General features: G+C 45.6%; 1 protein-coding gene across 1 annotated transcript; it reads left to right on the top strand.

Moving 5' to 3' along the window:
* The first annotated feature begins 33267 nt into the window (after positions 1 to 33267).
* Positions 33268 to 127503, top strand: VIPR1 (vasoactive intestinal peptide receptor 1). Its single transcript, XM_039549586.1, has 13 exons — positions 33268 to 33473; positions 69667 to 69763; positions 83744 to 83851; positions 91512 to 91615; positions 97085 to 97185; positions 99161 to 99293; positions 111815 to 111968; positions 114344 to 114404; positions 116724 to 116793; positions 119662 to 119753; positions 124510 to 124639; positions 125292 to 125333; positions 126453 to 127503. Exons 1-13 carry the CDS (start codon positions 33399 to 33401, stop codon positions 126642 to 126644), a joined length of 1359 nt encoding a protein of 452 aa, XP_039405520.1. The 5' UTR covers positions 33268 to 33398; the 3' UTR covers positions 126645 to 127503.
* The last annotated feature ends 16676 nt before the right edge of the window (positions 127504 to 144179 follow it).

Below are 144179 nucleotides of genomic sequence, written 5' to 3'. Positions count from 1 at the left end.
ACTAATAATCCCCTGCAGCTTAATTTTCCATTAATCAGGAGCCATGAAGGGAAGGAACCTGCAACACTTGGCTGTGGATATTATCAGTGTGGTACAATTAACCCCCACAACAAAAATGTGATTATTAAATCTTCTTACTCCAGCTAATCCACCTGATTTAAGCTACAGTGGGTAATGTTTCTGACTTCCTTGAAACCTCAACACATATTTTTTTCCCTCTCTCATCTCTGAAGCTGGCAGACAAGTATTGCTGCTCAAAACTACTGATCTTGCTTCTCAAATCTCATTTATTCTATCTCAGACTCAACACTACAGCCACCAGTGGTGGAGAGATAAAGAGGGGTTATGAATACATTGGTAATGTCCTCACACTAAACTTATCAGATTAAAGGATGGGTTTAATAACTGCAGTGTAATCTCAGATTTGATGGCGTTGCTGGGATAAAGAAAGACTGTTGCTAACATCCTTGACATTGGATGAAATTGATCCTGGCATCATGAAAATCAATGTTTTGCCTCTTCTTCACCTGCCCTATTGACTGAGCCTTTGAAATCTCAGTCCTGCAATCTGTCTGTTCTGCCCCAGTTCCTGAACAAGACATTCCCTGGAATTGTGAACTTCTGTCCCTCTTTTGCTCCATCACCAGGTGCCTGGCAGCTCTGCCAGTGTTCAGCCACCCTTAGCTAATCATTTTCCTCTCTTGTGTGAGCTGAAGTCTTTAGCACCGATTCCCTTTGACCAGATTAATGAATGAGGGAGGTGAAATCGCCACTGCCCTGCAGGAGTCAAAGGCTGCACCACAGTGAGAGCCTCCATCAGCATGGTCTGGGCTTCAGGTCATATTCCCTGTGACCTACTGGAGGCTTTGAAGCCTGTCCATGAGGGCAACCTCCTAAAGCCCACAGATCACGGGACTATCCATCTGTTTAATAAAAACAAATGGACCTGGAAGGAAAAGTACCGAGACCAGGCCATGACTGGAAGTAATCAGCATTCCCCCATTGCCTTCGGTGATGATTTAAGGATATTAATGGACCATCAGCTCAGCAGTGCATTAAATCTGTGTTCCACAGGAGGAAAATAATTCCCCCTACAACATTCCCACTAACCAGGCCCATGGAGCACAGTGTGTGTGGTGCTCAGTTTGTACTGCAGCCCCAATTCTGGTTTAGGTTTGGGTTTTTCCACCCCAGGAGCCTGTGTGTCCAACATTCCAGCCTCTTGCCAACATGCCCATGATTTGGTTTTGGCCTGGTGTTTACCACTGGGCCGTGGATTATGGGATTTAGGGATATAAACAACACTGATTGCATCAGCAGAAATGTAACAACCGCATTGCACAAGGCACGGGCTTGGATTTGTAGCATATGCCAGGATTTTTTGGGTTCAGTTTGGTTTTGCAATTAGGATACGTGTTTAGTTTATGAAATTAAAAACATTGACTTTCCAGAATTTGGGATGAAACACACAACTCCTGGAGTTAAAGTCTGAGCATTTACTGATGGGTTTCATAGTTTCAACCCTTCCATCTGCGTTGCTGCTCCACAGCTGTTTTTGCAAATATGACTGAGCTAACCAGAAACTGGGACACTTCTGAGTCTTCATCCATCCCAGGAACTTGGTAAAAACTCTGGCACCTTGTACCATCAGTCCTCGGCCACCACCCTCAATATCTTCACACGGCTGTCCCTGATGAGATTGTCCCTCATGCCAAATCTGAGACATCAGCAGGGAGGAAAGGAGGAAAAGGAGGAAAAGGAGGAAAAGGAGGAAAAGGAGGAAAAGGGGAAAAAGGGGAAAGGGGAAAAGGGAAAGGGAAAGGGAAAGGGAAAGGGAAAGGGAAAGGAAAAGGAAAGGAAAAGGAAAAGGAAAAGGAAAAGGAAAAGGAAAAGGAAAAGGAAAAGGAAAAGGAAAAGGAAAAGGAAAAGGAAAAGGAAAAGGAAAAGGAAAAGGAAAAGGAGAGAAGAGAAGAGAAGAGAAGAGAAGAGAAGAGAAGAGAAGAGAAGAGAAGAGAAGAGAAGAGAAGAGAAGAGAAGAGAAGAGAAGAGGAGAGAAGAGGAGAAAGAAAGAAAGAAAAAGAAAGAAAGAAAGAAAGAAAGAAAGAAAGAAAGAAAGAAAGAAAGAAAGAAAGAAAGAAAGAAAGAAAAAAGAAAGAAAAAAGAAAGAAAAAGGAAAGAAAAAGGAAAGAAAAGGAGATTTCCACTGAATGTGGAATACTTCTTTTCCTTTCTCATTGCAAGAATTGAAATCCCAGGAAATCAGGATATTTTATCAAAAGATATCCTGATTTTAATGAGCAAATCTATTTGAAATGCTAATGTTCTTCAGCCAACAGTGGATTAAACATAAGAAAAATTAACTTTTATTGACTCTACTGAATACTAGTTTTGTATTTTTTAAGGTGAGTGGGTGAGATGTATAATTTTTATGCTGAAGGTCTATGTATTTTTCTGTTAATTTAAATTATTTTTCCTTTTAAAACCCATGCCAGCCTTTTTCCACCCTCGCCTGATGTAAATCTGGGGGCTCCTGGGACCTGCATTCAAACAAATCCATTCACAGCATCCGGATCTCCTATGAATATAAGGGTTTATTCATCCTGGAGAAGAGAAGGCTCCAAGGAGACCTGAGAGCCCCTTCCAGTGCCTAAAGGGGGTTCAAGAGAGCTGGAGAGGGACTGAACGATGGCAGACTCTGGCACAGCTGCTATCATTGAAAAATGAGTTCTTGGGCCAGCAATTCTCTTAAGGAAATGTCAATTCAGCAGCAGTATCAGTCAAAAATGCAAATGAAATTTGAGATATTCTAGGGAAATAAAGGGGGAATTGGAAGGCATTTTTATGTCTCTATGGGTCATGTCCTCACTTTTTGAAAATTGTGTGTGGTTCTGGTCACGTTATAATAATTCTGTAAAATCTTCGTGGAAGATCCATCACTGAAGGGATGATCCATCATGGATTGATGGCGTTGGAATGAGGAGCAAATGAATAGGTTGCAATCCAGCCTGGCAGTGGGATGATTAAGGAAGGGATGATGGACACCTGTAGAATCCAGAGTGATGTGAGCAGTGGCTGAGATGAAGAAAAGGCAGCAAACGCTGTTCTTGTGTAATAATTGCTCCACAACACATCAAATTAGTGCGTGTCCAGCTCAAAACAAACAAAGGAGGTGCCAGAAAAAGGGATGTGGAACTGCAGAACTCTCCAAAGCAGCTTGGAGAGAAAAATTGTACAAATTCAAAAAACAGTTGGAGATACTGAGAAAAGGAAAATCCATAAACCACACAAACACATCTCAGGATGTTCTCCAAGCCTCCACTCACATCCAAGTCTCATCCTGGGAGAATCTGAGAGACTATACGAAGGAAACCTCTCATATTCCTACATCTGTCCCTGGGAAGGTGCTTTAGACACATTGAGGACAGGATACCAATCTGGGGACAGATCCATAATGATGTTTTCATAGGTTTTACCGCCTCACTTAATATATTTTTAATTTATTGGGGGGGTTTTCTGCACAGAGCAGCACCAGAGGAGGAAGTGAATACACAAATATGTCTGGTAGGTGAAAGAAATGAGATGAAGTGTGGGGACAAACAACTTACCAATATTCCTTGGCTGAGGGTGTGCTGGCAGATCATAAACAGTTTTTGAGGGCAGCACCTAATAACTGTGTCATTCCAAATAAATAATGACAGGGGGAGGGGAAAAAACCCTAATAAATAAATTAATTCTATTAATTGAAAGATATCTGTTTTTCAAGCCACAGATTTAATTATTAGAGAGTGTAAGAGGTCTTAAGGAGGGAGGACAAGCCAGTGGATGGAACACAGGGCTGGAAACCAGTGGAATTCTGTCTTCTCCCTCAAGCTACTGGGAGTTTTCCTCTCAGGTCCCTTGCTGGTTCAATCTCTGTTGTTCACAACCTAATAACTAAATTTTGTTTTCTTTGTAGTGCCTTAAGAATCCCACCAGATATATGGAGAAGAAATTATTTGGGTCACCCCAAAAACTTTAATTTCTTAATGAACTAAAAAAGGGAAAATGATTTTATGGTAACCAATTAATTCATCCTAATTAACCCTTTTATTTTAGCTTTTATGGAGAATAATGTTTTAACAACATCATGTTCAAAATTAATATTTTAAGAGCATTTTAAGAGCAGACTCTCCGAAAATATCAGCTTTTTATTTTTTTAAATCATGAACTGGACAGGAACATGCTCAGTCCTTTAACTGACATATTTTAAAAAAATATTCTTTGTGAAACAGGGTTTGCACAAAAGAAAATTTTTAGCTCTCTTGCAAACAACATAGGCCAGAATTATATCCCATAATGAGTTTGTGCTACACCAAGCATAATTATGTACTTGTAACCAGTGCTGACTTCAGAATAATAATAACCAAAATTTTAAGTGTATTTCTGAATTTTACCTAAACCTTCTAATTACACTGAGATTATCCACAGAACTGAGCTGCTAAATGAGAATCTGATTGAGCAGCTGTCGGGATAAAAATAACTCAAACCTGCCCATGTTGTCTGCTTGTCCCAACAGCTGGTGCCACCCTCAGAAAACACAGAAAATGTAAAAAATGAAGGTGGGTTGGACTAACACCAGCAGAGTATTTTGACCACCTCCATGGTCTGGATTCTGACACGGGTTAAGGCTTTTGCAGCTGAGAGAAGCCAGTCTGAATAAGCTGAGATTTCACAGCTCCCTTTCCAAACTCATTTATTTATATCAGACTTGAGAGCAATCCAGAAACCTGGATCTCGCACCGCAGATGTCATTAAAAACACGATAAAACCTCCAGCGTCTTAACCTCACCCTGCGATCTCTTCACAGAAGATAACCATTAACCAATGCTCCATTTTCCAGGTTTTCGGCCCTCAGAGCACTAAGCCATGTTTTTCCTGCTATCCCAGATTTGTGTTTACATGATTTCTCCATGCCCTGTATATTTTGGGATTGCAAATGTTCTTCAACAAGTAAAATGTGATGGGAAAAGCAGCTGGACTGCAGCAAAGCTTCCACAATGTTCCAATTTTCCCCTCATGGGGCTGATGCCCTCCTCAGATTTCTTTGCAGCAAATGCAGACTTTTCCTAGCTGGGCATGATAATCCAAAAATATCACTTCATAATTAAGGAGCACGTGTGTATTGCATGTTAATGACCATAGTTATGCTTGCTGGACAAAGATCACCAGTGTGAGCTGAAGACAGTTGACAAATCTTCACCCACAGTGTCCAAATGCCCTTTGAGCTTCCTTGTCGTCTCAGCAGATGATTTCTTTCACCCAAGCAGTTTCAGGAGGCAAAAAAAAATTCCCTCTGCCTCTAAATTTGATTCCAGCCTTCTACAGGCTGGCATTAAGGCCTGTTGTGGGTTATGACCAGTGTTCAGTAAAAAAAATACGCAATTGGCTCACGTCCAACATCACTACATTTGAAAATACTAACATTGAAGTGGTTAAAAAAATGTATAGCTTGAAGGACCATCCCAGCCAAAAAAGCTACAGCTCTAAAAAGAGACAACTGAGAGTGTAAAGATGAAACTTCTTACTCTACGTACTTAACATCCTGTTAGAGTTTCACAGAATTTAAGTGGGCCTTCTCTGGCTTCCTAAAACCCAAGAATCTCATCCCAGAAGTTAAGCATTAATATTTTAAGCATTAAGTGATTCATTTTGATGGGAATGGTGGTTTCTACAGCCCTTTAGGACTGGCCTACACATCATCTTTAGATTTTATGAGTCAACCCAGTTGAATTCTTAAAGACCCAGATAACATTCTCAAGAAAGATGCAGGGTTAGGTGGGATATTGGGAAGGAATTCCTCCCTCTGAGGGTTCTGGGGCCCTGGCACAGGGTGCCCAGAGAAGCTGTGGCTGGCCCTGGATCCCTGACCAAGGCCAGGTTGGATGGGGTTTGGAGCAGCCTGGGACAGTGGAAGGTGTCCCTGCCCATGGCATGGGAATGGAAATAGACTCCTTTCAACCCAAGCCATTGTAGGATTCTATCCTAAGGTTGAATGATGATGAATGATCTACCAGGGTGAACCTCAGGGGGTTTAGGTTTTACAGCAAATAGAAAAATAGTTCTCTCCTGTCATGCAGAACCTCTAACCCAGCAGTTCTCAGGCTTTTCTCACCTCTTCTCTCTTCCACTAACATAATATCCCTTCCATTTACACCTCCAGGCTGGCCACTCTTCTTGGGCCTCTGGTTTGGTTAGAGCAGAATGAAATATTTGCTATTTTGGATAAGGATTACAATAATCCTGCCCATCTGCTAAATATCTTCAGCTCAGCCCTGTGCTTCCTCCTCCAGGGCAGCCCTTTCCATGACCAGCTTCCTTATTAAAGCCCACTGATGTTGTGTCCCTGCAATTATGTTGCCTGGGTTTTTTTGGAGGTGGTTCAATTCCCATTCCAGATGAGAAAACCCTGGAGCTAATAAAAAGCTCCCTGCTGGGTATCCTGGTTCCGTTTGCTGCTGTATTATCTACATTTCTCCAAATGTTTATTGTTTTCTCTTTCAACTGGTTGAGAATATGAATTTCTTCTGCTGGTAGTGCCTCCTTCCACCCGTTTTGGAGTCTTTTCTCTCTAAAGATGACACTGATGTGCGTTGTCCTCCTTCTTCCCAAGAGGGCAGCTGGCACAGACTTCAAGCAGCATATCTGACTGACATTAATGTGTGTCTGCAAAACACTCACCAGGTCATCAGCACCAGTAACTCCCACCTTGAGCTTTCCTCTGGAGGAGAGCACAACATTCTTTGCAGATAAGAGGATTATCAGCACCATCCTGCAGATGGGAAAAGCTGAGTTGCCCGTTCGGCCAAGCTCTACCCCGAGCCTCAGGCAGTTGCCAGCCAGACTCCCAGCTCTGTCCCTCCTCTGGGGATTATCCTCCCAGCAGAGCTGGGGGAAGTGAGTGTATGAGCTCTCATAAATCACTCCAGGGTGAAGTTCAGGAGCTGAACTCTCATAAATCACTTCAGGGTGAAGTTCGGCAGCTGAGCCCTCATAAATCATTTTCGGGTGAAGGTCAGGAGCTGATCTTCAACCTTTTCCTGAAAACCTTAGGCATGTGCACACAGACCCTTCTGTGCAGTCCATAAGTGCCGTCAAGGCATCAGGGACAGAGCTGGCTCTGGATGTGGAGTGGACAGGACAGATGGAAGGGCTGCTGCTGGTTCTTTTCACACCTGGAAAACCATAGGGACCCTACGAGGCAACATCCTGCAATTATTGCATCTCTCCTGCAAGTCTTGCATCGATTTTATCCCGGACCTGTCCTGCAACTCCCAGTTCTCTACACCAGGACCTCTCTGTGCAGACACAGCCCTGCACTGCCCACCTTCCAAAACAGCTGAAAACCCCACAGCTCCTTCCAAGGTAAACCCCTCACTCCTGAACTGTTTAACGACGTCTCCCATTCGTTCCTCCCCTGAAAACACCACCGGGATAAATCCCTCCTGCCAGATGAGGGGTGATGCTACCAGAGTGTGACTCAGCTGGCATTTTTCAGGATTAATCCAACCACAGCCTAAGGTGTCCCAAGGGAGGCCAAGTCAGACGTTGGTGTCTGGAGCTACGAATGAATCTCATCCTCACGCTGGCTGTTCCCAAATTTACCTTCACTGCTGGCACCACTGCTGCTGCACCAACCCTCCCATGAGAATTCCTGTTCACATCCAGTGAGTTCATGCATCCACACACCAGCTCTGCAGGGGAGTCAGCTCCTGATGGTCTGGGAGCGTAACTCCCGTATGCTTTGTGCTCCCAACACCTTTATCCCATCTGAACATTTTTCCAAAACCATTAAAACCTCAGCTGTGGGGAGAGCATGCCTAGAGCACATTCCAGGGAGATCATGGAACAGGGAAGAGAGAGATTCAGCTATGGGCATGGGAATTACCAGCTTCATACAAACGCCGTCCAGGAAAAATAGTAAAAAGAGGCATCTCGATAAAGATTTCACTTCTCTCCATAAATCTTTTAGCAATTCCCTTCGGGTAAATTCAGTCCAAAGTTTCTCACTGGAGCCATTGACGTTGGCTGCCAATTAAAACCATCTAAATGGGTACATTTAATTTACCTTTTTGTAGTTCTCAGTGCTAAAAGAGATCTAAGGCAGACAACATCAGAGAGGATTACTCATGTATCCCGAAGAAAATACACTCCTTAAAAAGGAATAAAAAAGTCTCTTTGTGACTACCTTTTGGAAAATTCATGGGGAGTTATTCAAGGGAATCATAAGAGACCAAAACACTGTTACAAATAATCAGAATATGTTCTTTCTTATCTGAGTCAGAGCATATGAGGAATGACACAAGGACATCTGCTGTACTTCTAGGGAAGGGACTGAAGAAGCCCTGTACCTTTTAACCCCTTTCCTCAGTGTCTGAGCCATCAATACTTCTACTTTAGAGCTTCACTACACTTATTGAATTCACCTGGGTCAAACTGGCATCCCAGAATGATGAGGCAAGCGCTGAATTCCCAAGGAATCAGACATCAGCGCCAGGGATCAATTTTCTGCTGGTGTTGTTTCTTTTGTTGTCACTCCACAGGTGAATCCATAAATGAGAACAAGACACTAATGAGGTTGTAGAGCATCATTTTGAAAACGTATCAAGTCCAGAGGCGTAAATGGTCTCTCTTAATGAATCTTCATGTTTCAGTTGTAGTCACTTTAGCGTAATAAATCAATAGTGCATGCTGTGACAGCGGGAGCATCGCTGCTACACACCCAGGCTAAATCAAAATGCCAAGACAAGTGCTCAGGATGCAGCATCACACAAACAAGCCTGGAAGGAACCTCAAAAAGTGATTTAATCTATTCCTTCTCCATGCCCACCAAGTGCAGGCCTGAGAAATGCTCCTTCAACCTGGGCAGAGGTCATCATTCCACACTCTCAGCGTGCTGGATATGACTCAAATAACTCAGCATAACCACACAACCACCAATAACTGATTTGGAATACAACGCCAACCTCTTGCTTTTTTTTCTTTTTTTTTTTGTTCACGGAGGGTGTGTCACTATGACAAAGTCCAAAACTGTGCAGATGTGTGTGGGAAAATCCCATGGATCAGTACAGACTGGGAATTTCCTGGCTGGCAGCTTCCCTGCTGAGCAGGGCCAGGGTGCTGTGTCCCTCAGTTTATTTGCGTGAGACGCGTGCTCTATAGCCCTGATAATTTTGGTCACCCTTTTCCCAATCACTTTTATTTTCTTCTCTTGGGCTAGAAGGGGTAGGGAGAGCAGGAATGTCTCCAGGGTGTCAGGAGTGACCCCAGCAGTGCTGAACAGGGGCAGGATATCAGCCTGGCTTATCTGCAGGCCACACTGACCCTCATGAATGCCGATTAGCTCTCATTCCATATCCAAAAATCAGTTTGGACTGGTGATTAGGGTGAGGGACCAGGATTTAACTACACGATCCTTTACAAACTACTTGGATTATTTCAGACAAATCCTTAAAGGATCTAAGCAGACCACCTCTTACAGGTACTCAACATCTGAGTTACAAATCCCACGGACCTTTGATCGAGAGAGAGAAGGCCATGACTCAGAGTTTAGGGTTTCTATTTCCATTTAACTGTGTAGTCAATGAAGAGGGTTAGAGGTGGTGTCTGAATTAATGTATATCAGGATATGCAGGTATATTCCTTACCTTTTCCATGGCTATTCCCCATTCATGTAATTATTTTCTAGCCCAAAAAAGTGTCATAAAGACATCTTCATTGGCACTGTAACGTGGCAGAGAAGAACAGCAGTTTCACAGCAAGCCCGTCTCAAGCCCTGACCAACACTGCATTTTTTAGAAGCTGCCAGTGAAAGTACAGATCCTTCTACCTTTTTGTTGGTCTGTACCCTGTCATTGTCGTTAGTTTTACTCTGAACAAGAGTTATTTGTTCTGTTTAACACTGCTGCAGATGTATCCTATTATCCACTGGTTTTCAGGGGAACATGGCCATCCCCAAATGCCACCTGCAGATAAGCACTATCCCTCCAAACCATACGCTTGGCTTTGAGTTTATCTCATCAGAATTAATTATTCAGGTTATTTATTGGGTCTGTAATTAAACAAGCTTGCTTTTACTGATTTTAAATTAGTCGTCATTCACTTTTATCAGTCTTTTTGGTTTAGTACCAGGGTGTTTCTGTGTGTTGGGTTTGGGTGGCCCAGTTTTGGTAACAGGGGACTTCAGGGGTGGCTTCTGTGAGAAGCTTCCCCCATGTCCACAGGAGGCAATTCAAGCCAGCTCCAGAAAATTCAGGAGTGAGGTTGATCCCGGGAAGAAGGGAAGGTGTTTCATGATTTGGTTTTCATTTCTCATTATCCTGCTCTGATTTTATTGGTAATACATTAAATTATTCTTTCTTCCTATGTCAAGCCTGCTTTGCCCGTGACAGCAACTGCTGAGTGATCTCCCCTGTGCTCACATCGAGCCAAAAGCCTTTCCTTATATTTTCTCTCTCCTGTCCAGCTGAGGAGGGGAATGATGGAGTGGCTTTGGAGGGAACCTGGTGTCCAGCTGAGGTCAGCCCACCACAGCCTGATTTCTCTGAACAAACCTTTCCTGAACACTCATTTTCTCTTCATCTATCACATCCCTCCACGTCCATCTCCTCCCTTCCTCTGCCCCTTGCAGAAACCGTTCCCTGTCAGCAGTCATTGCTATCACCTAATAATGGAGATCTTTGCTGTTTACTCAGTCTGTTGGGATATGAGGCAGGCAGTAACAGGGAATGGAGATGGATTCACCACAGTGCAAGCTGTGCATCTTCCCTTGAGCTACTTACACAAGGTTCCCTTATAACCAATATCAACCTGGCCAGTCACACCTTTGGAGTTCAGTTTCTGATAACAAGGGTGATAAATCAGTAGCACAAGAAAGAAAATAAGTGGATTCTCTGCTTCTTGACACTTTCAGGCCCAAACTGCCGACATTCCAGGGAGCTGTGCCTCAGCCAAAGATTGGGTAATGAGCTCACTGTGAGAAGGCCACAGCCCCAGTAATTTATACATCCTAGACTCCAATCTGTCACAGGGGAGAGTGAATTACCCTGTGAAAGAAATGATCCTTCTCCATTGACTGCAAAAGGAGCAGAGGGAAAACAGCTCATTTTAGCCCAGGTATTCTATCTCTAACTTCATTCCTTGAATTACTGTGAGGCGAATCCCATCCCACATGCTGTGTAAAAGAACAAGGTGAGTGAGCTAATGATCCCGTCCGGCCCTTAAATCCATGAAAATCACTGAAATATGAGCTGATTCCAGGGACTCCTTTCCCGCACAGCCAAGGTAACCAATCTCTGCAAAAAAATGAAGCCAGCCAAGATTTAAAAAGCACATGCAGAGTTAAATATTATGGTTTAAAAATACTGGAGGGTTTGGGGGGAAGGATTTACATTCTCTGGTCTAAAGATAAAACAACCAAGAAATGGGGATTCAGAAGAAAACACCCATGTGATTAAATTATCCCAGGGCTGACAGCTTCAAGACTCCTGCTGACAACCAAACCAGACCTATCCCATTTTATGCTGGAATCATAGGACATGGTTTTAAAATTTCCTGTGACACTGAAAATCTGACCTGAGACCACATCCATCACATGGCTCATGACATGAAGAACTGTCCCTCTCCATGGGACAGCCCAGTGTGTATCTTCCATCAGTCTTTCCCAACTGGAAAGGTCTGTCACAAGCTTGTCACTATCCCAGGCAGCCCAAGGGACCAGATAGACCATGATTTCATCCAGTACAGTAACATATTATTTCAATTTTACTCAGACAGCTCTAATTGAAACGGAGTCTCTTCACAAGGCAAATTCCCATGTTGGATATATTTTTCAAGTCCACCATCAGAGGAGAATGTTCAACATGATGACTACTAAATTACTCTGAAAAATGAATCCAGGGACGTAGTCTTACATTCCTCCTCTCAAGTGAGCATGTGATTACAGATTCTTTTTGCATTTTAGTAATTTCAGTCAGCTTCGAGCCTTAGGGCTATATTCTGAAGTGGAAGATTGATTTTTATAGGGGTTTTGATAAAAAAGTGGCTATATTTTTGAAATTCATTCCATTTCTGGACTACGTCTGAGCGAGATTCATCCCCCTTATGATTCCAATGGTTTCACTGGGGATTGATGTGAATTAAACATGATTAGTAGTGCCTCATAAATTTCCAGTTACCCATGAAATAAGTGGTTCTGCGCAGTCACAGAACCCATGGCTTTGGATAGATCTACATCCAGAGAGATTGCAGGCTGACAGTTCACTGTTAGAGGACACACCATGGCAGTGGGGGTTTGCAGATGGTAACACAACCCCAACCACAAGGCATTTATCAGAATGTATCGAGAGCAGCCCTGAAGAAATACATCTGTGACTGTTGATGGACATGGCTCAGAAATCTGTGCTCACAGACTGAATTCTGGGCTGCAGCAAAAGAAGAGTGACCAGCAAGCTGGTGGAGGAGATTGTCCCCTCTTCTCTACTGCATCCAGCACTGGGCATTAGGAAGAAATTCCTCCCTGTGAGGGTGGTGAGGCCCTGGCACAAATTACCCCATCCCTGGAAGTGTCCAAGGCCAGGTTGGACAGGGCATGGAGCAGCCTGGGATAGTGGAAGGTGTTCCTGCCCATGGCAGGTTGGAATGAGATGATCTTTAAGGTCTCTTCCATCCCAAACCATTCTAGGATTCTATGCTCACAGCTGGTTTGAAATGGCAAAAAATACACCTCAAACCCAAACAGAGATATCTAAAACACTGGCAGACAAGACATGGTATAAGAAGAAAACTAATCACATCATCGTGGTGATGTGCCCAAGTTAACCTGGCAATTAGTTTATTAATTAATTAACTGCCAGGAGCTGCATGTTTCCTTCACGTTTTCATGCCATTCCGGAGGCCTGATCTACTCACAACCTCCCAAATTCTGGAGACTCTACACAACACTGCCCTTCCAAGGAGAGACACAACTTTGGGGGTGTTTGTCAGCCAAGGAAGATCACGGACTCAGGTGCTCAAATCAAAACAGGCTCATTGTGTTAAAACACCTCCACCTCTGAGGATGCAAATCTGCGTTCCCTAAAGTCTGGCGATTTGGAGAAGATTTGGAGGCTGGGCTCTGCTTTGGATTCCTTTCTCGTGCTGCTGGTGTGAGGTTTCCCTGGTACCTCTACTGCAATCAACCCTTTTGTCTGCTGATGCAGCTCCTGATGTGACACCCTCGTGAATAATCGCCTGGGGATATAAATAGTGAGCTGATTAGAGCCAGCATTGGAATGCTGGCAGTGCCTTCACTATAGCTTAGCTTTCCCTTCAGCTCCAGACAGTCCCTTCCTCAAACCACCTTCTGTGCAAATCCAAAGGATTTGAAGCTTTCCTGCAGTGCTGGAGCCCAGCCTGGCAGGATTCCCTGGCCAGCACACTCCTGGTTTTCCCAGATGTGCTGTATGAACAATTTTTTTTAGCCAGCCCTGAGCAGACACTCCTTGTGACTATGTTGAACAAGACACCTGGAAGTCACTCAGGGATATTCAAAATATTTTGCCACATAGAAGTCAGTAAAACACATGCAGAGGACATGACTGAAAAGCTGCCTCAAGTTCTCCATAGCATATCCATGCAAATGTTATCACTGATATGAGATACATGTGAAAGGGGATCATGGGTACAGAGCATGTAAAGCTTTTATGGCTTAGCCTCTATAAATATTCTTCAGGTTGTCTCCATAATGTGATTGTTAATAGAACCCTGGCTAGGTAGGAAAATGATTTTTTAATCCTTCTAATGAAATTTATGGTTTTTTCCAAAGCTATCTGGCTTTGTTTTGCCCACTTTTTTAACAGTAGATGAATATACAAGTCTTGATAAGCTTTAGAGATGAATGGAATGTAAAGGGTTAAACATTTAGGATAGTTTATAATTTTTAATTCTGTACCAAAATCAAAGCAGCATTGGCTCTCACACTGATAACCATCCTTTCCAGGAGCCCACAGCTCACTGCTCCCCTTTCCAACTCAAAACAGAATTCAGTCCAAGCAAATAACATCAGCTCAGGTTGTTATTGTTTGTATAACCATTGCACTTACAGGTTTTACAGATTGAACAAATAACCCAAAATCCAACCAAACAGAAGGGAAAACGGAAGTGTCAGCTGCTGAAAGAGCTGAAGAACTGCACCAGGTTTGAGTTCAGGGTCCTGGTTCTCAGGTTGTCTCTGAAATTCTCAACAGCACAATGTCTGGGAGCATTCCAGCATCAACATTTCCATTCATTCCATGATTTTAAAGCCTGGAGTGACCTGGAACCTGACCAAACCCAGAGCACAGGGCATGTCTGGGGAGACATCACGAGCCCTGACCGAGCACTCCCAGATCAGAGCATTTCCCAGGAGAAAGGGGCCAGGACAAGCAGGTCCCACAGGCATTTTCTGCTGACCCATCACAGCTGGATACAACGAACCCCTGAACCTCAGTGAAATCTGTCACACAGTTATTTACAGTCTGGGCTTCCACACCTGAACTTGTCAGCCCTGAGTCATGTTGCTGCTGAAGGACAGAAATAAGTTGTTTTAGAAACAGGTTTGTCTGACTTCTTTCCGATCTTTTCATCAGGATTATCTCCATCTTTAAAAGGCTGGAAGTGATTCAGCTCCCAATGACTGTAAAAAGTCTTAGGACACAAATTAACACCTGTAACATGAGGCTCCATAGCTCAAAACTACAACCACAGTTTGAAAGAACACTTTTGACACAGTACCCACATCTTGCCCAGCCTCATCTTCCCACCCTGTAAAGCACAGATGTGTTGCAGATCTTGCAGATCCTGCCCTGTGTTTGCCACACTCACAGGGCTGTGAGGGAGAATCTCAAATAACACTGTCTTTTGCCTGTGTTTAAGCAAACAACTCCCACCCAGAAAGCCCAACAAAGAGGTTGTATAAGGGAGCAGTGCTCTCGTTTTATGTGCAGAAGACACGACGGCTCCAGTGAAGTCAGAAGATTATCTGAAGATGCAAACTGGGTGCACTGTGATAACACTTCACTATTTACAGACTGGCTCCTGAGAGGGAGTGTGTTTGCTTTTGGGGCCACAGCTACAGAAACACATGTAAATACTGGATTTTATTACAGGGCTCTTTTGCTGTCCAGGAATAGAGCAAGCCTTGAACAGCACGAGAGGCATAGGTGCCGCATTGGGCAGTGCTGAGTTTTGTTATCTTCACCACCCCAAAAGATCTCCACTGTGATTAATTTCCCTGGAAATCAATGTGGTGGGTGGCACTGAGATGGTCTTGCAGGGAAACTCATCCTGCTTATTCATAGTGTGGTGGTTGACTCTGGGCCCAACTGGTTGCTCTAATACACAATCCTAATTATCTGCTCTGGAACACTTCTGACCCAGCTCAGGAAAGCCCTGAATTAGTCCCCAGAGAGGAAATAGTTTTGATAGACATTTAGCTTTCAGCACTAACTACAACCTCCACAACTTCAACAGGATTTGACTAAAGTGAAATTTAGATACTTTAATGTCCCCAGCTTCAACAGGATTTGAGTAAACTGAAATCTAGACCAAGTCTATGGTGATTTTCCCCTTGATTGTGGATAATTTCTTAAAGTGAAGCCTTAGCTGATTATAACTCCCAATTCAGAGACTCCTTGTTAGCTTGGCACCATTTAAAATTATTGTTATTGTTTTCTCGCTTGTAAGCAAACTGCAAGACTGAATTTCATCTTGGACTTGATTACAGTCTCATATTTTATAGTCATCCTTGATATTCCCAGTAACAGAGAGCCTTGGTTCAGCCTGGGCATGGAAAAATGGTAAAACCACAACATCTTTAGTTTTGCAAATTGCATCTGTGCATCTGATGCTGTGTCCTGTGGTCTCCACCCTTTCTGCTGGAAAACTTTGATGGGAAGCGTGGAGCCTTGCTGCAGTGAGACTCCAGAGCCACATCATCGATCAGATATGCCTGGGACACACAAATAAACAAATGAAAATTGGGGAAGCTGCAGTTAAACAAGATGGGGATGACTCACTGCAGAGTCCAACCCACTCACCTCCCCAAACACAGGGACACGTGGCACAGCTGCCTGAAATTCCCCCTCAGAGAACTCTTCTCATTAAAGAGGGGGAAGACACTCTCAGTTCTCTAGCCCAGCTGCTCTTGGCAATGTTTTACCATGAGAACACTTCCATCACCCCCAGTTTCTCCTGGGAATCCTGCTGTGAGTGTCTGAAGGTGGCAGGACCTGGGGTCAGCAGAGGTGTTTGCTTTAAAATGTCTCACCTGCCACCAAAAAAATTGGTTGCCTGAGAGCAAAAATCCTCATAAGGACATCCACAAGTGCTTGATGCTGTCCTCAGCGTTGGCACTGGAATATTTTTCCCTTTGCCAGCCGCACACAGCCCAGTTTTCAGGTTATCTCTAACTGGAGATAAACCAGTCCACAGATGCCAGTCCCACCCTGCATGGAGCTGTGGAGCAGGAGTGGCTGCTCTTTGCCATCCCCAGCCAAAGTTCTTGTTTGCTGACCCAAAAGTGCGTGAGGGCAGCAACACAAACAAGAGAAACTGCCCTGTTCTGAAGGGATTGCGAGGCAAGGGGTGAGCACAGGGGAGAAGACACTGTAAAAACACAGAGGGCCGAGTGTAAACAGAGAGATAAGGTAGCGTTCAGGGAGAAGATTAATGTTACAAATGCCAAGGGTCATATTTTCTGTTAAAACAAATAAAGCTTCACTGAGCCTTGGTGAACTTCACTGGGGCCGTGCCAAGCCTTTGATAGGCGAGAAGCGAGTTCAAGGCAGCACCTTGGAGGCAAAATCCAGTCCCAAACTCTCGTGCCCTTCAGAAAGGTCACTCACCTCTCTGTGAAATCCCTTTCAGAGGCACCAGGTAACACAGGAGGCACCAGCACAGAGCCTGACAGGAAAGCTTCATAAATTCAATTATCTTAACTCAAAAGCACTGGAGCCTGATGCTTCACTTCCCTCAATTATTCCCTGTATTATGTCATGTCCTTGGATAATGTTTAGCTCTCCATGGGAAGCATGTCTTTATATGCCTGTTTTTTTCAGGTGACTACAGCAGCACTCAAGGTTTAAAAATCCCTTTTTTCCCTTGAAAAATCCAGCAACAAACTTCCCCGAGAGGGTCACAATTCACAGCTATCAAAGGAATGCCACACACTTCAACTCCTTCACTCATTCACCTCTTGACACAGAAAAAGAGAATGGGGCTTTTTGGGATATCATTATGTCATTGCCATTTGCACTGTCACAAATATATGGGAACCATGGAAAATAAGTTGTTGTCAATCCAGTTAAATCTAACACGATTTAGTGTGGATTAGGAGAGGGTTTCCCTGTTTCATACAGTCAGTCTGGCAGATCGTGGGCATGAAACCGTCTTTTGCCTACAAAGGAAGAAGAGTTGTCAGGGAAAAAAAGAAAAAAAAACCCACACCAAAATTATCTGGAAAATTACATTTATGTGAGACAAATTCTCCCCAGCCAGCGTTAATTCAGGAGAATGTACTGTCATTTCTTATTCCCCCCAAGAAATGGAGTTTTATTTTTCACGTGTGTTGAAAGGACTTAGAACATAACACTTCCCTCCATTAGTGGATGTAATGTTTTGCTGACATATAGTGAGGATGCTTAATTTGCTTGCACAAATATGTCCTGGAGGCAGCAGATATGGAAGGAATGCATCAGGCAAGGGAATCAAATGAGCAGCATAAACCCTGGGATATTCATCAGCTCAACCAGGAGAAATGAACTGCAGCAGCCAAAAAGGCTTCCTTTAAATCTGATTCACAGTAAGGAGGGCTGGAGGAAGAACTCCCAACCCTAATACCTGGTTGGGTTCTTTCTCTCCAAGAGATTAGAGCTGAGTGAAAAGTGAAAAGCAGGGCTGCTCTCATTTCTTTGTGCAAGGAGGATTTTGAAGAGCAGGTTTGAGCTGGAAACAAGGGATATCCCAGCTAAACAAACAGGAGGAAAATCAATAATCTCACAAGGAGTGTTCACTGCCTGCCAAAAGTAAAAGCAGGCAGTGGCAGAAATTAATTCTTTCCAATGACACTGGTTTGCTTGGGGTGTGAGAGACTGAGCTCGCAGGGGAGCCCTCAGACAGGCAGATGCCTTCATACTAACCACACACAGAGTCTCTGAGTTAATTTTTTTCCTTTGGACACAACCAGATTTCAGAGATGTGTGATAGAAAACCAGCAAGCTTCAGGCTCAGGTAGTTTCCTTCCGAGCTCCAAAAAACCACCTCAGTTTGGGGGAAGAGGGCATTTTATTCCTTTCTCCCTGATCTCCATCACCATGTCTGAGCCCTGGCCATGTGATTTTTCTGTTGTTTTCCTGACTGAAGCCTGCAGGAACCTCAGCACTGCTGGGATAATCTGGCATGGTCCAGGCATGGGGCAGGGCTGTCCAGCCCTATGTGAGAGCAACTGGCTTGGACAGAGCTGAACAGACCGAGGCTGTTGATGAAAGATCTCCCTCTTTCCCAGAGAGGAAAGGAGGCAGCCTGAGCTTGCTGTTCATTTGGGAAGAAGAGTGGAAAATAAAAGGGAAAAACTCACAGGAGCTCTTGTGACTGATAAATCCCAAAGAGTGTCCTGGTGTACGTCCAGTGCTTTGGATCTCAGCTGGACCTTTCATTGGGCTTCGAAAAGAGGAAGTAGTAGCTCAGCCCAGCAGGTGTTAAAACGGGATCATGCTCCACAGTGTGGCCAACAATGCCCTGCTGGGCATTGTCTCCAGTACTCCACCCTCTTCCCAGTGTCTGGCTCTGCATCGATCAGAGCCCACTGTCCCCAAGGCTCTTCCCATCCCTCAGGATTCCAGTGTTGCTATGACCCAGCCCACTGCGGGGCTGGGGCAGCGAGATGCCAATCAACCCCGGACCGTCCCGTGGAAGACACAGACTCGGAGGGTGGGTCGAGGAGCAGCTCAGAAGCCTAAGCTGCATCCCCCCTGGGTGGTGCCCAGGTCCAAGCCTCCCCCTGTTCGGGAAATTTCTCTGTTCCTCAGTTGTTCACTGGTTCTCTGTTATAACTCCCACCTCTCGGTTTCCCCCATTGGTTCCTGTTGAATTGTATCCTCCCCCTGGCTTGTAACTCATCGGTTGTTTTCCCCTTTCCCCGCCGTTTTCAAACCCCCTATAAAACTGAGGGAAAGCCTTGTACTAGTTTGAAAACAAACCAGTGGGAGGCACCAAGTCAGAATAACAATTTAATGGAAATTAAAGAAAAGGGGAAAAAAGGTAAAAGAAAACACTGTCAAACTGACAGAGTCAAGGTACAACCTGACACCCTGTTAGGCAGGGTGGTGGTAGCAGTCTGGTAGAATGGTGGCTGCAGTCCTCTGAAGCAGTGATCCTGTAATAAAACAGTCTGCTCTTCTTCAGGAAGTCCAATGGTGGCTGTATAGCTCCTGTCCTCTGGAAATCCAGTGGGAAGCCGGTGTCTCTGGTGTTCAGCCTCAGATTATATCCACGATGGGATGCTTGGTTCCTCCCTCTGGGTGGAGCATCTCACAATGGGGTAATGAGTCATGAGGCCAAGTGTTGATTAGGCTCATTAACAGAAGATAGTCCGGAGGGAGTTATCTCTGAGTCATGCGGCAGGGCAATGATGGGCAATTAACAGAAAGATGGTCTGGGGGGAGGAGGCAAGGAAACACTGCCCCACCTGATTTCAACAGCTGATGGGGATGGTAATAGAATACACTGCAACCCAGGACAAGCCTCTTGGGGGATCCCAGATTAAGATCATTGCCATGTTCTGGTTGCTAAACTTCTGACAATAAACCTGTTGGGAGCCAGACCAGAACCCTCTCTTCCTTCATCTCCGAACTAACGCGAGCCGATACCATCGGCTCCTGCCGTGTTTCTTCTGCAAAGAAGCCAGCGAGCTCAGCCAGCAGCTCTTTTCCTGATGCTGAAATCGCTTCTGCGATGCACAGAAGTAACGCAGCTGGACTGTCTCTGACTGAGGGCACGCCAGAGCTCATGCCGCGAGCACTGAACTGTGTTACTCCAGCACTCACATAAACCAGCTGGATGGATCAGGCAGATCCTCGTTAGCAGCACGAAGGCAATGGACATGCTGCCTTCTGAAATGTTGGCTTTCCTCTTCAATCCTTCCTGAAGTGAATGTGGCAGTTCAGGCTTCTCAAAACTGGTTCCAGTATACTCAGGCACATGCAGTCTCAGAGGTTCTGGAGGTTTTGTCCATGACTGGTGAAGCCAAAGGTGGATAAAAGGATCTTGGATACCATAGAATTATAGAATCATGGAATTTTTTAGCTTGGCAAAGACCTCTAAGATCGAGTCCAACCATTAACCCAGCACTACCGAGTCCACTAACAAACCATGTCCCTGAGTGCCACCAGCAAGTCCAAGCAGACACCTTGGGAAGAGCCCTGAATTCCCTATTCACTGATTCTTGCACTTGTCAGTTTATACCAAGCCTTACAGCATTTATCACAAAAATTAGGGAGATTCTAGAAGTTCCTCTTTTCAGCTGCTGAAAACTGTCTTAAACACAGTTCATTATTTTAACACCAGAGATTCTCATCACCCAGCCAGAAGAAGCTGGGGCTTGTTCTGTGGACACCAGCAGCAAATCCTCCCTGTGCAGAGCAGCTCTGGGCTGCATTTGGCCAGGCTGTGTAAAATGTTCCACTTCCTGCCTCCTCCACAAAAGCATCAGCTGTGTCACATCCTCTAATGATAAGGTGGAGGCTTTATCTCCCTCTCTAGAGCGTGTTTTAGCCCAAGCTTTTATTTAGCTTGCGTAATCTCTGGTGTCAATCACTGTGTTGGTTTCCCTGCTTCTTGTGCCTTCTGCTACCAAAGGACTCTCAGTGAGTCTTAGAGGAGATAAAAATCTCTCAGTAGGGAGGGTAAAATGTTTTTTTGTGGTGCACACAACCTGGGACAGAACCTGCCACCCCTGGGCACTCTTATTTTAAGAAATGTGGCTGTAGCCATGCTGAGAACTGTGCTGAGCAGCTTCCTGCCCTCACAACACTGCCCTGACCACCTCCTCTGTCCTCCTTGGCTCTGCAGAGCCCCAAGGAGAAGGGAGGGAGAGGTCTCCTGTTTCCTCTGTGCCTTTGGCACGTCACGTTCCCTGGAGCAGTTTTATAATGTTCCCAGTGTAAACAGCTCTGGTTTAATAATGCATGGTTTGCTCCTCACCTGAATTCATTCCATCCCTGTTGTCCTGAGTGTGGAGAAAGTTCTTGCTTGTTAGTTTGTTTGCATAGTTTTTTTATTTGGTTTGTTCTTCCTAAGGACAAAGATTTTCTCTTTTTCTGCCCAAACGCAAGCAAGATTATAATTTCTTTTAATTATTTCTAATAATTAAATATTTCTAATATTTAATTATTTCTAATATTTCTAATTATTTTAATTATTTCTACTTTCTATTATTTCTAAAAACTGGTTTATCCAAGCACTTTGTGAGTGGATAATCCCCTGTGGATATGTAATAGTAATTGCAAAGCTTATTTTTTCTGCTCCCAGTGGCTTTGATTGTGTGAAAATAAATGTTGAGTACTATGAAGCAATTAAACCTCAGCTCTCCTGGGAGCTGGATAGGTAATTATTGCTATCTTTAGCTTACAGAGTGAGGTGAGCATCAGGAACTGGATAATTTGCCCTTGCCCCAGAGATCAAGGGCAAGATTTTAGCCTGCTTGGATCAGGTAGATCCTTTTAATTGAAATATCCCACTCCTGCTCTTCAGATGTTTCCTGTTCTGCGCTGCCATATCCACCTCTGCTGCTCTCACAGCTTTAGTCATTAAGCAGGTGGAGATTTCCGGGAGAACTTCACTGGAAAACTTTTGGGAACAGCAGAGGACAGAAAGAGAAGAAAGTCTGAGCTTTCAGCCCTGCTGGATTGTGGTCAGCTTGCTTTAGATTTTCCCTAGGTTTGCACACAAGGCCACCCCATGCTGAATAAGGGGCCTTAAACCACAGGAAAGCACCAATTGTTTATGCTTCGTTTTGCAAATGATGAAGTCCTGTAGGTGGATGGAATTGTCCTGTTTGCCAAACACCACAGCCAGTGTTTGCCTGCCTCTAATCCCCAATGCAAATAATGCACAGAAATTTATTTCCCAGCTTGTTTATGGGATGTGATGCTATTACTGTATTCAAATAAGGTCTCCAAGTGGAAAGCAGAACAGATGCATTGTGTTGGCTTTGGAGAGGAAGCTAAATGGGGAACATAACCCCAAGAGCACAGAACAGCAAATCCAGCCTTCAGCAAACTGCTGCATGAATCAGCCCTCAAATATTGTCCTTCCAGACACCACTGCTGACAGTCTTTGTATTTCTGATTGCCAGGGGCACAGAGGAAAAAAAAACACGGGCAGGAAACAACGGGGTTGCTTTTATTTACCTCTGCCATTAGCATCCACCAAAGTTTCTTACGTTTGTATGACATTTCCCCAAGCACCTCTCAGAGAGAGAAGGCATTTTGTGAAGGATGCCACGGCACAAATGTTAATTACCTTTGAGGAAGAGGGTTAAACAATGGTAATGAGGAAAGGCAGGCACAGAGGTGGTGCTCCAGCCCAAGACGGTGATCACTGAGGTAACTGTGCTGCTAGTGTTGTGAACAGGAATTGGATCACGGCTTTCTTGAACTGTTCATGACTGAGATTAGGGAAAAATCACCTTCTATCCATTTATTAGCTGAGAGCCTGTTCAACACCAAGCAGCTGCCACCTTCCCAGCCTCCCATCACAGTCCTGAAGCTTAGAAAAGACTTTTGCTGGGAGGTGTTGGATGGAATCACAGTGGGGCAAGCACCGAGCTCCCACCAGCACCGCAAAATGGAAGCTGAACTGCAGCACAGGTTAGTGGAAAGTGAAACAAATTCACAAAATCTCCCACAATGTATCTCAATGATTTGCACAGGGACAGGCTCAAAACAGAACCATGCTTTGGAGGAAATACATCTTGGAATGGTAATACGTGAGTAATTCAGTTTAATACCTGGGAATGTGCCTGTTCCCACCCACCCAAGGCAAAAATTAAGGTTTAAACCATGACCAGCACTAGGCCACGCCATAAAACCACTGTGCACCAACATTTTCAATTCTTCAGGCACCCATTTTTGTTTTAAAGAGGATACACAGGGATAAGAAGAGGGCAAAAAAAAAGATGCCAAAGGCATGGCACAGCCTCCAAGCACGGGGCTCCAGAGAGTTTGGGGTTTTTCAGTCTGCTCTGACACAAAGCCTTTAGCCACATGGAGAGGGGAATGTGATTTCACTGATACTGGCAGTGTAAGATTCAGGGACATGGGAGGAAATGAGCAGGAGGTGGGTTCAAATCAAACAAGGTTTCTCCCAATGCTGTGGCGTTCACTTTCTGCCTTGTAAAAACTGATCAGATTTTTTAGAATTGTCTGAATTTGGTGAAGAATTGATGAGGCTGGTTGGGAAAAACATGAGCTGGGCCCTCTCACCTGGGCTGAGCAAGGACTAACAACAGGATGGTGTCTGGAGGGAGGCAGATGTCCCACAGCCTGATGTTGTTTCAGTGAGGCACAGAAGGGTGGAGGAGAACCAAAGTGTTTATTTTACCTGTTGTATCCACGATAAATTCTAACTGAAAGCAGCCAAGCCCCTCATTAATGCTCATTTGCATATTAACTTCCACACCCCTAAGGATGCAAATGAAGACAGAACATGCTTCACATGTAGACTGCAGACAAAGAAACCCCACCTGTAACACGTGATTGTTCCACCCCTTTGGCAAGGCCAAAAATTATTGTATAAAAGGAGTTTGGATAAAATAAAAGATGAAGAAGAAAGATAAACAGAGAAGGGGAAAACAGCTCTGTTTGCTCAGGATCAGTCAGCGGGTTGTGTCTCTCCCCGTTCATTGAATGCAACCAGATTTATGGTGTTGAAACAAACTATTTGTGGATCTGTGGAAGTTCTCGTTGAACAGGACCAGGCTTGAGAGCTGAATTGGTTTTAATCAAGAATTAAACCCAGCTGCACCCAGCCCCTCTGATCTCTGAGGACCAGTGGGATCACAAGGGGCTTTATTTTCTGCCAGATTTCCATACCCTCAACCGAACAAATCCACAGGACACTCGATGAGCTGGACCTTGATCCAGCACAGTCCACAGGGCAAAATGTGTTTCAGACTTTTCCTGTAAAATCACCGTCACCAGACACAAATCCTTCAGATTTGCTCTCTATGAAGAACCAAAAAAAGCAGCAGCTGCCAATACCTTGCTGGCCTTCTCCTTCCCCCTCAAAATCTGTCCTTAACAGGCTACTTGAAAGCATTACTAAATGAAATAGGGAAACCCAGAGTGGCTATAATCAGTGGGGAAATGCAGTGACCAGCTAATCAGCCCTGCCCCTCTCATTTTAGGATCCAAACTGAGCTTTATACAGCTTTGCTGGGTGTTCAAACCCTTGTACAACTAACTGAGATAATTAACATCTTGTCCTGTAGTGGTGCAATGTTTTATTGCATTTTTTGTATGTTCTTTGTACCCCAATGGTTCATTCCTATCTCCCCCACTTTGATTCCCAGTTGGTTTGCCCTAGATCCAAGCCACTCCCCCGGTGCTTCCAATATGGTTATCCCCTCCCTTTGTTCTGGCTCCTTCCCTGCCAATCGCCCAAACCCCTCCCGGAGTTCTGGATTGTTCTGCGTCTGTCACCAAAGCCCTCCCTAATTACCCTTATATGGTCCCTGTCGATCCCCCGAGACCCTGCCCCCTCGGATACTTCCCCTCTTGGAAATCCCCTAAACCTTGAGGCCCCACTGGGGCATGTGACCCCTCTCCTCCTCCCACCAAGACCATTGGACCAGGTGTAGGTCCTCCCCTCTGGTGCCCCTCCCTCCTAATCCTCCGATTGGTCCCTGGTCGAGTTTTTCCCTCTGTTCAACCCCCCTTTGTAAGGTATGGTCACCCTGCAACTGTTGCTTGTTCACCATGGATCCTTTTCAATGAATCTTGGGTTGTATCCAGTGGCAAGCCTCCCTGCTACTTTTAATCTTTCCCTTCATCGGGGGCTGCTGACTGCTACAGTGTCTGGAGCCTGCGCTCCCCAGGGTAGAGCAGAGGCTTCAGAGGAGCAGCTTCAAAGCTCTGTGCCTCTGGCTGCTCCCCACTCCCGCCACACACCGCTGGAGCTAGCCTACGCCGTGGTCAGTAGCGGTCACTGCGACAGCTGGCACCCAATGTGGGGCCTCCCTGAAGGTCCGAGACCCCACGTAGAGGATTATTTTGGGAATCCGTTGGTGCGTCAGCAGCCCCGGTGGGAGCAGATCCATTTTTGCCGGGTGGTGCTCCCGGGGCAGGAGGCAGCAAGCCCTCAGCGCCAGAGGGATCGCATCCAAAGAACCTAGGGAACAGGACTGAGTTCTACCCAAGGCCGCCCTAGAAAAAATTATGGCAGCAGCAGAAAAGGCTTTCCTTTCCCTTCCCACACCCGAAAAAGTTATCTAAGTATTAGGCAAGCCCCCAGCAAGTCATTTATAGTGTTTGTGGACAAGATCCAAGCGCAGGTGGAGAGACAAGTAGAAGACCTGGCCACGCACCCGGCGATCATCCTCGAGGTGGCCAAAGAAAATGCCAACGAGTCATGCAAGAGGGTGATCGCTGGGCTACCTGTCTACCCTGAGCCAACACTCCCTGCACTTGTGGAAGCCTGTATGAAGAAGGCCGCCACAATGGACACCAGACCACCACCTTGATGGCCCATTCCACCAACAGCCATGGCGGTCCATCCACAAGCTCCCTCACAAACAACGGCGTCGCAAAAGTCAAGAGGGGAAATTACCTGTTTTTATTGTCAGGGGGTGGGGCACATTGCCAAGTTCTGCCCCGTAAGGGCGACGGATGCAGCAAGGGAAAGGTGGGGAAGAGCACCAACGCCATCGGCGCCCGGGGCTGTGCCAAAAAAAACCTAGGCGCAGAGTGCGTTCCTGCCTCACGTGAAGATAAAAATGAGGCAGGACCTGCGGGGAATGGGGGGGAATCAAACAAAGTGACACTCACTGGATGTGACCTTTATATCAAATATGCTTATTGTATGGGGCTTCCTTCTACAGCAAAGGAAACCTGGCACCCTCAACCACCACTATCACTGAAGACCATGACAGACCACATTCTGCAATCGGATCAATGGGCGGTAGTTGCAGTGGAACCACTGGAAGGAGGATTGGTGCCTTCAGGGGAAAGCTGTAAGTACATGGCCATCGGAGACACAAAGCACGCACCTCAAGAGCTAGAAGTGTGCCCAGCCATTCTCACAAATGACCTGGCAAGACTTCTGCTGGTGGCATGGTGCATCAACCCACCCTTCTACCTGGCCGAGGGACAAGTTATCGCCCAGGCTATCCCTATACCATCTGGAGTCCCTGTAGACAGCAAGACACCAGATGTCTACTGGGCAGAAGTAGTGGGAGAAAGTAAGCCATTTATATATTGTAATGTCTGGCAAGGCAATGATTCCATCTGTTTGGAGGGCCTGCTGGACACGGGGGCAGATGTCACGATCATTCCCCATGGGGAATGGCTGTCGCATTGGGAATTGCAACCCATGGCAGGAAGAATTCAGGGAATCGGAGGGACAAAATTGGCTCAAATTTCCAAGAGCATTGTACAAATTGAGGGTCCGGATGGAAATTGGCCACTTTACACCCATTCGTGACAGATTACCAGGCACCCCTGTGGGGACGGGACGCCATGTCCCAATGGGGGGTAAGACTTGAGATCCCAAAAACCTCTCGGGATTTTTAGTTGCGGCCACTGTGGAGCGCCCCACTCAAGAACTAGATTGGACAATTGATTCGCCTGTTCGGGTGGATCAGTGGCTGCTAGAAAAAAAAGAAATTGAAGGCACTCACTGAATTCGTTGAGGAGCAGTTGGCGCTAGGAAACATTGAGCCAACATTCAGCCCTTGGTATTCTCCAGTTTTCGTCATCAAAAGGCCCGGGGAAAGACGAGTGGCCCATGAGCTTTGGGAAATCAATAAAGTCATTGTGGACATGGGACCCCTTCAACCAGGGATGCCTTTCCCAGCAGTGCTCCCCCAAAATTGGAATCTGGTGGTTATTGACATCAAAGACTGTTTCTCAAAATTCCTCTTGACCCTGCCGACGCTCCACGGTTTGCCTTCTCGGTTCCCACCACCAACCGAGAAGCCCCAATGAAGCGCTACCACTGGCGAGTTCTTCCCCAGGGGATGAAGAACTCCCCTACCATCTGCCAGTGGTATATCGCCTCATTGCTGTCCCCGATCCGTGCCACCATGAGGGAAGCCATCATCCTACACTATATGGATGATGTGCTAGTGTGCGCCCCCGATGACCATGTGCTTCAAGACACCCTTGACCAAGTCGTCAATGTTTTGACATCCGCTGGATTCACGCTCCAGGAAGACAAAGTTCAAAAGGTGCCCCCTTGGAGATATCTGGGGTTGGAGATCACGAAGAAGACCATTGTTCCTCAAAAATTGGCCATTAAAAGTGATCCCCAAACATTGGCAGACCTCCACTCACTGTGTGGCACTTTAGGATGGATCAGGCCCTGGCTAGGGCTTACCACCGAAGACTTAGGCCCCCTTTTCAATTTGTTGAAAGGGAAGAAGGAGCTGAGTTCTCCTAGGACCTTGACCCCCGAGGCAAGGGCTGCCTTGGAAAAGGTAGAAGTTAAGATGCATGAGAGGCAGGCGCATCGTTGCAAATTGGAACTGCCCTTCAAATTCATTGTGATGGGAAAGTTGCCCCACCTTGATGGGCTCATATTCCAATGGGACTGGGGCCAGAAAGACCCTCTCCTAATCATTGAGTGGGTGTTTCTGAGCAACACGAGGTCAAAAACCATCACTAAAGGCCAGGAACTGATGGCCCAGTTAATTCGGAAAGCTCGGGCGAGGCTTTGGGAACTGGCTGGGTGTGACTTCTCATGCATTCACTTGCCAGTCCGTTTGGAGCAGGACAAATTGTCCTCCACCAAACTGACCAAAGAGATGTTCAAACAGCTATTAACTGAGAATGAGACCCTTCAAATAGCTTTAGATAGCTACACAGGACAGATTTCAGTCCACGCTCCTGCTCACAAATTATTCCAAGAACAGTTTGTTCTGTTCCCAAAAGACATCAGAAGCAGGCAACCTCTAGAAGCTGTGTCAATTTGCGTCTGGAGCATCCCATAGCTCAGTGATCACCTGGAAGGATCCTCAAACTCAGCAGTGGGAGACAGACATTTAGTACATTGAGGGCTCCCCTCAAATTGCTGAGTTGGCCACTGTCGTCAGAGCCTTTGAGAGGTTCCCTGAGCCATTCGATCTGGTAACAGAGTCGGCCTGTGTCGCAGGAGTGGTAGCAAGAGCAGAGAATGCTATTCTGAAGGAGGCTTCAAACGAACATCTCTTCCGGTTGCTCTCGAAGTTAGTATATCTCGTCTCCCACCGAGAGCACCCATTTTTTGTAATGCATGTGAGGTCACACATGACCTGCCAGGCCCGATAGCTGAGGGCAATGAGAGAGCGGATGCCCTCGCCGCCCCCGCAGAGATGGCCAAGATGCCAAAAGTTTTCAAGCAGGCAAAACTGAACCATCAAATGTTCCACCAGAGCATACCCAGGCTGGTCCGTCAGTTCCACCTGACGCATAGCCAGGCAAAGGCCATTGTGGATATGTGCCCACATTGCCAGCAGTCAGCCCTCCCCTCATTAGGCACTGGGGTGAGCCCCAGAGGGTTGGCTAGCTGTGAGGTGTGGCAGACTGATGTCACGCACTTTCCCAAATTTGGCTGACTAAAGTATGTCCGTGTAAGTATAGCTACATTTTCTGGAGCAGTCTATGCCTCTGCCCATGCAGGAGAAAAGGCTGAACACACCAGAAAACACCTTCTGCAGGCGTTTGCAGTCTTGGGGGTCCCCAAGGAAATCAAAACTGATAATGGCCCCGCATAGAGATCCGAGGCCTTCAAGGAGTTCCTGGACGAGTGGGGAGTAAGACATAAAAAGGGCATCCCTTACTCCCCTACTGGCCAAGCGGTGATTGAGCGGGCTCACCAAACGCTCAAAATCACCTTGAGGCACCAATGGGCGAGCAGTAGAGAGCTTTCCCCTCAAGATCGGTTAAGCAAGGCTCTTTTTGTGATCAATTTTTTAAACGGCTCTTTCAACAACATGAACCCCCCAGTGGCACAACACTTCGGACCATGCAGCAACTACCCTCTGCATGAACATCCACCAGTCCTCATAAGAGATCCAGAAAGTGGTAAGGTTGAGGGGCCGTACAAATTGGTCACATGGGGTCTTGGGTACCCCTGTGTATCCACACCCCTAGGAGTAAGGTGGATCCCACAAAAGTGGGTGAAGCCATATACCCCTAAACATCCAGTGAGAGCCCCCAGGCCCCCAGGTAGATGTATGCACCGGGAGGAGGAAGTGGCACCACCATCATTTCCCCAGATCCCTGTTGTTCCTGAGTTCTCATGATTATATCTTGATTTCTTTGCAAATGATTTTTGATGTTGTTTCAGTTAAAGAGTCGCTACCCGGAAAACATGCAAGATGTCCTCCACCTCTTTGTCCTGCTCGCCCTAACCTTCCCAGCGTCGCTATGGATCATCCCGCAACCAAAGACCAACGTCTGGGTGCTCTTAGCAAAGACCCTCGGGCAAGATCACATCTGCCTGAGTATGGCAGCCACGGATGACCCTGTGTCAACCTGCCTGGTGGGGATCCCCCTAAATGTTTCTGAGTACCCTCCCCGTTTGCTTTCTACCCAAGAGGATTGGAACCAGCAGACCCATCGGATAGCCCAGTCCTTCACCATCAGGACCATGAAAACCCCAGTGAGGAACCCCCTGGTCCTCTGGTGGGACTGGGTTGGGGATCTTCTGAAGCTACCCGAGGAGCCTGCTGGGTTTGACATCGTTAGCTCTTCATCCGCCCCATTTTGTGTTCAATTTATGTTTAACCCCCAGACTCAGAAAGAGTCTTATGTTTCAGTTGTCCAGCATGATAAGAAATATCAGGCCGCCCAGTGGTGTAGAGGCATTGCCCATGTCAAAATGGCCTCCACCCTGGATGGAACACCCCGGCAGTTACCAAAGAGGGTGTTCCTTATTTGCGGTGATTGTGCTTGAGCAGGCATCCCCTCTCACCTTCTTGGAGTGCCATGCATATTTGGGCGGCTGCTGCTGTTTACCCCCAACGTGTTTCAAATTAAGAATTGGCAAAACAAAACTGGATTGGCTCATGAAAAGAGAAGGTTTGAAAATTTGGACGAAAGTTGCGACTCCAAAATTTTTCATTGGTCTCACCTAAAGAGATCCGCCATGTCCCTTTTTTTACCTTGTGTAGCCGCGGCGAAGGCTCTAGGGGAATTGGGCACCCTAGAGTGTTGGGTGGCTAAACAAGCCAATTTAACCTCAGCCACCATCAGTGACCTCCTCGAAGATGAGGAAATCACCAGAAAGGCGACACTGCAAAATCAGGCTGCCATTGACTATCTGTTGCTTCTACACCATCATGAATGCACAGAATTTGAGGGTCTTTGCTGCATGAACTTGTCATCGCGAGCCCCAGACGTGTACGTGACACTGAGGAAGGTGCAGGATATGGTCTGGCAAATCAAGCAGGAGTCCAAGGGATGGTTCGAGAGCTGGTTGGACCAGTGGGGACTTTCCGGTTGGGCTTCCTCAATTATCAAAGACTTTCTTTGGAGTATTTTCATTATCCTATTAGTTTTGTTTCTGTTCAGTTTGTTGAAAAAATTGTGCCTTTCTGTTACCACTGCTGCACTTCCCCAAGTCAACCACACGGAACTAACTAAAGAAGCTGAGATGTCTCTACCAGACTGGCTATGTGAACAAGAAAATAATTTTTAAAAATTTTAAACACAAAAAGAGGGAGATGTGGTGGTGCAATGTTTTATTGTATTTTTGTATGTTCTTTGTACCCCAATGCTTCATTCCTATCTCCCTCACTTCGATTCCCAGTTGGTTTGCCCCAGATTCAGGCCGCTCCCCCGGTGCTTCCAATATGGTTATCCCCTCCCTTTGTTCTGGCTCCTTCCCTGCCAATCGCCCAAACCCCTCCCGGAGTTCTGGATTGTTCTGTGTCTGTCACCAAAGCCCTCCCTAATTACCCTTATATGGTCCCTGTCGATCCCCCTCGGATACCTCCCCTCTTGGAAATCCCCTAAACCTTGAGGCCCCACTGGGGCATGTGACCCTCTCCCTCCTCCCACCAAGACCATTGGACCAGGTGTAGGTCCTCCCCTCTGGTGCCCCTCCCTCCTAATCCTCCGATTGGTCCCTGGTCGAGTTTCTCCCTCTGTTCAACCCTCCTTTATAAGGTATGGTCACCCTGCAACTGTTGCTTGTTTACCATGGATCCTTTTCAATGAATCTTGGGTTGTATCCAGTGGCAAGCCTCCCTGCTACTTTTAATCTTTCCCTTCATCGGGGGCTGCTGACTGCTACAGTGTCTGGAGCCTGCGCTCCCCAGGGTAGAGCAGAGGCTTCAGAGGAGCAGCTTCAAAGCTCTGCACCTCTGGCTGCTCCCCACTCCCGCCACACACCGCTGGAGCTAGCCTACGCCGTGGTCAGTAGCGGTCACTGCAACATTGTCCCTCTTTTTACGCTGGCAGTTAGAGGCCACCATCAGGCCTAGGATGAGAAACAACGGATAGGATTGGGATTTTTCATATCAAGTGCAAAAAAAAAAGGGGGGAAAAAGTAGTTTCAATACCAACAAAATTTCAAGTCTTTCCATAAAAATGGCAGAAAAAGACATTAAACTTCTTTTTCTCACTCTTTGCAGGTTGTCTTCAAAAAGTGGATTGTTTAGTGATTTGCTAACAAGAGCTAAAGATTGGATATAACTTTAGATTTTTAACCATTAAGCCCTTTCCCTAAAAATGGCAGATTTGTTGCTTGTGTGAGTAAACTGACCAGCCTGCAATTAGGGAGCTGTCTCCAGGGCCTCCCAAATACGAGGATTTTGTTTTCTTTCCTTGAGGATTTTGTTTTCTTTCTTTGGCAGGTGGTTTATACGACAACAAATCTGTCCATCTGTTGGAGCTTGAAAATCTAGCGGGACTGGGGAGAAAAGAACAGCAAAGAGGGTATTGTTTTTCTTATTTTTACCTTTATCTATAGAGCTTGCTTGGCTTTCTACACTAAAGCAAGCTTAGACCTCGGGTCTCTCTGGAGTTGAAAGGAGCATTGCCCTTAATAGTGAACTAAATGTTGCATGTTGTGCTGGAAAGGGGAAAGATTTTCACATTTTTATTAAAAATGAAGGTCAGCCTGATCTTGAGCTGCTCTTTCAAACTGGGAAATCCAGAAAATCCATGTCGGTGACCTACAGCATGGAGTTGTTCAGCCTTTTTCTGTGGAAGAGGGTAGAGAGAGGGCATAGAGATCACTGAATTGGGTTGGGATTTTTGGTCCATTTAACCACTTCTTACCAAGCAGTTGTTGCAGAGGAAGCCAAATGCCTAAATCAATCATTCCTTTCCTTTCCCAGTAGTGCTGGGTCACATTCCCAAAAGTGGAAAAGGGAGAAATTAAAGAAGGAAGGAGGAAGGAGGAAAGAGGAAAGGAAAGGAGAAAAGGAAAAGGAAGTATAAATAGTGAGAAAGGGGTAAGTAGGGAAAACAGAGAACAAGGGGGAAATGGGGGGGAAAAAAAAGAAAAAAGGGGACAGAAGGGGGGAAAGAAAAAGATGAAAAGGGAAACGAAGTAAAAAAGGGAGAGCAAAGGGGAAAATCGTGAAAATGAAATGTAGGAAATAGGAGAGAAATGGGGAAGAGAGGAGGAAGAGGGGAAAAAGAAGAAATAGATAAAAAGAAAGGAGAGAATGGAAAAAGATAAAGGGGAAAATGAAAAGAGGGGAAGAGGGGAACGAGAAAGGAAATAAAGGAGAAAGGAAGGGTAAAGAAGGGAAAACAGGAGAAAAAAGAGACGGGGGAAAAAAGGGGGAAAGGAAAATGAATAAAGGTCAAAAGAAGCCGAGGAAAAAAGGAAGGGGGAGGAAGGAAATGGTGCAGTACGGGAGAAGGAGGGGGAAGGAGCCGGGGCTCCCGGGCAGCGCTGCTCCCCGCGGGCCCGGCCGTACCTGGGGCGGGCGGGGGCGGTGCCGGGGCCGCCCCGCGCAGGAGGCGGCGGGGGCGGTGCGGGCGCTCGGCGGAGCGGAGCGGGCTTGGAGCTGCTGCCTCCTCCTCCTCCTGCTGCTGCCGCTGCCGTGCCCGCAGCCGCTGGATGCGCCGGGAGCCGAGCGCTGCCCGCGGCTCGGCGCGGCCGGAGCGGCGCGGGGGACGCGCTCGGGGAGGATGCGGGGCTCGGGCAGGATGCGGGGCTCGGTCCTGCGCGTCGCGGTGCCGCTGCTCGGCTGCCTCCTGGCCGCGGTGAGTGACCGCCGGGGACCGCGGGACGCGCTCCGCCTCGGGCAAACTTTGGGCAACTTTGGGAGCGCTGGCGGGTGAAGGCAGGTGGATCTGCTCCTTTCCCTGTCCCGTGATAATCTGGGAAGAAGCGATCGCTTGGTTTGCGTTTTGATTCAGGTGTGCGTTCCCTTCGCGAGTGAGAGGATCCCTTTGAGCTGGAGGAATTCCCTTCGGGATTTTAATCTTTTATTTCGCAACCGGCTCCGGGTTTCGGTGTCATTCACGTTTGCTGGCTTTCGGTTTGCTTTGGTTTCTGTTCAGGAGCTTGATGGGTCCTTGCAATGCTCCCCCCAAACCTGGGTACAACGGGATGAGGTTTCACTCAGCGGCTGGGCAGGGGGCTCTGGGATGGGGTCTCCCTGCAGCTGCCCACGAGAAGTTGGACGAAGCGCTGCTTTGCAACACTGCAGAGCAGGAGCCGGGAGCAGGGGATGTGTCTGGGTGCCGTGTCCCTCCCGGGTGTGATTTCCTCGCGGTCGGGTCCGCGATCGGGGCAGTGCCGCGTCCTCCCCGCCGCGGGTGGCTCGGGGCAGGCTGAGCGAAGGGGCTTTGTGTCTCCTGGCGCTGTGTCAGCCTGTGCACACACACACAGAGTCACACGTGCGAGCAGAGCTGATCCTCCGTGCCCACAGCGCAGGCACAGGGCAGGGCTTCTGCACGCTTATCTGAGCTCCCTGCTCCAGGGGAAGGTGTCCCTGCCCATGGCAGGGGTTGGAACTGGATGATCTTTAAGGTTCCTTCCAACCCAGACCATTCTGGGAGTCTGCGGTTCTCCGGTTTTGCTGAAGCTTTGTTCTTGCAGCTTGTTTCCTTGCAGTGTTTGATTTATAACGAGACTGGGTTTAATTTAGCAGGCTGGGGCTGAGTTTCCCTCTCACTTGTAACCTTGTCCCCCAGCTGTTTTCTCTCTGGAAGGTGAGGCTGCCTCCCCAGCATCCTGTAAGGCTGGGTGAGGTTGCCCACCTGAACTGGGTTGTGCCATCGGTTCTTGGTTGCAAGTCACTTGTGTTTGCTCTGCTGGGCTGGTGACAGTGGCTGTGGTCACAGAATCATCACAGAATTGTAGAACGGTTGGAAAGGACCTTAAATATCATCTGATTCCAAAGCCCTATGGACAGGACAGCTTTCACTAGACCAGTTGCTCAGAGCATCATCCAGCCTGGTCTTAAAGCAAAGTCAGAGCAACCAAGCTGAGCCTCAGAGAGTGGAAGTTAACCCAGATGTGTCACTGCTGTATTCTTCTCCCCTTTCTTCTCTCCTTGTCCCTCAAGAAATGAGACAAATGGATTTAATTGCAATTTTTTTTGCTGTCACCATGAGCCGCCCACCCACCTGCATTGCCAAAGTCTTTCTGTGAGGATGAACAGGTTGGGAAAATGGATTAAAATATTTTTTTTAAATTGCGCAGGCAATCTGTTCTTGGAATTCTACAGAGTTTGCTTTAGGGAAAATCCAAAATAGCCCGTGTGTCCAGGGCTGAAGCAGAGGAAAGGAGAGGGGGACAGCGTTTTCATCAGCTGCTGGAGCTGTTCCAACTCTTGCTTCCACTGAAGCCCGTGGAAAAATTCCCATTTCTTTAAAGATTGTTGGCATGAAGAGTTCCTCTGAGGCCAGATCCTGCAGAGGGTGAGGTCACACAGCTGCCACCCTGCAAAGGGGTGCCAGGATCGGGCCGTGGGTGATGCTCTTGGGTTGCCATCAATAAGCACCAACCCCTAAAATTTTGGGGCAGCACAAGGCACAGACTGGGTGCAATCCTGTGACTGCTTCCTTTCCAAGCCTTTTATTATTCTGTTGTTGTTCATGTTCCTGGGATCTGGATCACGCTGCTGGGTTAAAAAGATTCACATGCTCCTTATCAGCACTGATCTGCAAGGTGACTAATACTGAAGTGGCTCAGTGCTGGAGAAAATCCCTGGTTTGTTTCTCAGCTCAAACCTGGGATTTGGTGCTGATTTTTGAAGCAAAAGTAGCTCTGCAACCATAACCTGGCTCTGGGACCTGTGATGGCTCAGCAGAGTTTGGTTAGTTTGGGTTTCTTTCATATAATTTATTGTGATAGTTTTTACGGGTACGTCCTTGGGAAAAAATTTCTGAACAAGTGGCTGATCAACAAGTTCAGTCCCATAAAACTGTTGCAGCCATGTGGTTTCTAATTGCTGTTATAAACTTTCACCTCTCATCATCCACGCTCTGGAGAAAAGGGAATTGGGCAGATCTCATTTGCTGCAGTTCGTCAGGCCACGCTCACCAAAGTCCTGCCCTCCTGCCAGGGGGCAGCTTTGAAAAGCTGGAAGAGAAGTGTTGAAGTCGGCGCTGGGGACATGGTGTAAATGCACAATAATCCCTTTTAGGTCCTTCTGTGTTGGTTTTAGGGGTGTAATTAAGATAATTTGGCCTGAAGAGCTACAAATTAGACACTTTTTTTTCCCCCAGTGTGTGTCTAGAACATGAGATGCGGATAATTTGAAGCAGTTGGTGGATTCCACGTGCCTTCAGACTACAAGCTCCTTGAATTAGCCAGATCTGCCCAGCTGGTGTAATTTGTGCTTTTCTTCAGAGCTTTGCTCTATTCCAGCCTTGAAGTAGGTTTGTGATGGAAAAGAATAAAAACCCTCAGATCTGATTCTTCGTCAGTATGAGTGCAAATGCTGGAAATGTGATCAGTGTGGAAAATCAGTGAAATCTGAGCTCACAGGACAACTGCTTCAGCTGTGTCTGTACCTCTTTCCTACTGTCATTGATTGAGAAGCTGTGAAGTGAGATAAATATCTTTTAAACCAAACAATCACTGGTTTTGGCCAAAAGACAAGGTACTGGAGTCCTCCAGCCTAGTTCCTGCATCCAGCACAAAGATCCTTCAGTAATAACAACCTGTGTTTAACAAAGGCCTTGCCACAAACCCTCAGTGTAGCACTGGGTGTATGATTTATTCCATTTAAGCTTGTATAAATGCATGACTGATTTTATTCAGGAGAACCAGTTGCCCAACCCTGTGTCTGGGTAGCTCTGAAAGTCTCTCTGCCTCTCTCTAAAGCTGAAAGTTTTCAGAGGACACATAATCAGCAATAATAATATTGTGGAAGCTCTTATTTATGGCATAAAAAGGCAGAGTTTAAAAATAGGGGGGCAAAAACCGTGCTAGGTGGAATATTTAAAGCTGTTTCAAGCTGGTTTTTACTCCAGCTCACCAGCATGTCAGCAGGAGCATTCACACCATCATTATCACATCCTCCCGCAGCCCAAAGGTTTGTCTCCAGCAGGGCAGCTCCGGACAACCAGCCAGGATGGGAATTGTGATGGGCTGTGAGAGCAGACGAGTCCACCAGGGTGTTATTTAAAAAGAGGGATTTTTACCAGACATTCAGCGTCAGGAGGCAGGTGGGACCATGGACAGGGAAAGCCGCCTGGGCTGTGAATTTTGGGTGTGGAAGTGCATTTCACAGCACTTTAGAAACATTCCGGTTCCAAGCCTTCCCTGTTGTGCCAGCAGTGAGAGGTGTGAGAGCCACGGGGCTACTCCACATAGAAACGCAAACTCAGGTGAGCTGCGTTTTGTGCTGGGTCTGTCCTGCGGTGCCTCGTGAGGCTGACAAAACGTTTTGTTGTCGTTCTCAGCGTTTCACAGTGACTTTGCTGAGGGGTTTTTGATCTCCTCACATTTGGCTTTCCAGGGAGGGATCAGGGCGGTCGGGGGATGCTCTGCACGTTTGGCAGATGAGCAACTGGAGCGTGAGTGAGTGGTGGGACTGTGTCAGGAGAGAGGTGTTTCAGCTCCCCAGAGGCACTGGCTGCGAGGCTGCCTCGGAAATGGCAAACATGCAGAGTTTATATTTATTTTCAGGGGGGGAAAAGAAAAAAAAATAGAGCACTTTTTGCCTTTACCAGATGGTCTCCAGCAGAAACAACTGGAGAGACCGGTGACTTGTCAGAATCAATCTTCCACATGGTATGTTGATAGTCTGGGAGGACTGGGAATTTTCTGGTGTTTTTGTCTACATTCTAGCCCAAATTTCTGTTGGAACAGAGGGAAGAGGGACAGGAGGGAGATCTCCCTGTTCAGCAACGAGTGTCCCATTTATTGGCAGCCTGGGGAAGGGCACCAGACGCTGTGGAGATCAATGAGACCCGAGATTTTATGACCTTTTTTAAAGTCAGACCTGAGTGCACTTGGAGGATGTTTGTCACGCCCTGCGTTGCTCAAATTCGGGAAAGGGGTCAGATTATCTGTGCAGGATAAAAACCGTAAGTCAGGTTTTGTGGGCAGCAGGACTCAGCTGGGTTTTAGGAACGCAGGAGATCACGCCCTGTCCTCAGACCAGGTCAGCACCAGCGTGGCAGTGTCACTTCACTGCTCAGATGGGGTCCCTGCTGCATCACTCTGCCTCAGGGGACATGGATATGTGGTTTTCCAGTGCCTGGGAAAGGCTGTGGGATTAAATAATCCCTGTTCTCATCAAGTTCCCCTCTTCTGTGTTGGAAAGAAGAGGAAAGTCCTTTGCAAGAAAATCTAGGAAATTCAGCCAAGAAAAAATCCCAAGTCAGGGGCCAAAACCATGGACAAAATGGGCTGGAGATGACTGGAGAGCTCAGAGCAGGGGGGGCTGGAGTTCTGACCCAGCAGGATGGACAGACACACAGCCTTGCCTGTGCCGTGGCACGGATTTGTCCTCCTGTCCTGTTTCCCTCTGGGAGTGCTGAGTGCAGCTATTCCACTGCTCCCTCCCTTCCAAGCTCCCAGACGTTTTCCAGAAGTCACAAGCTCCCACAGCTTCAGCTGGGTGGGACCTGAGCCAAGAGGGGAGGTGCTTTTGCCTTCAAAAATGAGATCTCACAGGGCTGCAGTGGAAGACAACCCAAAGCTTTATGGTTAGGGTATGAGAGGACCGGGCATGTGATGCCAACCCACAGACTGGCATCCACCCAGAGCTCCCTCAGCTCCTGCCATGGCAGGGAGGTCCTCTGCACGGCTGGAGAAGGCTGTTCACCAGCTGAGCAGCCTTTCTTGTCACCATCCCTTTTGGAGCAGCCCACAGCACGCTTGGCCTCGGTGCCTGAGCACCAGGGGATTCTCGGGGATGATTCACCTCTCTGGGCACAGCCTTCAGCTTTCCCGGGATGCGGGGAGAGTTCGTTCATTAGCGCTCAGGAAGTGCCTGCGGGAAGATTTTGAGGAGGAGGGTTTGGAGGGGAGGATGAGCCCCCCGGAGCCATCGGATGTTCCCCGCGTCGTTATAAAACCCATTTATTTGTTAAAAGGGGCAACACCAGGCTGACTTCCAGTTACTAATAGCGGTGCTACTTCAGCACTGCTAGAAAACCTTAAATCTTCCGGACACGTAAAAAAAAGGCGCAAACTTTCCTTCTCATGAGGGTGTGGTTAATACAGCTCTAATATTTTCCAGCCCAAAACGTCAGCTTTATCAGGAGAACCCCCTTGGCTGCAGCTTTGCCACAAATCACTTCGAACCAGCTCAGCCTCAGGCATAAACCCTAACGAGGGAAGAGTTATAATAGCCAAGCACTCATGTTTAATAATTGCCAATCTGCACAAACCTAAATAACCCCCGTGAACGAGGCCTGACCCGCTGGAAGCAAGCAGGTGAGGTGAAGAGGAGGGAGCAGATGTGAGATTTCCTTGCTCTTCCAGCCCTTGCCTCTGCAATTTTTTGCCCCCGGCGCTGTGGGTGCCAGGCAGACGCGGTGCCCTGAGGTCAGTGCAGCCCTTGTTGGAGGCTGGAGTGGGTGACATCAGCCCTCAGCTGGGTAATTTCGAGCTGGTTGGCTTGAGAAGTGAATTTAGGGACGTTTTTGTGCGCGGGGATGTGCGCTGTGAGCTGCTTAAGGCTGCAGAGCTCGCATTAGTGCTGCTTTCCTGGCACTTTACTGGGGCAGATCTTATCTCCAGCACTGACTGTTATAGATGTAGGATTTTATAGAGAGTATCCAGGATGTAAAGGCTTGTCCCTGTACAGGAATTTTAGAGACCCTGATGTATTTTAAATTAACACTTTTTCAGTCAGCTACAACAGTGGATATTACCAGCCTTAAACTCCTCCTTTGGTCACATTAGGTGGATTTTTCCCCCCCAGGGCAGTCCCTACCTCTCCGTTTCACTGTTTGCATTGCTGGGAGGTGGAGATTTACACTTCTGTAAATCCGCTTGGCATTTAAATTCCAGTGTTAGCACGGAATTGTGATTATTTTCTAATTCAGAGCCAAACTGGGATTATTTTCTGATACATTTCACAAATGAGCTGGACAAACAGGGTGGATGATGTGGTTTTGATAAACTCTGCTGGCTGGCGTGGCTTGGCTCCATTGATTTGCATCAATTTAAAGTGGAGAAGAGGCCAAAGGAATTGAATGCAGAGATCCCAACTCTTGTTTCCTGAGTGACCACCCCCATGGTCCTGTTCTTTTTTTATCAGGGGTGTTCCTACTCCTGTATGAGCTCCACAGCTTTTTTTTCATCCTCATCCCTGTCATCCCCTCAAGACAGATGGCGATAAAAACCCCTATTTAAATATAATTCTTGTCTGGATGGCAAAATATCAATACTTAGTGTCTCCTTTTCAAAGCTGAAATCTATTGTGTGTCTTTTGAAAAGACGTTTCTTTGAGGCTCCAGCCTGGATTCTGTGTTTAACAGATGTTTCAATTAGTACCTGGTGATCTGGAACATCCCAACCAACATCTGAGCAGCGTCTCCAGGGTCCCCACAAATGTCACTGTCTGCCACAGGTGCTCAGCCTGGGAGCTCCTTGTATGTGGGATTCTCCTGGCAGATCAGGACACCCCGGTTTTGGCATTTCTCTCTGGGTGTCTGAGTGACCAGTTGGTCTGAGTTCCCGTGGGGTCAGCAGTGAAGGCAGGGTCAGTGCTGCTGACCACTCAGGCCACTGGAGGGGTAGGAAAATATCCCCACATGATCCCTTTGCAGAGAGTGAAGGCCCTGCAGGTGCTCTGCGGCAGAGGTGCTGGAAGGAGATGATCTTTAAGGTCCCTCTGAACCCAAACCATTGTAGGATTCTGGGACTCTGTGACTGTGGACACCAACAGCAAAGTTCCCTCATTCTGCACCTTCCTGAGCCCTCACAGATACAGTGATGCTTCAGTCCTTAGGCAGACACCTCTCTTTAGAGACCTCAAGCCTCAAACTGGTTTCTTGTGTAGTGTAAGAGTGAAATAAAATGAAGGAAATTTGCCACCTGCTGAGCTTTTCCCTGCAGCCTGCTTTATTCCTTACCCAAAGCAGGTTCTGTTTCATCACTCCCAAGTGGCAGCTCAGACTTTGAGGAACACATCCCCTTGCCAGGCAGGAAGGAAACGAAATCAAATTACAAGTACTGGTTGTGATGACCACCAGCCCCCCCCCCCAAAAAAAAAAATCCATAAAAACTCTGCACATTTGCACCAAAACGAAAAGCAGCCCCAAAGCCGACCCTCAGCAATTTTGTGCACTCAGCTTGGAAACGGCCAGGATCCAAATCCTTCTGGGAATTAGACCTCTGCCACCTTTATTTTGCCATCGCCACATCCACAGCTCATTTTAAATTAATGTGGTGATTATTTTTATAATTTCTTCCCCATCCATTTGTCAGGGGAGAGGGGAACTCGTTCGTCCCGTTCATGGATACGCAGGGCATGTTTACTTGCTTTCCTAAATTATTTTTTTTTACTTTTTAATCACCTTTCAGAGCCCTCAGGAGTTTCCTGAGTGGAGATTAAACCTGTGCCTGGTTTAAAGTGGCTAAAGCCACTTCATCCTCCTCACCCTCAGTGGCTGGGCCCAGTCCTGAGCTGTACCTGGTGTTTCTTGGCTGCTTTTTTCCCATGTAATTTGGGAAAATTCAGCAATGATGTGGCTGCTTTGCTCCCCTTGCTGAGCCCTGCCGTGTGCTGGGAGCTCCATGGAGGGGTGGCTGAGCTTTCCTGAGAATTCATGGGGTTTTCCTGTTGCCCCAGGGTCATTCCAAAATAAGATAAAAGTGCAAAAGAGCCAACACTGAGTCAAGCCCCTTGTTTCCTTCCATGTCTGCATCCATCCATATTTGGCTGTTTTCCACTTCCATCCTGGTTCTTGAGAATATTTAGGCTTTTCCAGCCCGTTTTCACAATAGGAACAGGTTGTCTTTTTGCTTGACATCCTCAGAAGCAGAGAAAAACGCTGCTGCTGAGACAGTTCCCAGCTTTCCAAGGCACCAAGAGTAGGCCAACCACTACGTGAGGAATTCCTGATGTGCTCAAGTGTCGACTGCAAGGCTGAGTGCATTTTTTTGGGGGGAATATGACATTAAACATGGCTGCAGAGCCATGTGGGTCTCAGCCACGCACTCAATTCCAGTGATTCCTCTCAAGGAAATTTTCCACCCTTTTTGCTCTTCTCTACTCCCTGACTCTCCTTGTACAGTTTGGGTTTTTTTCACAGAGTTTCCCTGTGCAAAGCTTTTTTTCCACCTGCCGGAGGTGATGCTTTGTGGTTGGGGCGCAGGAATTGTTGTCCAGTTTCCATTTTCAGCAGCATCTCCAGCAAAATTAAACTTTGTTCCTCCTTGCCCCTCTCTCTCCTCCCTTTCCTGGGAATTCACACAGCACACGATGTATCAAAGGCTTATCTTTAGGCTGTTTGTGTACCATGCAGATGAGGAAAGGTTTTATCGAGAGAAATAAAGCTTATATCAGAAGGACCGAAATATATATTTACATATATATAGATATATATATATATTTATGCTTATAAAAATGTGTGCTTTCAGATATAGCAATACTTCCTGAGGGATAAAAGAGCTAAAAAAGCTGGGTAGCCTTTGCTGTGGATTTAACCGGAAAATGTTTGGGATAACATGAAATCAAAGAGTGCTGGTTGTGGAGAGTGTCCTGTGGCAAAACCATCGCTCCCATCCTTCCATGCCACAGACCCACAGTGTGTCTGCAGCAGCCGAGCTCCCAAATTAACATTCATGGCTCTTCTGGGCATTAAGCCCCTCCAACTCCGTGGAGACGTGGATTTTTATGCCATGCCACTGTTTCCTTCCCATCTGCTCGCTCCGTGCTGCTGCAGAGGTGATAACTCTTCACATCCCCGCAGCCCCACGAGGGGCTGATGGTCCCACCAGCTCCTCCCTGCCTGAGTGATTTATTCTCTCTGCAGGTGCTAATTGCTCTTTTTTTCTTTTTATTTCTGTAATTAACGAACTTGACAGAACTCAGAACAGTTTTTTCAGACCCATGAAATGCGAAGCTGGAAGTGTCCTCGCTGTGTTCCAGGGGTAAAGAGCTTTAAAAGCTTTTTTTCTGCCTCTAGCTGTGCTAGTCAGCCTAATAAAAAAATACCGTGTCTCATATATCAGCAGTCAATCACGGCTCTAAGGGCACTCAATAAAACTCTGGTTCGAGATGTTGCTTTTACAGATCTATCCACCTTGATCCCTCCTTTTGGAGATGGTTCATTGGTGTCTGCCAGTGGCTGAAGGTGCTCTGGAAGTGTGTGATCTACGTTATTTAAAGAATTAAATTTACACACCGTGAGGAAGGGACTCCTGATGTTGGTGTGCATATTTGTGCCTTCCACCACGGCTGCTGTTTTCGTTTGGATCTTACAAACTTGGGGATTTAAGGCAGGAACAACTTTTCTGTCTCCTTGAGGTGTCTGCCAACACAGGGCTCCTATTGTCACCATACAGTTATTTACCTTCCTTTTCTTAAAATCCACCTCTTTGCTATGCTGGTTTCACTGGAAAGCTGTTCCCAGAGCCAGACACCTCTGGTGGTTAAACTCTCTTAGCCAAGCCCTGATGGTTTTGTAGACAGAAAAGGAAATTAGGAGTTGGAGCTCGCTGCCTTGGGTCTACTTGACCTGAGCCTCAGGAATGCCTTAAGGGACCAAGAAAATATCTGGAAATATTTTTAAAGCCAGCTATAAAGCTGATACTTTGGTTGTCTGTGCAAATTTGTTTGCTGTGTGTTGTTGTTACAGGGAGGTAAAACAAAGGCAGGATTTATTGAGGGGACATCTTCCAAAAACATTAAATTCAGTTGTGGAAGAAGAGGAAAGTAAAGGGCTGAGGAAAGGCTGTGTTTTTCTGAAGGGAAGACCCCTCATGCCCTCAACAGCACTGTCCATACTCTTAGGAAAGAGAGATGGCAAGGGAAAAGAATCCATGGGACTTCTGCAGGCTGTGGTGGAGAGCTCAGGCTCTGGCCAGGACCTGTGATCCCAGCACGGGATTGCCTGGGGATATGGGGATGAGGAACAGGATGGAGGCTGTGGTGAACCATGGGCAAGAGCCCTGAACTCCAGCAGCAGAGGGGTTGGGAAGCACAGCCTTTGGGGACATCCACTGCAGAATGACCACAAATCTGAGCTGAATCCCTCGTGTGGGATGTCCCCTGGCTCTGCTGATCCCACTTGGATCACTGCTGTTCAGAATCCTCCCAGAGCTGTGGCACTCCCAGGGACATTCCCTGTGCTGGGAATGCTGAGGAGCCCAGGTGCACTTCTCTCTCCCCCGTACTGCCTTTTTCCAGTGGAGATCTTTTCTCTGCAAATTGCTGTAATCGTGTATCCCCCTCCTGTTGCTCTCTGCTGCAGATCTGACAGGATTTGTTACTGCACAATGAAGCCATCATCATCATCATCATCATCATCATCCTCCTCCTCATCAAACAGCAACTGTGGCTTTGATTCCTGCTTTCTCCCCCACTATGGCACTGCTGAGGAGTCAAGTCTCCCTTTCCAGAAGGGGAGTTAAAATGCTTGGCAGCTTGATGCCCATCTCCTTTATAAAGATTTCTTGTGTGTGCCAGTTCACCACTCAAACTTCCTGGGCTGTCAGCTCTGAAAACAAGTATTAAATATATATTGCAGCCCTGGGAGGAGAGCCCAAGCAGTCAGAGAGCAATGGACCTAAAAATAAATGCTGATTTCCCTTGCAGAGTAGCCTGGGGAAAAGTGCAGGCAAGGAACAGCATCCACTGGGGCAACCAGCAGGAGGAGGAGATGAACCAAAAAATTCAGCTACAGATGGAGAGTTCAGGATAAAGCTTGGAAGCTCAGCTCACTTCCAGACTCTGAAAATGAACTTTCTGCTGGGGGTGGTCTTGTGGCTGAATGCATAAAACCCAACCTGGAAATGTTTAAACTTAATTTTGCCTTGTTTCTTTTCACTTTTTTTCTAAAGATCTTGTAATTAGTATTTGGCTAGATTAGCATTGCTAGTTTATGTCATGGGGCTGATGTGGTTACCCCCTACACACGTGGAGTCGTGATAACATCAGGGAATGGAAACATCTTTTTCTTAAAGGAAGTGTTAGGAAAAATTTCTTCTCTGAAGGTGTTGTCAAGCTTTGGAACAGGCTGCTCAGGAAAGTGGTGGAATCACCCTCCCTGAATGTGTTCAAAAAATGTGTAAATGTGGTGCTTGGGGACATGGTTTAGTGGTGGATGTGGCAGTGTTGAGTTTATGATTGGACTGGATGATCTCAGAGGTCTTTCCCAACTTTAAGGATTTTATGATTCTGAAATAAAGGGCCAGGACTGGTGCAGGAGTGTTGTACACTGGATGGGATTGGATTTAGCTGGGTGTGGGAAGGTTTGTAGCAGTGAGGGAGGGAAATGTGATCCTGTTCCCAGTGCTGTGCTCACCCTCCTGCTTTTCTGCCAGGAAAAGCTGCCTAAGGCAGAACCACCTTTAGCAGGAGCAAGATGTTAGTGCAGTTATGGATCTACCCAGCAGTGCAGGAATGGGAGCTGTGTAGGGCTTGGACCCATATCTGTGTTTGACTTCCAACCAGGTGAGAGCAGGAGGTGGGAACAGGCCATCCCATAGAGAGGAACATTTCTTCTGGTTTAGAAATTAAAATCCAGTGTGGAAATCCAGTGTGGTTTGTTGAGGGATGGGCAGGATCTCTCAAGGGGTTTGTGTGGTTATCACAGAGCCATGGGAGGGCTTGGGTTGGAAGAGACCTTAAAACCATCTTGTTCCAACCCCTGCCATGGGCAGGGACACCTTCTGCTGTCCCAGGCTGCTCCAAGCCCCATCCAGCCTGGCCTGGGACACTTCCAGGGATCCAGGGGCAGCCACAGCTGCTCTGGGCAGCCTGTGCCAGTGTTTCACCGTTCTCACAGTGGAGAATTTCTTCCGGACATCTAAAAAATCTCTCCTCTTAGTTTAGAACCATTCCCCCTTGTCCTGTCTTTATCTGTCCATTGCTCTCCCTCCTCCTTAAACACTGAGAGTCTGCAATGGGGAGTCCCTGGAGTCCAGTCCCTCCAGTGCTGTGGATTTTCCAGATCCCTGGTGGAAAGGTCCCACTGATGATTCATCTTTCATCAATCTTCCTCTTGGTTCTTTATTTTGGAGTTTGTGTGAGTGTGTGTGGACACGTTGGGGATGTGTCTGTGTGGCAGAAGCTCAAAGCCACGTGGAGAGCTTTGCTGAACACGTGACAGGGCTCACTGCCCTCTGCCAACGTCACACCTTGAGGTGTTGAGGGATCCATCCACAGTGGCTTCAGGCCTTCCTGTGCCAGCCAAGTGTCCTGGGGATCATGGCCATGAAGGGAAAGGAGCGTTTTGTTAGGGAGAAGAGCCAGGGAATGGTTTCCATCAGGATGGCACTGGCCGTGTGCTCAGTGCTCACACAGGGGTTGGGTGACAGACCCAGCACGGTGTTTCACCCAGCAGATGTGATCTGTGTCCTGTAAGAAAATTGGGAGGGAGAGGAGAATTAATATTTTTGATTGTCCTCATACCAGCAATAGGGATTCCCACCCAGGCTCTTCACACTGTGCTAAAATAACAATAGCAAAATTAAAAGTTGTGCTTCCCACCAGGAAAGATGCAGTGACCACCTCCAGCCCCACGGGCACAGGAACATGAGCTGCTTACAAGGGGCGAGAGGGAGAGAAATCTAAAATTGGGTTTGTACCCCGACAGTGAGGTCTGCAGTGGGGACACCATCAAACATCTCCAGAGCTCACCAGTGAGCTGTCCTCTGAGGCTGGGGTGTGTGGGTACTGGGAAATGAGATCTAATTGATCTGAAGGCCAAGATATAAAGGTTGCTGACTGGTCTCTTCACATTAGATCTTGCTGACTCCTTGCCTTCCAAATGTATTTTCCCTAGCAAAAAACCTGACCTTTCCCTTGAGGAATATCCTCAGCAAGGTGGGTTATTTTGTAAAGCTGAGAAGGGGTGAAGGGATTTATTTATCCCCGGGGATTTTCATTCTTGGTTGATAGGGAAGAGAAAACAGAGTAGCTTTCCCCCTTTTCTTCCCATCAAGGAGCTAGAAATGTTCAAAAGTCCTGAGTTATTTTTCTTAACAGAAGGGTGAATAAAGAAAAAAAAAATCTTTGGTTTTAAACTTCCTTTGCAGGCCAGAAAATGGCCAGAATGTGCCATGTCTTTAATTGATGGCAGAGCCGTTTCTGGGAAGGAGGGAAATGCCACTTTCCTGATTCACGGGCTGTCAGTCTGACCCACTGAGAGAAGGGATCATGACCTGTGCCACAGATCAGACAGTGGAAGAGTTTCACTTTTGGAAGTTGTTCTATCACAACTATCAGTTTCAATCATATTCTTGGAGTCTGAGGTTCTCTAACTCCCTTCACCAGTGGCAGATTAGAAATATAATATTGGACTAAGTCTGGAGTTTAAAAGTATTTAAGAATCTAAGAGGTTCTGGCCACTGATACCAAGTGTCTCCTGGGGGGTTTGTCAGTGGGTTATGGTGGCATTTCAGTGGTGTGATGGAAAGCAGCACTCCTGGGTGGCAGGAGAGAGAGGGAAGGAGGAGAGCAAGGGAAAAGCTGCTTTTTCTTCATTATGTGGGAGACACATGGAGATCAACACGTGTGTTTTTGGGTTTGACTGGGAGGTGGTTATTTCAGCCTAAATATGCACCTTGCGGCTGAAATAGTTTTACTGGAGCTAAAAATCATGTCTTTCCCGATGGAAGTAGCATCTGGTCTCCTTTCTGTCTGTAAGGAAAGTGCTGCTGAGTTCTTGTGGCAGTGCTATTCCTCCGGGAATTTCCAAAGGATCACTGCAAACAGCACAAGTTCGAGACCTCAGCTCCAGCATCTGCCTCAGCATCCCTTCCCCTTGCAGGAGCTGGCGCTGGACACAGGGAGAAAAAAGCCCTCAGGAATTCGGTCACATATTCATTGGGCCCTCGGAATTTAACTCATGGCTGTGCTTGGGAAAATCCTGCCCTGCAGCCACCACACTCCCCAGGATAAATCAGCTTAGCTCGGCTGATGTGAGCCACGGAGGGTCCCACTGTGGGATTAATGCTCCTGAAAGTTGAGGCTGAGACCCACATGAGGCACAGGCTGCACAACCCAGTGACCCCAGGGATGTGGGGTGTTCCTCCGGGAACACCTTGACGGGGGTGTTACCTTGTCCATATCCTGAGCTGGGGATTTTGTGGTGCCCATCTGGCAAAGGAAGAGGGCTCTGGCAGCAAGGGTGGGTGATGGTGCTTGGGAAGAAAGGGTTCCTTAACCATTGGAGTGGGGTGAATCTGCCAGGAATGGGCTTAGCCTTTGGCCTCAGGGCCCTTCCAGGACAGAGGGAAACGTTTCCATTGTCTACAAATATGAGTAACAACACAGCCAAGGAGATTAAATTAAATTTATGGAGTTTTTGCTTAGGAAATTCTCAGGATTCAGCAAATTGAACTCCAGCAGATTCAGGGAATGATCTTTTCTCTGTACTTGTATAGAGACTCTGTGTGTCCTACATGACTTTTTCTGAGCTATAAATGGGGTGAGGAGAGCTTAGATGGGGCAGTCTCCAAAGAGGTACCCAGGGTTTAGCACAGGGAGTTTGGGGCACAGCCTGGCTTGGGGAATGGGGAACGGGATGCCAGAGACTGCCACGTTCCCTCTGTAATCAGTTAAGTGCTCTCACTCTGATAAGCAAAGTATGATTTTAATTAAAAAGCCATTCCAGCTGGATTTAGTTCTTACGCCATTGAAGAGGCAAATTGCTTTGTGTATGAGGAGAAAAAAAGTGTGATTGTCTTCTTGTTCCAAAGAGTTTTAATCCACAGTGGCTTGGGTCCCAGGTCAGGGATAATTTCCCTGCTTCTCGGAAGAAATGTGATTTTTTTTCTCTCCCATCTTTAGGCTATCCCTGCTCTGACTCCACGTGTTAAGGAGTTCTTTGTGCCATCCCAGGGGGATGCTGTGCTCTGGGGAGCCAACCTTGATTTTTTTTGCTTTTAAATGAGGGCTTTTCAGAGAAGATCTGCACATTTTGATGTGCTCTGATGCTGAGGAAAGCACTTCCCTCTGTTTCCTATCCTGCATTTAATTTAGTGGAGCAAAGCCTGCAGCTGGTGCTGGGCTAAATCTGGGGGTTTTCTGACCATTCTTAGTAGAAAACGTGTGCTCACCTAGGAGAAAATGAAGACGTTATTTTGCCCTTTATATTGCTCAGGTTTAGCTGTGGCATGAGATGCTGCTGTCAAATACCTCCAGTAACAACTGCCTGATATCAACTCGAGTCACCGAGGAAACGAATGACACAAATCTCCCCCAAAGGCTGATATATGAAAAAGAGCAGAAATACAGCAAGATGATGGCTATAAACTCCATCCAGAACCTTCAAAGGTCTCTCATATTTAATTTTTAAAAAATTTTAATTCACTTTTATTCCATTTATTCACCCACAAGAACATTTCCAGGCTGTATAATCACAGTTATGGTCTGGAGTGTTGCTGCAAATCGGTGGGGTAGGATCACCAAGTCTGATTTTCCTCAAGCTCTTGGCCAGGCTCAGCTCTGGCCGTGCTGGGAGCCGTGGATGGATGGCTCCATGACTGGGTTGGGAACGCTGTGGAAGGAGGAAGTTCCTTGCCTGCCTGCAGCCCTGTGAGCATGGAAAGCACATCCATTACCAGTGACAGTAAGCACAGCTGTAATTACACCAATAACAGGCTTTACATCAGCATACACGCCTCGTAAAAAGGTACTAATGATTTTAGGCTTTTGATTTTAGGCTTTGTTGCTTCTCTTTTCTCACCCTGTGCCGCTGCTGCTGTGCCTTCTGTGTGATTCTTCGAGCCTGGGAATTTAGGAATGAAATTAAGAGGCAAAGCTGCATTTGCACACTTGGAGAAGCCACTTTCTCCCAGAAATACTCACAGCCTGATAAACCTATGAAGGGTGCACAAGGCACAGCCGGATCCTGGTGCCAGTTTGGCTGTGATTTAAAAGTGCCACAAATTCTCATCCACAAAAACTGGTCCTCAATAACGTGTGCCGGGCTGGGAATGGGATGTTCTGGGCAGGAAGCAACCCCTGGAGGCAGGAAACCCATTTAAGGGAAGTTAATGGCAGGAAGCAGATGATGGTGAACACTATGTTCACCTCAGTGGGCAAAGCACAGGCTGTGGAACAGAAAATCCTCATTTTTCACTGGGCTGGCTGGTGGGCTGTGGAGCTGGGGAGAATTTCTGGGGGACTCCTGATCTCAAACAGGATTTTTCTGTTGGCAATAGCCTGAATTTCTTGTCTGGAAGATCTTCCCTTGCTGGAGCAACCTCTGCCATGGTAGTGTGAGCTTGTGCCCCTGAGAGGCATTTTCAGCCCTGAGGATCCTCAGGGAAAACGTTGAACTCTTCCAGAAGAGTAAAACAACTGAGCTGTGAAATCCCAGCCCCAAAGATGCTTTTTAGGTCTCTGTTCCCAGGTTGAGACCCAGATGAGTCTGATAAACCATGGGCAGTGCAATCCTCTTTTATGTGATGGGGCACCTAAAACAGCAAGTGGGTTAGAGTGGGATCCCACAGCACATCTGCAGGCACAGGGATTGCACAATCCACTGGGTTTTGTAACACCCAAATGTTCCTAAGGGGCAGATGCAGCCAGAGTTCACCATGTCCCCAGCCCCAGGCAGGGCTTGTGGGGTCCACCAAGCCCAGAACTGATGGCATGGGTGTTCTTGCTTTGAAGACCAGCAGACAGCAAAATAAAAAAGAGTGGGAGTGGTGTCTCTTCCCTGGAATTGCAGGACAGCTCCTGCACTCAAGATGGATTTCTTTCTTCCACACATGGAATAGAGGGAGATGTTATACAGGGGACAGGGAGACTCCAGACATCCTTCATTTTTAGCAAGAATAGGATCAGGTCCTCCTTTTGTCCTGTAAAAACGTGCCCAGGGTGGGGCTGGATTGCAGATTAAGATGTCAAACTCTTGCTTTTGTGGTCACTGGAGCTTTGAGGTTGGATTTATCTGCCCCCAGGTAGGGCCTGGTGCCAGTTCAGGAAGCCGAGGGCTGCAGAGGGCACAGGTGCCTCAGACACCTTTTCTTGTACCATGGGCTCTCCCAGGTCTCGAGAATTTCACCTGGCACTGGGCACCAAACTTCTGGCAAAGGAATTCTGCCTCAGGATGCAATATCTGTGTCTATTCCTGCAAGCACAGGGACCAGCTCGATGTCACTGATCTGCACTGGTGAAATACCAATAGCAACCCCAAAAACCAGCAAAACCAGCAGAAAAATATCATGAAATTATTCAGAAAAAAAAAAAAATGAATTTCTCATTTATTTATCAGCTGGATTACAGGTACTTGGCATCTTTCTTCTCTGTGCTACCAAGGCGACCTGAGGGCTGCTGCTGCTGCTCCTCTGTTGGCTGGGATCACAGAATCATGGAATGGCTTTGGTGGGAAGGAATCTTAAATTTCATCCCATTCCAACCTCCTGCTCTCAGCAGGGACACCTTCCACCAGACCAGGATGTGCTGACCATGGAAAAAAGGAAGATACTGCAAGTTCCTGATAAAACCTTGGGAACTGACAGCACCTGTGGCTCCAGCAGGATCAATATGACTTTTCTTTGCCTCTTCTTGCCTAATGACATGGATGTTTAGACCTTGACCAGGTTTTTTCCAACCCAAAGGTGTCAATCCAACAGAACTGCCCCTAAAGTGGAGTTGTCAAGGGCTTCTGTGCAGCATTTCCTCCTCTTGCAGTTGAGAATTTCATTGAAACGTCATTATTTAAATGTGTTTTTTTCCCAAACAAGAGCAAGTGGGCTTTCATGAGCAGAAGCCAGCAGCTACTTGGGAAAATCCAAGGAAAATGTAACATCTCAGTGCCTGGGCCAAAATCTGACATCAAAACCCAGGAAGTCTGTGCAGTCGGAGCTATATTAAGATTAGAGTAATCCCTGATGGGAAAGATGGATTATTTTATTTGGCAAGTTATTAAAAGCAGATAATTTTCACCAGTTACCTCCAGTAAGCCCAGTCCAACAACCTGCTCCTGATAAAATGTAACTCGTGCTCTGCTGAACTTTCCTTTTTCAGGAGCTGAGATGGGCAGCCCAACACATTTCCCCTGGCCCTTGCTATTATTGGAGATAATCTGGAGAGGGTTATGGATTTTCATAGGTTTTCAGTTCCTATCCCATTGTGCTTTACTCTGCTAGGTTGAATTTTCTGACAGCAAAGGGCCTCTGAGCACATTCAACACCTGCTTAAGTTGCCTGAACATGCACCCAGGGGCTACTGAGATAACCTGAGGGCATCCAGAAGGATGCAGAGCTCCTCTACTTCCTTTTGTGCTTCCTTTCCACACCCTCCTTCGGTTTTTATTGGCCTCTTAAAATTCTTGACGTGTTGTCACGGGACAGATCTTCCCAATGCTGTGAAAAAAAAGGAGTTTTTTCTTCTTGTCCTTCCTCTCTGCTCAGTTTATCCAGCAAACACTTGTGTTTGCCTTTTCCCAGTGGTGCTCACAGGGAGCTCGTGTGGATTTATTTACCTCTTTTAATCCCCAAATTCTCTGCCACATCACTTCTTTTCCAAAATCCGGGCTGCCATACAGGAGGTCTGTGCTGAGTGTTCTTTCTCTAGTCCAGGTTTTGCATTTGGCTGTGTTCAAACAGATCTTCTCAGCCAGCTTTCACAAATGCTCTTAGGTGCAAGTTATCCAGGCCTGCTAATTTTAAATGTTTATCTCTCCTGGATGCTGTTTAACATCTGCCTTTGTTACTAATGAGCTGGAAAAAAGCTTCTCCATCATCACCAGAGCCATGCATGTTGCCCTGCTGCTTTCCAAATACAGATCAAAATTATTACATGTTGAACTTTCCTCTACTGGCGTGTACAGTCTATACAATTTTGTTTGTTGTAAAGCTTTTGTTAAAAAAAAAATCTAAACCTAAAAATCTCCAAGGAAATCAAACTGAAAACTAATCAAATAATAAAAAAAAACCCCTACAAATATTAATTTCTCATTAATCTCTTATTTTTACCAGCTGTGGAGTTTTCCTGATGCTTTCAGGTTCTCATATAATGCTTCTAAGCTTCATGATACTTTATTTGTATTTCTTCATGTGTATTTGTCTTAGTTTAGTAAACACTGGGTTGTTGGTTCACTTATTTATTTTCACTTCCGATTCCCCCCTTTTAGATTCATGGTTAAACTGGGAAGAAGCTTTTACTCCAAGTTAAACATTTCCTTTGGGAAACCGTGCCTGGCTTGGATCACCATCGTGCCTTTGGTGGCCTGGCCCTTCCTTCCAGGAGAACCATGACCAGTGTGCAGAAAACAACCTGAGATCTGAGCAACCTTGTCTGGTGGAAGGTGTCCCTGCCCATGGCAGGGGCTGCAATGAGATGATTTTAAGGTCCCTTCCAACCATAACCATCCCATGATTCCATGATTTTATAAACAGGACAGCCAGGGGTGGATGGTGAAGGAGGTCCCCCATGCTCAAGCTGGTGCTGGTCATCCGGAGGAGGAAGTTTTTTGTCAGGATGCAGAGATCACAGGAGGAAGATGGGTTTTATTACAGAAGCATCATTTGGAGGACAATAAGGATATTTTAATAGTCTCCTACAACATGCTGGTGTTGCTTTCTGGAAGACAGGGATGGCAATTTGGCAGTGGGAATAGGATAATGTCATCCTAATGGCATCGTTCTGGTCGTGTTCCCTGGAAAGGTGCAGAGCATCAGCAGAGCAGAGCACGGAAGAGCAGTGATCAATTCCCTACAACAGTTGTTTACTCAAAACCCAACTTTAATAAACACTCTAATCAGCGCAGGGAAATTTCCTGAAGTCCACAGAGAGGACCTGAGAGGGGAACCTCATTGATTTCACAGGGGCAGGGTTTTAATGTTATTATGAACAATTTAAGTGCTGGTTGATTAACAGATTTACGCTTGGTACAAGTAATAAAACCAGAGAGGAAAAAGGAAAGTGCTGTATATTAAACTCAGCTTTCAGTCAGTAGAACACAGGCAAAGGGGGATCTCCTGTTTGGTATCAGTGTTTGTGGAGATATCTCTGTGTTTATAGAACATATTCCTCTTCATGGGGTGTGGATGGCAGCTTAGGAACTTGGCCGGGTTTTGTCAGTTAATGTTTTTAGAGGATTCTTGGGCTGTGTTTGTTGCGTGTCCATGCTTGAAATGTTCCTGCAGTGGATGCTTTCTGTGGGAAATCTGAGATTTCCAGGAATGTGTGATGTGGCTGAGGAAACTCTGCTCAAGGTAAAACTCTGGAGGGAAGAGGGACTGGATTTTTTATTTGTTATTATTTTTATTCTTTAATGAAGCACCTTAATCCTTTAGAATGGGTTTTGTGGTTATTTCCTCTAAGACATTTTGTAACTAGAAATTTGACGGCAGCTCAAGCTGTTGCAGAAGGAGTTTAAAAGCAGGTTTTAATCTGCTAGTGCAATTTCACCTCTACATCCACAGAATCATAGAAATGTTTAGATTGGAGAAGACCTCAAAGATCATGGAGTCCAACCCTTAACCCAGCACTGCCAACTCCACCCCTCAACCATGTCCCAGTCCAGAGCATCTTGAAGCCATGAGATTTATCCTTCTTGGATGGGTAAACTCAGCTGGACTCATTGTCAGCCATCCATTGTGTGGCTTAGCAGGTGTCATCTTATTTCCAGTTGCATCCTGAATTAAAATCCCAACAGCCACTGGCTGGGGATTGCAGGAGAAGATCTGACACTGGTTGCTCTTCAAGTACCATGGGGACATGGTTTAGTGGTAGATTTCACAGTGCTGGGTTAATGATTGGACTCAGAGATCTCAGAGGTCTTTTCCAGGTCTTTTCCCTGATTTTAGGATTCTGTGATGTCAAGGTCTCTTGTTTGACTGGCCCTGTCAGCTGTACAAACCCTGGGGAAAAAGTAAAGCCACAGTGGACAGGGAAGGATTTCCCTGCAGAAGAATCTCCCTGATTACCTCCATTCCTTCAATGCCCAGACTTCCTGATGTTTGAAGACAATACAATCCTTGTGATTAACAAGGGAATTCCCAGGAATGCTGTGAAACTGGGTGGTCCTCAGTGAGGTTCACCCATGTGCGTGTGAGCTGCTGGGCCGCGTGAATGGAGAGGAAGTAAAATGAGGAAATGTTGGTGGTTTTTTTTAAGAAATCCTTTTTTTATCATTTGGTGTTGATTTTGCAGGGCAAGGCTGTATTTTCACCCTTCTGTTTCAACATGAATACATATGCAAATCTATTGGAATGTGTGACGTCACTTCAGGGGCTGGAGGCGATGGAGGGGGATGCCCTTTTCTGGGAGTTTTCCTGCTTTTCCTTAGGGATGATGTTGTTCCTTGCAGTTCATCTTCCCTGGTCAGCTGTGGCTCTGCAGCAAAAAGTTCATCTGGTGCACTGATATTTTAATTGCTGAAAGGTGATTATGTCACTAAGACTTAGATAAAGGACCTAGAAAATTACCCTGGATTTCTGCTCCTGACAGAAGGTTTTGTCCTCCCCAAATTTATGCACTTCTCCATCTGCAAAATCAGAATTTCTCAGAGGTTTTTTTGCCTGTTTTAGTTCATTTTCCACAGACATTGGGCTGAGCTCATAGATAACCCCTTTTACATTTGGCTGCTGACTATATTAGGCTGCAAGTAAGATAAACAATAAACTGGAACCAAACTTTTGTTTTGGTCAAAGGAAAAGAAGCAAATAATCCCTGGCAGACTTTTAACTGGAGCACGTGTTTCTGTTCTGGGCTAAAAACACTTGAAGAAGCTGGGGTCCAGGCAGGGCTAGAAAAATGATAAAAGGTCTGAAAAATGCTGTGAAAAAAAAAATTGAAAGAACTGGGGATGTTTATTCTAGAAAATGAAACATTGAGGGACGAATCACAACTTGTCTTTAAGTGCTTGATAAAACTTCCACAAACAAAAAGCAGGAGAAAAAAAATCTCCATAACCAGTCTGGGTAGAACCACAAATTTGGTAGGGTAGAACTACACATCTGAGCCTTAAGTTGCAGTCACTGTAATTTAGTGTTTCAAAACATAGATCAAATCTTTTTGATGGTCAGCAGAGAGAAGCCCAGGAGTGGGTTAGGATCTATAAGGACACTGTTGAGTCTCATCGCTGGGGATACTGATAAAGGATGGGACAAAAGGTTATAGAAACCATTACTGGGACTTCTTACTTATTAAACAGGGATGTCAGACTCATATGGACTGTTCTAATTTTTGTTGGGTTTTTTCTGATAGCTAAAAGAATAATCCCCAAAATTGCACCTTCTCCCTTTACTCTTGGAAAGCTCAACATCATTTTCATGCAGAATTGGGTCAGCTGAATTTGGAAAGTACCTCTGGAGCTCACCTGTTTGACTCCATGAAGTTTAATTTCACCATCTGCATAGCTCCAACCATCAGTTCCTTCCTTGGACCTGCAGTACAAACAGACCCGAATGATTTGGAAGAGACGCTCCTGAAAGGCTCTTCTGGCCAGTCCTGCCAGGCAGAGTTAAATCATCCCCAAGCAGAGCTTTGCTTCTAATCCTCATTTGTCTCATCAGAGAGTTCAGTCTGTGGAATTTAGGCCTTTTTTCCCCACATTAAATAGATGTCCTTGGGAAGAAATCTTACTGTTTAGGCTCTTGCTGTTTGTGATTGATTACACATTTGCTTTCTCTATCCCTAAGTTTAGCTGGGCTTTTTTAAAATTGGCTTTTTTACAATTATTTTTTATCCTAGTGGGTTATCCAGACCTTTAATCATTCCCACATTGCCATTCTCAGCGGTGAGGCAGGCTGTGCATTGTGCCAGCCACCTGGAAATGAGGTGCAATCCTGCCTATTTCCAAGCCACTGGAAATCTCTGTGACTTAATTTTGTCTTCCAATTTACCTTGCAAGAAGGCTGCCAATGCAAATCTTCATGGTTATTATTTGTGAAGGTGTAGATGAACATTCACTGTGTGAAAGGGGGAGATGTGGCTCCTCTTTGACCTCAAGGTTCTACACAAGGGTGTAGTCAGAAGGTGCTTGAAGAGCAGGTACAAATAATGCAGTTTTCTGCACTACAAGGGTTGTGAAACAAAACAAATCACCCAGAAAGATTGTACAATCTCCATGCTTGGAGGTTTTATGGGTAGAGAAATCTGTGGCTGAGCAAGAGTAACATTGGTGTGAGTCCAGCTTCAAGCTGAAGGCTGGACCAGCCTTCCAGAGACCCCTTCCAGCCAACTTTCCTGTTATTCAGTGATTAGATAGCACCAGGTACTGCCTGTGCTGGGGTCACCACGATGCCTCTGTGGCATCCTTTCCTTGGGAGTAATGGGGGTAATCCTGTACCACTAAGATTTGGTTTTGCCATCAAAGCACTCAGTTTCTGTGTCATTTGTGCTCTTTTATATTTTCCCTTACTGCAGGAAAGGTTGTTAAAACAATAATGAGAAGGGATAACTCACGCCTGAGAGACTTTGCTGTTATGTTGGATGAACTTCCAGCCGCTCTCCATGGGGAGAATTGGTTAATCAGGCCATGGTTGTGTTTATGGAGGGACAATGGCAGTGTCACCAATACATTTTGAGCATTCTCTGAGCTCAGCCTCTTGTGTTCAGCTGCCCAGAGCACCTGGCTGCCTCACAACTGTGTTGTCAGAGCCACAGATCATTGCTCAAGACCACTGAGAGAGTGTCAGGAGTTTCCTAGCCATATCAGCAAAGATGACCAGTCTTGTTATAGATTTTGGGCAGGGCTGTGATTTTTTCATGCGTGCACAGAGGCACTGAGTGTCAGTGTGAAACCACCCCACCTCAGAAAGGCATTTGGGTGCTGAAATCCTGGTGATCTCACAGGGACACCTGGGAGCCTCCTCCTCTGTTATCCCATGTCACAGTCAGGGTTTGAAAGGCTCACAAGAAGAGGCATGAATAGGTAGGGCTGATTTCTCCCCAGCAGTTTTGCTTTCCTCCCCTCTCTCACCCTTCTGGAGGCGACTGCTGTGGAACGAGATGTTCCCTGTGCTCCTCACTGATATTCTTGCTGCTCAGCATGCTGCTCCCTGTCTCTCACCTAATTGATTTTGCACACTTGAAGGAGTTTTGGAGAGTCAGCAAAAAATTTTGCCTAAGTTTCATGCTTTCTTCCCCAAAACCAAAGTTGAATTTAGTTGCTTTTTTTTTTGCTTTTTTTTCTTTTTTTTTTCCCCCTTCTCTTTCCAGTCAGGAAATTGTAGCCATGTTACAGGACTGCAGTTTCTGGGGGAGCTCTCAACTGTTATTGCTGTCTTGATTTGATGCAACCAAGGGATGCTGGGGTAGAGCCAGGAAAGATCCAACTCTTGATGGAAAGGTGCCAGGCAGGAGGTGGCTGTAAAGGGCTGATTACTCCAAAGGCACCATCAGCATCCTTTAAATTATCCCTCTCTGTCTCTTTTTAAGGCTGTTTGCCCCATCTTTAGTTGTGGGTAGATCTGGATTAGCCACTTTCAGGTGTCTGTTCACACAAGTGATTAAAAAAAAACACGTTCCACCCCCTGCCATGGGCAGGGACACCTTCCACTATCCCAGGTTGCTCCAAGCCCCATCCAACCTGGCCTGGAACACTTCCAGGAATGAGGAATCCACAGCTTCTCTGGGCAATCTCCTTTAGTTTGCTTTCAGTTTTATTAATCCTTGTATCCATTGTTATGGAAGTCATTCCTTTCAGCATAGAACCAGATTATTTACTGAGGTTAGGAAAGTTTAGATCCACTGACTTTCATCTCCCCCCCCCCTAAAAACCCCAAACCAACCAATTACCTTAAAAAAAACCCTATAGGTTACATAATTTATATATAGGTTACATAATGCCATTATTTACTTTAATAATCCACATTTCCTATTTTGTCTCCACCTCCATTTGCTGCCACTTCCCATCACTCTTTCCTTCAAGTGGTGTTCAAAAGTCTTGAGTATTTAATTCAGATTAACCTGCTGAGAGGTGTCTGGATTTTTTTCCCCCCTCCTTCCTACATATAAAAAAGCTTTACTTTTGTTGACTTTCAGCCAGATGGTGCCAGTCCCACCATCCCGTCCGAGCCCATTTTCCCATCTGAGTGGCTTCCACCTCCCATCACTTTCCATACCCCTGAGCGCCTTCACACCCAGTCCTGTTGTTCTCAGTTATTCAAGCTAAATCATTTTCATGTGCAACTATTCCAGTCTGCATTAGTAAAATTATATTTTCACCTCCAGTTCTTTGGAGAAGCCAGTGAACAGAAGCTGGGGTGGGGCTACATGTGAGTTCTCCTTTTTTGGGTGCTATCTTTAGCTTTCTCTTGAATTTCAGCTCTTTGCATAGTAATCTCACTTGGTTTCTTTTCCTGTTGTTCTCTTTTTAGTCCTGTTGCTCAAAGGCATTTTCTGCTCAGCTGAGCTGATCCTGACAGCCAGGCTGAGACTTCTAGCAATGCTCAGAGATTTTCTGCTCCTTCTGCTGCTCTAAACATTGCTTTCTTTCCAAGATCCTCTTCCCAGGTGTCCTGATCAGTGATGTCCATCTCAGGCTTTACCTTCCTAATTGCCTAATCTGTTGTTTTCCTCATACCCAATATTCCTAAAGCGAGATTTGAAGTCCTTCTCTTGCTCTCATGGAACAAGAGCCAAACTCCTTTCTTTTCCACTCATTTTTCCACACAAATTCTCCCTTTTTCTGCTGGCTCCTTGCTGGCAGACCAGGGTATTTTGAGGAGAGCATTTCAATATTTCATATCTCTGACTGACGTGGACATCAGCGTACACTGGCACATGGAAAGGTCTTTTAGAGACATTCAAATGCTGGCAACAGAGAGTGTGAAGTATCTAGAGGGGGGTTGTTACTACTTTGTCTATTTTTTTCTATAAGGAAGGAGTTTCTGGAGGCAAAGAGACCTACTTGACAGTTTTGTTGTGGATTTTTTGTGAGGTTTTTGTGGGTTGGGCTTTTCTTAAGTTTTTTTGAGGTTGGGGGGTGTTTTGGTTGGTTTTATGCAGGGGTTTTTTTTTTATCTTGGGCTTTCTGCCTTCATTTCTCCATCTGTCAAAAGACATTAGAGATACTACCTTTGTAAATCATTCTGAGATCTACAGCCAGTGGCATCACCTGAGAGAGGTCTGGTGGTCCTGTACCACTAAGATTTGGTTTTGCCATCAAAGCACCCATTTTCTGTGTCATTTGTGCTCTTTTATATTTTCCCTTTTAGCCAGACAAAGCAGAAACATCTTCCCTCTAATCTTTTTCCCCCCCATGTGTGCTGTTAGCAGGTAAGGAATGACAAAAGGAAATGCCCAGGGGAATAAAGTAGAATTAATTATCTGCCTGAACATCTGGTTCACCACAAGCTGGTGCCCAGTTTGAGGATGCTGGAAGCTGACTTTATTCAGGGATGGATGGGAAGCAAAGCTCTCACCCAACAGGCAAGCTGGGGTGGTGAATCCCTGCAGGAAGCAAGAGGGTTTGATCCTTGCTTCCTTAAAGCCATTGGAAAACACTTCCCTGGTCAAGCCTCACTATGGCCCATCCCTGGAAGTGTCCAAGGCCAGGCTGGATGAGACATGGAGCAACCTGGAATAGTGGAAGGTGTCCCTGCCCCTGGCAGGGAGTTGGAATGAGATGGTCTTTAAGGTCCCTTCCAACCCAAACCAACCCAAATATTCCATGGTTATGTGTTTAAAACATGGAAAATGGGTTGTTTGAGTTTGGAATGTGGACTTTTCTATCATCTGACACCTCACTGGGATCATCAGTTCCACCTGGCACTCAGCTGCATGCTCAGAAGTGTCAATGGCTGGGATGCAGCCCTGTCACAGCATCCCTCCATGAGCATCATGATGAGGAGGGTGGTGGGAGCTGACACAAGAATTAGATGTGGCCCTCAGGCTCCTGGGGAGACGTCAGTGCTCTCCTCAGGTGGAAGTGCTGCGTGCATGCCTGGTTTAGACAGCGTGGGCGAGTGCATGTCATGTCCTATTTGTTACCTTTTCCTCTGTGTTTAAGGCTCTTAAGCTCGTGTTACAGCTTGTTCAACCTGGGGCTTTAACTCCCTCTTCAGCCACCAGGATCAGAACCACGTTTTGAACTATTCCCGTGTCTTCACACTGACCCTTCACGCAGGACTGTGCAGGGGGAATGCTGGTAGTTCTGTTTACTGAGTCCAGGAATGTTTGCTCCTCCAGCACTGTTAAATTCCTCCTAAAGTCAGGCTGTTAGGTCCTGATGAGAATGTCCCTCTTCAGCAGCTGCTCAGATGTACAATGTCCTCTATGTCCACTGGCCATTGGGCACAGGAAGGTTATCAAAAATGTCTTAACCCAGAGCTGGCCAACTTAAATGTCATGAGAAGCTTTCCTCTGGGAGATCCCTGGACAATCCGTGTTCTCCAGCATGTTCTGTTCCTCTAAACCAGCTTTATCCATGTGTCCATCCCGTGCTGCCTCAGGTCAGGATCTCTTCACTTGCTCTCTGTGTGGTTTTCCCCATTTTTGTGAATCCCTTTTCTCCAGGGCAGCAATGCTCCCTGTGGTTGTCCTAACCTTGCTGCTTCACACATTTTACAAATGACTTGTCCTTTTGTTTCCTTCCTCCCTCAGCCAGAGGAGGAGAGGTGGCCCTGTTCTGATTTTCGTCAGAGAAGCTCTTGAGCTTGGAGTGGCTCCAAGCTACTGGGGCACTCTTGACTCCCTCATTTTTAGGAACAATGACTTTTTCCTTTGTCCCGAGGTTGGGAGCTCATCCCAGCATGTCCTTCTTCCTGGAAGGCACACCTGGATGCTTCAAACCGTCTGTGAAGAGCCATTCACTAGAGGGCTCTGATAAAAATGCTTTACAAGCCCATGAGTAATATACTCATCCAGAGCCTTGACTGAACCACTTCTGCTCCATTTGAGAGAGGGAACATCCGTTTTTTTCCCGCTGTCTGAATGAACCAAACTCATCTTGTGCCAGCATCTTTGTATTTTTGTGCTCCCCTTTGCAGGGAAGCAGCCCTTGGAGAGTGAATTCTTTGGAACTAGACATGTTTATGGATTGTTCCAGGAACATACCTGGATTTTCACGGAAAGCTCTGAATAGTGGCACAAACAAGCCCTGTTAGGGCCACTTTCTTAGAATGGAAGTGATGTATGAATAGTGAAATCATCCTGGAATTTCACTTAGGTTGGTTTGATAAAAGATGTGGAAGGAATTGATAGCCAAGAAGGTTAAAACTTTATCCCAAACTGTGTTATAGAAGGGCACTGTGGTGACTGCTGGATAACATAATCCCAAAGGAAGGATTATTTTATGCATTCCTTTTTTCTTATTTTCTCTTTCTTGTTTCTTTACCTCCTCCTGGTTGCTCTTTGGGATGTGATACCAACACTAAACCTCCCACTATCCCAGGTTGCTCCAAGCCCTGTCCAACCTGGCCTTGAACACTTCCAGGGATCCAGGGGCAGCCACAAATTCCCTGGGCAACCTGTGCCAGGGCCTCACCAGTGAATAATTTCCTTCCTAATTTCCAATCTGAACCTGCTCTCTTTCAGTTTAAAGCTGTTGTGTAATACTTCTCTTTGCTGTTCTTCCCTGAGCGCATGGAAAAAAAAGCAGTGAGAAGCTGTGGACAGGAATTGCCTCCTCTCCAAACAGCCCCAGAGCTCCAGGTGAAGCTGGTGCTTATTCCAGCTCTGAGGGTTTCCAGCAGAAATGCAGGGTGAGCCTGGTGTCTGTCACTCCAGCCCTTCCTCTCCTGGTAACCCTGGGCTCACACTGGATTTCTAGACACTCTCAGGCCTTTCAGTTCCCCTAAAAGTTAACAGGAGCTGCCCATGTTGGTAACCAAAACTGTTGTTCCTCAAACCAAAGCACCACAGCTTTTCTGAGAACTGGAGAACACCCAGTTTGCTCTTTCCAGCCCCCTGGGTATAAATAACACCCAATATCCAGCCTTGCAGGAGGCCTGCGGGGTCCTGCTTTGAGAAGGTTTTGTGTTTGTGAGGTGTGTACACAAATCCCAGGCGGTGGAGGTCTGGCTCACTTAACTTTAGATATTGGCAGAGTAGGCATCCACCCCTCAGCCAGCTGCCTCAGGGTCCCTGGATGGAGCAGAAGAGCGCAAGTTTCCTTTTGCCTGTTTTAGACAGTTCCTTCAGTTTGGAGTGGCTCGTGCCCTGAAAGTTCCTGCTTCTCTCTTCAGGTGAGGAGGGACAATCAATGTGAAGACAGATGTAGATGTTTACATTACAGACTCATAATTTTTGCCCATGGATCCCCAAATCCTGTTCCTGAGCCCTGGGGGTCAGGCAGGTCGGGATCTGCATTTCCTTTGTATTTCTGCTGTTCCTGTCATTGACTGAGCAGATGCTTTGCAGTTGAATTTCATTCAGAAGGTTTAATAGTTAAGTAGGTAAATTTTGGAACAGTCTTTATTAAAAAGAACAGACTTCCCTCAACCAGGTTTCTTAGACCCGAGGGAAAAGGAAATTAAAAGCAGTCAATGATCAGCAGCTCAGGGAAAACTGCAAGGTACTTTGCTGCCCTCCAATTTCTAGAGAAGTCAGGTAGAGGGGTCCACTTCTTTCCCTCCTTTCCTGTCCCTGTCCCCATTCCTTTTGGGACAATCACCATTGTTCCTCTCTTGTTTTGCCTCAGCCATATGAGGGATATTGTAGCACTTTGCTCTGTATCCTGTAATTGCAGATCTAAGCACCGCTGATCTCAGTGTTGCAGCATGCCTCCATTCCTGCAACAGCCTGGATTCAGATCCTCGGTCTGAGCTTCCTGGAGAGGAAATTCACCCCTGGCTACTCCAGTTGATAATTTAGAGCAAGGATCAGAACATGCTTACCCAGCCATCAGAGCAGTCTGCTACTCACTTGTGAGAATTTACTTAGGTGCTGCCTCTTTTAATTGTTGTGTGTCATGACTCCAATTCCAGGGTGTCGCTTCTTCCTTAAAACCCTAATTCAGCTCTGTTTTGCAGCAGAGACGTTTTCAAGCTTGTCCCTAAGGAGTTAAGGAGCAGCTTAACAGCTGCTCAGCTTCCCTTTCCCTCCGGCTCTCCAAGCCCTTTGCAAAACACTCTTTTTCCTTGATCTCCCAACAGCTCCCACAGAAATGGGACAATCAGACTAAAAGAGGGCTCCGAGCCTCCAAGCTGCTGGATTGATTTGGCCAAGTTGCCTTTGTTTGACAGGGCCTGCTTGGATGAGCTGGGAAAAGACATCTGCTTTCCTTGTCAAATGATGGATCTGTCATTGGCAGGATTCTGTTTGGCAGGAGCAGAAAGTGGAGTGGTTGGAACAGCTAAGTGGGAGTCAGGAGAATTGGGCATTTGCCTGGACCTCTTTTATTTGGAAAAGTCTCCCAAGGACACATGCTGCTACAAGTGATCCCAGAGTCCCTCACTGGTGGTTGGTCGCAGAGAATTTATTCACATCATGAGAGAAGTCACTGGAGAATATAACTTTTCTCTGTTTAAAAATCACTGGGTTTGCAAATCCTCCTGTATTGATCCTACAGAGGGCACACAGGAGGTCTGGGGAGTTTTAAACTCTGATTTATCTTCCATTCTATGTCCATATTATTGGTATTTAAAATTTACATCCCCTCATTGTCACAACGTCTGTAACATAGTTTTGGAATCTTACACAAAGGTCCTTCAGAAGAGCAAATAATTATAGTACTTCATAAATACTCCCTTTTTTATTATTTTTTTCCCCCCAGATCACAAGAGCTTTTGCAGCTTTTGACAGCCTTATTGTTGGAAATTGTGTCACCCATCACAATAGATATAAAACCTGAGCTGGTGTCTTCTTTTGCTGATTCTTGTCTTTTTACACAGTATTTTTTGGCCCACTCAAGAAGGTTTTTAGGAAAAAAGTTGTATTTTCCTGAGGATGTTTAAAAGGAAGAAACAGAAAAGAATCTGAAAATCTAGTTTTAAGACAGAGCTGAATGAAGTTGTGGAAGAAATCAAAGCCAGGGTTGTTGTGCGAGAAGTTCCTTCAGTCCTGTGTTCCTACAAATAATAAATATTACTGAGAGCCAGAGGGAGGTCGTATTTCTGATGCTTGAAATAAGACCTGACTGCTAAAACCTTTCATTTCCTCTGTGGTTCACGTAAGAAAGGGTTGAGAAACTTCATCTCCACCTTGAGCAGTGGCTAAAGTCAAGTTACAGAAGCTCTAGGAAGGCACCTTGCTCTTGTCTTATTGCATCCTTATTTTCACAGAAGCTGTGCGAAGGTGGGGATGGTGAGAAATGGTCACTCAGAGAACCACAAGTGAATCCATGTCCACTTCCACTGAGCTGACCAGAAATGGGTGAGGGATGGGATTTCATCATCTGAAGACTTTGCAGTTCTACTCCTCCTTTGACTCCAAATCCTGTTATCACTGTAGTCACCCCTGTCCCCATCTCTGGAGTCTCCATGCAGTGAGCTCCAGGTGAGCCAGGAACACTCTGGGATCAGGACAAAGGGGCGTTTCGACGCTCACATCCCTCCTTCTGTGCCCTGCTGTGAATCCCACCTGTCTCTGATGAGCTGCCACGTGTCCCATGGATATTCTGGCCCTGCTGATGGCAGACAGCAGAGATGAGACTAAACATTTCTGCAGCTCCTTCAGTCCGTGACAACTCTTGGAATAGTATTTAATTAAAGAGTGTACACAAAGGCTTTATTTGCAGCAGCAGACTGCACAGTAATCCCCTAACAATTCCTGGGATCAGTCAGGAAGGAAAAGTCTCGTTAACAAAGACTTTGGTTACAACTCCTTGTTATGTGAGAGTAGCTGCAGAACTCAGAGCTGCAAGAAATCACATCCAGCAAAACATTCCCTTCATCTTTCTGCTCAGGGATCAGAGTGTGAGTTGGAAAACCCGTGACAAACTCACCACACCTCTACATGGTGTTTTGGGCATGCCAGGAGGGATTAGTGAGGGGCGGTTATCACGTTACAGCTTCACCCATAATGGATATTCCTAAGAAATTGGATTATAGTTTGTTGTCTGATGTTACCATGAGCTAACGAGAGCTTGTCATGCTTTTTGCTTTATATTTACTTTTTGGATGGGAAATGGGAATTCAAGTGCTCCTCAGCCCTTTGTCTGCGTGGCCAGTTGCCCACTGCAGTGGAAGAGGCCAAAGCCCCAAATCTCTGCCTTTTCCATCGAAAAAAACCTGACCAAAACAACAGAACATAGCAAAAGAACCCCTAGAATGGAGAAGCAATAAAGTGAGTTTGTACACAGCTGTCAATAAAATCTCATTCAACTTTTCTAGCAGGAATAGACCAAGGAAAGATAATTATTTAGCCCCTCATCCAGGGAATCTCCCCTTTGACAGGCAGGACTTGCAGCTCTTGAGGGCTCTTTCCAGACATGAACATTTTGTCACCTGGGAGGTGAATTAAGGCATCTGAACTTGTTCCCTTGCTCACCAGATACCCTGTTGAGCCCCCAACACAAGGAAGACACACTTTCTGTTTCCTGGTGATGCCCAAAACTGTGGTATTTTTGGATTATTTGTATTCCACCTGCCTTGTTTAACCTGTATCAGTGACAGCTGCGACATGTGAGGATTATTGCTGTTATCACTGAGGAGGTTGAAGGAGGGCTGCTGTCATCGAGTTGTTTATTTACTTCTTTAGTTAATGTGCAAAATGAGCCACAAACTCAAAGTCCTCCAGTGTGAATCTGTTTGTTGACCTTGATTGAGTGAAAGGTCTGTGGATGTTAAATCCATACATCACTGACCTTCTCCAGCTAAATGCTGGCTGTTTAGGTTTGAACCCATCCAACTACAGGCAGTGAAGTGGGATGAAAACCTTCAGAGCTGGTGTTTGCTTGCTCCCTGTGGACTGGAAGGAATGGCAAAAAATCAGGTCAGACTAAACACAGAGCTCTGACTCAGCTAAAATTGAGGATGATGTGTCCCACTGACAGAGGAGCTGAGATACATCCCACTCCTTGTTTATGGAATCATAAAATCATTAAGGTTGGAAAAGATCTCCAAGGTCATCAAGAGGAGTCATTACTCCAGCACTGCCAAGGCCACCACTAACCCATGTCCCCAAGTGCCACATCTACATGGCTGCTAAGAGCCTCCAGAGGAAGGTGACTCAACCACGGCCCTGGGCAGCCTGTGCCAGTGTTAACCCTTTCCGTGAAGAAATTTTCCTTAATATCCAAACTAAACCTTCACCGGTGCACCTTGAGGCAATTTCCTCTTGTCCTGTCCCTGTTCCCTGGGAGTAGAGCCACACCTGGTGGCCCCCTCCTGTCAGGGACTTGTGCAGAGCCACAAGGTGCCCCCTGAGCCTCCTTTGCTCCAGGCTCAGCCCCTTTCCCAGCTCCCTCAGCTGCTCCTGGGGCTCCAGCCCCTTCCCCAGCTCCGTTCCCTTCTCTGGACACGCTCCAGCTCCTCAATGTCCTTCTGGTAGTGAGGACCCCAAAACTGACACCAGGATTCGAGGTGTGGCCTCACCAGTGCCCAGCACAGGGGACAATCCCCACCCTGGTCCTGCTGGACACCCTGTTCCTGGTCCAGTCCAGGTGCCATCGCCCTTCCTGCCCACCTGGGCATATCTGGGCTCATGTTCAGCTTCCCTCATCAGCACCCTCAAGTCCTTTTCCAACCTCTGTGCCCCCAGCCTGGAACCCTGATTGGGGTTGTTGTGAGCGCCCACCTACCCTAAAAGCTCACAAGAAGTCAGCACCAGCACTACAAAATCCAAGATCACCTGGATTTTGTTATTTTAGTGACTGGACACTCTTTTTTCAGTGTTCTGCCTAACATAGATATATTTCCTCCTAGACTGTATGGGGAAAAAAAAAAGATGAGATTTTAAAAAATTTTATGTATAATCAAGTTTACTTGAGCCTGTCACAAGCCCACTTTTCAAAACAGAGCCTCATTTGTTTTGTTAAGATGAGAAAACCAGTTACTCAAAAGTAAATATTGGGCCATTGAGGTGAATATGCAATCAACCAATTGAGGCATGAGATATTAGTGAAGGGAAGAAGTGGCAGTGAAGTACTTCCTAATGGGCTTGGTATAAAATCTGCTGCCTAAAAAAAATTAAGATTAATAGTAAAAAAAAAAAAAAAATTAATATTGTAGAATACAGAGTACTTTGCCAGCCCTGATCAAAGTTAAAGTCATAGGAATTAATTTATAAAGTGAAAACCAGGGGTATTTATAGATGTGAGATGAATTTGGCAATGGTTTAAGTCCAGAGAGTTAAAACTCCCCTTTGAAAAAGTCAGAATGTTTTGAAAACATTTCAGTCTTTATTTTTCCAGCAAGTGTTCTGCAAATCTCTCACGCTTCCCCTCATGCTTTTTTAAGGTTAAAATAAAATGGCAAGAAGCACTGTAAATCAAAACAAAATGAATCTATGGTATTTCAGATGAGCCAAGATGAAATTTCCAAAGATCTGTTTCCCTTTGGGAAAAAGAAATATTTGAGAACGAAGACAACTCCAAATGAATCCCCTTCTTCTTGTGTTTGTTTTTTTATTTATTTTTAATTTGACAAGAAAACCACACAATTAATTGTTTATACACTGCTAGTCAAGGCCCATTCCCAACCTAAAGGAAATTAAAATCTGAACCAGGCATGGCATGAAACAGGGAAGAGAGCAGGGTAGGTTAATAGGAAATGATGAGATAAATTTAGTGTGCTAAGTTATTTTATAATTTTAACCCAGATTTACATCAAACAATTGTTCCTTCAGAGGATTTCTGGATTTTTTGTCTTAAAACCTTGACTGGCAAATATATGAAGAGAGCAATAACTCACACATTTTGAAACGAGACAGGAAATGATCTTTTTTTTAAAAAAATTATTTTCTCTGCCTATTTCTGATGAATATATATGATTATCCCAAAACTCAGGAGTGAGCAGTGAATCAATCCCTTCTTACAGGCAGAGGTTTCTCCTGTGTGCTCATGATCTGTTCCTGAAGTTAACCCTGCCGATGTTCTCTCCCTCATCACATTTGACAGTGACAGTATAAACTCAAGCCAAAGACTTCTGCTCTCTTTCTCCTCTCTCCACCTCTTTGATGTTGGGTTTCTGAGAAGTTTTCTCCCTGTTGAATGCCCTTTCCAAACCCTTTAAAAGAGATGGGGCTTGGAGCAGCCTCAGTTTCTGGTCATAGCAATGGTCAAGGTGTCACCTCCAAGCTGAGAGCGTGTTGGTGACAAGGGGACACTGAGATAACTGTGAGCTCCCAGTTCCTTTTTTTGGAGTAAAAATCACTATTTCCACGTTTTATGATTGATGCAATTCATGAATTCCACATTATGAGGAGTCCATGATTAATTACCTGAACATTTTGTGGCCACTGTTGTATTACAAACACAATTCGATTAGGCCTGACTGAGGAGAAGCCACTTGAGGAGAAAGTCTTGTCACTGGGAATTTCCTGCTTTTTATCTCCTTGATCTCCTAATCTTCATCAGAGATTCTGTTCTTATTTGATTTGGGGTTTTGTTGTGCTTTGAATTAGCATGAGAGCCAGGAGATGGGGAATAAACCATGAAGCACAGATCCCACAGCTCCTGGCATGAATATTAAAGCTGCCGTCTTCCTGCCCTACATAGCTGGTGCTGTTGGTTAGCCAGGCAGGGTTTCAGGAGCATCAAGCAGCAGAATTGCTCCTGATCATCAGAAAAAAAAATAGGTTGTGGGGTTTTTTTCCTAAGGAAATGGAGGGAAATGCTGATTTTTCAGCAGGCTCTGGGTTTCTCTCCTTTCTCTCGAGGGAACATAAAATAAGGCTGAGTGCACATCTGTGCAGTGGTCCTGGAGAGCTCCATCTCACTCCACGAGGCCATGAAGCCACAGGAATGCCTCTCTGAGGGTGGCCTTTGCTCACTGTCTCCTTCTGTGCCCTCCCTGCAGGCATCCAGCACCCGGCCGGAGTGCAGCATCATGCAGGAGATCGAGGAGGAGCGCAGCCAGTGCTTGGCAGAGCTGACCTGGGACAACCAGACCTCAGGTATGGCAACGCTCAGTCCCTCCCTGGCCAGCAAACCCACAGCTCCCAGCCACATCTGCCTTGTCCTGGCCATTTCCCAGCCCTTTTGCTGCTGGCCAGGGCCTCCTCCAGCTGACGCTCTTCACAAGGGAGAGGAATAGGTGCTTCCAGAGTACAGTTCAGTCAACCAAGAGTTCCAGCAGCTCTCCGGGGTTCCCTTGCAGCCTCCCAGCTGGGAAAGCCTAACTGAGGTGTCTCAGTGGGTTTAAACTCAGTTGTCCACCTCTCTGAAGTGGAATTTTTCCAATTTTTCCCTGGGAACTCAAAGCCTGAAGTTCTCCCAGGGCTTGGATCGCTCCAAGGGAAGTCATTGTGACCATCTCCTTTGACTGAACTGCCCTCCCTTCCCTATGCCAAAATTTCTCCTGTTCTGGTGGTGAAGCAGAGGGTGCTCCAAGGCTGTGAAGTGTCTCTGGAGCTGGGACAGGCAGCCAAGATCCTCTCCTTGTTCATGGAGTGCTCACCACACTGAGAAATCCCCCTGGAAGGAAGTGGCCTTAAGCCACTCCCTCCTTCAATGATCAGGAAAGGAATAAGATTTTGGTGCTGCCCCATCCCATCCCATCCCATCCCATCCCATCCCATCTCACCCTGTCCTGCAGCAGAGCTGCAAAACCCCAAGTAAAAGCATCCAGTTGGATCTCTCGCCCTCCAAATGCCTCTCTCCAGTTACCAGTCCCATCTCTGAAAGTAAAAGGTGTGTAGGGACCCCCATTAGACTGCCAGGACCCAAAAAGAAGGGACCATTTTGCTGGGGAAAGGGATGGGAAAATGCATATCCTGCTTGAGATTTGCACCCCTCCTCCCTAAAGAGGGAGAAGTGGAAGAGAAAAGTCTCCATTGGCAATATTGGAACAGAATCCTGGGACAAGCTGATCCCAGGAGGAGCTTCACTGGATGCCAGGAAGGCTTTTGGCCCCTGCTTTTATCTACTAAGGGATGGTTTTCCTTGATTTGGATGCTGTTTCAAGTGCCCCTGTACAGTTAAACGGAGACGTTTGAAGAAATGTTCTTCTGCAATCCAGCAAGGGGAGAACTCAGGGTTGATAAAAACATTCATCTGAAAGCCAGCTAAATGCTTCATTTTGTTTTCATGGATATTTAAAGAAATTCAATTAAATACAGTATATTACAAGGAGAAGAAGAAATAGTTGAAGTGAAAATAGTTTTCCTGCTTTTCCAAAATTATTTTTCTCATTGGGAAGTTTAATTGAGAACAGCTTTTTCTTCTAACAGCAGAATTAAACCAATGAAAGTATTTTTCCCAATTCTGAAATAAAGACACGCAGCCATGTTGCAAGTCATTAACACTCAAGCATTAGCAAGTATATAGAAATCCTTCAGAGGGTTTTTTCCCTGATGGAATGCTGAAATATTGGGCTGGGATAAATCTACATTTTCACCAGTCACTACTCACAAATTGGACTGATTCAGAAATTGTAGTTTTGAGCACAGGAAAATGGTTTTGTCCATGGAGACAGTAGTGGAACTGGAGTGATAGGACAAGGGGGAATGTCTTCAAACTGAAAGAGAGTGGTTTAGATTGGATATGGGGAAGAAATCCTTCCCTGTGAGGGTGGTGAGGCCCTGGCACAGGGTGCCCAGAGAAGCTGTGGCTGCCCCTGGATCCCTGGAAGTGTCCAAGGCCAGGCTGGATGGGGCTTGGAGCATCCTGGGATAATGGAAGGTGTCCCTGCCCATGGCAGGAGTTGGAAGGAGATGATTTTAAGGTCCCTTCCTTTGTGGAAAGCAGTTGGCATCCATTTACCCCAAAACATCAGCAGGTTTTTAGGAGCTCAATACCTGATTTTATTATCCAGACACTCACTGCCCCTCCCCCGGAACCAACATAAAAACCCGAATCTCTGAATCTCTTAAATGGGTGGCTGTGGGTGGATCAGTGTATGGAGAACTCTGTTTTGAAATTGGTGTGGACAGGTAATTTCCAAGTGCCTACACAGAGTGTGCTTCCCCTTTAGGGGAGTGTTCACAGCATGTGAGCACAAGGAGGTCAAAGAAGATGTTTTTCTGGAGTGGGGCTCCGTAATTCAATAAATAAAGCTGAGCTGTAAAATCAAACTTTGAACTTTGACGGTTGGGGGTGAGGGGGAAGTTTGTGGAGAAATCTCATGAAGGTGATGATATGAAGGTGATGACTGTTTCATCTGAGTGTTGCTGGAAAGAAAAAGCCTAGTAAAACTCTTAGGAAAAATGTAATCTTAACCCAGTTCCATCCCCCCAACAGGAGGGTGAAAAGAAATTGAGTCTCCTTGAGATCTGCAGTGTAAAACTTTGATTTATGGCCAGGTACTTGTGCTGCCTTCTGCACTTTCCACGCCTTTTCAGCAAAAAGAAAATCACTTGAGGTTTAACGAGTGATTCATTATCCTTTCTTATTAAATGAGTGGAAATAAACACAGTGTTTCGGTACATTCTGGAAAGAAAGCTTTTGTTTGGGAGCCATTATCAATTGTATTGATCATAGGGGCTTCATCACAGCTGTAATTTGATGTGTCAGACAGATTAGTCACTTGTTAAGAGCACTTGGTGGTGCTGAGGTTGATCACTGGCTCGGGATAAGCCCGTAGATTTGCACTGATAAACAATGAAGTCCTTCTTAACCCTCTTTTGTCCTCAAACACCCCCCCTTCCTCACAGGGGCTGTACATGCATGAAATCCAAGTTTTCTTTTCAGATCTTCCATCCCTGGAAGTGTCCAAGGCCAGGGTGGGCACAGCATGGAGCAACCTGGGATAGTGGGAGGTGTCCTTGCCCATGGCAGGGGGTTTGAAGGAGAAGATCCATGTGAATCCCTCTATTCCCTGTTAGGAGTGTGATTCAGTACCTGTGGAGTTACGCATATTTGAGGAAATTTGACAGTGGGATTTGACAATTTTAAAGGTCTCTTCCAACCCTGGTGATTCTGTGATTCTACAGCCAAGGGGTCACTAAATATTGCCAACCTCTGATGAGGAGAAGTTCGTTTTCCAGCACAGGAAATACTGCAGAGGATGCAGTGAGGGAGAAACTCACAAGGAAAGCCGTTTAAGCTGGCAGTGTGTACAGAGGAGAACCAAACAGCTGTGAGAGCAAAGTCTGGGCTTTTCAGGGAGTTTATAACCATCAGAGGACACCCAACAGCCTCTCTGCAGGTCTGCAGGAAGGGGAATTTTATGGACTTCGTGGCAGAGCTTGCCCAGTTTCTGGAAGGGTGTGTGGGATGCAGGTGTGTTGCAGCACAGGGCTGGATTTCATGAGCAGGACTGGCCTTGCACTCCTCTGCCCTGGTGTTTTTTAACTCCATGCTGGAATAACTTGCAAAGACATTAAATGACACATGTGATTCAACACAGGAGTGGATTCTTTGCCATTAAAATCAAGGATAGGTAGGCTGAGACCAGTTTTACATGAGCAAATAGCCATGGCATGGGAATGACTTTTGGTGAGGGACTTTCACTTGGTTTTGGGTATCTCTGGTGTGTTCTGGCCAGGTGTAGGCATCTATTTCAGGATGTGATAAATCCCGTTCAGATTGTCTTACCTGATGTCAAAATACTTAAAAGTAGGGGAATCTTAGTGAGCAGCTCAGGTGTGTAGGAAAAACCACATTTCACAGATGATCTCTGTCCTGGTGTTCACTAGCCAGAGGGGACTTGGCCAGATGAGGTGAAATCATGGCGGGGGGGTTGGACAAGATGATCATTAAAGGTCCCTTTCAACCAGACTATTCCATGATTCTGTATTTCAGAAGTGAAGAATGCAATCCCAGCCCCACCAAAAATCAGGATTTAGCTCCAGATGCTTTTCCAGTCAGGACATCTGTATGCAACACAGTGGCTGCTCAGCTGATAATGCACTGAGCAGCAGTAGGGAAGCTCTCCCAAGGGTTGGGATATGGGGGTTTTGCTTCCCAGACTCACAGATGGAGGCAAATCCCTCTCTATGAAGTGTGGCTGAGCTCCTGAAGGCTGCAAGGCAGGAATCACCACTGCACTGCTTCCTGCTGATTTCCTCTTGCGTCTTTTATGTAATGGTCCCAGAGCACAGAGGAGTATTTTTGGGTTTGTTTTCAGGAAAGCTTCTCTTCTCCATGGCTGTAATTTACAAACACTTCAGCTTAAACTGAAGCACAGAAATAAAATGATAATAAATTTAAAAAGTAGCCCTCTCTTTGTTTAAAAGGCAGGAAAATCAATCAGGTCTAGGTTGGCTGGCTCAGCTCATTATCTGTTTATACTATTATTGCTAATTAATTTGCTCTGCAATCAGATACTCTTTCAGAAGCAGGAGAGTCATTTAGGGATGGTAGCTGAATAAGGAGCTGTGACTCGTGTCTGGGTGGGGTGAGTCATGGAATGGTTTGGGTTGGAAGAGACCTTAAAGGTCATCTCATTCCAGTCCCTGCCATGGGCAGGGATACCTTCTACTATCCCAGGCTGCTTCAAGCCCTGTCCAACCTGTCCTGATACATCCAGTCCTTCAGCACTGCACTTTTTATTTGCTCTCTAGCCCTGTCTGTCTTGGAAGCAGAATAAAACCCAATTACAAAGTCTGAAAAGTGGAAAACATGGAAAAAAATAGTGCCATTCCCTCTCCCACTGCTTGTCCACATCTGCTTAACTTGCACATGCCTCACACTTGTTGTGGGCAATAGAGGTGAGTCTTACAACCTCATCATCACCGTGGAAAAAAATCCAGGTGGGAAATGGCTCATGCTGTTTAAACTCTGAATATTTTTCTGTTCCATAGGCTTAGAGTGGAGGCTGGCTTGAAAAGCCAAATTTGGAGCCTGGGGGGGTCTCTATCAGTCCCCCCTGAAGAAGTCAAAACAAGTTTGATGGGAGGAGAAGCAGTGAACATATGGAAATTAAAAATCAAGCTGGAAAAAAACATTGATGAAGTTTAAATTAGGAGCCTGTTTATTCATCACCATCTGTTTATAGTGCAGCAAGATAAGAAATAATTAATAGCTCCTTGCTTGGGAAAGTTCAAGTGAATTCTCACCTCCCAGTTGCATAAGCCCTGCTGGGGCAGACGAGGTGTCAGTGGGATCTGTGGGACAATCCTGTTATCAGCAGCTCTCCAGGTGCTGGAGCAGGCACCACATAGCTGATCCAGCTCAAGAACTCACAGAATCACAGAATCACCAGGTTGGAAGAGACCTCCAAGATCATCGAGTCCAACCCATGCCCTAACACCTCAACTAAACCATGGCACCAAGTGCCACGTCCAATCTTGTTTAAACACATCCAGGAATGGTGATTCCACCACCTCCCTGGGCAGACAATTCCAGTATTTCACCACTCTTTCCACGAAAAAATTTCTCCTGATACCCAACTTATATTTCCCCTGCTGCAGTTTAGGACTGTGTCCTCTTGTTCTGTCAGTTGCTGCCTGGAGAAAGAGACCAAGCCCACCTGACTACAACCACCCTTCAGGGAGCTGTAGAGAGTGATAAGGTCAAGAGAGTGCCCAAAGTAGGGCAGGGAAAAACTGTGGATGTGGCACCTGAGGATGTGGATCAGTGGGGAACGTGGTGGTGTTGGGTTGGTGGTTGGATTTGGTGACCTTAGGGGTCACCAAAGATTCTGTGATTCTGTTATTTCAGAGCGGTGTAGAACTCTCAGAGGTCTTCTACCATCTTCATCAACCTCTTAAAAAATCCTGGGGCATCAAGAATGGCATTAAATGACAACTCCTGTCCAGCTAAATCAAACCCTGAGGATCCAGAAAACACACTCAAAGAAACCTGGAGAACAGTTTAGCTCAGTCTAAAATATGTTTGATCTTGATGGTCTCTCTAAAGGCAAAAGGACCTGCTGGACTTTTTGCCATGTTCTCTTTTATTAATTTTTAATTTACTTTTTTCCTATTACTCTGACCCAGGTGATACAAAGAGCCCCTTAATTTCATTCTTGCTCTGAGCAGCAGCACTGGGGAACTCCCACATATGACATCAGTCCCTGCCATTCCTTGACAGGGTGGTCTCTCCTACAACAGCAGAAGGTTCAGCCATGGGACATTAGGACCTTAAACCCCAGACTCTCTTTTAGGATCAGTACCAAATTCAAGCTTCCTTTTATTTAACAGAAATTTTTCTCCCAGGTCTTTGGCAATGGCCACGATACACAGTAGGACAGGTACTTCCAAATGGTCTTCCTTCACCTTTCCCTCATCTCTCTGGGACTCTTGCCAAACACTTCCATGCTGCAGCTCTTACAGAGGTGGAACCCACTCGCTGGAAGTTCAAAATGAAGAAATCTGCCGTGGATTTCTCAGAGGAGAACCTTTGTGGACTCTGCCACAAAATCTGGCCCCTGAAAGAGGAAGAGGGAACAGTCTTGTCACAGTGGTAAACCCAACCTGAACCCTGAGAACCACCCCCAGGCTTTGGTGTTGGCTGCTTTGATCCAGCCTGAAGCTGATGCTGTTCTTCCAGACCAGGAGTCTCTTTCTGAGGACACAATAATCAGCAAAGTTTTCCCTAAAGATGGTTCTTTTCTGTCCATCCTTGCCCTGTGACCCACTGCCCACCTCTCCAGTGAGCACTGCTGATTCCCATTTGGGTTTCGGGGACACGGTTTAGCCAAGAACATGGTGATGCTGGGTTAACTCTTGGCCTCAATGGCCTTAAAATGTTTTTCCAACCTTACCAATTCCATGTTTCTAACAGTGGTCCCTCAGTTGCTTGTCTGAGCCCATCCAACCCCCTGAAGTGCAGACACCGACCAGCAACAGGATGAAATTCCAACACAGGCCCACACAGCACCTCAGCACTCCTCCCTGTGGAGCTGAGAGCTGATCTGTGCCTTGACCTCACCTCTCCGCAGACATTTAGACATTCCAACATCTGTTTTCTGCCTTAAAACACAACAGGGGTGGAGGCTTTGCTTTGGTTTTGCCCGTTGCTGACTCGTCCTGGCTGGAAGCTCTCTAACAAGCAGCAGTGTTTGTTTGACTCAGGAACAGCTGTCCTGGGGCTTGTCGGGATTAGCAGCCACTTAGTGAACACAAATTTGTGTTGGAAAAGGCATTTTAGTTTGGAGAATGTGTCACACTTTTAAATGCCAGCAGGAGTTTTGGTTCCTTTTTTTTTAAACATGAGATAATAGATAAACGCACACAGCCTTAGATGTGCAAAGGTTACAGAAATAAGGGAAAAGTGACATTGATGCAGTCGAAAATAAATTCAAAGTATTTTGAAAGCTCTGGATAACATCTCAGATTAAATCCATCTATGCAAAGGTTTTGCTTCTGACAGCAGCTTGTGTTTGTCCCTCTCACATCCCGTGAGATTTCTGGTTAAAAAATCTCTCCTTCCTCATCTTTTCTTTTTGTTTTTCTGTTGTTATTGACTGTATCAGAGCACCCTCATGATGGTATCCACCCTTTTTACCTGGGATAAGTACTCTGGGGAATATTGCATACACTGTAAGTTATGTTGGGAAGAGCAGTCCTAGAGATCAAGCCACTATGAATTTCTTTCTGGAGATGCCAGTATGGGAAAAACCATCTAAGAAGTCTGATTCTCTGTAAATCCAGTTGTCTACATCTCCTGGAAGAGAGTTGATTTGAATGAGGAAACCCTGGAATAATCCTTTAAGCATGCTCAGTGTCAGAGCACTGGAGATCTTGTTTAGAGGCTGCTCAGGAGATAAGTCATGTTTTTGGCAACGGCCTTTGTAAATCTTTGTCTTAAATCTTGGATCTTTCAGTTCACATGTTCTGTAGTTAGGCAGAAGGGCTCAGCTCACTGGTTTGATTTATGAAAAGGGTGTTCTGGAGGGAAGAAAAAAGTCAAGCATTTGTTTAGTTTGTTGGTTAAAAAAGGCTGAAAGAGTACAAACTTTTGTTTTTAAAAAATTGTTTCCTAATAGATGTTGATGGTGGAAAATATTGTAGGATTTTCATGCTTAAAAATCATCCTCCAGCAGCAGACACTGGTGATTTTTTTTCACACTGATTAGAATGACTCAGTTTGGGGGTTTTAAGGTGAGATTTCCTTCATACATCTTTGAGTCGAATTCCTGCAAATATTTAGGAAGAAAGTTATTTTTTAATATATTCCCATTGAGTGCTTGAACAGCTTCTACTGGCAGCCACTGCAGAAGTGCAAACCAGGTTTTACAGTAACTAATGGTGCTCTTGTGGTAGAATCATGGAGCTGTTAAGGTTGGAAAAGACCTTTAAGATCATCAAGTCCAGCTTGGACTGAGTGGGAAAAATGAAATCACAGTCTCTCTCTTGACACAGTTATTGAGGCAAAGTCCAAAACAAACTCTTTTCACTTATCCTGAATTTTGGGATCCTTTTGGCTTTCTGTGATGGCCCAGGTCCCTTCTCTGCTGAACTGGAGCTGCAAGTCCCTCAGTGAGCGATGAGCAAAGGAGCATCAGAGCACCAGCAGAGCTCATCAGTGGTGGGAAGGAAATGCCACCGTGTCAGGGGTCACATGCCCTGGCAGGATTGTGGCTTTCCTTCAGCTGGCTGGTTCCTCTGTCACATCCTGCCTGCAGTGCTGCAGTGAGAGCAGGCAGCACAACGGGCAAAAAATATCCAAATTCAGCACAAAGCTGTGGAAAGCTGAAAGGGGAGCTCTGAGGGGATGGGTTTGCTGCAGAGCAGGCTGTCAGTGGTGATACAAATGGAGATGGAGATGGAGCTGGAGGAGGAGAGATGCCCAAGGGATGCTGGAGTGTGAGTGGCACTGAGGACAGGAGGGCACAGCAGTGACTCTTTCAGGGAAGAGAGGGAGGATGCATTTAGTGAAACCTCAGAGCCAAGCTAACCCCAGCCAAATCCAATCTGTTGTGGAAAAACAGGCACAAAATTAATTTCTGTGCATAAAGCAATGATAGGGAATACAAATCATAAAGTCACCCCAAGACAAACCCCTATTCTGCAAGCCCAGGGCACGATGGGGTAGAATTAAACCCACCAAAGATACAAGGGAGAAATGATAGGGAGCTGTTTCCATCCTGGGAGCTACTAAATAGGCTGGGACACTTCAGCTTGAAAAAGAGATGCCCAAGAAGGGACATTAAAGAGGATTTTATGGTTTTTCTCACCAGGAAAAGGGATATTGTGGTTAGGCTGCGAATATTTCTTCTTTGTAAAAGAACTGAGCAATTCCTAGTGAAACCAGCAATGAGCAGGTTCAAAGTGAGTTCAGAAAGGGATATAATTTTTCTGTCAGTGGGCACTTAAACCGTGCAATGCCTTGGCGCAGGAGGTTGTGAGTTCTAAAAATTTTCCCTGGGTTCAGAAGCAAAATCAAATTGCATTTAAGAGATTTATGGGAGAAAAAGAATCTACCTATGGAACTTTTTATTATTTCATACAACTTTTAAATAGAAAATTGTCCCTCGTTTGGGAGGTCTCTGCTCACCAGAGTCTGTGCTGGCAGTAGTGACCCAAGGCTGAAGATGGGTATTCCTCCACTGTGATTAAATCCAAGCTGCCTGGGTGGAACTGAGTTATGGAGAGTTGCAGGCACCAACTTTTGGAGCCTGTTTCCTTCAGTCAGGCTGGAGATCAGTGCTCAGCTGGGACAGGGAGATTGATGCAGTGATAATTGGCTGTAATGAGATGGTTGTAACAAGACCAAGCCGGGCAAGCCACGGGTGAGCACCAAGGTTGGGCTCCTCAGGGGGACAATAAATGTCACCCCATGGCTGTTTACAGTCCTGACTCCTGGGAGCTTGCAAACTGCCTGCTGATATGGAATGGGAGAGAAAATGAGATTTTATTGCAGCACACCAGGCTGTGATGGTGCCCTGGGATAGCTCAGCCCGGCTTAACTAAGCTGCGCCTTTGCCTCGCTGTTATCTCTGTGGGTACTGAGAGCTCCCGAGACACCCCAGGCATCAAATGGGCATCTCTGCATCTGAACAGGGTTTCCAAGAGCAAAATGTGTGGGAATGTCATTCAGAAGAGACCTGGAGTCATCCCATGCCTGAGGGAGAATTTGGTGTGAGGGTTTGGTGGGTGGTGTGCGGTCAAAGGTTGGACTTGATGTTCTTGGAGATCTTTTCCAACCTTAATAATTCCATGGTTCAGTGAAAGACTGATGTGCTGAAAGGGTTTTTTTTCCTGAAGTGGGAGTTCACCTGTGTTCAGAGAGTGCCTGACACCAGCCTGCTGCCATTCATTTCTTTCCTCAGCCAAACTGAGTCCCATCTCAGGGCTGTGCCAAAGCCCTGGAATTCATGTTTATTCATGAGATAAAGTTATTCTCTGCTGCTTCCTAGATAAGCTTTGACCGTGATTTGCTGTAAGTGTAGATATGACTCCAATAAATGGGTTTTTACACTCCAGTCTGCCAGTTCTGCAAACCACTGTGCCTCGTGAGAATTGACCTGTTTTCTGTTTATTAACCTTTTAAAGGGAGAGGAAATGAGGGCCTGAGCTCTGGTGAACTTTTAGCAGAGACAGTGGGAAAGGTGAACATCCTGCAGCTGTGCTGGGGCCTCCTAACTCCCTGCAGCCAGCACTGTGTCACTGGTCTTCAGCTTCTTCTGAGCCAGAACCTCTTAGAGGAGGGCTCTAAGTGAGGCTGATGCAGCCCTTGGCTTGTTTGTGGGGCATTTGACTTGCAAAGAGGAAGGCTGAGCTGCTGGATATCGGGATCTGAGCTCCAGCTTCTTTAGAGGCATGAAGGATTTCTCCCTGCAGCCCTCTGGAAGAAGATATTCAGCTCCAGAGAGCGCTTCATGGTCTGGCAAGGAAGGGCAGGGCAAAGCTGAGTGTGTGGAAGTCACAGTTAAAATAATTAAAATGGAAAAAAAACCTTCTCTTTTTTAAAAAAGAATTCTATTTATTTATTTATTATTTATAATGATCAGAGTTTAAAGAGTGTATCTGGATACCCAGAGATGTGGTAAGTGCTGCTGACTAGGAAAGGCCTCACACTTACTTTTATACAGCTTCTCCAGATTCACCTGTGATCCTTGCCAAGGCAAAGCACCGCCCCTGGCAGTGTGCATCCCGTGGCGTTTTGGCGACAAGCACACGAGCAGAGCAGTTCTTTTGATGGAAACGAAGAGTAGGTGTATTTTTGACTCGTTTGCTGCACTGGGTGAGGGTTGATAGATACCTTTGCATCCTTCCTGCAGAGACTGAGGGCAAGGTAGAAGACAACATTTATAATTAATTAATGGAGAAGCACTTATCAATTCCCAAACATGACGTGATCAGGCCAAAATTGTCATCTTTGCTATATCCAAGTGACACCACAGGGAAGAGACCGATTTCCTTCTTCCAAGGCACATTGCAGCTGTTCCTGCCCTCAAATAGTTTTTTGCCTACCAGCCCCCTGATCCCAGCAGTTTTCCAGGGTAAAGTCTATCAGCTTGGGAGAAAAAAAAAGCATTTTCTGGAAGGTTCCTTGATAAAGATTGTCTGTGTGCTGGGTCAGATGAAAGGGCACAGATTTTTACCTGATGTTGTGATGGGATGACTGCAGCGTTGGACTGTGCATGTGCAGCATCCTGCAGGTATCAATCTTCAGTTGTTCCAATTCTTTAAACTCCAGTTATTCTCTCCACTAAAATTATTCATTTTCCTGAACTGTAGATAATTAGCACAAGAAAGACACAGACCTGTTAGAGGAGCTGTGGCTGCCCCATCCCTGGAATTGTCCAAGGCCAGGTTGGACACGGCTTGGAGCAACCTGGGATAGTGGCAGGGAGATGGAATGAGAGGATCTTTAGGGACCATTCCAACCCAAACCATTCCAAGATTCTCTGATCCTGTGGTGACAGGCACTACCATCCAGAGTTCTGCTTTCCATTGCCTTCTTTTTTTATTGCAGAAATATTTTCAGCATGTCTGGGGCAGCAATGAGGAGGATTGTTGTCATAAGAACTAATGGGCAAGTACAAGGTGTGTTTACAGAGGCAATAATTTGTAAAAATACACTTTATGTGTCTTGCAAAGCCAGTTTCACTTTCTTTTAATCGGAAAAAAAAGCTTTTACTTTCAAAAGTGAACACCTAAAAGCTTTCTATATGCATCACAGCTGGTGCTGAAAAGTATCAACAAAGATACAGATCACCAAAACTCTCCGAGTGCATAATTCAGGGCATTTAAAAAGCCATCTGCTGCTATCACCTTGTATTTTAGTTTCCATTATAACCTATCCTGAGGTAGTGGGTGCACTCTAAATTATTGCAGTCAGTGGAGGAAATGATTGTAGGACGTGAAAAATCCCACCATGGAATCATTTTCCATGGAATCTTTAATATCCTGATACTTTTGGAGCTGCTGGCTGTTTGCTGGGAGATAAGTAAGAGGCTGTGGGAACTGAGCTGGGCACCTGATATAAGGACCCTGAAACCTGAATGTTAATGAACTCTGCAGGAGAGATGCACGAAGGAGATACCATCAGTTATTCCATTTTGCAGGCTCCGATAAACTCAGCTCAGGACTTCATTTGAGTTTGTTCATGAAAGGAGAGGGGGGGAAAAGCCTGTACAATCACTTTGAAAGCGAGGTAAGGGTTCTTTCTCAGCTTCAAAGCCTTTCTGCGTGCTCTCTATTGATCTGAGACAGCTCTGCCTCACTCTGCACGGGCTGGTGATGGCACCAGCCCTCTCCTTAGCTCAAGTAGTAAAAGATGATTTAAAGGAGGAATTTCAGAGCAGGGTGTGATTACCAACAAGTGCAGCCTGACAGGGGTTTCACAGCTCCGTTTGCTGGCACGTGAGAAATATTTCCTCCACATTTCCTCACCACTCTGTTCTTCACATCCCAGTCTCTCTCGTGTGGGGCTGTTGACCTTAACAGCGTGTGAGTCACATTTGGGGGAGCGTTGCCATCTAATGGGGTGTGAAAAATAACGGAGAGCACAGGTGCTGGGAAAAGGGAGCTCAGCTGACAACCCATCCATCTCACCCAGGCAGCAACTGAAATGCCTGTCTGTTGGAAATATAAAGCAGTGGGGGAAAGGTTGTCAAAATTCTTCTCAGAACTCTAAAATTGTAACACATCGATGTAGAAATGTGTTTGATTTTTTTTTTTTTTTTTTTTTTTTTTTTTTTTTTTTTTTTTTTTTTTTTTAATTCAGATCCACCAACTCCTTCTGGCTTCAGGGTTAATGTTACATGATCCAACAGTGCAGCATGCAGGGGTATTATTAATGCCTTTTGAGAAATAAAAGGGCAAAATCAGAACATTACAACTCTGTGGAAAGGACATGCCACTTTTTCTTTCCAAGAAAGCCTTAATTCTACCCAGAAAAACTCCAGCAACGTCTCATTTTGACAAAACCTTGTGTTTTCTGCCTGTGTTGGTTATTCCTTCATTCCTAGCTTGGATAGCTGAGGATGTGCCACCTTCCCCCACCCTTCCATGGGGATCCTGGCCACAGCACTGTCCCTGCTCAGCCTCCAGCAGTGTTTTGTGACTTCTCCCTTTTTAAGAAGCAAAGTCAGCTTCTGGTGAAGGGATTTGGGCCCTGATCCCTTGATTGTCATCCATGTCCCCTTCCTGCTGTGAGAGCTGCACAACCATTGCAATGGGAAGAAAAAGGTGATGACATTTGAGGGAAGCAGAGGAGGAAGGGGAGAGTGTCTCACAGGTTCAGATCAGGTGTTTTAGTGCAACAGCGAGTGACAAGGGCAAGCAAGAGAGATATTTAATTAGGCATTTCTGCCTTTTTAATCCAGGAGAAGGCACTGTTCTTTATCAAGCCTGATTTGCCTGGTTCTTGCACTTATCTGCCATTCTTTCCGTACTGATTTCTGGAAAATTACAGCGCTGAATTTCAGGGACTGGTGGAGCTGAAAACTGCATGTTTAACGAGAATATTTCTGTGGGTTTCATTCCAAAACATGCCTGGGCCGGGGTGAGGGGCTCCACAAAGCTTTGCAGAGCTGCTCTGCTGCACCTAGCAAGTCCCACTCATGAGGGTTCCACCATCTGCTTTTCTCTCTTCCCCAGGCTGCAGGAGGCAGTGGGACAACATCACGTGCTGGCCTGAAGCAGAGGTGGGAGAAGTCGTGGTACGGCCATGTCCCAAGTACTTCAGGTTCCTGACCTCCTTCCTGGGTAAGCAAATCCCAAAACAGCTCCATGGCTTCACTCCCAGGGGTTTCTCATCATTCCACAGGGGGGACATCTCAATAAAGAGGGAGAAACCAGCTCTTAGCCCAAGGTAAAGGAGGTTTCCAAGCCATCTATTAATTCCCAAACATTAAAACATCCTCCCTGCACTTGCAGCACGACTACTGTGGATCACAGGGATGCAAAAATAGCTCCTGGGGAAATCCAATAATATGGATGTTGTGCAGTGAAAATTGAATCAACCTGGGCAATAGTTGTGTTTGTTGTGCAAAACGAGCAGCTTAGCACAATCATTAATTAAGTCTCTGACAGAAAAGAAACAAGCTGGAACTGTACGTAATAAAGTAATTTTTTTTTCTGCTGGAATGACAAATTTGGCCACGGGCTAAAGAATTAACCTGACAAAGAATGGGCAGGAGAGGTTAATGGAGGAAGTAGCTTAACTCACTGGTCGGGGTGTTTTGAGAAGCTTTAGTTTAAAACTCAGGTCTCAAGGGGCCATGCAGCAACAGGGCTGATGGTGTCTCCTGGTAGTTTGTAGTCATTTTTCACCATTTTTATTATAGAAGCCCTGCAGGCCTTCACAGAGAATTAAGGTTTTTTGCACTGCAGATCTTGCATCGAGCTGATCCCCCATTTTTAGAGCCTTGCAGTGCAAACACACAGAACAGATTAGGAATGAGGGGGTAGGGACACAATATCATCCCGGTTCAACAGGCCAGAGCACTGCACTCATTAACTAGCACACGCTGATTACACAACTTGGCCAAGGCCACACCAAAATTCTTTGCAGACACAGAAGGGAAATTCAAAATCCCTGGAGTCCCATCCTAGTGCTGACTTCCCCATTTCCAAAATTCCCTGGTAGCTCATCACTCCTGTGTCAACACCCAGGGAAAAGAGGCAGAAGCTGCTGTGATATCACATCTTGCAGGACAAGACCCCTGTGCATCGGATCAGCCATGTGGAATAATTACCTGCTGTTCCTGCTCTGTGCCCTCTCCCCAGCACAGCATTCACTCACTGGGGTTTATATACCAGCAGAGTTAGTGAAACAGGAAGGAAAATCTCTCAAAAACTCGTTCTAATGCATCATCCCACCAGAGCTGAGCTCACAGCAAGGCGCCCGCAGCACAGACACTGAGAGCTCCATTCATATTTTTAACCATAAACATCTGGTAGGATTTGACAAATTCTGGGCGATCTGAAATCCCTGAGGATTCCTCAGCTGGTGTTAAGATACCTGTATTCAGGAAACCAAATTTCCAATCTGAAATGGCGTTTGTATCAACTGATTTTAGAGTTTTCCCTAAGTAAATCTCTCTCTGAGTTGGTTTTACAGTCAGAGATGAGAAGCAGGTTCCTTAGAGGTTCAGTTCAGCTGGTTTTTAGATTCCCACTCCAGGATGAGTTTAATAGCATCTATAAATCACATATTTCTCCCCATTTGCGATCAAAAGATTGTGGAGTGGCAGACAGGAATGTCTTCCAATAGGGGTGAATCCCACCCCAGCAGAGCACAAACAGAACAACCGATGCCATTCCCAAAGCAGAAGCTGCAGCTTTGATTTTCTCTGAGACAGCCACTTCGTACCACCATTACCAAGCAGGGAAAGCAGAGATGGTCTTAAATTAAGGCAGGGGAAAATTGCCTCCTGTTTTATAGGATTTGTTGCAAAATTAAGGTTGTGAAGCAGCTCCTCCTTTGTAGCAGTGAGTGTCATTGAACAGCTTTCAAGGAGCTCAATCATCTGGTTAATGTTTGTGTCGTAATCTTCGATCCCTTTGCAGAAGCATGAAAGCTTTTATCAAGTTGTCAGCCAGAGAAAATCTTTTTATGTATTTACAGCAGGAAAAGGGTGAAGTACCAGGAGAAAAAGAGTTAATGTGATTTTTATGCCTCATGGAGAATAAGCTCTTCAAATGACTAATATCCCATCTCATGGTTAATAACGGATAAAATATCTCATGGCATTTAAAAACCTTAAAATGCCTAACACCGTCCTGATGTCATTTGACATTAATTTTTTATGGCATTCACAGATCCAGAAAATTTTCATTATTTCATGATGTTCGTCAGTGCCATGTGAGGGAGATGGATGAAAATATTTTTGGCACCTTTCATTATGAAAGTGCATTGCTTTCCACCCCTTGACCAGAGTGTTCCAGCTCTCTTTCGATACGTGGAGGATGACATTTGTAATAGGGACTTATGTCTCACAGTTTCTCTAAAAGCAAATTGTCCACCATGCACAAGTTAAATTAGCACTGACAGTTTTTAAACTTCAGCTGTGAGATTAATTGACCTAAGGGGGTGGGCATAACCAAGCTCTGGAATCCCACTCAGTGATTTGAGATCCATGTGAGTTTTGGGCTTGCCAAACTCCTTTTTTTCCTCAGCTGCTCTAAATTTATTTCCCCTCTCCTTTCCCCTCCTTGATGAACACTTTTTATTCTGCATTGCTTCTGAAACTGGAACAAAAATTGAATAAAACGAGGATAGGGATGAGCAGACAGCAGCAGATAAGGAGAAGGTATCACCACTTCTCTAAAGAACCCCAAAATGAACCATACCCATTGGTTTTTTCTACAATGGTCATTAAAAAATCCCAAGAAGTTGGGTGTGTTTTTTATGGAGGTCTCTTCACTGAGAGCTCTTGACCTGCTCAGGTGCTCTGTTGTCCAAGTGTAACCTTCACATCAAAAAGGCAGAATTACCTGGAAAAAAGGAGGCTCATAGAGGGCATCACCACCCCTGGAAGTGCTCAAAAACATGTGGATGTGGCACTTGGGGTCATGGTTTGATGGTGGCCTTGGCAGTGCAGGGTTAATGGTTGAACTCGATGATCTTAGAGGGTTTTCCAACCTAAACCTTTCTATGATTCCGTGATTTATTTGCACCTGAGGTGTCACAATGCTTGTGCCCCACTCCTCTGAAGGACTGGAGCTACACCTCCACCTCTACCCAGAAATGTGCATCTTTTTCTTGTAAATGTTGCCTGGAATCCTATGATTGTAGGATCAAAAGATCTAGTGAGAAATTTATCCTAAAGTTTGACAGCTCTGCTTTTCGGATGAGAAAACAAGCAGTTTACAAAAGGTGCTTAATCAAGGGGAACATTGTAGTTGTTAAGAAGGGGGGAATTATCTGTATTTATTAAGGATCAGGATCTTCACACTTAGAAATGAAATGTGCAGGAAGGGAAAAGGAAAATAAGGGAAAATTGAGTATTGCCCCACAAATGGGGTGCAGGAAGTTTCAGGGCACTGGACACATGGCAGTAATAACTGCAGGCCAAGTGATGTGAAAAACAAGAAAGGAGGAAAATTAAGTGTGTCTTGCTTGAGGTGCTGACCCAATGCCACAGGTTCTACTATGACACGAAGTTATGAGATACAAAACTGTGAAACAACATGAAACTCTGAGCAGAAGTTGCTCTCTTGTGAGATCATGACTGAGGCAGAGAAAGCAAATTGGGAAAATATCTTGCCCACAAGTTTTTCCCAGGCCTAAGCACTTCAGCACCCAGCCTAGTGCAAGCTGTCTGCAAGTTTCAAGTGTTTCCCATGAACAGTGGGGCAGATCAATAATAAAAATGAAAGTAGAGAGGTGCCAGTGGGCTCAGCAGCATCTCAAGAAGGGTAAATAATAGAAGTGCTACTGTTTTAATAACTTCTGTTTGAAAAAATCGATTTATGTCTGTGGAATATGATGCTAGAGAAGCAGGACTGATTGCTGGGCAGAGCACACCTTCCCTCTGCTTTAGAAGCTATTGCAGAAAAGGGCAAGGGAAGCAAGAGGGGGCAAAAGCCAACACCCCTGAGCCATGGTTGACCTCAAATCTCTTTGTATGAATTCAAACTCCCATTAAAAGCCAGGAAGAGGGTTTTTTCCAAGAAGATCAAAGATGTAAAACCCTACCTGTAACAGGAACTTTCAGACATGTCTCTGAGTTTGAAGGGTGTGTTTGAAACAGATGAGAGGCAGAAAGAAATTAAGAGAAAAAACCTGAAGAACGAGGCATAGACAACAGCTCTGTGCATTTATTCAGTTCATTTGTTCAGTGTTTAACTCCTACCCAGATGAAACACCTCTGATAAAGAAAATGTTCTGGTTTTATCTTTGTTCCACAAACTCCTCCCTCCTCTTCTGCTGTGTCATGAATAAATCATGTCAAAGGGAAGGAAATTCCTCTCAGTGACAACAAGGAGGTCTCGTGGAAAGTTCCCTGCCCATGGCAGGGAGGTTAGAACTGGAATTTAAAGTCCCTTCCAACCCAAACCATTCTATGATGATTCTGTGGTTCTAAATTCTGAGACAAGTTTTGCGTGCTCAGTCTCCATCCTTGAAGGATTCCAAGAATACCCAAAAGGCATCTGATCATGCTTCCATTTTAGGTGACCCTACCTGAGCAGGGGTTTTGGTCCAGATGACCTCCAGAGGTCCCTTCCAACCTGAACCATTCTGGGACTCTGTGAAAGCAGAACACTGAGCTCTTGCAAGACATTATGAGGTTATTGTTATAATAAATGAGAGTTAGTTGTGGCTTTTTCAAGTGAAAATATTTGGGTTTTTTTTTAAGGGAAACCTCATCTCGTTGCTTTTAGGAACAGGCACACCAGTTTGACAGTGGTAACATCGATCAAAATTAAATACAAACCCCACAAAAAAAACCTCGATTAATTCCTGGCTCTAACTAATACCATGTGAAGGAGGGCACTCTGTCCTCACCTCAGCTTCTTCCACAACATAGAGGAGAGCCTGGAGCACAAACCTACTGGCACTGGGATGCTTCCACCTCTCAGTGAATCTCCTCCACTCTACATTGCTAATTACGTGTAACTGAGTAATAAACTCCTGGTCTCCTGTCTCATTAAATCTCCAGGAGTACAACTTGAAAAGTTTTAGCTCCAGTCTGATAGGAAATGGGAAAGTTTGGGAAACCTAGTGAACTTTGAAAGGCTGGAGACAATTTCCAAGTGCAGAAATTTTGTGGTTTCTGATACTGTCACTTAGATTTTCAATGTACTCCATTGGTGCTCATTTTAGGGAAAACTTGTGTTACACAAAAAAGTGAGAAACAGCTCTGGGAAATGGCAAATGCGACTTCTGGTGCTTTGAAAAATTTGCCTTTCCATTGACAAATGATCAGACTTTATTACCAAAGTCTGTGGAAAAACTGAGAGCCAGGAAGACCACGAGAACTGGCTCATTTTCATACGGGCTTGTGGCAGAGCTGGGATTTGACCTTGGAACATAAAAATCTGTGTAATGCTTCGGTCTAACCTGAGCCCGTAAACCTCAGAGGAAGAACTAAGCTTGTGGGGCACTTTCCCAAATTTTATGCTCATTTTCGGTATAGAAATTAATATTTTAAATAGTAGAAAATGTTGTATGGTCTCAGGAGAGATATCATCCATCACTCGAGTCAAAATTGTGGTGTGATAAAATCTTTGTTGTCTAACCTTGCACTTTTTGTACCTCTCAGACATCAGCTGAATATGTGAGTTGTTAGAAAAGTGTCTTGTATCACACCATGTGTGTGAATTTGGACACGAGGAGCAAAGAACCGTAGAAAAACTTCTCTGGGAAGAGAGTTTCCCTAAAATCAGAGTAATTTTCATTATTATTTTTTAATCCCACTGATGCTTTGTCATTGTTCTTCCCTCTACCTTGGTCCCCACATCTGCTAAAGCATTGGGAAAATTTTTGAAAGTATTGAGAGTGGTGAGAATTATAAAATAATCATAAAATTGGGAGGAAGTGCAATTAAAAAGAAGAAATAGGAGAAAATTAAGCTGCAAGAAGCACGCCTTAGCTCACTGAGAATAAGAAACAAAGAATCAAAACCGCAATGAAATCTAAAGCCAGGCCCAAAGAGAGAGGAGGAGTTTTGAGCAGGAAATGGGAAGCAATGAAGTCCAGATAATGGGATCCATTGTAACAAAGAAGAACTAACAGAAATTGCATAACACCTCCAAAAACCTGAAAGCGCTGAGCAGTCATGTCCTTGATTTGTTTGCACAAGATCCCTTATGAACCCTGGTGAACAGAACTGCAAACAGTGGCCATGCAGGGAAAGCCTGGGAGCAGCAGCCCACGGAGCTGTGCTGAACAAAGGCACCTTCGAGAGCCCTCCTGGATTCAGATCTGCTGCAAAGATAGATTAAAGGAGCAAGCTTTAGGGTCGAAAGCCATCTGTCACAGGGATTCAAGAAGTGACTTCAGGCAGGGGATTGTGTGCTGCTGATTCCAGTGCAGAGCAGGCCCGTGGCTGGGAAGGCGTTCAGGTGACTCAGGTGTCAGAAATTGCTGGAGGTGATACTCGAGTATTTTCGTGACTCACAGCTGCGTAACTGATTTGCTCCGGTTTGCCAGAGTTTTCGTGCTCTTGTGTGCAAAGAACTCCATTGTTGGAACGGTTTGCAAAGCTCTTTGAGTTTCACTGGTGTCATTTTTCACCATAAGAAGCGAGGTTTGCCTGCTGTTTCTTCATTCAGGTGTATTGAGCAGTTTTCCAGTTTTGTGCAATGAATGGCACCAGTGGAATGCCCCAGTAATGGGATCTGTGTGAGGTGGGCATGGCAGGGATTTGTGGTCACAGAAGGTGCTGGGGGAATTCACAGTGTGCTGTTGGGTGTATTTCTGCTTCGTTATGCCTTGAAAAACCCATTTCTTGGTCTTTTAGGCCACAAACCTCTTGGGGTAAGGCTTATCCTGAGTGCTGGTGTCTCCTCCTTTTGTTGGATTAAGCCAATGTGGGTTTGAGGTCCAGCTGGGACAGGAAGCAGAGGTATTTTACCAAGTGAGAAGTGCTTTGCACTTACAATCCTGGATGGATCAGGCAGTTCTGAGTACCAAAGAGCCACATACACTTCAGTTTTGACAGCTTTGGCTGAAGGAGGGAGATGTTCTTGGGTTAATTAAAGCTCTTTTTAGCTGGTCAGAGGCCCCAGGCACTCAGCAAGCTGGACAGTCCAGGAAATCTTCTTGCCCTGGAGTATACAAGTTAAAACAGGCAATACAGGTTGTCAGTGTGTGGTTTTTCTCCCTTCACAGCCAAATGTTGAAGTGCTTTATTCTCAAACAAGAGCAGTACATTTCCCAGGAATCACATCTGATCAGGGCTCAGTTGTGGGCAAGGTCTGGGTGTGGAGAACTGGATTTAGTTCCCAGACCTCCAACCTTATCTGCATACTGTGAAAGGAGCATTTTATCTATCCCTGTCCTGGCTGCTCACAGGCAGAGTGAAAAGCATAAATACTTCACTGCTCTGGTCAGGCAAAAATTTTCCAGAACCAAAGGCAATGTGGCAACAAAACACTCAAACTATATTGGTGCAGTGCTAGCAACCAAAAGTCTGCATGCAACTAGTGTTATGGTACCACTAGAAGAGATGTTTTGTGTGCACCTCTGTATTAAAATGTACTTTTTTATTGAAGCCTGGACTTTAAAACACAATGGGTGCCTCCCATTTATGAGTTGTGTGTAATATGAAAAATTAATAACAGGGGAAAAGTCTGAGAGTTTTATTCTAAATGTTACAAGAATTGTGCTCTGGCATTTGTACCCCAAAAGGCAGAAGTTGGTTTAACAGCAAGCTGCAGGTTTCTTTTTAAGTCATCGTTTTCTCTTTTCCTGCAGGGAATGTGACCAGGAATTGTACAAGCCAGGGCTGGTCGGATGTGTACCCTGCACCCTACACCGTAGCTTGTGGATACGATTCCAACAGCACTCCAGGGGAGGAGGTTTGTAAACCTGCATGGGTGAACATCAAGATTTAACAGGGATCAACACCAGAACCATAGCATCTCCCCATGCCCAATTTTTTCCATTTCCACTCTGATTCCTCAAGAGGGAAAAGTCCTCCTGGGGATCCTTGGAAGCAGAGTTCAAATGTTTGGTCAAGGAAACAATCTTCCCTTTGGTGTCACAGATCATAGAATTATGGAATGACTTGGGATGGAGGGGACCTTAAGGATCATCTCATTCCACCTCCTGCCATGGGCAGGGACACCTTCCACTAGACCAGGTTGTTCCAAACCTGGCCTTGAACACTTCCAGGGATGGGACATGCAAAATTTCCAGGATGTCAGGAACTGAGAAGATCAGACCATTGCCTGTGTGATGCCCACACATAACTTCAGGTGTTTGATTTTCCACAGTACACTTTGAAACAAGCCCTCCACATTTATATTTGTCCTTAAGTAGATATGGTGATTCCAGTCTTTCTATGCCAACATAAGCATCAAAAGCTCTAAAGGCATAAAAATTATATGACCTACTTGCCATCAGTGCTGCTCTGCAGATCCCAACCAGCTAAATATCTAGACCACTGTAGGGAACACACATTTTCATGAAATTTTGCTAAATTTTGGAAGGAAATCCGCAAGCTCTCTGGGATTTTGTTTGTGTATAAATTAGCAATCGCTGAGCAATGTATAATTAGCTAATTAGCTTTACAGAGTGTTGTCATTACACAGGAAGGAATCTGTTACTGGTTTGCTGCATGCTGAGATATGAAGGGTAAAGTCTAAAGAGGATGACAAATGTTAGAAGCAAGATTCACCTCACGTAACTCAAAGTTCAGCATCTAATCTAAACTAATCACCTGCAGCAGTCCCACAGTCAACAAGAAAAAGCTTATGCTAGAAAAGAATTTTATTTCACTACAGTCACATGTTGCAGTGCTTATATTTTTATATAATAGGTTGCTGTGTTTATATTAAACCTCTGCCCGTGCTTTTTGTTGTTGCTGTTGTTTAAGACATACATCAGTGTTACTGAAAGTTGGACATTGGAATCTAAATAATGAATCAATATTTATTTCCAGTATTTAGAGGGGGCTTACAAAAAGGCTGGAGAGGGATTTTTCACATGGGCATGGAGTGATGGGACAAGGGAATGGTGTTAAGATGAAGAAGGGCAGGGTTAGATAGGATATTGGAAAGAAATTCCTCCTATGAGGATGGGGAAGCCCTGGCACAGGGTGCCCAGAGCAGCTGTGGCTGCCCTGGATCCCTGGCAGTGTCCAGGCCAGGTTGGATGGGGCTTGGAGCAACCTGGGATAGTGGAAGGTGTCCCTGCCCATGGCAGGGGTTGGAATGAGGTGATCTTTTGGGTCCCTTCCAACTCAATCCATTCTGGGATTCTGTGACTTGATATGCTGAGAGGTCTCTGTGCATGGTCACGCACTGCCAAGGCACTCAGAGAGTTAACAGGGGATCAGAGCAGAACTGAGCCAGCTCTAAGTGTGAAAGAAAACAGAAAATAGCAAAGGGAGAGGGGCACAAAGAATTTCAGGGCTCTGCTGAAGAGAGCCCTAGTCTGCCTTCAAGGTCAGCCAGCACTTCACATCCTCAAGTGTCCATTCCTCAGGCTGAGCTGTGGGGTTGCAAAAGCCATTGTTCCAGCTCTGCTATGGAAGTACCCCCATCCAGAGCTCTGGTTTGTGTTCCTGCTGCACAGGGGATTTGGGAATTCCTGGGACTTGTTCCGGCCACCCAATGGACTGCAGCGTTGCCAGAGTGCCACGTTACCAGGAGAACCTGTATTGTGTTCTTTTAATTCTTTCTTAATTATTTTCCCCTGATTTCCACAGTTTTGTCCTGCTGTTAAAGTCCAATTTGTGTGAAAGGTGGCTGAGGGGGGTGAACATGCAGTAGTAGCCCGTGAAAAAGAAAAGATTTTTGGTTTTTTGTTGTTGAATTGGCTGTGAGTTTGGGGAGCAGGAAGTAAAGGGAATAGAAAAAAACCAGCAGGCTGTATAGGACATGAGGTCCAGGAAAGACTGATAAGCTTCCAGGAGCAAAACACTTCATGAACTTTTGGTCTCAAGTCAGGAACAAGAAGAAAAATATGAAAAATAAATAGAGGCAGTGTGTAAGGTTTTAGTTGTGAATTCTGGCAGTCCCTAAGCAGCTGATGATGCAGGCACCAAAGTGCTGCTCTTGGGATCCATGCAGTGATGATGATCCCTTCTCCAAGCTGACCTTTACAAGTGGTGCATCAGCAAATGGGGAGTGGGGTTATTTTGCTGATCCCCCATCAGATGTGATGCTCTTCTCCCTGGTGTGCTTCCACCTGCTCAGAGGAGCCACCCCAGTGTCTCTGTAGGTTCTGCCTGAAATGGTGAAATAAAGAGACACCTCCAGAGGTCAGTTCAGCCCAGTCTTCTCTCCAAAGGGATCTCTTTTCATTTACTCTCGAGCGAACCCCAATGACTTTGGGCTGGATGACATGAACCCCAAACACATTTGGTTTCTGAAAGACTTTATATCAGTATTTCTCTTCTTTTTCTCTCAAAAATGTAAATGTTTCCCACTGTCAACCAAGACACCAAGGGACAAATGCTGAGGTTACTGAAGAGAAACCAGGGAAAATAAAACTCAGTTAATCTTGGTTTAGCACCTACCTCAAATAATTGTTATTATCACACTCCTGTGAAATTAAGCAGAAGCTTTAAGAAGTCAGAGAGACAATGATGAAATTGCCTGATTTCATCCTGTAAATAAGTCAGGGTCTGCAGTTAGAGTCCAGGCACGCTGGCATGCATTGCCTTCACTTATCTACACCCCTCTCTTTTCTAATAAGAATATTTTATAATCTGGACCCTGAGTGAAATTTCAATTCCATTTATGATCTTGGGTCAAATTCTCTGCTTTGATATCTCTAAAATAGGAACCAATTGTCATTAGCAAGTGCAATGAAGAGTGAGAAGTCATTATGTGCTGTTTCCAGAACAGAGGTGACCCCACATCCTGCATTAAAGCTGAATGCAGAACCCTCTCTCTGTCTACACAAGAAGGATTAGTCACCACAAAATATGGGGGGAAAACACAGGGAATTGGTTGTTGAATAACACCAGGAACTTTCTGTGCATAACTTGCTCCTGGGAATAACTCAAAGAAGCAGAAGACCTGCTTTTCTCTGCTCTCCTAAATAAAGTGTGGGAGAACCTCTTCCTCCCACAGTCCCCTATCACGAGCTCCCTCCTTCTGCTGGCCAGGTCTTTCCTGGAACATTCCTGCTCTGGTGCCATCAAAAATAGAGATAATAGAGAAAGATTAAATCAACATGAGGGAGGTTGACTGCTCTTGTTAGAAAAGTCAGAGCTGCCTTTGGGATCCTCAAACTCCAGGAAAGCCGGAAAGAAGACTTCATCTTGGGGGTGCTGGTGGATTAGAGGCTGGACATGCACTGACCATGTGCACGTGCAGCCCAGAAATCCAATTGTATCTTGGGCTGATCCCATGGCCTGAGCAGCAGGGAAAGGGGGGATTGTGCCCCTCTGCACTCCTCAGGTGAGGCCCCACCTGCAGAGCTGCCCCAGCCCTGGGGCCCAGCATGGGAGGACCTGGAGCTGCTGGAGAGAGCCCAGAGGAGGCATCAGGATGATCTGAGAGATGGAGCAGCTCTGCTGGGAGGAAAGGCTGAGAGAGCTGGGAGTGTTCAGCTTGAAGAAGAGAAGGCTTAGGGGTGACCTCATTGTGGCCTTGCAGGACCTGAAGGGAGCTGACAAGGGAGACAAGGAGGGGCTTTTTACAAGGGTCTGGAGTTGACAGGACAAGGGGAAATAGCTTCAAACTGACAGAGAGTAGATTTAGATGGGATATTAGGAGGAAGTTTTTTACTGTGAGGGTGGGGAGGCCCTGGCACAGGGTGCCCAGAGAAGCTGTGGCTGCCCCTGGATCCCTGGAAATGTCCAAGGCCAGGTTGGATGGGACTTGGAGCAGCCTGGGATAGTGGCAGGTGTCCCTGTCCATGGCAGAGGGTGCCTTCCAACCCAAACCATTCTAGGATTCTATATTTGGTAGTTTTGGGTGGAATCTGCAAGCCTGTGGGGTGGAAAGCAGCAACCTCTCCTGTTCCCTACTGCAGTGCAAGTCCCTCCCTGCCGTGCAGGTGAGCAAGGCTCAGCTGTGACCACACCAAACAGGGTGAGTTCATCACCACAGCAGCCTCCTGGCTTTATCTGGGCAAGACCAGGCAGATAAAATGTCCTGAAACCCTTGAATTATCTATTCAGAGTGACCCAAAGCTCTCAGTCATGTGGGTTCACTGAGTGGGGCTTTAAAGATATGGTGCTTTAAACACCTCTGAGATGTGTGGTTGAAGATATGATCAGTGTTATCTCTGAAAACTCTCTTGTTTTAACACCCCTCCAACCTGCCTTGTGCAAATGCTAAAGGATTGCAGCTCATCCCAGCCTCACTGGTTCTGTAAAGCACCAAATACTTGCCAAAGCCTGTGAAAATAGCACATTAAAATGTCAACTCTCAATGTTATGGAAAAGTATTTCTCCAAACAAGGTTTGTTTTAGATTTTCTGTCTAGCCTGCTCTTTGTGGTTTTGGTTGTTTGGGTTGTTTATAGAAGATGGCGACAAGGAGGGCAGAGGAGGGCCAATCAAGAGCTGGAAAAAAAAATTCCATAAACTGAGTTAGATTCTCATAAAAACTTAGGGTTTTTTTAATTGATTAGATAAATGTCTAAATACTTTTACCTTTTGGTTATTTTGTCCTTTTTTTTTAAAGCTGAAAATCAAAATCTATAGATTTAGAGTGTTGCTAGAGAGCCTTGGAGAGCTTCTTTGCCTGTTTTATTTAGACTAGGATTCCAAGTTGAATCCAAGCCCTGTGGTGCCCCACGCTCAGATTCCCTCTGTGTGCTGTCAAAGAGAAAAACCATGAACCAATATCCAACTCAACACATATTTCTGAGTTAACAGTGAGAAGGTCTCAAGTTTTTACTTGCCTAAACACAGTGTAAAATCCACAAAAGCAAAACAATTTCCCAGACAGTTCTGCCCTCACACCTCCTCAATAAAATGAGTCTCACAGTATTCACCACGTCAGACGCAGTGTCATGCCCTCTTAAGCTGAACACCAGTCACTCCTGTTCCACGAGGCTTTGGGCTGTAGCTGTCTCTGCAGGTGTCAAATCAGCCTCCTTCCAGCAGGACTCTTTCCCCCGAGTAGCTCTAACCTGGGTCTGGAGTGGTCCAAGCTCTGCTGCATCCAGACGCGTCCTCCTCACTCACACCGGCGGTGTCTGAGTCACGTGCGCTACTGGATGGGATTTTAAAGGGTGAAGGAGTTGGAGGTGTTTTAAGAGAACAGAGAAGGATGATTTCCTTGTCCCAGCAGTCAGTAATGCTGTGTTTAGGAGTGCACTTTAGACCTCTTTGAAAGCCCTGTTTTCTTTCTTTCACACCAGCAAACGGCGTTCTACGGAACAGTCAAGACCGGCTACACCATCGGACACACCTTATCCCTCATTGCCCTCACGGCTGCCATGATCATTCTGTGTCTCTTCAGGTAAGACCACAAGCAGAAAAAGGCACAGGGATGACTCAAAGGCTGGTAACTTACAGCCTGTACAGGCCATGAGTGTTACAGAAAGATGCCCAAGATTTCTGTCAATCTGCGTTGGATAGGGAAGTTCCTCCATCTTTCAGTGTCACTGTGCTTTGGTGTGTGATTTGTGGCCTTTGTGTGAGAATTGTAACCCAAATGCAATTATTTAGGTGGATTCATCTCACTAAAGGCAGATTGTTGCATGATGGATCTCTGTTAAAGGCCATTTACCCCATAAACCTGTTACAGTCCAGACAGTCCTAGTCAGAATGGTGTGTATGGATGCCATGGAACTTCTACTTAAAGTAGGCATTCAAAATGGTACCCAAAATTGCATCCAAAAATATCCAGGATCACAAAATCCCAGAATGGTTTGGTTTGGAAGGGACCTTAAAGTCCACCCAGTTCCACCCCACCCACACCTTCTGCTATCCCAGGTTGCTCCAAAACCCATCCAACCTGGATTTGGACACTTCCAGGGACGGGACATCCACAGTTTCTCTGGGCAACCTGTTTCCTCCCAAAGTCTTTTCCAAAAACACTTCCTGCTGCTGCTCTATGGCAAGACAGAGACACCCAGAGCCATTTGAGACTTGCTGGTGTCCTTGAGATGAGCACAAGGGTGGCAGATATGATGCAGAGCCTTCAGGAGACCTAGGCCCTCATGGATGGGTGGGCAGATGCTCTACAGCTCATCAAATGGCATTAGAATCCCAGATTGCAGCACATGGATTAATTTTTGCTCTCTATTGTTTGTAATAGATTCAGGCATCTAAATTTGGGTGCCTCCCATGAAGAAGTCTGCATATGTGCAATCTCATATTATAAATTCATATATGTAAAGGGAGAACAGCAAAAAACAGACCTCTGTGAGATGGAAAAGTCCTTTGGATGTGGTTCCATCTCCTCGTGTAGGGACAGAGCACATTTTCTAGGGTAACTCTCACACCAAGACTGGCCTCACCCTTCAGGAACTTTGCACTTCTCCTCCCACGTGCTCTCTCCACTCCTCTCACAAGGGAGGAATCAATCAGACACACATGCAAGTGACGTCCACAAGGTACAAGGTGCCAGCCAAGCTGGTGAAACCCTTGAGGATCCTGCTCTTCCTTCATGGGAAACAGCTTAACTTGACTTGCCTTTGCCTGCAAGCACAGAGGACTCGGCTCAGCCCCATTATCTTGCCATCATCGGAGGTTAGGAGCGCAACCTCTGCCAGTGCACACTGGCTCGTTAAGAGGTGGTAATTTTATTACGTTGCTGAGTGAGGTCTGGCGTGGTTCTGGTGTCTGTACAAAGTACCCATTTCCAGACTATTAAGCCTTTCACTTTAGCTGATGTAAAGTTTCACTTGGAAAAAAAATCTCCTACTTGATGAGAACTCGTCTTTAAAATATGAGCGGGCAAGGGATAGAAAAACCCTGGTGTAGTTTTCAGTATCATTAACAACCAGTAATTTTTAAGTGAAAATATAGTTCATATTGCTCCAGAAATCCTGTAATATGTGTTAATTCTGGCAACAGGTGCTAAGAAATTTTTTGCCTCCTTGAAGAGACATTTCACTTTGAAAAGAATTATTGCAGCAGAAACATTCTGTAGAAAACAGCCCTTTATCACGAGCACAGTCTGCTCAGTCAAAAACATTTCTTTTCCAGTGGAGAGCAGCAGGATGGACTTGTTTTCTGTCATTCTGTATTTTGCCCTGTTTTTCTGAGGGTTGAAAAAGCAGCAGCACTGCTGCAGATATGTGGATTGCCACATTATGTGGATTTAAAGAGGCTTAAGTGGATTTGTGGCGATGTTCACCAGACCAGAGCCTGTCTCAGGAGTTCTAATGTTTAATTGTGACTCTATATCGTGGCTGAAGAAACGCGTAAATATAAAAATGTTTTTGAGAAGATTTTCTATTCAGAAGTGTTTCATTTCTTCCCAACAGAAAACTACACTGTACTCGAAATTACATTCACATGCATCTCTTCATGTCCTTCATCATGAGAGCCATCGCAGTCTTCATAAAGGATGTCATCCTGTTTGAAAGTGGGGAGTCCGAGCACTGCTTTGTGAGTTCAGTAAGTAGCCTTGCACACTGAAATTTCCACCTCACTTTGTGGCACCTCTTAAGCAATGCACCAAAAATTATCTTGCAAGTGCGTGTGAGACAGTACTTTGGGAGGATTTCAAATCCTTTTCTAGTTTGGAAGGGAAAAAAAATCCATGATTGCTGCCATTTGATTTATATGGAGAAGGAATAATTTGATTATCAGAGTCCAAAATGTGTATATTTATATTTATAGTTATAGTTATATTTTATATCTGGTCCCTTCTGGGGTTGGACTTGATGGTCATACAGGTCTTTTTAAACCTTAAGGGTTTTATCAGGTGAAACTCACAATTCTACATGATTTTGGGGTTCCTCTCAGTCCCGTGTCCATCTCCCAGCCATGTGCTAGTTTCTTGGATATCCTGGTCAAAGGAGACTTGTGTTTAGGGATTCAATAAAACCTTTTCCTTCAGTGAGGACGGGAGTCAGACCCAAATTCACATAACTAATTTTCATTATCTATGGGGTGAATACCCCCAAGAGTTATGTGTGTAAAGTGTGTCCGTAGTCAGTGGGGCTCTGATTAATCTGTTCCCTGGAGTCTGGAGGGCTGTTCAATCCTTTGGGAGAAGGCACCTGCATGTGGGTGACTCTCTGGGCTCCAGTGACCAGATCCCTGCAGGAGTTCAGGCAGCAAAGCCATGTGCAGACATCATCATCCATTTTTCATCTGAATCAGTATCCCACGCTCACTGTCTGCAACTGTGAGATTTCCCTACTGGGATGATAAATAAAGGGAATAAAGGAGTTGGGTTATTTTTTTCCCTTTCAAACTCAGTGTTATCAGCTGGAGCAAACATTAAGGAGGGAGAAGGGCTGTTTATCTAAAGGCCACATTGACGTAAGAGGACACCAGTCATTAATAAATTTAGGCAGGAAATTGAAATCACCAAAATGAAGAGATGTGATCAGAAGTTATCCAGGAAAAAAAAAAAGAAAAACAGGAACCCTCCATAGTAAATTCAGAACATCAGATGAGCTGCTTGTTGATAATAGCAGGGGACTGGGCACAGCACTCCAGCAGATCCCTCTGGACCTGTTTTTTATGTCATACAGCACCAGAAAAAATATTCCCTTTTCCATCCACCCAATTTCTTCCTTGCTTGCTGGCTTTCTTGTATCCTGAGTTCTGTCCCTGCTGTTAAAAGGACCTTTCTGCTTGAGCATTTCCCAGTTGAAACACAGAGCAGCCTACTCTCAGCTTTTCCCAAGAACTGTGTTCAGCATGATCCGTTCCCTTTGGAATGTCCCTGTGTGCTTCTTCCTCTCCCTGATTTACCAGGATCGGTATTCTTGGAATGGGATTTTCTTGTGAAGGTCCATGAATGGGTAGAAAGCCATGGAAACTGGAATGAAAAATTGCCAGCGATAATTGTCAATGCCAGTTGGCAGATGAGCCAAGACAGGACAGGCTGTGGAGTTTGAACCAGCCTCTCATCCCTGTGGGAGTTTGCAGTGGGTCAGGACTGAGGCACAGTTGCAGAGAGCTGAGTGAGAAGTGTTTGCTTCTCATCCATCCAGAAACACTTCTGGGTGTAAATACAGGAGTTTTCCTGCAGAAGCCACAGCTCCCAGAAGCCATCACGCTACATGGCTAAAACATTTAAAACAGTTTCTCCCCGTCAGAAGATTTTTGAGTTAATTGCCAGCTGAGAGTGAATGGCTGGATGATACATAATGGCTATAAAATTATGTGGAACAAATCTGTCTCCAGCACATTACACTGAGCATACCCTTTGCAAAATCTGCACCAGTTTTGAGCCAGCATTTTGGACAACCTTTCAGGTCACAGTCTATAAATAATGACAGAAATGCCTCTCCTAACATTCATCTATTAGGAGAAATTGTTGTAAAATCCGTTGTGTTCCTGTGGCATTGATTGGGTTGGGTGAGCTTGACTTAAGTTAAGATTGTGCTTTGAACTTGCAGGATAAAGCTTGACTTGGGAGACCTGGTACTAATTCATATACTGAGGATTTTATACACAATTCACTGAGGGTTCTGTGTGTAATGGCTGGATGTGGCCTTGAGCTCATTCGGTCTGAGGAGAGATTTGAACAAACAATTTGTTCAATGCTCTCACTGCTGGGCTGGTTTAGATCAGGGCAAACCCAAAGCAATAAAAGTGTTTCATTAGAAGAAAAAATACCACACTTAGTTCCTTTAGGGAATGAAAGGATAAAGACACCCCCCTTCCAGAACACATTTAGGGCTATAAAATCCAAATGAATAGAAACCTCTCCCAGCATTTCTGATGAAGGCACCAAACTCCCCAATTTGATATTACCTGCTGCAGTAAGAAGACTTTAAGTTATGTTTTGTGCTCCAGCCACACAAAAATATGTTAAGCTCTCCACCAACAAATGTGTCAATGCTTCAATCAAGTAGGAACTCCAAGACATGAAGATGTATATGTAATTAAAAAAAAAAAAACAAAACCACTTTTTAATACGCTTTACTGCATTTTTACTTCATTTTACCTAGTTTGGGACACTTCAGGTGTGGTGTTAACTCTGCAGCATTTTATAGTTTTGGATTGCCATTGAGTTCAACTTGAACAAACACCCAGAAAAATTAATTTATTGATTATTTCTATGGGCCACAGTGCCTGAGAATGTGGCTGTAAGCATTTCAGGGCCAGTGCAGCTAAAATATATGTGATGAGCATCACTGAGTCATGGTGTGAGCCAGCACTGGGGATGTTTGCAGAGTGATGTGTGACATCCGTAGCCTCCTTGAGTTCCTTGGTCCTACTTCATGGATAAACTCATTCCTGGGGGAAAAGAAAAGTCTTGTTGCTTGGGGGAAAAAATCAGCCTGTTTTCATTGGGCAGAAACCCCGAGCTGACAAGCAGGGCTTGTTTTTATGGCTAAATGCACCAGGTTTAAATGATCTTTAAACCCAGGACCTGCACAAGGCCCCTTGTCCCACACCAAGGAAACTCAGCACCGGTGGCTTTGCAAATGTCCCTCACTCCCTCTCCTCTTCCCAGGTGTCCAAATCTATCAGACTGGTTTCTGGGCACAATGTGGGTCACTTGGCTCATGGACAATCCTTAGACTGACCTCTTCCAAAAGTGGATTTTTTGTGGGATTTTCCAGTAAAGAAACAAAACACCGCAGGGACCTTGAATTTTCTAGAGGGATACGAACAGCAGAGGGTGGGATGGCCACGCACAGATGCAGCCTATTGCTCAAGGTACCATGAGTAGACCAAATCCACTTTCTCCCTCTCTCTCATAAAGTATTTATGTAGCTTTTTTATTGTAATTATGTGTAACGGAATCATCCTATTGGCTTATATTGATTAAAAACAGGCACCTGCTCGAGTGTGTTTGTCAGTCGGGGCTTTAAGCACTTGGGTGTCGAGATGATCAGGCTCAGAGGGCTCTGTGGAACCACCCACTCAGACTCCTTCAATATCTATTGGGTTTGACTCATTCAGGTTGTGTTCTGCCTCAGTAATCGATCACTTCTGACAGAAAACTCTCTGCACGTGCCTTTGTTACCTCTGCAAATTGTTCATGGTGTGTGAAAAATCGCACCATTTTCCAGCCTGGACTTGCCTTCATTTTTCCTGGTTTGTTTTTGGTTTTTTTTCACTTCCAGACTCAAGAGGCCTCCGTAGGAGTTTTAGTTTTTCACACTGGTTTCCATAGATTTAGTGCCCTTCCCTCTTGGCATTCCCACAATTTTTCTTCCCCTTTCCTTCTCTCCCTGGGGAACACCCTGTAAAAAACAACAGTCAAAACAACAAATGTGGTAGAAGGATTGAACTGAACACTTCAGTTGTCATTTCAATTAATTTTTTTGTGGGTTTATGGATAGGTTTTGATATAGTTTCATTACTGCCATATCTGGATGGCATAATAATGATGAACCACTTACATTTCCAGCCTCGCTGAAGACAAAGACAACAGTTTGCTGTAAACAAAGATCAGGTTCTACAGATTAAATTCAGGCTGGCTTTTTTTCTGAGCTCTTCAAATTTGCCCTTGCTGAAGATTCAGCCAAGGGAGATCACATTTATCTTTTTCCTTTTGTATTATTCCAGTAAGACAAAAAATTCCAACAAAAATTTATTCTTTGCAAAGGAGAGTGGGAGTTCAGCAGTTGAGAATTTACACACATATATCATATTTTCAGAGTGGAAAATTATGGTTTTTTTCACATTAATTCCCTCAGGACAAACTGATAACAGGCGACAGCCCCCTAAAAAACTTTATTTATGGAAGTTAATGACAGATACATTTTCATTTCCAGCAGTGAGGCTGCTCAGATCCGTGTGGGAGCACCACGATACACAGGATGATGGAGAAATGAAAGAGTAGAAGCCTTTTTATGCACTTGTGCTAAAGCAAAACAAATATTAGGGAGTCAGTTGTTTCCTTGGGTGATATCTGATGATCACTGCTACAATCTAAAGTTTACAGAAAAACAGAAGGAAAGGGAAAAAAGCAAAGGAAAAAAAAAGGGAAAAAAACCACAAAACAAGCCCTAGAGAAAGCTCCTGTAAATCACACAAAAGAACAGGAAGAAAGCAGGGGGAAGGAATGGAGGCATCCTGGAAATAACCCAGGAATGAAGGCAGAAAGTCAGACTCTGGCAGAGCTCTGGAGCAGGAATTTTCTTTACTTGAGCGACTCTAGAATCCTGGACACAGCAGTGCCACCATCATGGGCTGGCACCTTAACACACAGCAGTTGCCAAAAAAGAGGGAAAATGGGAAAAGTGTGAGGATGGGCTTTATTAAAACTCCAATCACCTTCTCTTTTTAGTTTCTGCCTTGTGGTTGGCTTGGCTTATCACTGAAGATGTGCTCAGAAGTGCCATTATCCTGTGATTGATGAGCACAAAATAGGCACAGTTTAACCCATTTACCAAGATAATTCTATTTTTAAGTCTAAACTCAACTCTGAGTCATCTGACACGCAGGTTAGACCAGCCAGAGCTAATCAGCATCTCAGAAATACTCCCAGGATGGGTCCCAAAAGTCAAACAAGAATTCCTAAGAGACAAAATAGAAAGGCTGAGTCCTTCAAAGACTGACACGTACATAACCCCTGTTAAAACCAGCAAAGAGAAATTCTTAAATAGCCTTGAGGATCACAGTCATGGGGCTTAAAGTTGCTTCTCGTGTGAGGGAAAGCAGACCTAAGAGTTTCTTCCTGAATCCAACAGGACAGTGCTGGATTTGAGGAAGCCTGCATGGGAAGTGGGCAAGGCATGAAGTGCAGTTATGTGCACCACATTTTTTGTTGGTGTAAATTGGTGCAGCTCCATTTATTTTAATGCAGAATTTAATGGTGCAGCTCCATTTATTTTCATACAAAATTCACTGCTGCAACTCCATTTATTTTAATCAGTGCAGGATCTGCCCCTGCCGTGCTTTGCACATGAAATAGAGGCTGTCTCATATAACCTCCTTGCAAATCCTCACCTCATCCCTGGAAGTGTCCAAGACCAGGTTGGATGGGGCTTGGAGCCACCTGGCATAGTGGAAGGTGTCCCTGCCCATGGCAGGGGGTGGAACTGGGTGAGCTCTAAGGTCCTTTCCAACCCAAACCATTCTGGGATTCTGTTTCAATAAGTGCCTTGTCATTTTCAGCTGGCTTTCAGCTGGCACTGAGGAGGTGAAAGCACAGAGAAAAGCCAGGTTTATCTCTTGGGACTTTGGATTTCATATGGATCGAGCTGTTTCTGCAGAAATAATTCTCTAACCAGGGAAATAATATTCCATCCAGGTTTGTTAATGGCCCAGCCTTGTTGCAGGTGGAAGAGGCACAGGAAAGAGATAGAAATTGATCCAAAAGCTTCTTCCTGATGTGTCCGTTGTTCCACAGTATTGATGGCAGCAGGAAAGACTTACCTGGCTGAGGCACAGTGTGTGTACCTGGGTCAGGCTGCACAGCCCAGCTCATCCATCTGGGAATGGCATTTCTGTTTTATGAAGTGGTAACAAATCGACGAGCCCAGACACAAATCCAGGTTATAGTGGCTTCATAAACTGCCCAGTGACAGCTAGCATGGAGCAAGTATTCCAGGGCATGCTCTTGGGGCAATGAGGGGTGCATGAAAATGTAATGGATTGGGACCTGGAGGAAAGCAGGTTAAGATAAATTGAATTAATTTGCCACTACCAAGGCTTAAGAGTGCACTTGCATAATGTTTCTGGGGTGCTATTGGTGCAGAGCAGGAAGTTAACAGGGAAAATGTGGGTTTGGGACCTCTTCTCCCTGTGCCTGAGACAGACAATGGCCATAAATCCAGTTAAACTGATCTGTCTGTACTTTTAAAAGTATATTCTTAGAGCTGAAGCCTCTGAAGGGTCCATCATCAAGACATAAAATTATTATTCCCATGAAGGTTTTATTTGTCATAAGTCCTGATAGATGAGAAGTTGCTTTAACAGAGACTTTCAAACTGAAGTCTACGTGCTTCCATCATGAGCCACTTCGCTTCTGTCAGGATGGCCTTTTAAGAATTTCTTGAATATTCATAGATATTGTTAAGTCCTTAACATCCTAAATTTCTGTGCATCTTCCAGGAAAACCAGCAGAGCCACCCACTAGTGCAGCAATTTATTGTTTGAAATTTCCTGCTTCTCACACTCCACAATAGGGAGGGAGGGAGGAAAGGAGTCAAAGGCACCCAAGTGATTTAGGAGGAGTTGTCTCGTTTGAGTATTTGAAGACAATTCATTTTCATGATAGCACATAAACTTTGTGGGGCTTTTTTATTGCCCACCTGTTTGAATCTGTGCAACTGCAATTAAACTGAGAGAAGAAAGGAAAGCCATGGCTTTTTGCCAGGCAGTCTGGCTTGTTTGTTTTTAATTTGCTTTTTTGCTGTTGTTACAGAAAAGGTTGAGTGTGCTAAGCCTAAGGTAGCACTTTTTCTTTTCTTTTTCCTTTTATTTCTTTTTCTTTTTTCTCTTTCTCTTTCTTTTTCTCCTTCTCTTTCTCTTTCTCCTTCTCTTTCTCTTTCTCTTTCTCTTTCTCTTTCTCTTTCTCTTTCTCTTTTTCCCTTTCTTTTTCTTTTTCCTTTTTCTTTTTTTTTTCTTTTTTTCCCTTTTCCGTCTCTGTCTTTTCTTCTTTTTCTTCTTTTTTTTCCTTCTTTTTTCTTTTTTTTCCCTTTTTTAAATTATTTTTTTATTCTTTCCCTTCCTACTGTCTTTTCTCCTTTCTTTTTTTTCCTGGCTCAGCAAATTGGTTTGACCCAAGAGCTCATTTTGGGAGGAACAGAGTCACCCACTAGGGAACTCTTCTATTTCTGCCAACAATTTCCTTTGCTATCATGGCAAATTACTACAAATTCAGCCTCCAGCATGAAACTTGAAGTCAGCAGGGGCTTTGTCCTCGGCTTGTGTAGGGTGAAAGTTTGCTCAGGACAATAAAAATCCCTACTTGAGAGGACAAGAAGGACATTGAGGGGCTGGAGTGTGTCCAGGGAAGGGAACGGAGCTGAGGAAGGGGCTGGAGCCCCAGGAGCGGCTGAGGGAGCTGGGAAAGGGGCTCAGGCTGGAGCAAAGGAGGCTCAGGGGGACCTTGTGGCTCTGCACAAGTCCCTGACAGGAGGGGGCAGCCGGGGGGTCGGGCTCTGCTCGCAGGGAACAGGGACAGGAGGAGAGGGAACGGCCTCAAGTTGCACCAGAAGAGGTTTAGATTGGATATAAGGAAAAAAGCTCTTCTCCAAAAGGGTTCTCAAGCATTGGAACAGGCTGCCCAGAGAGATGGTGGAGTCCCCATCCCTGGAGGGATTTAAAAGAGATGCAGATGTGGCACTTGGGGATGTGGTTTAGTGGTGGCCTTGACAGTGCTGGATTTACAGTTGGACTCAATGACAATAAAAGTCTTTTCCAAACCAAATGATTCTGTGATTCTGTGAAATAAAAGTTAAAAGCAGAGAGAAACACCTGGTGAAAACTGAAAACACCTGTTTAGAAACCGAGTCCATCCTGACATCTCCATGCCACATGCACAGAAATTAACGGGCCTTGTTTAGCCATGGCCAGAGCAGTTAGATTACAAAATTATTGGGAATTTGACACTTACCTGAATTCCAGTGCCATGATAGCGAGATGGGGAGTTAATTATGTTGTGTAACCTTACAAGCAGAGAAATTATTAGGTTATTGGATCATCATTACAGATTTCATTATACTTTGGTTAAAGTGGATGTCTCAACAGAAGGGCTGAGGTGGGAACAGCTCAAAACTGATGGATTCCTGAATTTAATTATGATTATGAGTGTCTAAAGTGGAACTATAGTTATGGAGATGTAGGGTTGGGGCAGTCCCTGTGCTGGAAGTCCTTAATTTCGGCATCTCCACAGTAGGCGATGCCTGCCCCGTGCTATCCCATTCTCCAGGTCCTGAGTGGGAGCTACGAAAAGCTTTTAAATAAGATCAAGGAAGCCTCTTTGACCAGGCCTGGGAGAAGATCAGCTATTGCTGTGGGCAAATGCAGCACGAGTCAGCCAGCAGCCCTTCCCACAGCTCGTGTCTTCTGGGCAACATAAAACAAAAGTGCCAGATAAATCTGTCACTGGGAAAATGAGTTTCCATCAGTCTTCTGCAGGAATCTCAGTGTAAATCTCTTCCTCCTGCAGTGCTGGTGGTAGCCCAGGTAACAGCACCACCTTAAAGGGGATTTTGAGGTCTCCAGGTTTCCTGACTGGTTGATTGAGGTAAATCTGAGCCCACGTTTTTGCTGGAGGCACTGTCCCAACTTCATAAATAACGCCAGGAGCTGCATCACTGCCCAGGATTGCATGGGATGTCTTAAATATATCTTTAAGCTGACTTAAGTATGTCTTGGTGCCCTGCCCCAAACCTTCCACCCCACAGGAAGCTGCAGAACTCATGGGTACGAGGGAGGAACACGGGGTCTGCACAGGGGTTATGTCCATGCACAGGACAGGTCATACAGGGGTAGGACCTTTAAAAGGTCCCTTCCAGCTCAAACTATTCCATGATTCTATACAGGGGGAGGGATAGGCCAAGTCTTGTGGTAGGGATTGTTGTGACTCCAGTATTCCCAGTCCAGCTGTGACAGGTGGGATATCAATCACTCAAGGGCCCCTTTGTACTTCTTTTGTCTAAATCCTTCCTGAACCCAAGTCCTAAACCTGTAACACACCATATCCCTACTAAAGAAGGCAAGGGAGACTTGTATTGGCATTTCTGTGGAGCTGACTGACTTTTTTTGTGAAGTTTTATTCCATTCACAGGAATAAATCATGGTTGGGTGTGTGTAAACCTCAAAAACTCAGACCAATTCCTGTCCAACTAAGCCGCTCATACTGAGCTCAAGAAATTCATCAGCTGGTCCAGACTGCCAAACTTTAGGAGTTATGAATGAGCAGAGTTCTTGCCATGGAAGAGAATGATAAATTATATTTAGTGCAGTTCAGGTCTGAGCTAATTACGCCCTCCAGCATCTGAACTGTGTTTTTCTAGGTGGGTTAAAAAATTGATGTAGTAACCAGCTGATCCACCTAAAAAATGAAGAGGAAGGTGTTTTTCTCAGGGCTAACATTACTTGAAAGTACAAACTGCTACTGGGCACAAGGAGAAAGCCTGGCAGGGTTGTTTCTCAGTCTTCTTGTTCCCACCCTTGTGTCCCTTCTCTTTGCCTCTTTCTCTTGAAAGCCCTCGAGCAGGTCTAAGGAATGCCCCATCCTCAAGCAAACTTCTCCAATAATCAAGATTAAATTTTCTTATTGACTACGAGGAATTCAAAGAGAAGCACAAATGTCTTGGGTCAAAGAGTTTGTCAAGAGGGGTCAAGAGTTCAATGCCTCGTTGGCTGGAGGCAGAGTCCTTCCCAGTGTTCAGCCATTGGAAGCACATGTGGAAAGAGAGGGGATCCTTGTGGGAAAAGCAAAAGGCCAATGTCTGATGCAGCTCCAAAGAGAGGAGCCCCTCGGGTAGATGTGCCATCCACAAAGCCAAGGGAAAAACCATCTCATGCCACATCTCAGGTGGACATGAGCAGGGCAAGACCACTGAGGAAAGACAGGGAAATAAGCTGTAAATGAGCCTGTGGAAGAAGAGAGAGTAGAAAAAGCAGTGATGTAATTCAGCTTCTCCTGGTTAAAATGTCTGTCCTAAAAATAGCCTGTGTTAGTCTTTCAACAGTGACACACTGTGAGGTCTGCTCTTTATGAAAAAAATAAATTCTAGAGATGCAATGGCTCATCTCTGCCCCGTGTCTGTCATCTAAAGGATAAGATATCTTACATACATGAGGATTTTGTTCCCCAGCATTGTAACAGCCACTCTGAGGCTGAATTTAATCAATCAGGAAGGTGGAGACCCATTACCAAGTACTGCACGGAATAAGGTATCCCAAAGGCAGGAAGGGCTGTTTTCCAAATGTGCCGCTGAGTTGGTCTTTGAAGAGGATTCAGTGGAATCCTCAACAATCAAACTGCACCTCTCATAGAAATATCTGCTTTAAACTTACCCACTTAGGCAATAGCAGCAAGCCCAGGCAGTGGGAAAATGCCATTATTTAATTTTAAGGACAGGACAGTGCATCCAACTCTGTTCCAGTGCAGAACATCCCCGTGCCACAGGAGATCCCTGGCAGCAAGATGTTACTGCCGTATGCTCAAAATGGTGCACAGAAATGTCCTTTCTCCAGGTAAAACCGAAAATTCCAGGGGTGGGGAACTGCTCAAATAAGCAAATATCCCTCAGCAGGGAGAAAAGAATTGATCTGTTACAGGTCCCTCAGAGAAGAAGTTGCCAAATCCCAGCTGCTGCCCATGTGCATGGAGTAATAAAACCATAGAATCATTAATGTTGAAAAGACCTCAGAAATGATCGGATCCAACTGCTAACCTGATCCACCTCAGCTTTGTGACAAGCCACCACCACCTTAAGGGAGGAATTAGGGCCAGAGGCTGCCACAAAAGCAATGTTTGCCAGCACTGGGAGAAGAAGGGATGGATTTGCATCTGCAGTTTCTGCTGCCACAGCCTGGGTTCAGCACAGCTTTCTCTCTGTACAGCAATAGTCTGCAAAGTCGGGCTGGAAGGCCCTTCCTGAGAGTCTCTGCTGGGCAGAAAGCACGTGCCCTGTTTGTGAGCAGCCTTCCCTTGTCCTGTGAAGCCTTGCAGTCCCTTGTGCTGTGCTCCAGCCTCCTGTCTCTGCCCTAAGTTCAGTGCAGCCACCCAGAAGGGATCCCCTGATGTACAATCTCCAAGGAAATCCTTGTTTTACAGGCAGGTGGTTGAAATGCATCAAATCTTCCCCCTTAAACCTCGTGTCTCACCTGAGAGCTGCTGAATTAGGGCCAAGAGTGAAACCATAAAAGAATTCAGTAGCCCCAGTAGGGCTGAGGACACACACACAGATCCCAGCTGGCTGCAGACACACCAAGCAGGCACTCAGGCTTTGGGGGGAAGGAAGGAGCGGTGGCAATGTCACAGAGCCATGTGCACACAAAATCAGGGAGAGACCAAAGGTGTGATGATGCCATCGGGATGAGGCTGCTGCATCCCCAGCCTTTGCCAGCTCAGCCCTGTGCCACCTTCCCTCCCCAGCAGTCCCTGAAGTCACTCACAGAATATTCTGAGTTGGAAGGAGTTCACTGCCTGCTCTGCCTCCACTTTCCCCCATCACCACCCCTCAGCAAGTCCGTGTTTATGCTCTGCCTCACAGGAGGGAGCTGAGGTGCATGGAAGTTGTTTGTCAGGAGTCCGTGAGCATCCCCAGTGTCACACACTGATGGGTTTAGGGGAGGGCTGAGGGTGGGGAAAGACACTCCCAAAACATGTGGCATTGAAAAAACACTTTCCACACTTCTTCTTTTAACCAGTGTTTCATAGCAACTGTTTTCAGCAGGAGCATGGAGGGAAATGGGGTCTTGTCACTGGTGCAAATTATGGCTCTAAATTCAGCATTCTACATGTGCAGGACGCCAGGGAAGGGCCACTAACCAGGGAGTGAGAGCAAACACTTGCCCCAGAACGTGCAGGGAATCAGCCAGGCAAACTCCCTGAAGGCAACAGGGCAGTTTCTGAGTCAACATCTCAAGGATGTGCAATGACACACTGGGTGCAAAGTGTCAGAAATTTCCATTTTTTATTTATTTCTTTGCTAAGGGAACTGTTGCCATTACCTGTGCTGCAGTGAAATCTCCACACAGCAAGTCACTGTGTTTAATTACTCATTCCCTGAAGGTAAACAATTCACCTTCCCTTTTCAAATCTCTGCCCTTCCAGTGCAATAAAAGCTGTGCATGCTTTTGTGTGCTTACCCTGCTTCTCCTGCCTATCCTTTATTTTAAAAATACGTATCCCAGTCCTTCTTTTCCTAAAGGGGAGCAACTTTTTTTTAGACTTGGCTTTTCACCATAGAGTTGATTCCATAAGGAGTTCAGGTGCTGCACAAAGCAATCCCAAAGATACACCCAGAGCAAGGTTTCCTGGTAATTTGGTCTTTCCTGCGCTTCACCACTGTTCATTTCTTCTCTTCCAGGTAGGCTGCAAGGCCATGATGGTTTTCTTCCAGTACTGTGTCATGGCCAACTTCTTCTGGCTGCTGGTGGAGGGGTTGTACCTTCACACCCTGCTGGTCATCTCTTTCTTCTCAGAGAGGAAGTACTTCTGGTGGTACATCTTAATCGGCTGGGGTACGCATCTCCTCCCCGACGGACGCCAGGAGGGGATCCTGAGTGGCATTTTTAGCAGGAATTTAGCACAGATACCTGAAGGCTCAGGTGGGGCAGAGATGTAGAATACAGCACCCAGCCCCCCTAAATCCTGAGGAGGATTTGAGGGTTGCTGCTGGATGAGAGGTTGGGCATGAGGCCAAAACATACCCAGAAAACCAGCTGTGTCCTGGGTTGCATCAAAAGAAACGTGACCAGCAGGTTGAGGGAGGTGATTCTGTCCCTCTACTCTCCTCATCTGAGACCCCACCTGGAGAGATGCATCCAGCTGCAGGGTCCCCAAAATTGGAAGGATGTGGAGCTGTTGGAGCAACTCCAGAGGAGGTCACGGAGCTGTTCCAAGGGCTGGAGCCCCTCTGCTCTGGAGCCAGGCTGGGAGAACTGGGGGTGTTCACCTGGAGAAGAGAAGGCTCCAGGGGGCCCCAGAGACCCTTGCAGGGCCTAAAGGGGCTCCAGGAGAGCTGGAGAGGGACTTAGGACGAGGGATGGAAGGACTGGACACAGGGAATGGCTTTGAACTGAAAACGAGTAGATTTAGATTAGATATTGGGGAGGAATTCTTCGATCCTGACTGGGATCCCGAAGTTGATATCATGCATTGGCCTTAAATTGTAAGGATGGATCCCAGCAAGGCAGAACTCCTGGACTGAACCAGACACTGAATTCAGGCCAGCAAGCTGCCTTGAGATCCCATCACCTGTGTGCTAATGCTGATAACCTTCTGCTCACTGCATTGATGATTTTTCCAGCTTTAACACAAATCTGGTCTCAAACACATCAAATAAAATAGAAACAAAATCATAAATAAAATAAAATAAAATAAAATAAAATAATATAAAATGTGCAGAACAAAATAAAATAAGAAAAATGGCAAGGAAGAAAGAATTAAGCTCTTCACAAAGTAACTCACAACTGAATTGCTGACTTATGCAAATTAATCCTACCAGATCAACTTCTTTTATTTCTCCAAAAAGGGAACAGAGATCTTTTTCCCTTTTATGCCATTTAGTTGAAGATTTATATTTAACTAAGAAGATAATTTTCTACTGCCTGCTCCTGATAGCAGAAACTGAGAAATAATTAGAGTGGGGAAGAATCTTGAGAAGAAAAGATAAAATAAAATTGTGCCTTGTCCAGGGATCCACCTGGGCTTGGGATTTGATCAGTTACCCATGGAGTAACTTTCATCAAAACTGACAGGAGCTACACTCGGGTTCACACCGCAAAAGAGAGATGATTCTCCGTGCTCTGAGCAGAAGGAGGGATGATGGGAGCAGGTCTTGTTCAGTTAATCAGGTCAGACCTTCGTTAAACTCACCTTGTGCTCTAGATATTCTTTATTTCAGCACTGGAGAGCTGGAAGGTTTTAAAGAAAAATGCACGAAGGTAACAATTTAAATCACAGGAAATTTCTTGCACTCTTAACGTGTCCTGAGGTTGCTTGGGAGCAGGAGGGCAATTCCAGAACACGGCAGGTGGTTGAGGGAATTTTTGGCCTTCCAGTCATCCATCATTTGCAAGGGCATCAGGGATGGATCTGGAATGGATTATGCATGAATTAATAATTTGGATGTGCTAATTACAGTTCTTACTGACTTTAGTAGGGTTGCACTTGGAAATGACTGGTAATAAACTATAGACAATCTGTGAGTAACACAGAGCAAAGAGACGTGTCCTTCCTGGAGTATTTCCAACCTAAATCCAGTCAAAGACAAGAGACAGAGAAAAGAGCCAGCGCAAGGATGGAACAAGACCACCTTAGTCTGGCAGATCATGGAGTGAGGAGCAGAAGCAGCTTCACCTGGCCAACTACAGACAGCTGCGTGTGAACTTGGCACTCCAGGCTCCCTTACAGGGCAAAAGGGTCCAGGGATATTTCATATTTATTGTCCTAAATCAAACATTTAACGTAGCTGGATGACCTGTGTGTGAGAAGCACACAATTCTGCCCCTTGATGCTAAAGAGAGCCTGTGGTGACCTCCTCAGGTACAGGTGTCCGCACTGTAGGACTCTCAAGTGGTCCCTATTCCCTGAATTTCACCACTGGAAGTTTTTTCTAGGCACTGCAACAGGAATATCAACGTGCTGGGATCAGTTACAGGGAGCTGATCTTGCATGGCCAGAGGGAGGGAAAGGCAATGTTACCTGTTTGGGTTGACAACGTGAAGCATTTTCCCACTCCTGAGGGAAGGCATCCCCTCAGTCACTCAGGAGAGATGGAGAGCGAGGGAGAACAGCCCTGAGAAATTAGGCAGAATTTAAATAATCTGGTAATGAAATCAGATAACCGTTTGATCATGATTTCTGACAGCAACACCATCTCTTCTCTGCTCAGGTGCCCCCTCCGTTTTCATCACTGCCTGGACTATTGTCAGGATTTACTTTTTCGATGTTGGGTAAGCCTGTGCCCTCAATTATCTTTCCTTTATAATTCTGCTCACCTTTATGGTCAAGGAAAGCCCTGCAGCCTTAGGAACCCACAACCCAGCAGCAGTGGAACCTCTCCCCTGTCACCAGGAACCAGGAAATGCTCCAAGATCTCCCTGAAATGTCACTTTAAGCCAGCGACACTCTCCCTGTTTTCTTCCCAATGCCTTGGTCAGGATATTTGCAGGGAATTTGTGAGCAGACCTTGATGGTTGCATTTGACCCCCTGCTCAGAGCAGAGCTTTGCACCCTGCAGAATTGACACTAAACATGCTCATGCAGCAAGGAATTGATAAACACACCCAATTCTCTCTCACAGAAAAAGGCTAAAAATTCTGTGGGTTTTTTTTTTTCCTCAGGCAGATTATAGTCTCTACTCTTCATCCTCTTTAACCTAGCAGCAGCCTTTGATATTTTGTATGAGAAGCAGACAGAATGCAGCTAAGAAATCAGGCAGATACCAAAGTTATCCAGGGATATGTGCAAGCAAAGAGGATTTGATCCTGAAATCCTCATTCTTGCTTTTATTCAAGCAGTCAGACTGCAGTAATTGGAATGGGTTTTAAAAGAAAACACTCCAAAGAGATGCAGAATCAAGTGTTTATTCTCTCCTCAGTGTGCATTCCCTTACTTCTTGCATTTGCATCCTGGAGTTAACTCCATTTTCTCCCGTGTGCTCTTCCCCTCCAAATGTGTCCTGAGTTGCCCTTTTTTCAGTACAAGAAGCAGCTCAGATTTCTCATTGCATTTTTGATTTATAGTCACGCCTGCACATTTCCTGAGGGCTACTCACTTCCTTTATGGTTTCACTCTATCTGCATAAAACTGACCTTATTTACTCTGTTAATAAATAGCCTCTACAATGAGACAGAGACAGGAGGATTTAACCATTCTGGACACCAGCATTCCTTACTATATATTCCCACTCAGCTCCAACAATTCTTAATAAAAATACAGACTTCTTTGCGTTTTCTGGGGGCTTTAAAGCCCTACATTTTTGTGCTGAGTAAAACAGAGCCTGAATTTACAGAATATATTAATACCTAACATAGATTTTTTTTTTCATTACCTGCAGAGAAAAAAATAGCAGGAAATTAATCCAGATTAAATAAACCCTAATTATGGAAGATTGGTTAAACAACACTAAGCCTCTATTTAAACATTCTAACTCCAAATGAAAGTGACCTTCATTCAGACTGTCTCAATTTATTTCAAAAATGAAGTGCACTAGACATAATGAGGGCCACTTTAATTCTAAATGAAAGGGCTGCATACACCTAACTGGAAGCATCTGGATGTGAGCAATTTGCTCCATCTCCCTTTAGAGTTAGTGGAGATTTAGTCAGTGTAGTCCACGGAGTGCAATTTTTATCACCCTAAAGTTGGTGCTTAAAATAGGTCTCAGGAACTGTGCCCTAAAAGTGCCTCTCTTCATCTCCTGCTGCCTGCACTGCCAACACTTGGAATTAGAGGAGCTGAATCCGTGTGAAATTGTCTACAGCAGGCTCCCCTAATCTATTCCTAACATGAAAGCTGCCCAATTTCCATGAATGTTTTCCTAAAAATGCACCTTCTCTCACCTGACTCTGCAGATAAACATGTTCCGAGCAGTATCAGTCATTTCCACATCAGTCCTTTCCTCTCATTTCCTCGTTGGCTTTAAAATGCAGTCCCAGGTGAGTGGTGGTGTGTTCAGGCAGTTCTGGCTTCAGGAGGAAATAAATCCCACCCTGGACCCTGTGGACTTTTCTAATTCAATCCATAGCTCAGGTGCAGATCTCTGGATTTAGTGAGGCCAATCCCACCACAGGCTGTTATCTTTTTCAGAAGGACACGATGGATTGTTTTTTTTCTGATGGTGCCAATTTCTCTGTGCTTACCAAACCTCCTCCACCCAGGATGGTGGAGAGTGCTGGAGCCCTGATGAATCTTTTCATAGATTTTGATTGATTTTCATGGTTTTGACAGAATTTCCCTGCAGCAGAGCTCAGTGTAGGAGAAATTAAGAAAATCACCACCTCGCCCACATTCATGCTGCCTAACATCCTCCAGCCCATTCCATGGCCAAGGGGATAATCTTGGCATTACGTCTGGGATATCTGGTACCTACCAGCACTCACAGCCACTGCAAAGCAAGTTTTGGCCATTCCCAGTCCATACACACGAGGTTTAGTCCTCTTTGCACAACCCAGCCTAGCAAAACTTAGCTTTTAGGGAGAGCTGAGAAGGTTACAGACCTGCTTGCTTGCTGTGCTTGATGTTTTAAGTCTGGCTTTGTTTCTTTTCAGGTGCTGGGAGGAAGTAGTGGAATCCCCATTCTGGTGGATCATTAAAACTCCTATTTTGGTGTCTATTTTGGTAAAGTATCAGCACATTCTGCTGGCTGCAAAGCCACCTTTAGTCCTAAGTGGGGAGGGGTGAAGGGGTGTTGAGAAGTGTCCTGTAAATGTCCATGGAAAATGCACTGCCAGGTAAAATCCCACTGTACACTGAACACTTGCCTTAGGATGAGGAAGTTCCTCCTCCAGAAAAACACCTTCACCTGTAGCACCATGGGAGTTTGAGTGACCAGGCCACCAAGGTGGAGCTCCCTTTGAGGTAGCTTTGGCCACCTCCATCTCTTTGGTGGAGTGGCCATGGGAGTGTGCAGCCAGATGAGGTTGAGGAATGTTCCTGAGAGATCCAGGAAAGGCTTGTTTTGCCTAAGGAATCAGTGGATGTCTGAATTCCATCCAGTGACAAGTGCCAGGAGTGGTTTTGTTTCTCTGAGCTGACCAGGAAGACTTGTCCTGTTGTAGATGTCAATACTACAAAGTAACATGAGATGAGTCTACCACCAATTTCTGCTTAGATAAAAAGGGAGTGGATGAATTCCCTCAGGAATCTGCCTCTTGCATCCAGTACAGAGCTGCATTCCAGCTGTGTATTTTTAGTGTAAATTCTAGAGGAGCTTGGCCAATTTCCAGAAAAATCAACATAAGTGTTTGATTTTAATTCTCTGGATATGATCAGTCCTGACCATAGAAACCAGGACACTTCTGAGGAACTCTGGGTCCTTCCATCCTTGTTAAACATTGCTCTGTTGGGCATGGATTCAAACCTTAAAACCAAATGAACTGGAGTTAAACTCAGCTTTGACTTTTCTTAAATGAAGGAAAGGATGTGGGAAGGGAAGCAAAAAAAATGCAACAGAAATCAAATCAAATATATCTATTTTTAAAAGAAATCTTTCCTTAGACATTCTTCTTATTCCTTGTACATTGTGACCTTTAAAAGAAGACTTTTTTTTTTTTTTCTGTAGCATTTGTCATGCAGGGATTCCAAACTGAAAGTTTTAATAATGACATCTTGCTCTGTTTACTTCACTGATAAGAAATACAGTACTTAGATGACATATCTCCAAATATTTATGTCATCCTAGAAAGCTATAGATAGTACTTTCCCTTTCCTGAGATAAGCTTTCAGTCAAAAATACACCCCATTATTCTCCTCGGATCAATGAGTCTGTATTTTCTTTTGACCAATAAATCTTTTCCTCATTGCCCAGCAGAATTTACCCAGCAGTTCCTGATTTTCCTTCAGCAGATACCCTATAAATCTGTCCTAAAGGAAGGGCATGATAACCACCAGCTGATGAACAGCAGGTTTCTCTGGGGGGTAATGCAGCATTTCCTCCAAATCTGTGGAGATACAGCTGATATCTCAGTGTAAGGAAGAAATACATCTACAAGATCTATAAGATCTTTAAGATACACAAGATATATTGTACATTCAAGGTGTTAAGCACTGGGACACATCGAGTACCTTTGATTATACTCTGGGTTGAAAAAATAATCTAAACAACTTCTCCAATATCCTGATTGCTGTATCTTCTACCATGGAATGCCAAGGTTATACTATGCCCATATGTCACATTCCACTCCGTGTTTGCTCTTGACCACTCCAAGCCAACACAGTCAGTATTTAATTGCTCCATTCTTGCCTTCATTGCAGCAGCTTGTGTGTTATCAATGCTCATTAGTGTAATTGATCTAGATAATACTGGTTTGAACTAATAAATTTCACTTGCCACCAAATCAGACACACAAACCATTTTTATGAGGAAATAAGTACAAACAGAAACTATGATAAATGGCTCAGGATAGGTAAAAAGTGATTAAGCAATGCATCACAATCAAGAAATGCAATTAATATCCAATCATTCATAGGCTTTGAAAAAAGAGTGTCTATTTGAGAGATGGGCTTCAGTCTGTTTTATTCACCTTTTGTTGAGATAAATGTAGGAATTGCTGGAAGAAATCTTAAATCTATTTTTTCAGGGAATCAGATTGGCTGGTTTAACACAATCCCTTCCAGCCACTGAGCCTCTAAAAATCAGAATCATTTGCACATTCACTGACCATGAAAGGATAAAGAAAGGAGTTGTGTGCCAAACTAAAACTGAACTAAGTCCCCAGAAATGTCACTGCTTTTCTGCTGTCTGTGTTGCATGAGTAACAGGGTGACTCAATGGATAGGACCTTGAAAGAAGTAGATTTGCATTCAATTCATGCCACCAGGACATTCCCATTCCTAGCTCTACACCTTTGCTATTAAATTGCTTGAGTACTTTGGCAGAGCACTGTGAGATTTCAGGGTTGAAAAGAACCACCTAAAATCTGGGTATCAGCCAGACTGCTCCAGGAGGGAATGTTTCCCGCTACCTTGGTGAGGTCTATCCCTTGCTGCACAAGGTCTCCAGACAGGACATGGCCAGTAGGATTGAGTAGAGGCCTGCTGGAGTGGATTCTGCTTCGTGTTTTGGTTTGCTTTCCCTGGCTCAGCACCTCAGCGTTTGCCACGCTCAGCAGCCGGTCCCATGTCCGGGGATATCCTACAACTTTGCCTCCGCCGCCCCGCCGCGTCCCAAGGCTCTTTCCCCGCCCCGCCGTCGGCACTCCCGCGCGCAGCAGGACATCGTGCGGAGCTGTGCTCTATGGGCTTGACATCATCATACTTGGGATGTATGACACGAAGTCCCAAGCAGGCTGATGTCAGGCCCAAGATGCCATCCTGTGTCGGTTTTCTATGTGCTCCCCCCGAGCGGGGCTCTCTGCTCATGGCTTGTTAAACTGCAGCTCGTTCCATGGCCAAAACATTCCAGTGAAAGGAATTCCCCTCTAGTGACGGGCTCTTCTTCCTGGGGAAAAATGCTGATGGTTTACTCCTCTCTTCCCATCCCGACAGGTGAACTTCATCCTCTTCATCTGCATCATCCGTATCTTGGTCCAGAAGCTGCATTCCCCAGATGTTGGGCACAATGAAACCAGCCAATATTCGTAAGTCCCAGACTTTTGCAGCCCTATCCTGTGGTTTTTGAGAAACCTGCTTGGCTGCTTGATAGTTTGTTATTGCTTCTTAGTTCATGTCTGTCTGCACTGATCAGGATCAGTTAATTTTAATTGCTTAAAACAGATTAGAATTTAGGAAATGGAGCATTTGCTAGAACAGCTGAGCAGGTTTTATATCAGTTTGTGGCAGGTGAGAAAGATTTCTCCTGGGATTAACGATGAAGAAATAAGACTAACGATAATGATCATGAAGCAAAATATACTTTTTTCTTTGAATATTTAATATTTATTGGGTTCTGAAGGCAGAGGGACCCTGATAGAAAACAAAAAGTTGCTGTCCACAGTGTATGGGCTTTTTCTTTCATGACCCACAGTTTCAAAGAAGAAGAGATCTAGAAAATTAGCACACTCAATAGAATCTATGACAAGTTTTCCTTATCCTAAAGCAGACCTCTAAACTAGATTGGATTAATTCAATACATTTCTTGAAGGATCACTGTCTCAGAAGTTTTGCTTGACTTAATGCTTTTATTCCAGGGATATGAGGTTGACCTTAATGGGGCTTTATATAATGAACAACATGCAAGAGAGATCAACATCTCTCTCAGTGGCCTAGGCTGGTCTCAGCTGCAGTATTTTAAGAGTGAAAGAAATGTCTGTGTGAAAGGATTTATTCTGGCTCCAATGCAAATGAAATAAAAGTCCAGACCAGATTATTTTTGACTCTTCCCACTGTTCTGGCTCCGCTTTTCAGCTATCCTGGATAGTTATTAAATGTTTCCTAGAAAATAATTAAGTGCAAAAGTCCAGTGTCTGCATGGTCACTGTTCACAAATCTTTGTCTTCGGAGGGAGTTGCGCTTTTGGGTATCCTGAAAAATCTGAGCTCAGTTCATCTTCCTGCAGGATGGAAAACAGTAACAATATGTTCCTTAAGTCCTGCCCAGCTGCAGCACTGAGCCTTTCTCTCTAGTGATGGTGAATTATTCATTTCATCTGCCTCAAAAGATTCTCAGATTTATGAAAGGAAATGCCAGTTTTTGACCTTAATTTTCCTGGCAGCAGCCAAAGCCAATTTACCTCTTTTTCTGTCATTACAACACACCAACATTACCAGACCCTGTGCTTTCTGTCACCTCCCCTTCTGGATTTCCAGCTGGGAATTTTATCTTTGGACCCCAGGTTTGCAGCAGGTACATAGATTAAATCAGCATATTTAGATATGTTCTAGGATTGGGCAGTGTCCTGGCACTGCTGGCTCCTGTTCACCTCAGCAAAAGTGCTGCCAACATGCATCAGAAGAGTTATGCCCAGATTATCTTGGAGGTCATGCTGGGCTTTGGGTTCAGGACACATTTTCCTGTGAGGTGGGAGCTGCCAGGAAAGCTCTTTTTGCCTTGTAAACAAATGTAGTGCAGCAGTTGGTAAAACACAGTTCCCCTCACTGACCTGCCCAACAGGGGGTTCTGCTGAAGGACAACTGATCCTCACATCTACAGCTCCTCACCTTCCTTCACCACCTGGAAAGGCAGCTCAGTTCCATTAGGGAATGAATCAGTTGCTCACTTCACAGAAATCATGGAATCCCACAAGGTTTTGGGTTGGGAGGGACCTTAAAGCTCATCCGGTTCCAACCCCCTGCCATGGGCAGGGACACCTTCCACTATCCCAGGTTGCTCAGAGCTCCTTCCAAACTGACCTTAAAGTTTTAGGTTTCCAAGCCATACGAGGTGCTTTAGGACACCTCCAATACTTGCTTGGACCTGGCACAGAGGACCCAGGACCTGTGGGAGATTTGTCCCCTTGTACAGTGGCACCTGGCCGCCAGCCATATTCCCTGGGGCGGCTGGAAATCTCTGTTGACTGTGTTGACTGTAGTAGGTACAAGACACCACACTTTCCTGTGGAAACACATATCAATTGCCTGAAACTGAAGGCTGAATCCCACCAAGGTGAGTTCTCAGTGTGGTCCTAAGATTTTTACTTTTAGACAGCAATCTGTGGAGACTTCTGGGGTCCAGAGCCTGGGGTTTGCCAGCAGGACCCAACCGTTCTCAGCAAAAAACTGCTGCTTATGAAATGTTGAGGGAGCAGGGGGTGTTTAGCCTGGAGAAGAGGAGGCTCAGGGTGACTCTATTGCTCTCCACAACTCCCTGAAAGGAGGTTGGAACCGGTGGGGGTCAGGCTCTACTCCCAGGCAACGAGTGACAGGATGAGAGGAAATGGCCTCAAGCTGTGATGGGAGAGGTTCGGGTTGGACTTTGGGAGGAATTTCTTTACTAAAAGGATTGTGAAGCATTGGAATGGGCTGTCCACGGGGGTTTGGAGCTTCCATCCATGGAGGTGTCCAAGGAAGGCCTGAAGGTGGCACTTGGTGCTCTGGGCTGGTGACAAGGTGGGGATCGGGCACAGCTTGGACTCGATGGTCTTGGAGGTCTTTCCCAACCCAAATGACTCTGTGATTCTGTGTGGATTCCACCTGCCAAATCTTAGTCAAAGCTGTTTTAAACTAACAGCATCCTGGATATCTCACTTGCATTTCTCCCTGTTTCTCATGTATATTTTGTACTGTTTATTTTCCACAAACATGGCCTGCTGACTCGCTGACAGCATTGTTCAGTTCCAAAAGGTTTGAGTTTAGCTGCAGGCTGGAAGTTCAGGTGTGCTGCTGACTCCCTCATTAATGCTGCACACAGGGAACTGGGCTTTCAAGTACTGGAAACTGCAAAAATGAGTCTCCCAAAACAGTTTTCTGGAAATGACGGGGACATGTGCAAGAATAGGACACCAATATTCCAGGCAAATAGAATTTGTCTTCTGCAACAGAAAACTTGAGAAAAATTCATCTCTCTCCATTCTGTTCCTGTCCGTGGATCAGTATTGTCATCAAAGTTCTCTGAGTAATTTTCCCACTATGATTTCAAGGAGAGTGATGGAAATGTTGGTTCACTCTTGCCCCTTCCCAAGGACAGGAGCAGGTTCCATGCAGGTTACTGGACATGTGTTTTCCCTAAGTTACCTGTCACCACGTGTATCTGTCAGAGAGGGGAGGTCTAGGATGTGCTGGGAATGAGAGTAACAAGGGTTTTTGAGAATCCATGGCTTCCAGCAGATTTAACCAGCTTTAGACAATCTCCCAGGCAGTTCTGCCTCCTGCATAGCCAGGGTTGAGCTTCCTGGAAGAAATTACGCTGTGACTGGGGAAAATTATTTTCCTTTAGCAGGATTGCAGTGGGGTGGAGTCCTTTAAATATCACAGAGCCCTTGCCTTGATGCCAAAATAAAATCTAAAACTCAACACCTGGTTAAGCTCAGTGTTGGGAGCCAAGGACTGGTGTGAGGAGCTGTGCAAGTCAGAGAACAGGGCTCAAGGTTTGTCATTTTTGTCCTTTTCATTACCACAGGAGGAAAAATATTGTAATTAAGGCCCCAATGCTGTCTGCAATGATAAGACAAAATTTTTCTAATCCACTGGAGGTTGCAAACAGCATTTCTGTGAACGTGGTACACAAAGGTGGCATCACATCTTCTCCTCTAGGCTGATGTTCCTCAGACACTGGGGAGAGAGGAGAGATCTCAGCAAAGCCATCGTTGATATTCACTGAACTGCTTGGAAAATGAGTGACTTTCTCATATGTCAGGAGCTGGGGGAATTAGGGCTTGGTCACACCAGTGTGGCTCCCACTGGCCAGAGCTGCTTCTGAGAGTGAGGAACAGGGAACTTGGATGATCACCAGAGATGGTGACAGTCCCGTGGCAGAGCAAGGCATCCAAGAGAACTCAGATTTTGGATCCCCATGAGCAGGGATGTGCCTGCTAGTGAAGCATGTGGGAAAGGCAAATTCCTGTAAAGTCCCTCAGCTTCCTGCAGGCTCTCATTTTGCCCAGGATGAGCCACAGCCTCCAATCACAGCTTTAATGTCGAGCTGCCTTTGGGCCAGGCCCAGGAAAAGCTGGAAGAGCTCTGCTGGGAGACACAGGGATGTGCCTCTGCACAAAGCTGCAACATCAGCCTCCCCCGTGGGCTTGTGCAGGTGGCAAATAAATGAAGATGGTCTGAGAGGACTGAGCCTGATGAGGCTTTGGAGGTGAAGGGATCGCAGGTGGAAGAATGAATATTTCCAATATCCCAGCCTTAGCTTAATTTTCTCCAGAAGCCTCTGAGAGAGGGGGAGATGCCACAGGATGTGAGTGACCAAGGGAGACAAAACCCCCACAAGCATCCTTAGACCCTTGATTTCATTTTCTTTCTGCCAGCTATTTTTTAATAATGATTATATTTAATACATTATCATCTCTTCCTAATTAGACCCCTGATTACCCAGCATGATGCCATTAAGCACTAATACCGTTCATCCCCCTCCTTTGGAGACATTCATTGTACAGTAGCCTGTCATTATTCTGAGCTAAACATACCATTTCTCTCCCAGAAGCTGCAATTTTCAGAAATCCCAGGCAAACAAAGACATTGCTAGATGATGATTTAGCTTGTGGAGATGAAAAAAAGATCTCTGGTGGGAGGGGAAGAAGAGAGGAGGGAGAGAGAAATACCTCCAGCAGAGCTACTGGGAATAAAGACATCACATTTTATGGTGCCACCACATCTGAAATCACCAGCTATCTGCAGTCTGTGGGACAAGGAGAAATAATAAATGTTTGGGGTTGCACAGGGCTCAGCTGCAAGATTCCTCAGCATCTTACCCTCTTCCCTCTCCCCTCGTGGCTCATGTTTGTCTTTCCTACAGGAGGCTGGCCAAGTCCACTCTGCTGCTGATCCCTCTCTTTGGCATTCACTACATCATGTTTGCTTTCTTCCCTGACAATTTCAAAGCAGAAGTGAAGCTGGTCTTTGAGCTTGTGGTTGGGTCGTTCCAGGTAAGCCACCCTTTGGGCCACCAGATCTGTCACCAGGTCAGTCAGGAGGGAGAAGCACAATGAGTTTGACATGGCAATCAGCAAACATGGTAATGAGCTGGTTTTTCCTGGACATGCCTCATACTGCTCCTGTACCTTTGTGGAAAAGCCACTCACTCCAGCCTGGCCAGGATGGAAGATAAATTTATATTTTGCCCTCTGGAGTCCCAGAAGGAGATTCTCTCTCCTCATTCTAGGAAATGAAAAGAAAATGTTCCTCTGTACATTGGTCTCTCTGGTTTTTTCATACTTAAGAGGGAAAAATGAGCACCTCAGTTCAGTTTATATATTATTGGCATGTCCAAGGCTAGGGTGGATGGGGTTTTGAGCAGCAAGTTTCATTCAGTGGTGAATGATTAACATCCCTGCCTACATCATCATCACTGCACATCTGGCATCTGGAAGTGTTCAAAAAATGTGCAGATGTGGCACTTGGGGACATGGGTTAGGGGTGGGCCTGGCTGTGCTGGGGGAATGGTTGGGCTTGATGACCTTAGAGGTCCTTTCCAAACTGAACAATTCTGTGATTGTGTGATCTCTCCATTGAGAGCTGAATGGATCTACACTCTCTCCTTCTCTGTAGTGCTAAAAGCCTGTTCTCTCCTTTCCCCAGGGATTTGTGGTGGCTGTTCTGTACTGCTTTCTCAATGGAGAGGTAAGACCAGACCACCAGTATCATTTGGGTCCTGTTTGCAGCTAGGACAAAATGAGTGTGTGTGGAGAGTGGATTGAGAAGTGTTCTGATCCTGATCCTGTTGTTACAATACTGGGGGGAAGCGTCCAAATCAAATCTCTCACTCCAGGAAAACAATTCAACTGTTTCCCTGACACTTTTCAGCACAGTTAATAAAAACAATTATTAAACACATCAGGACTCATGTGTGCACTGTAGCATTGCTGCCAATCCCATCCTTTCCTCACGAGACACCATCAGCAGAACTCCTGTGGGAACTTGCACAAACCCTGATCCCAAAGGATCACCTTCAGCAGGGCAGGATAAATCCCTTAGTTTCACACTTAGTGCCTCCAGGAATCCTCCCCAGGATCACACCCACTGCCAAAACCAGCACAGGCATTGGTGTGACTTGTTAGGCACAGAGCAGCAGGTGAACGTATTTCTGGAAGGCATTAATCTTGCCTTTCCCACATTTCTAGTCCTGGGATTCTCATCCTGGGATTGTGCCCTTCCTCATCCCAGAGCCCCTCGGACACAGCTGTTTTATCTAATTCATGCTGTTATCTAAAAATTTGGACGAGAGGGCTGCAGGAGGGGACAAGGACAGCAGCCAAGTTTGTTCAGGATTTGAACTGGGACAGCGTAAACCAGGTTATTTCTGTGAACTCTTTCAGCAGGAACAAGCAGTTTCTGTCCAAAAAAACCAACAAAAAAAGCACAGCTGTATTGACAACTTCACAAACAAGCTGTAGGTAAATCATTTCTATTTGGACCAAAAACATGGCAGTGAAAAAAAAAGCATCTTAATTACACTCACAAAGTGTTGTCATTGAAGTTAAGTAGTCTGGCACCTTGACTGTATCAATAAGAAATTCCTTTCTGATGAAGCTCAGGGATTTCTGCTCTAATAATTTACTGACTGAAGTGTCCCCTTTTGTCCTATGTGGTTAAAAGTTCTGGCCAGGCTGAGTTTAGTGGCCTTTATAAAGTAATTCTTGGCCCCGTGGTGGGTGGGTTGCCCACAGCTGCTCACATCATCAGGTCAGAACACCACCAAGTGATGTTCTGTGCTGCCTTTTGTGTCTTTCCCGTGCCCAGGTCCAGGCTGAGCTCAAGAGGAAGTGGCGGAGGTGGCACCTGGAGCGGTTCCTGGGCTCGGACATGAAGTACCACCACCCTTCCCTGGGCAGCAACGGCACCAACTTCAGCACTCAGATCTCCATGCTGACCAAGTGCTCGCCAAAGACGCACCGCTGCTCCGGGTTCCAGGCCGAGTTCTCTCTGGTGTGATGGGGAGAGGCTCCCCAGGCACTGAGCATCCAAAACTGAGACACAAGGATCCCCGGGAATCAGTGATCCCATGACAAATCCCTGTGAAATGACCTGCTCCACATGAGCCAACAGAGGACACACAACTGGAAAAGCCGCTGGCATCCAGAACGAGATCGGACAAGCCAAGAGGCAGAGGAACACTTTTGCTCTGCCTCTTTTCAGGCCTTTCACTCTTCAGTTTCAAGCCCTTGGGGGTTGATAACTCTGAGGAATGGTCCCAGTTCCTTGAGGACAGCCTGGGAGATGCTGACGTGTCATAAATAATGAAGTACAGGGGGTAAGGGAGGGAGAGCCTCAGTCCTCAGTGGCTTTACCAGAACTGGCATCTCTGAAAAAGATAAATTGCACTTTTAAAAAAAACAAAAATGAGCCAGTAAAGGAGAGACAGGAAGCAGGGAAAAAAAAAAATGCCAAACGTATGGATGTGCCAAAATTCCTGTGGATAAGAGGTGATGATACAGCACCAAAGACGGTGTTGGGGACACGGGGAGAAGGGACAGGAGGAACGTGAGCACAAAGGGAGAGGCCAGCGCATGGCCCCTGCATTTTACACAGGTGGAGATGAAGCTGCAGGACCAGGAAAGCCCCTCAGAGGATGCCCCGGTGTGTTCTGCTAATTCCCCTCCATCCCTGGGGGAGCAGAAGCTTTCCAGACACCCTTGGGGGCCCTCAGGAAGAGCAGATCCCTGAGAAGGACCGGCGTGAGGACGCCCTTCTCTGCACTGTGTTTGTGACATGGTGTTTTGCTTGGTTGTGTTCCATGAACAGGAAACTCGATTTGCATGTATAAAAACCAGGGCCAGATGCCAAAAGCGGAGCACGGCTGTGTTTTTTCATTCTCTCCCTAAGTTCTCCCTTAGATCTCGGTGCATGGATGCACCCAGGATCGTCAGGGACCAGGGGGAAATAATTGGGCTGTAATTCATTTGCACTCGCTTAGCACACACTGCCAGGAAAGGGAGATATAGGGCCCTGTAATCCCTAATTGAATCAGAGCTGCCATAAGGAGCTACTCTCCAGATGAAAAAATTAGCGTCACAGCAGCGGGTAAAATTTCTTTCATCAGAACAAGGTTGTCTCAGCACACAACTGGCACTCCAGGAGGGAGGAAGGAGTGAAGGAGCTATTAAATTGGTTTCTCCTTCAGGTTTTGTGAGGAGCTCTCATCCTACATGAAGGCATTGTTAGATCTTTAGGACATGTGTGCATTTTACCTCTTTTCTGAAGGCCTGCTCGTTTCCTTCTAGGAGCCTACTTGAAGAACGCACATGGATCCCATTAAAAACAAGGAAGTAGGGTTTTTTTTAATTCTTGTTTTCATGGTGGAGAGGCAAAGGAGAGATGTTAAGTCCAGTCCTGCTCATTAGAGGCAACCCCACAGTCCCAAACTCAGTCAGAAGACAGAAAACACACAGATACAGACGCTCATGTTTGTGTCCCACCCAACTGCATCAAGTGGGGTTGAAAACATTTAATGCTGAGGGTGGGAAATCCCAGCCCAGCTCACATGTACCCTCAGTAACTGGGCTGCTGCCATCCTACTAAAACATGTCCTTGTGGAGGAGGTCTGGGTCACCAGCACCAGCACCTGGAGAGGAAGGTGGGCTCCACTTTCAGAGTTCAGAGATCTCAGCTTACCCACTTTTATTTCTCCACAATGAAATGCAGCTCATTGGAGGGGAGCATCTGCAGCCTGGTGGGATTCTGGGGGTTGTTTTTCTCACTTCTTTGCTTGCCTTAAGCACCTGTGATGCCAACAAACCACGTTGAGCCCAGGAGGAGACTTGCAGATCAGGACATCCAGTTCCTTTGAGTCCTGACAGGGCAGTATTCCATGCCATAGCCATTCCCAGAGCCTGTTAGCAGTTGAGCTGGATGCTTCCAAAGGATTTCTCTGGGTGTGGGACTGAGAACAGCGCGGGGGGCTGGAGTCAGAAAGGGGCATGAGAAACTGTGATGCACCAAGGGCAAACTTGCAGTTGTGAGTTTTTAGGGAGCTTGCTCAGGTCTTGTCACAGTGTAGCTGTGGCTACCCAGCCTGTAGGTCCTAAGAGGATAGGAAGATGTGAAAATTCTTGGAATTACAGTGCTGGTGACCCCAGGCTGGCCAGGTGTGAGCCAGCTTTGTTATGGCTACTTTACACTGAGCCCATAACAGCAGTGAGGATCCAACTCTGACATTCCATACGATCATCAAAATGCGGCCCACTGATTCCCAAAATGCAGAGAAAGCAAGAGCGTGTTTGAAATTTCCCTACTTTCCTTGCATTGAATCCCTTATGCCTTGGCACCCCTGAAACAATATCCCACTGAAATCCATGAGGTTCTCAGAGGCAAAAAACCTTTTTTTTCAAGTGGTCATGGCCAGAGTTCCAAGAAGAGTTTGGACAATGCTCTCAGGCACTTGGTGTGATTTTTGGGGTTGTCCTGTGCTGGGCCAGGAGTTGGACTCGATGATCATTGTGGGTCCCTTCTAACTCCAGATATTCTGTGATTGTCTTTGGTGCTTGTGTTGCTCTGCTGAGAATTTTCAGACCTGGATTGGGATTCACCCAGGAAATACTGGAGAAATCCCACCAGTACCACCAGTTCTTCTCCTGTGCCTGGTTCAAAGCAAGGATTTGACCTGGATTTTTCCAGCTGAATGGCTGACTTCAAGGAAGCCCAGAAGCAGCAAGGGAAAACTCTGTCTCAGCTTCTAAGTTGTTCCGCTTGGTGTAAAATGCTTTGTCTCACTGGTTCAGAGTTTGAAGCAGTGTCAGTCTGGGAAAGATTGGATTCATCAGGCTGCAAAGCCACTCCCTCTCTTCATCGGGTAACTATTTATGCCCAGCAAAACTGATGGGCTGCAGAGGAGACCTGCCCAGTCTTGGGAATGCATCCACTGAGGTGCCTCAGGTGTGAACTGGAATTTCAGGTCCCAGACAAGCAGCAGAGAAGCTGGAGCACAGAGCTGTAGAGCAGAAGTGAAGCACCACTGCCAGCAGCCTCCTTTGTGGGATGTGAGGGAATCCCTTCCCATCTGTTCCGGGCAGCCTTGCTGGGGGAAGGCCCATGAGCCATCAGCACTGAGTCACACTGTGCATTTTCCCTCTGGTCTTCACCTTCCTTCCCCTCTCCCTGCACTCCCTTTTCCTCCCCACGTGCAGGACTCTCTGCTGTGTGTTTGCAGCTTCTCTCGTGTCCCAGCCCTGTGCTAACCCGTGCCAGCACCAGCCATATGCCAAGGACAGCCAGGAAAGGTTTGCTTTTTGGAGACGTGACAGGGAAAACCCCAGCTGGTTATTTACCCTCACCACAGGCTCCTCTGCAGCCTGGCAGATTCACCACCAGGCTATTCTGCATGGGAGCCTGAAGATGGGATGTTTCCTAAGCTGAGGGGATCCTTCAAGAAGTGTGGAGTACATCAGCATGCCAGAACTGTGCCCCCAGGCATCCCACTCACAATTATTTCATTACTGAACATCCAGCCACGTCCCCTTTCTGCTGTCAGGGGTGGTTGAGAGATTAAATGAGTGTGCTGGATATACCTGCTGTGACAGGCATGGCAATGTCAGTGATGCAGAGCTGCCAGCCCAGCTGCCTTGGCCTCATGTTCCAGGAAAACAGAGGAGCTGGGGGGTGAAATCAGAGCTTTTCACTCTGGGGGCGTGAGCAACTGAGTGAATGATGACCCTGGGATCAGGCCCTATTTAACTGGCTTAGTGCAGGAACTTGGCTCCATAACTTGGCCTTGTCTACTCTGTTTTTCATCCAACTCATCAATGAAATGGAGTTCAATGACTTCACTGCAGATGACAACGTGGAGCAAGCTGTCCTGGCCCCGTGGCCTGGCCCCATGTCCTGGCCCCACACAGAGCACACAACAGAGCTCAGCACTTTTGCTGCTCCCCCAGCACCAGCCTGACCCCCCTGACCCCAGCATAACACAAGACTGACTCCAGTAGGGCAACTGCATCCATTTGCTGCAAAATAAGATACGAGGTGTACCTCTTAGGAGGTATTAAAACTTCTTCTGCCTCTATTGAAAGGCACAGATGTGTTTGAGGATCATGAATTTGGACTCTGCATAGAAATAGAGCCAAATTCTGATCCTGCTTGCACCAATCAGTTCACTGCAGTGACTCCTGAATTACACCAGCATTTATTTGGGATATGCCTTCAAAATAATTCCTTTTCCTTCATTCTGGAGCTGTTTACTCCCTTTTTCTATCAGTGAGAGAGCAAGCCCCTCCTGTTTAATGCTTCAGTAATTTTATTATTAAAAATTATTAATAAATATGGAACAACTACATTATAAACAACAAATTATTGTCTCAAGGTCTAAGACACAAGGTTCAATGCTAACATTAGACTGTAGATATTTCTGTTCAGCTGGGACCTGTGTTGCTTAGTGACCCTCTCACAAGCAGCAAGAAATGAGAATATGACATGGTTTAGGGTTTAGAAAAGAAATTCAGTTGCAGAATTTTAGGGGCACTAAAATGAACCAAGTTTTTAAAATCAGAGTTGTGTGTGCAGCAGCAGCAGCATTGCTGCAGTTGTGGAATGAAAAAGGGAAAAGCCCGGGAGATGAAGCACCTGAGCATTTTGTTTTATTTTTGGTTTGTTTGGGGTTTTTTGCTAGGAAACAAGTTATATTTTTCTCAAGGAAGGTATCACTGGAGAAAAGATGCTTTGTACATGAACGAATCATCAGATTTCCTTCTTTCTCAATATCCCACTGGGTTCCCACTCATCTCAAAAGCAGTGAGGGTCATGTCTGTGCCACAGGGCTGAGGGATTAAACCCAATTCTCTGCTCCAATCTGATGGAAATGCTTTCAGAGAGAGATGCACCTGCTGATTAATGAAGGATTGTCAGTAATTTTTCAAAAGCAAAATGAAGTTCCAAAGAAAGCTCAGGAGTGAATGAGCATCACTTGGCTCCACAGCAGGGATTAAAGGGGTTTGGTGGGATTGTCTTCGTTCCTTCCAGCTTCACCCCAGGGTTTAAACAAGGGGAAAGGAAATATAGGGAAAGGAAATATGAAATCTTTTCAGACTAAAAGGGAATCTCTCAAACTGGGAAATGCCAATGTGTGTCTTCATGAAGCTTATTTTATTCTGACCACACTGGTACCTCTTGATTTGGTAAACAGCCCGTGGAAATACAGGTGGAGCAGAAGCAATGTCCCTTCCCTGGAAGGTGAATCCAGCTGTAACAGGAAAACATAAAACATTCCTGCTGTGTCCCAGCTCCTGCTTTCGGGTTGGGTATTTGTCTGGGGTGTTGGCACAGCCCAGGTTCCCTCCCAGCCTTGTTCTTCCCTCCACAGCATCTCTGCACCCATGAATGTGCCAAACTCTTGGGGACAGGGATTGCAATCCTGAATTCCTTGGCTCACAATGCAACTTTGCACTTTTCCCACCCCAATGCTGAAGGAGCCAGCACCATAAAGCTGCTTCATTGGAGATGAACCTCAAAGAGCAGGGGGTCACACACACCCACATCCATCCAGAATGACTCTGCTGGCATCACTCAGGCACTAAACTGCTGTAATAAGGGAAAGATTCAAGTCCCAGATTGGCACATGGAGTCAGATGTCCCAAAACGTGGATTTCAACTCATTTCCTTTCAGTCAGTCAACTTTTCACCCTCTCTCCAAACCCAGTATTTGCAGAGCAGTCTGATGAGGTAGCGTTGCAGTGACTGACCTTCTTATTGCCCCTGGAGACTTGTGCAGCCGTAAACCATGGCTTTTAATCAGGAGGTTTTTGGGACCACAGACAATCTTTTCCACCTCTTCCTGAGTGTCCTAACTTGCATGATGTTGTGCTACATCCTGAAGAGCGCTGGGTTCGAAACTCTGGTTATTTCTAGAATACTGTGAAATCCCAGGGGAGAAAACAAACTTTGGGACTGGAGACGACGGGTCTGTAAGGAAAGTAATGCCCACTTGTGTTCTGAGGGCCACACCCTGAGGACACACATGTCGGCAGCACCAGAGCACCAGTGTTTTATACCCAAGTTTTGTGGATATTGTACATTTGTACACAGAGGAAATCTGAAGAGCACATTAAAAATAAAAATTACAAAAAACCACTATACCCCCCCACATTTTTGATACTCAGATGATGATGATGATGATGATGATAAATCAAGTTCGAAATTGCATTTTTGAACTCAAAAGTGCATTTTTCAGAGCGTGTTTCAAACACCTCCAGCTGTGGGTCAGCAGCTGGTGCCAACTGACCCTTTGCACTCAAGCTGTAAACACCTCTGCGCTGCCCTCCTGTAAATAGGCTTTGACAGCAGAGGGTGATGGACACTGGCTGTGAGCAGAGAATCTCTGTCTCTGTGGACTTTTCTGCACCAGGTGCTTGTGATGTCTCCTTCATGCCAGCGAGAACGGGCCTGCTTGCTCAGCACAGGTGAAATCTCTGCCTTGTTCCATGGCCTTTTGCCTGATGTTATTTATTTTTGGTCTGACTCTGTACATCTGCAATGAAGTGGCTATTTTTCTTTTTTTTCCTTTGTATTTGGTTCACCTCCTTGCTTCAGAGGGGGTTCTTCTCTGTGGTTGACACTGCTGAAAACAAGCAATAAAACCATTGTGAAGACATTGTGTCTGAGGTGTTCCACCTGATATTTTAATTTATTCCTCACAGTCCTGGAGGAGACACAGAGAAGGAAAACTAAGAAGGAAGTTGTGAGCTGGGGAGGCTCTTGCTTAGAGCTCAACATAATGACCTCATACTTTGAAAGGTTAACCAGATAGACCAAATCACTCTTAAAGTCAGAGAATCATAGAAATATTTGGCTTGGAAGTGACCTTTAAAGGACATTTAATCCTTGCAGTGAGCAGGGACATCTTCAAGCAGATGGGGGTTCTGAGGAGACCTTCTTTCAGAATATCTGTGCCAGCTGAAGAACCAGTACCAAGTCCAACATAAATGACCCCAAAAACCTCCACCACTGCATGAGCTGGGTGCATGGACGGTCCTTTGGGGGCAGGACTGTGCATGGAGGTGATAACCATGAAATTACAAACAATTCCAAATTACAAAAAATTCCATTGCCTTGGCACAATCAACAGGTCTGAAATGATTCCTGCATTTATAGGAAGGTACAACTCCCCACACAAATACAGATGTGTTGCAAGTGGAGGATTGGGTGATGGAATATCCTCCAACAGAGGTCTTTATTGCTCAGAACAAAGCATGAGCCTTCCTCTGTGCTGGAGAAAAGCCTGGCAGGCAACCACAAGTGAACAAGAATTGTTCATATAAAAGACACATTATTTGATGCACGCGAATATCGGGCAGTGAAAATAGATCTCGACAAGAGGTCAGTTATTACTGAGTCCTCAGCGGCTCCGTGGCTCTCGTGCCTGAGCACACAGACACAGGATGGCTCCGGTAATATCTAGCCAATGGCAAAGAGTTGAGAAGGGTCCTTGCATAGAGTTCCACAGAAAGCAGTTTATTGCTACAACTTGTGAAGGTTTCCAGAGGCAAAGGACCCCAAACAGTGACAGCTCGGGCTTAAGTACAGGGGTGTGGCCAACACCAGGAGCCAACTGGGGAATCAGAACTGGGGAACATTGCCATAACCAAGCACAGCAGCCTGGGAGAGGCTCCTTTCCCTCACCATAACCAATAGGCCTTTGGCACCAAAGACTGTCTTACCAAGAGCCCTCTCTGTCTCTTGTTCCACTGGTCAATCAGCCGCCACAGACAGTGAGCTTTTCCATGTCCATAGGGCCAGTTTGGCCACTCACCCGCTCCTTAAACTGATTTACACCCAGTGTTCACACTGCTGATAAAGGTCACATCTACAACTTGAAATGATGAGTCTTGGCTATATTTGTCCCTCTTTCTGCATGGATTACCTGTTTTCATTTAAAAGCAAAGGGTCTGATGCTCTGGGCCACTCTGAGAAGCAAAGCTGTTTGTACTGACTTCACTGGATCTCTCTGTGGGTTAAACCAGAAATCAGAAAAACAGGTTGTGAGGGCTGGGGAAAGGGAGAAGCAGCCAATTACATTTGTTCTGTGTCTGTAGAGGCAAGGATAATCCCATCCTGCCAAAAAACGCCTTCCACATGAGGAACTCCAATCACTGCCCAGAAATGAATGTAAGTGGGTTTGATGAGGATTGCCTGAGAAGTCTGGAAGAAAAATCAGCCCAACCCTCTTTGATCCCAGCTGTGTGTCCTTCCTGACTGGCAAAGAACAGAGCATGGCTTTCCTTAGGCACACACCACTACTCTGAATTTGATGGAACATGCCATCACATATCTCTGGAAGGTTTTGAGCTTGGCTTTTAGGACTTCTCTGTATAAGTGCAGTTTTCATGACTGCAAAAGCATCTTCCTCTATTAGAAAAAGTCATGCTCAAAGATGGCAAATAACATCCCCTTCCTTTGGTCCCCTGTGGTTTCCATGGCAAAATTCCAGGATGAGGAATTTTGTGATCTCCATGACATTAAAGCAATTTCCCATGTAATGAATCAATCCCAGTGGTTAAATCATCTTCACTCCACAAGAAACCATTTGCATCTACACCCTCACACTGGGGATATCAAGTCTGTGACTCAGTACAATCCACAGAGGGAATGTGGCTGTCCTCAGCTCAGAAAGATGCTGGATTGTCCAAGGATCCCAAGGAAGTGTGGCACAAAGAGCCTAGGCACGGCATCACAGCTGTAACACCATACTTTCTGAAAGCCTAAAAACCTCTTCTGACACTGACAGTGCTCACAGAGAAATCATTCCTACTGTAGAACTCCTTATGCATTTACTCCTTTGTTGGATCATAAGAAAAAAGGCAGGTGAGTGGCAACATCATCTCAAAGAAGCCATTTCCCAGCTGACAGAGTCACAGAATCCCTGAGGTTGGGAAAGCCCTCCAAGACCATTGAGCCCAATCTGTGATTGATCCCCACCTTGTCACCAGCCCAGAGCACTGAGTGCCACACGCAGCCCTTCCTTGGACACCTCCAGGGGTGTGGACTCCACCACCTCCACAGCAATATTCCTGTCAGGCACTGGTACAGGTGTGGAAAGCTCAGAACTAAACTGGCCTTGCATCCAAAGACCAGAGGTACAAAAGTTTCATGTACATGGCAGTAGATCCCTTTTCATGGTGCTCAGTGAGGAACTTTCTCTGAGAGTCCATCCCCACCCATCACTGCTGATCAAACCTCTCTCCTTGGAAACCTCTCCGCTCCTCCCAGTCTAGATCAATACCTCGAATCCTTCCCACACACAGCCTGAGGGTACCAGAGGTAACCTGGAATGCTGAAACCAGCCAACATCACCCCTGCCCTTGGTTTTCAGAGCAAATCTACATAATTATCGGACTATGACTGGGACAGAGGGAGGAAAAGAAAGGAAAACACCTGACTTGTAAGCCTGTGATTTGATGTGCTTGTTGGGGAAGACAGGACACTCTAAAGCACATTTTGTTGTCCAAGCACTAAGAGGAATCATAAAATCACAGAATGGTTTGGGATGGAAGAGACCCCAAAGTTCATTTTGTTCCACCCCCTGCAATGGGCAGGGACACCTTCCATAGACCAAGTTGCTCCAAGCCCCATCCAACCTGGTCTTGAACATTTGCAGGGATGGGACAATTAATTCAACTCAGAACTTCAATGCACTGACAATTAAGTGTCCTGGGTGACAAACAGGAGTCCTGTCCCTTAATATCAGCTCCAAATCAAGGAAGTGGCTTTTAAAGCACAGGGGTGCCAATATTTGATGTGGAATAAAGTAGGGTTGAACCAGCACCCACATATTTTTCTCTTGTGAAAAATGGCTGCACCCTATCGCCACTTTTTACATGAATCCACTTGTGAAACTTATTTTACAAAGGAAGTAAAATACCAGCAGCAACACCCCAACACTGAGTTGGGCACTGCTGCCAAGAATCTGCCTCCCCCAGCTCTTACAGATTTACTGCTCTGGGGTACCTAATCAATGTCTGTTTCTTATCAGCCACTCAACTCTGAGCTCTTTGGCATAAAGCCGTTAGAATCCATAATATTTCATTATGTCCTATCTGCTCCCAGCTAAAAAAATATGGGGATGTGATAGAAATATGACCTCAGTTGGCAGTGATGAATGAATTCATTACGTGTCATAAATTTATGCGTGTAATGTGATTTTTGGGTCGGAATGCGTGCAGGTTTTCACTCCATCCCATCAAGTATTTCCCATCAAGTGGAATCTAGTTTGCCACTAAATTCCATCCCTCTTTGAGCCCTGTTTAGTTCACAGATATGAGTCTAAACAGAGGGTTCCAGGAAGTCTCTGGCTTTTGAGAAAATTCCAAACATGTTGGTCCACAATGGGAGAGGGTCGCTCTTGGCTGAGTCTGAACTCAGCCCTTTCCCAGTTTGTGATGGTCATATTTCCATGGATTTCTTTGCAAATTACCTGACCTGGAAAAGAAGACTGGATGGTTTTATCCACCCCTGCTTCCATTACTGGCCAGGAACCAGCAGTTTCTGAGACAATTACTGTAATTTTGGCCAGAACTGGGCAAGGATAAAGCTTGAAATCAAAATTATAGAGTACAACTCAATTCTGGGCTCTCACCAGCTCCCCCATCTCTGAGGAAAGCTTGGGAATTCGTCAGCTGGATCAGTGATTAGGGTTTGTGTGAACAACTGAATGCATTTGTTTGGCTGCTGGGAAGGGGAAGGGGAAGGGGAAGGGGAAAAGGAAGGGAAAAGGGAAAAAGGAGAAAAAAGGAGAAAAAAGGAGACAAAAGGAGAAAAAAGGAGAAAAAAGCAGAAAAAAGGAGAAAATGGAGAAAAAAGGAAAAAGGGAAGGAAAAGGAAGGAAAAAACCAAACAAAACCAACTGTGCTTTATTTTGAACAAAATGTTAAAATATGGGGGGGTTTTTTTCCCCTGAAAAGAGAAACGTAAAATTACCATTTGAAAAGGAATTTTGCTGTGCTATGAAATGGAACATTTAACTTCAGCCATTTGAAAATACTTAAAAGGAAATAAAAGAAAAGAGAAAAAGTCAATGTAAACTCAAAAGGACTTGCAAAAAAGGACGGCGCTGCCTCCCTTCCACTGACTCAGTCAGAATAACTAAATAAAGTGAGAGTGACAATTCAGATCTTCAAGACTAAGTCCTTGCTTTGGACAACCTGCTCTAGTGGAAGGTGTCCCTGCCCATGACAGGGGGGTGGAACAAGGTGGGCTTTAAGGCCCCTTCCAACCCGAACTATTCTGGGATTCTGGGATTTAATATCCAACTGCATCATGTACCAACTTCTACGTTCATGATGATTTGTTTGTCTGTAGTTATAATACACATCATTCTCGTGGCAGATTGGAAACCCAAGGGTTGCACCTGTGGAGCTAAGGAGTGGCAAGAGCCAATGAGCACCTTTTCTAACATCAACAAAAGATATACAGAATTCAGCAACTCGCATCACTCAAATCCAAACTAATTACAGTGCAAAATGTAAATTAACTCAACATTATTTTAAGAGCTGCTCATATCCATAGTAATATTCCAGCTCTGGAAGTTGCCCAAGCCTTGAACAAGAGCGAAATTCTTCAGATTCAACATCAAGTGCTGTGGTCTATTCACAGGGAAAAAGCATTTTAGGTGTTATTAAGGCAAAGTGTAAAGCAACAAGGGAGAAACTTCCAGGGAGCTTTTGAGATGGGATCCCACACACACAGCTACAACACATCTCTTGTCAGGAGGTAAACAAGTCCTTGAGAAGCCAAGGGCTGGTAAAGTGTTGGAGAAGTGCAGGCTGACACACGGGTTTGAAGCACTTCAGCGATGAAGATAAATGCGAGCCCTCACTGTTGTCTTCTGGCTGCAGAAGCTCATTAAGAAAGTTTTTACTTTTCAGGAACCAAAAGAAAAACAAATTAAAACAGTGTAGCTTGGTGAGGCGGACAATGAAAATTTCCTTTTTTCTGAATTCCTGTTAATTCTGAACCCCCATTTAAAGCTGTTCTGATCTTCTCAGGTGTGAGCACTTCAGTTAAATAGGTTTGCTTTCCTCACACAATCTTAACAGGGTGAGTACAAATTCCTCATATTGCTGATAGATCCCATTCAACCTCAGGCTGAATTCAGACACAGAACATGAGCAAACCTTCCACCCAATGTTTCTCTCCAGAAAAACAATGTGTCTCTACAGAGAGAAGCTGAGAAACTGCATTTCATGGCACTTAGAGCAATGCTGGTTTCCCTCTGCTAAGTGGGACAGGGTGTGAAAAACTATTGTCAGCTTTGTAAACACACAGCAAAGAGAATTGTTATTGTAGTATTGACTTTCTGGGGGAAAATCCTCTCACCTGGTTTGAGGTGTCTGTTAAGCAGCTGTTAATGCCAGAGCCACTCGTTGGAACTCCCTTCTAGAGAGTTCTTGTCAACGTAGTTAATTCAGTTTAGGGGGAAATTCATCTGTCCAGGAGCAGCAGATTAACTGAGGTTCAATTCAAATGTACTCAACCCCGGGTTGTCTGACTTAGGACTTTGGAAACTAAAAGACAGAAGAGACACTGAAATTCCCAATTTTTCCCCTTTGAAAGAGGCAAAATGTGCACCACACAAAGACCTCCTCTCACTGAATGTATTATGTGGAAACTGTAAAGGAGGGATTTAGAGATTTCTGATGGATGTGAACTCCTCTGCAAAGGTCTAAGGTGGTGACTACAGAGGTTCTGCCAAGGAGAACCTGGATATGGATGGATCACCAGCATCAACAGCTGTCCTCAGCCTTCTGAGACACAGCTACTCTGGTTCCTGTCAGATTAGTGAATACAAAAATTGACAAGCTCTTGTGAAGAAAGATGTGTATCATGGGAAACACAACCAGTTAAGAAGGTGTGATGAAGAAGATGTTACACAAACCCATTTCAATTCAAAGCTGGGGGAGGAAAGTGGCAACAATTATAGTTTTGCTTGAAATACACATCTGCACACCTCGACATCCAGTACTCTCTCCTTATACAATTAATTGAGTTTTGCTTCTTCCCTATGTTAATATTAAATACAAATTCTTATCATAAGAGTTTTTTTGTGAGCAACGCACGTGGAAACCTTGAATATTACAGTATTAAAAAATACTTGTCACCAAAAAGGACACTGCTGTTGTTAAGAACATAATTATCTTTACTACATTAGCACTTAGTGAATGTCCCCATTTGTAAGAAAAATATAAATTCAGAGCTTTTAAGAAAAATAGAGAAAACATTTTCTACCTCCAGTAATACACCTAAAACTCATGACCTTGGCTTAGTGACAGTAATAATTTTTTGGGGAAGTGTGGGTTCAGCAGAGAGTGAATTTGGCCATGGCTCCAGCAAAGAGAGATTAACTGGGATAGAATAACCCCCAGATGATCATTAATACAGGTATTTTCCTTGTGGGTCGTAAAAAGTTCTTTCTTCCCCAAAGACAAAATGAGAACAAGCCTGAACTTCAATTTATTCCATTTCTTTACTAATGGTATATTAATTTTTGTTTTTCACGGGGCTGTTTGGGAGGTTTGGGTTTAATATATTGAAATTGCAGCTGCACGTATTTGAATTATTTATGCAGCCAGACATGTAGGCTGTGATTAAGCTTCTTATTTGGTTGTACCACAAGGTTCATTTCTTCTGCTGGTTGATTTAGCATGAGGAAACCTTCCCTGCGGCTCTGCTTCACAATAAATTGCTATTGGCAGATAGAAATGTCAGGTTTACCCTCCAGATGGGAGCAATAACAAATCAGACCTTTGCTTGTTCCATTTATTCTGCTGCACGTGTGACAAGAGATGTGTGTGTTGCTCTCTGCTGACTCTGGCTGTTCTCAAATGCGCGATTATATCGGGGCGTTTTTTCACAGATTCATTTTGTGGCCAGGAAAAACGCAGCTCAGCGTCCACGAAACCGGCTCAGACAAACCTGTCAGGCCAAATTTTCAGCTTTGCCATGAGTCTATTGAAGCTGAAATAATGTTTTCATTTCCTGGGTTGCACTTTCATAGTGAATCTCTTTATAATCACAGAAGACTTTGCCAATACCATGGAATCACAGAATGGTTTGAGTTGGAAGGGACCTCAAAGCTCATCTCATTCCACCCCCTGCCATGGGCAGGGACACCTCCCACTATCCCAGGTTGCTCCAAGTCCCGTCCAACCTGGCCTTGGACACTGCCAGGGATCCAGGGGCAGCCACAGCTGCTCTGGGCACCCTGTGCCAGGGCCTCCCCACCCTCACAGGGAAGAATTTCTTCATGATATCCAATCTAAACCTACTGGCTTTTCAAGCCCCACAGCATCTGCTTTGACTCTTAAATCCTGAGTTTAGGCAGTTGAAAACCTCACCCAAAATACCCATTTCTTTCCTTGCATAAAGGACTCCCTGGGACCGTCTCAGCTGGAGATGTCAGCAGTGGCAGTGTCTGATGCCTAGCCAGGACAATTCACCCACTGTTGCATATTGTGATTTATTTTGACTGTAAGTGCTACAAAACAAGGAGTGTTTCTTTCTTAGGGTACAAAATAGATTGATCTGAATTTTAATTTATTGTTTGGGACAGTTTTGGACAAACCAGTACAGTCCAAGGGCAACACTATGGTTTCCAAGATCCCAAACAGAAAAAAACTTACATCAAACTCTGGATAAAGTGAGAGAAACAGGGATGTAGCTGAAGACAGAGCCAAGATCTGTGGCTTTCAGGATGTTCACACAGCTTCTGCTTTCCTCTACCTTCACTGCCTCCATCTTCCTGGAAATGAAGGTTCTGCTATCATCTTCTTCAAGAAGGTTCAAAACCGTTTTCCTGTCCTTTCTAAATGTCCAGAAAAGTCAACTGCCAGCAATGGAATGGATAACCACTGTCACAGGGAAAGTTTATTAAAGTTATTGCATTTTCAATGTGGTTTTCAGAGTGCCTCATCCCTCCCTGGTAACTTAGGAATGTATTTATTTGATATCTTTGCTTATTTTTATCAAAGCACTTCAGTGACTGAGCAGGAATTACATTTTTCCCATGTTTTATTTCCAGTTCCTTGCTCTCCAGGAGGATGTAAACACTTGTGCAGTTATGTCACTGCCTATGACTGCGAGAGACGGTGCGAGGGGGATGGAAGCGACTGGTCCCAGACAGGGTGACCTTGCAAACACGAGTCATAAAACACCAAGAACTTCATGCAAGAAGAAGGGTTTGTTGCTGGGAGTTTTTCTCCTGGCTCAGTTCCTCACACAGTCTAGGAATATGGTATGCAAAAAGGTCATCCACCCCAATGTCTTTGGATTTAAAAAAATGGCCAGAATCCTCCTTTGCGTTTCCCTGCTCCTCCTCCTCCTCACAGCGGCCTGTGTTGGTGCTGATGATGCTTCTCCAAATTGGCTCCAAAAATACATCACAGTAACTGCAAGTTGTCCACAGAGTTGTAGGATGTCAAAGAGGGAAGCAAAAATGGGGGAAGGTATCGCTAACCCGTGCTCACTGCCAGAGTGTGAGGTGCTGTGATCTTCCAAGAGCGTCTCCAAAGCGAAGCCGCTCAGCAGGATCAGCCACACACAGTCACACACGTGTGCTCGCACAAGCGCACGGATGGCTTCAGTAATTGGGGTCGACGGCAAAGAGGCAGGAAGGGTCCCCGCGTGTGTTACGATCCGGTTTAAACTCAGAAAAGCAAATCAAGCTAAGTCTCTGCGCATAAACCGGAAAGAACTTAGAAGGTTCTAAATATTCCCAGAAACGAGATTAAAACCAAACGAGATTAAATATTGTTGCCAAAAAATGGATGTATTTTATTTAATAGTAGAGAGGCAAAGAGAAGAAAAGAGAAAAGAAAGAAAGAAATAGAAATAGAAGTGTGTGGGGGGGGGGGGGGTGTGGGGAAACAGGGAGAGGTGACAGGGGTTAGGTGGAAGCACATCACCCATCCGATGACCCAACGATGTCTCGTTGCTCCCCTCCATCTGGTCTGCTCGTGGTGAGGGTCCCCCATCACCTCCATGGCTGTGCTGCCACACGCCACCACACGCTGCCACACGCCAAAGAGTACAGAATCCCGTGGATTAATATATGGTGTGGGCCAGGTGGGAACGCCCACGTGCCTCCTTTGCAGGGGCTGGCTTGACACTGTCCCTTGCAACACTGAGGGTCTGCTGCATCACCTCTGGTGCTCTGGTGCAGGGTCTGGGGACCCCTTTGAGGGGGGCCCCTTTGATGGGCCATGTCACCCCCTCCTGCTGTGGATAAGCTTCCCTCTCCTGGTGAGGATCCCTCAGCTGGGCTCCTCTGCACAGTGGAGGGTGGGCGGTCACTGCCCCTCTGACCAGAGGCTTTCCAAGATACCCAGAGCCTCTCCTCCCCCCGCCCTTTGGTTCCAGGGTCTGTTCGAGCCTGGCAGCTGATAGGCCTGGGGATGTGGTCTCCACCTTGGAGGTGTTAAGCCTGTGCTTTGTGAATGTCCCCAGCCCTGAGTTGTTACTTTATCTTATCTTCATCATCGAGCGGTGTAAGGCCTCAGTCAGGGCCCCATTCAGGGTGCAGTAGTCTTTTATTTCAGCTTTTGTAATACAGTTTTAAAAGTCCTTCAAGAAAATGTTTGTCATAAATTACAATATTTCAGTCTCTGACAGCGTGGAGTTCCATGGGAGCTCTTTAATGCAGCTACACCATGAAGGAGACTGGGGCGAAGACCAAGAACAATGGAGAGCTCAGGTTTAAGTACGGGAGCAGAAGGAGCGCCAGAGAGCAACGATCTGAGGGCACGGGGGCGGTGCACAGGCGGGACCAGGGGATGGGAGCCAACGGGAAGCCCTGGTGGAGCGGCGAGGGGCAAAGGCCAATGGGGGCAACCTGGAGTGGAGAAGTTTCTAGTACATGAAACATGTAAGGTAGCAAGGGGGCTGAGCGGCCAACAGCCAGCCATGAACACAGAACTGGGGTAATTACCACAACAGAACAAAGCATTCTGGGAGAGGCTTCTTTTCTCACCGTGACCGAGGCATAAATGTCTGGTACCAAGGACTGTCTTACCAGAGAACTCTTTGTCCCTTGTACCACAGGCTAACTGGCCACCACAGAAAGGTGGTCTTGCTGTGGAAAAAGCTGACTGTGCAACCTCACCAGTGCCCTAAATAGAAGGGTGAAAGACTCATTCTCTCTGCCCCTAACAGGAATGGCCTAGGACAGCTTGTGTCCTTACAGATAAACTTTCTGATTCTGGAGGAAAAAGTTAATTTTCCATATTGGCTTCCAAAAGCGTTTCCACAAACACTTCCTCCCAAAAAGCCAACTGGAAGTCAGACAACTGAGATTTAGTTTCCCAGTCACTGGTGGGATTTAGAGCAACTTCTAGATCACATGGAAATTCGAGGAGAGTTGGCAAAGGCTTGACCCAGTGGTAGGAAGCAGTGGCTGACTCACGGCTGCTGGTAGAGCTAAGCCGGAAATCCAGTGTAAAAAATAATTACAGGGCATTCCAAGTACAGAGCAAATTTGCAATCAAAGTTAAA

This window comes from Corvus cornix, chromosome 2 (genome assembly GCF_000738735.6).
Source record: "Corvus cornix cornix isolate S_Up_H32 chromosome 2, ASM73873v5, whole genome shotgun sequence".
NCBI lineage: Eukaryota > Metazoa > Chordata > Aves > Passeriformes > Corvidae > Corvus > Corvus cornix.
The sequence above is the reverse complement of the archived record's forward strand: the minus strand, read 5'-3'. Positions and strand labels throughout refer to the sequence as shown.

Bases quoted from the DNA above. Each gene is read 5' to 3' on its own strand.
- VIPR1 (XM_039549586.1), top strand. From the start codon at position 33,399: ATGCGGGGCTCGGGCAGGATGCGGGGCTCGGTCCTGCGCGTCGCGGTG. The intron at 33,474-69,666 runs GTGAGTGACCGC...CCCTCCCTGCAG, and splicing joins TCGGCTGCCTCCTGGCCGCG to GCATCCAGCACCCGGCCGGA. The intron at 114,405-116,723 runs GTAAGCCTGTGC...GTTTCTTTTCAG, and splicing joins ATTTACTTTTTCGATGTTGG to GTGCTGGGAGGAAGTAGTGG.